Source organism: Cricetulus griseus, chromosome 2 (genome assembly GCF_003668045.3).
Source record: "Cricetulus griseus strain 17A/GY chromosome 2, alternate assembly CriGri-PICRH-1.0, whole genome shotgun sequence".
NCBI lineage: Eukaryota > Metazoa > Chordata > Mammalia > Rodentia > Cricetidae > Cricetulus > Cricetulus griseus.
The window spans coordinates 1,254,233-1,394,153 of NC_048595.1; the positions used below are offsets into that span (position 1 = coordinate 1,254,233).

At 53.6% G+C, this 139,921-nt stretch overlaps 4 protein-coding genes across 4 annotated transcripts; 2 read left to right on the plus strand and 2 right to left on the minus strand.

Annotated features, from left to right (window-relative positions):
• The first annotated feature begins 9,919 nt into the window (after positions 1-9,919).
• Plch2 (phospholipase C eta 2) lies at positions 9,920-80,241 on the plus strand. Its single transcript, XM_035439344.1, has 22 exons — positions 9,920-10,211; positions 54,415-54,561; positions 56,623-56,866; positions 57,063-57,192; positions 60,240-60,410; positions 62,703-62,796; positions 62,945-63,148; positions 63,410-63,530; positions 64,813-64,984; positions 65,304-65,411; positions 66,724-66,882; positions 70,467-70,565; positions 70,915-70,997; positions 72,138-72,235; positions 72,322-72,504; positions 72,722-72,829; positions 73,432-73,556; positions 73,636-73,720; positions 73,897-74,043; positions 74,274-74,353; positions 76,497-76,794; positions 78,418-80,241. The coding sequence occupies exons 1-22, from the start codon at positions 10,100-10,102 to the stop codon at positions 79,713-79,715; spliced, it is 4,266 nt and encodes a 1,421-aa protein (XP_035295235.1). The 5' UTR covers positions 9,920-10,099; the 3' UTR covers positions 79,716-80,241.
• A 2,165-nt stretch (positions 80,242-82,406) lies between these two features.
• On the minus strand, positions 82,407-100,226 carry Pank4 (pantothenate kinase 4 (inactive)). Its single transcript, XM_027398501.2, has 19 exons — positions 100,070-100,226; positions 94,649-94,731; positions 94,037-94,251; positions 93,555-93,738; positions 93,178-93,270; positions 92,691-92,844; positions 92,223-92,404; positions 91,538-91,619; positions 91,193-91,293; positions 88,830-88,985; positions 87,071-87,183; positions 86,775-86,862; positions 85,908-86,059; positions 85,072-85,127; positions 84,818-84,867; positions 84,193-84,297; positions 83,647-83,747; positions 83,459-83,527; positions 82,407-82,875 (listed from the first exon to the last, which is right to left on the minus strand). The coding sequence occupies exons 1-19, from the start codon at positions 100,191-100,193 to the stop codon at positions 82,662-82,664; spliced, it is 2,322 nt and encodes a 773-aa protein (XP_027254302.1). The 5' UTR covers positions 100,194-100,226; the 3' UTR covers positions 82,407-82,661.
• A 2,417-nt stretch (positions 100,227-102,643) lies between these two features.
• Positions 102,644-103,322, minus strand: LOC113833739 (transcription factor HES-5). The gene is made up of 3 exons (XM_027398458.2): positions 103,269-103,322; positions 103,017-103,182; positions 102,644-102,924 (listed from the first exon to the last, which is right to left on the minus strand). The coding sequence occupies exons 1-3, from the start codon at positions 103,320-103,322 to the stop codon at positions 102,644-102,646; spliced, it is 501 nt and encodes a 166-aa protein (XP_027254259.1).
• Positions 103,323-130,211: 26,889 nt separating this feature from the next.
• Positions 130,212-136,342, plus strand: Tnfrsf14 (TNF receptor superfamily member 14). Its single transcript, XM_035438866.1, has 8 exons — positions 130,212-130,280; positions 131,004-131,112; positions 131,522-131,647; positions 131,747-131,902; positions 132,673-132,763; positions 134,633-134,796; positions 135,506-135,537; positions 135,695-136,342. Exons 1-8 carry the CDS (start codon positions 130,212-130,214, stop codon positions 135,791-135,793), a joined length of 846 nt encoding a protein of 281 aa, XP_035294757.1. The 3' UTR covers positions 135,794-136,342.
• The last annotated feature ends 3,579 nt before the right edge of the window (positions 136,343-139,921 follow it).

Below are 139,921 nucleotides of genomic sequence, written 5' to 3' on the forward strand. Positions count from 1 at the left end.
CAGCTGGCCTTCTGGGAACCAGATGAGGGACAAGATAGTGCTTTCCCTGTGGGAATGGTGCACCAAGGCTGCCTTAGTCTGAGGGATTCTAGGAGGCCTGCCCCACCACCTGGGCTGGGAGTGGGGTGAATCCCGGGGCTCCTTACATTTTCCATTGTGCCCTCCATTGCTTTAACTGTAGAGGGTCAGAGGGACTGGGTAACAACCCGCTCAGGAGTACCTCAGGTCCAAGGACATGATGACTGTTAGGGTGGGGCCTGCCCTAGGCAGGAGGCCCCTCTACAGGCGCCACAAACCTGGAAAACAGGTTCCTCCACCCAGGGCAGGCAGGCTGGAGGCTCTGAGAGCACACCACAGCCAGCTGCTTTGGTTGCTGCAGATTGGAGCCCTGGAGGTACTGTGGGCACCAAGAAATGGTGGGGGTATTGGAGGGATTATGAGGCCCCAGAACCAAACCTGGGGGGCTCTGTTAGGTAGGCAGAGACCTCTGGGAGCCTCCCCCACTACCCTTGTGGGCTTGCTAGTCAGGGTAGGCCTGGGGGCAGGAAAGTTAAACCCTTTGTGGAGGCTGTGTACCCTGGGAAGAGACTCCGGTAGTTCTGGGGGCACAGGAAGGTGGCTGGGATGCCACCCTTAGCCAGGACCCAGGGTAGGAGGGGTTGTGCTCCTCTGCTGGTCCCAGGGACAAGAAACTTTGGATTCTCAGTGCTGATCCAGCGTGGGGTTCTGGGGCTTTGTGCAGCCTCAGAACTTGGAGCTGAAATGGCAACAACCCTGGGGCTGGGGAGGAAGGGGCTTGGTCCTGGTGGCAGTAGCTCAGGTTAGAGGTTGGCGTGGGATTGAATCCAGGTCTGGCTGGTCCCACTCCCGCACATGTCTTCATCTGCTGACAGAATGGATTGTCTAGCATTGGGCAGCAAGACTTTATTGGTGGAGTGAGGGTCCTTACACTGTGGCCATCACCCTGCACTGTGCTGTATAACAAGGGGCTTACAAAAAGCTTCCCAGGAAGCCGGGCGGCGGTGGCGGTGCATGCCTTCAATCCCAGCACTAGGGAGGCAGAGGCAGGCAGATCTCTGTGAGTTTGCAGCCAGCTTGGTCTACAGAGTTAGTTCCAGGACAGGTTCCAAAGCAACACAGAGAAACCCTGTCTTGAAAAACCAGAAATAAATAAGTAAATATAGTAATAAATAAAGGTTCCCAGGGAGTAGAGATCTGGAAAGACTTTCCAGAGCAGGAGGGGCCTCTGTCTATGAGGAAAATGTGGACATACAGGCACCTGTAGGCCAGGGATGATGGACAAGTTGTAACTGAGCAGGGATACAGGCTGGCTTTCTATCTCCTTTACACAGGATAGAGGGCAGGAGGGCTGGTCACCCTAAGACAGTATAGGATGCAGTACCTTAAGAGTAATCACTGGCCCCAAGGACATGAGGCAAGGCCAGTGAGGCTTGAGGGAGGCCTAGGCTGGGAGCAGAATGGGCCTGAAAGGTCAGGTTCTGTGGTACTCTTCGTGGACAGGCCTAGGGACAGTGTAGCTAGGTGTTGGGGGCTGGGGGCTACAGACTTGTGAAGCTACACTGCACTCACCCAGCACCCTCCAAGTACAGGGGTAGAATCTGGAGCAGGAGGCAGTGGGGAGAACGGGCTGGGAAGGCACCCGCAGTTCAGGTGTGCCTCCATGCCTTTATGTTTGTTTCCTAGACCTCAGCTCCATCATCTGCCAATCACGAGAGTGGAGGTCCCACCGCCTGTATTGTAGGGCAATCCAGGAGAGCAAGCACAGGTCCCCTCCTGGCTCAGGGTCTGCTGGGAGGTGGTGGTATCGTAGTAGGGGCCTCAACTACAGACAGTGGTCTGCCAGCCTTTATCAGCAATGAGGCAAGGCTGGGATCTAGGACATCTTTGTGTCCCCTCTCGGCTCCCACCCAGAGCTTGGCACATGCAGGATGCAGGGCAAGCTAGAAGCTGCCAGATGGTAGTATGAAAGCTGGCAGTTGGGTGAGGGGGAGAGAACCATAGTTTCGGATCCAAAGATCCCTGCATTTCCAGAGAGATGCTGTGGTGCCTTCTCGGCCTTAGATGTGAGAGTCAAGAATGGCCAAGACTGGCGAGCAGCTGCCACCTGAGGGTGGTGACGGCCTTGACGGAGCTCCTTCCAGACAGATGTGAGGTTGGTGTGCGTCCACAGAGTGTAGCTGAGGCCAGCCACAGGGATTCCACTGAGAGCAGAGTGGCTTGGACCCAGTATAGGCAGAAGCTGTCTCCTTGGGTCTGTTGGAGGTCTCGTTAATGTGGGCTCTGTGCATCTCAGATGGGTGCAGTGGCTCTGCAGCCTCTATGTCCACGGTGTTTTACAGTAAGGGGGCTTTGGGGTCACAGCCTCAAGACCCGGTCTCTGTCAATAGTTCTCGTTGCCTTGTTTCCTGAAACAGTTCTAGATGGTACCTGGCTTTGTCACCCCCTGCTCTTTTGTGCTGGAACCTGCAGAAGATCCTCAGCTCCACCGAGAATCTGGTATCCTGTGTTCCTATGGGCAAACAAGGGACCTAAGGAGCTGTCGCTCAGGGCAGGATTCTCAGTAAAACAAACATTGTTCCAGTTCTTTTTTATTTTATTATTAATTGATTAATTAAGGTTTTCTGAGACATGGTTTCTCTGTGTAACATTCCCCTAGCTGTCCTGGAACTCACTCTGTAGACCAGGCTCGCCTCGAACTCACAGAGACCCACCTGTCTCTGACTCCCGAGTGCTGGGATTAAAAGATCTGTGCCACCACCTCTGCCTGGCTACATTGCTCCAGTTACTCTGGCTTGTCCTTAGATTCTGTTAAAACATCAGCTTAGTTCCTTGCCGTGTATTTGCAGACATGTCCCTGTGTAACTCATATATGTCTCAAGGGGGCTCTCCCTGTCTTCTGGGGCTTTTTAGACACCGTCTTGACAAACAGGTGAAAGATAAATGCTTGTCCATTAGCATCCAAAGGCAGGCTTGGAGCACTGCTTCCCCTGGAACAACTTAGGGGTGGCAGGGCCTGAGATATGCCCAGTTGCCTATGCCACAGTCCTAGCTGAGTCCCTAGGGGCGTGAGATTTTCCACTTGTCAATGACTAAGAAGCCCATCTAGCAGTGGAGTACAAGGTGACATAGTATTATTTGGTGACAGGAAGACAGGAAGGGAGGGAGGAAGGGAAGGGAGGGAGGAGGGAGGGAGGGAGGGAGGGAGGGAGGGAGGGAACTAGATAGGGCTCCCGAGTGCAGCAGTTCCCCAAGATGACTTTTGGGTACACAGCTGCTGGCTCCAGGTTTTATGGAAGTGACAATCTTCCGGAGCACTCCTTCTCCTAAGGACTACTTGGACGAAGCCTAAGCCTAGGAAGTCCTGAGTCTCCTCAGAGCCCCCTCGTGCTCTCCACCTGAGCCCGTGTCGTCTCCCTATTAGCCTAGTTCCCGGGTGGGAGTAGACAGTCTCTGGTCACTGGGGAAGAAGAGCTCAGCAAGGGACACAGGATGAATCTTGCCTCCCTGTGCTGGCCTCTGTCTCTGTTGACACTCGTGGCTCTATACTGGGATTCCATTTAGCCTACTCCAATCAGCAAGCCTAGGAGCCAAAGCCCAGCAGGGAACTGAGCAAGTTCTGTATGCAGCCCCTTCAGCCCTTCCTTCCTCTGAGGATCCCTGATGGGGCTCACCAAGTTCATGTTTCTATGTCTCCCTCCTATGCTGAGGGTGGGACTGGGTCTGCAGAGGGCCAGGGGTTAGGTTTGCCACTGAGGTGTGGGCTTGTGTTTGCAGGAATGTACAGGCTCCCAAAGAGCTTTTTGCTCAGAAGGGGCTCTATCGAGGAGTATGTTGGAGCCTGTGAGGACCAGCTTGTACAAGTCAGCTGTTAAGTCTCCAGCAATTCTGAGAGCACAGCCATTATTAAAATCAAATTAAACTAATTACATATGTAAGACATATAAATTACATAAAACACAAAGGTAATAAACACTTAAAGCATATCACTTCCTAATTACACCCTGCTGTTATCTCTGCTCTTGTCTAGATAGGATTTGACGGTGTCTGTGTAGTAGGAATGCTGCAAACACATGCATCCCTCCCAAGCCCCCTGTTCAGTGACAGCACCATCCGTGACTGAAAATCAACCCTGGTGGAAATGTTGGCATCATGGAAATGACGTCACACCTCCAGGCTTCTCCTGAGAATTGTTGCTAAATCTTGGCCAGCACACTCTAGTACTGCCATTTGATACGAACCACATTAAAACCTAAATTGATGTGGGCCTGGTGGCACAGGTTTATAATCCCAGCAGTGTGGAAGCTGGGGCAGGGCAATCTCCATTTCAAGGTTAGCCTGGTCTAATGTCTAAGCCCTGTCTTAAAGGGATTAATAAATGGCTCTGAGGGTAAGAACACGTGATATATAAACCTCATGACATAGTTCTGTCCCTAGATCCCATGGAAAAATGAGAGAACCCACTCCTGAAAGTTGTTTTCTGATCTCTCTCTCTCTCTCTCTCTCTCTCTCTCTCTCTCTCTCTCTCTCATACACACACACACACACACACACACACACACACACAATGATAAAACTGAAGTGCCCAGGTATGATGGAACACTCCTTTAAGCCCAACACTCAGAAGGAGGCAAAGGCAGGCAGAGCTCCATATGTTGGAGGTCAACTGGTCTACATAAAAAGTTCCAGGTTAACCAGGGCTACATAGTGAAACCCTGTCTCAAAACAACTAAAAAGACCCACAAAATGATCATTTAAGAATATTAAATGGACTGGAGAGATGGCTCAGAGGTTGAGAGCACTGACTGCTCTTCCAGAGGTCCTGAGCTCAATTCCCAGCAACCACATGGTGGCTCACAACCATCCGTTAGGAGATCTGGTGCCCTCTTCTGGTGTGCAGATATACATGGAAGCAGGATGTTGTATACATAATAAATAAATAAAATCTTAAAAAAGAATATTTAATTATTGGGGCTGAAGAGACGGCTCAGTGCTTAAGAGATGCTGCTCTTCTAGAGGACCCAGGTTCAGTTCCCAGCACTCACATGGCAGCTCACACCTATCTGTAACTCCAGTTCCAGGGGATCTGACACCTTCAGACCAATGCACATAAAACAAATTAAATAGATAATTTAAAAAAAATTTATGACATTTCATTAAAAATAACAGTGGTAAACTAATTATATGTTAATATAAATAACATTTTATGACAAAGTGATTTTTCGAGGCAAAAATAGAAAACAAAAGCAAAAAAGAAAAATCACAAGAGTGTCACGCTTTGCAGCTTTGCCAATGTCCCCAGTGTCTGTCATGTGAAGACAGCTGGATCGTCCTATCCAGTCTGTACCCCATCTGTCACAATGTGTTGCTTTGGTTGATGGAGCTGAAGAAACCTGGCCTCACACATATCTGCTGCCTCTCTCATAACTGTGGACATTCTTCACGGATGCTGCACTCAGCAACACTCCACAGTTTCTTGAAGGTGGCTTCAGCATGGGTGTAACACACACGGGGCCGGGGCTTTCACTACAGTGATATCCCTTGGTGTGGTATGCTTCGAATGGACCATTTTCTATGCATGTCTTAGAATCTACGTTTGGTCCGCTGGGAGAATCTAGTTCACTGAATTATGTAGATCCCCCCCCCACTGTTGACACATTTCATGATATTATCCAACTCTTGATAGCGTCACCGCTGATCTGGTGGTGTTTGGGGCACTGAATGGCTCACAGCGGTAGATACAGGTTGTACAAAGCACTAATTTTCACTTGATGTTAAATTCTATTATTGGTGAGAAAGCCCATGGATTCCTTTTTTTTTTGTTTTCCTTTCTTTTTTTTTTTAAGTAGCAAGCTTACTTTGTTCTTTATTTTGAGATAGGGTCCTGTTATGTTGCCCAGGCTGGCCTTTTTAATTGCTAGGCTCAGGTCTGCTTCAAGCCCGTACTTCTCTTTTGAGAAAACATCTGTCAGATGCCCCTGCTGGCATGCCTTGGCTCACCTGCCAACTGCCTTTCAGATACAGTGATGTTCCAAGAAGCACTTTATCTCACAGCTCTGTCCTTTTCTAGGACACCCTACCTCCTTTTGTGCAGTAGGGGTCCTGAGTCTGTGGTTGGGATTCAGTACAGGCCCTCAATCCTGCTTCATTAAAAACCTTCTGAGGGAATAGCTACTTATTTATATTCTGAGTTCAAGATGGTGAAGCACGAAGTGCTAAGGCCCATGGTGTCACCACCATCTGTGCCAATCCCAATCATTAAGAGGCTTATCAAAGGCTATGGTGGGGACCCCTGGCTTTTGGGAGGCAGCACTCTGTAGCCTGGCACCAACAGCACACCCAACTCTGATCTGTGTTTGCTCAGAGCTGTGCCTTCAAGATCTGCTTTCTTCTTAAAATGCCACCCTGTTCTTGCTTCTGATACCGAATGCCCTGCGTATGCCTTTGCCAGGGCTTCAGTGAATATATTCCCTTAAGAGACTGGGACTTCTCTCCTGTAGAGGGCTTGTTCCCAGGGCGTGACCTAACCTCCTACTTCCCTTGACAAATGTACTCCCTCTGTCTCTGGAGCTCTACTGAGCAAGGCAGGCTTGCTCTTTTTGTGAAGCCAGCCCCTGGGCCTGCCCCTTCCCAAACAGTTGAGGGCAGGGGCAGGGCGCTGAGATCTTTGCTGGCCATCTCTGTATAACTGGTCTCTGGCTGGCTAGACCGGCTCTGTTATGATGGATGGCTGAGCTTGCCTGGGCCTGTGGCTTTACTGGGGCCAGTCCCAATTCTGGCAGCGGGACTCAGAGAAAAACCTCAGACTGGAAAAGGCAGGATCGGCGCACTGCAACTAGTGGCTCCCAAAAGGGCCTAGATACTGGTTCACCTGCCATGCCAGGAGGCCCTGACCTGCCCCTTGTCACCAGTGTTTTTAGACCATGCCTCTCCTCACCGTGAGACCAACTCCCAGCTTTAACAGCAGTCAGGTCAGAGTGGTACAGGAATAAGTGGGATCTGTGTGGGGTGCCAAGGGGTGTACCTGAGCAGACTCTGCAGCATATCAAGGGGTGTAGCTGAGCAGATTCTGGGGGGGTACAAAGGGGGGTACCTGAACAGACTCTGGGGGGAATACCAAGGTAGGTACCTGAGCAGACTCTGGGGGGAATACCAAGGGGGGGACCTGAGCAGACTCTGGGACCTTCGAGTTGCTCTACAGGGGGATACTGGCTGCCAGGACTGAGATTAGGAGGGAGGCTGGGGCAGGTGGGGGTAGTGGACACTCCTTTTACTGTCTAGGAACTGAAGATGGTTAGCCTTAGAGGGGCTAGGGGAGTAAGAATATGGTGGGCTGGGTACCGGGCAGGAGTAAATGAGGGGTCCTTCTTTCTCAGGGCCTTTTACCACACAGGGAGTAGGCCTCAGTTTCTCCTTTAGGAACCTGGGTAGATGCTTAGTGTTCTGGAAGGATGATCCCTGCATTCTGGCATCTTAGAGACTGGGGCTTCCCCTTCCCCCCCACAGGGGCTTCCTGAGCCAGAGTATACAAGGCAAGGGTGTGGTTGCTCCATTTCCTGGGCTCTGATACAGAAAGTGGGAGGCACAAGTGAGAGGATGTGGAGTGGGACAGGCTGGGGCTTGTGGTGGGCCTTCCTCATGTTTTCAGGCAGCCTAGTACTGTTCAAGACACTCATGGGTCACCACGGATAATAGAGAGAGAAGCAGTCAGCAATCTCAGCAGACGAGGAGCAGCCCTGAGCATGTCCCCTGGAGGCTCCCAGAGCCTAGTACTGGGAAAGACTGCAAAATGGGAGCTGCTTGGTCCTTGGAGGCTCCGGGGACAGAAGATGGTCACTTCATAGAGAAGGTCTACCAGTGTGGACATCGTGCCCTGGGTAATGGACAGCCTCTAAGGGCTTAGATTTGACTTACTAACTAATCAAGGGCAGACTCATGTAGACTGCCTTGCCTTGTGTGCAGCCTGGCCCTACATGAGGCCACCAATGAGCAGTGACCCATGGCAGGAGACAGTTCCCAAGGGCTTGAGGTTGGTATAGAGGCCAGGGTCTGAGGAGACACCAGAGGCTTGAGATAGAAAATGTTCCATCCTTAGCCTAGGGTGTAGGCTTGAGGTTAGTTAGCTCATGTGGCCAGTGTGAAGAGGAGCAGCCTGGCCAGGATAAACCCCACAGCAAGATCAGCCAAGGATCCTGCCACCCTGGCTTTCTACCTATCCTGTTGCCTCCAGAACTGAAGGGTCTGTATGGCTTGGAGGAAGGGGTGCCATGGAGGGTAGACATAGCGGGCAGGGCAGGGGTGAGTGAGAAGGATCCTGGCTTCAGGTATAGCGGAGCCCTTGCCAGTAGCCGACCTCATGGTCCTTCGGGACTACGCCTTGGCCTCAGGCAGTCGGCATGGTACTGTTGCCTAATTAGACTCCACGATGCCAGTCTAGTGGAGCCCCATGCCTGGCGTGTTGAGGCACAGCTCTGGTTCCCTCTGCTGCAGGAAGCTGACTCCCAGAGGGCGCCGGCTGAGACAGGAGCTAGAGCTGGAGCTGGAGCTAGCCTCATGGGCTGCTGGCTGAGGGGCTGCTGCAGTCCAGCTGCATTAGGAGGACCCGGGCTGGGAGACCCTGTATCTGTGGGTGAATCTGGAACTAGGCCCAGAGGTGAGGAGTGCCAGGGAGAAGAGGGGGGCTGAGGGTGAGCCCAGGGCTAGTGTGCTGTTTGTTGCCCACTGCCCACATTGCTCTGAGCCTGGGACCCCAGGAACCCTGGCAGGCCAATCTTTGCTGAACTTGAAGGAGAAGTGGGGGTGGGGTGGGGTGAACATGTGCAAGAGGGAAGATTCAGAGGCCGGGAACGAACCAGGAGCTCTGGCCTAAGGAAGGGCTGAGGTGGACGCAGGAGCCTTCCCTGCCAGGGCTTGAATGGCCTGCCTGTCTTCCCACCTGGACAGAGCAGAGCTCTTGGTGTCAGGAAGGTCTAGGCATCCTGATGTCCATTGTAAGTCGGGGCTGGAAGCTCCATCCAGGGCAGGTTCAGGCTTCAGGTGGCCAAGTCCTCCTCCTCTGCCCTGCCATCCTGGGAAGAGGTGTCCAGAAAGCCTCTGGAAGAAGTTGTCCCCAAAGTAGATGTTGGATGTGTTGCTGTGAGAGGTGGAGAGTTTCAAGCAGGGACTGAGCAGAGGCTGGGGATGGGCTCCAGGGCAGAACAAGGAAGTTTGTCAGAAACCTGGGTGCCTTGAAAATCAGGGGCTTGGAGCTCAGCCAAGCAGGGCTGCCCTGGGCAGATGGTTGCCTGGGAGACCACAGGGGCCTCCATTCAGTGAACCACAGAGTGGGTAATGAAAGGGCTCGAGACTCTGGACCTAGAGCGATGCTTCATTGAGGGGCTGGAACAGGGATGAAGGATGCCCACATAGGCCCTTTAAGTCCTCCTAGGCCCCAGTGTGCCTAAGGGTTGGTGAAGAGCTTGGTACAGCCACAGGGCTACACGTTCTGAGGTGTCACAGGTACTTGGTCTTGCAAAGTTTGTTCCTGTGAGCTGGCTGGTTTCTGTAACATGGCTCTTGTTTGCCTTTGACTCTGATGGAACTTTGGAGACGACCCTCACTCAGGCAAGCATTTTGTACACTCCCGAGGAAGCATACAATGGCAGCCTGGTCACAGCATTTCACCTTCGCCTGCTGCTCACCAAAGGTGTGAGGCTTTGTAGACACCCTGTGCCCTTCTTGCTCCCACTCCTCATCTTTGGCTCCCCTGCAACCTGGCTCTGCACTAGCCCCAGTAACCTATTTATTTACGAATTACTGGGGTTACAATCTAGAACCCTCCAACAGGGGGAGCTGTGGTGCATATTGCCTTCCCTCTGTGGAAGTGGCTGGACAGATACGCCCACCCCACCCCTCACAGTCTCTGCTCCTTTGTTTTCTCTAGGTGTGTGATGAACTACAGGCCTAGACTACATCTCAGCAAGGGACACTGGAGGCCCTGTGAGCAGAGGTACCTCAGATAAGTCTCCTGCTGAAGGGCTAGACCCCTCTGCTAATCCAGGCTGGCTGCACCCAAATCCCAGAGAGACCCCATCCCTCTAGGATGGCTCCCCCGCCACCGGATAGCACCGTTGGTCCTGCTTCATTGCATGAGGACCCAGGGCCCGATGTGGATAGCAGATGGCTTTTCCTGAATGCCAACGTTCTGCCTGTGGGTGAGTAAGGCCTCATTCATCCTGGGTACTTTTCCTGCTGAGTGACTTCTGTCCTCTAGGCCCAGGGACGATGTGAATCCTATGATGTCACCTGGGGAGGAGAGTTGGCCAGCTTCCCCAAAACAGGGGTTCTCCCTTATCTGGGAGGCCCAGAGCACAGTGCAAATGCAGCTAATATACACTGATCCCACACACAAGCAAATTCTATCTTAGTGGACACAGTGAACTGTGTGGCTTACCTGGAACAGAGATTGCGTTAACTCCTGGGTGCCAGCTGTCAGAACGGCATAGATGTCTGATGTGGGGAGGCTCCCAGGTCAGGTGTTGGGTTCTAAAGGAGTTTAGGGGATTCTCCACTCCTCAGTTTCTGGTTTGCTGGTTGCTCTGTCAAGGGGCTGGTCTGCCTCTGCCAGTGGGTATGCTCGTGCCTGTGTGTGCCGCACGTGTTCACACCACACACCCTTTTGCCCATGGAGCCAGCTCTAGCTTGTTAATCCCACATTCTCCGGATGTGCCTCGACAGGCCTCCCCACCTGAGGGTGAGGATCCGTCTGCTCAGCTGTGCAAAGTCCCTGCTGGGCCTTGGCCCTGATTCCTGCTCTGTCTGGAATGGACACCAGGAAAGGGGGTGGCTGGTTGGAGGAAGTGAATGGAGCCCTACCACAGGCAAGGGCCTTATAGGGCAGCCTGAGTTTCTAGGTACAGAAACAGGCATGCGTCCCAGGTGACAGTCCGGGGGAAGCAGGACCCTGCTTTTTGGCTCTCTGTCTTGTTGTCTCCACCCTGTGCTTAAGGTACCATTGTCACTGAGTGCCCCACCGCCCCTCCCCATGCCTGGTTTGCAGATCTTGTGCTAGGTGTAGACTAAGTCCGAAGGCAGGGGCTCCTAGTCTGGCCTGAAGGTCTTTCTGGAAGGCTTTCTGAAGCAGCCCCACGGAGCAGTGGGAAGTTGCCAAGGTGAGTGGTTTAGGGCATGAATGGTACTTACAATATTATCCATGTGTGGTTTGTTCTTAGTTGAACTGAAATGGGCTTCAGTTCTTTGGGCTGGCACCTGCTCTGGCAGATGCCAGCTCCGCTTTCTGTGCGTGTGTGCACGAGAGAGTGAGGGCGTTAACCAGGTGCGCCGGCTGAGTATACTTGAGGTCTGTTCTGGGGGCTGGTCCTAGCCCATTGTATTTTGCATCCTGGGTCAGGTAGCTTGCACAATTCCCAGCCAGAGTTGCTGTCACCACTCTTGGCTGCATCTTGGCCTCTTGGATTTTGCAACCGGCAAGGGATTAGGCCTCATTTTCTAAGATGCTGGGGCTGGGGCCTGGGCAGATGGACAGTGTAAGGCTCAAGCTCAGGGCTATGAACAGTGGGACAATGCTGAATGCCCTTCATGGTCAGCATTTTTCCCATTCAGTGTGTCCTATCCCACTTCTGGTGTATCCGTGGTAACGGGTTTCATTTAGAGCAATTCAGTCCATAGGCTGAGGGGTGGTGTGCATAAGAGCTACTGTCTTGTAGGCCAGGCCAGAAGCTGGCAGTGTTGAGGGGTGGCACCGGCTCCCCATATCCATAGCCCCAAGGCATGGGGTCCAGTCAGGCATTCTGAGGCTGTTCAGGCCCTGATGAAGCACACCTCAGGCTCTGTGAGCAGCAGCCTCCTGGTTCCTTCATTCCTTCTTCCTCCCAAGCCCCTAGGGTGGTGGTGAAAATCAGAACTTGGGGGTGACTGGTGGGAGAGACACCATGGTACTCCTAGAAGTGAGAAAGAGTTTCTAGATCACCTGCCGGGAAACTGTCTTGGCAGTGAGCTGGAGAGGTGCGGTCCTGTAGACTGAACCAGAGAGGTTGCTGCCTTTACTTTCAAGGCTTCAGGCGAAAGTCTCATTTCTCTCCCAATGCAGATGTGGTTGAGATGGGAGACCCCAAGGATCTGTTACCCACCTTCTTGTGGCATTTCTGCAGTGTTTCAGTAGATAGGTTCATTGAAGTGTGGGGGTGGTATTTGGAGTGACCCCCAGTACTGAGCCAGTGATGCTGAGGGAGCTCCTGCTTCCTTCCCTCTAGAGCCCGAGCACAGCTGTTTATGTGCTCAGGTGTTGAGCACATGAAAGGGACATGAGCCCTCAGAGACAGTCAGTTCACTGCTGACCCAGGTGCACATAGCTGGGTTTCTGTCATTTGAGGAGAGAAGGCCCAGCTGATCCAGGAAGGGGGAGTTGGCTTGCAGAGCGACTGAAGTTGGGATTCTCTCCAGGGGTAGACGGTGTATGTGTCCCAGGAATGCTTGCCAACTCCCTCCCGTCACCTGGAGTTGTCAGGGGAAGGAGACCCTGGCCATCAGGGATGCAGGCCAGCTACAGCATGTGTCCCTGTGTCCGTCTGTTTCCCTATGGTGGTTGATCCTGGGCTGGGCTGTGAGGCTGGGGTAGGGAAGGAGCACACAGGATGTGTGCCCTAGGAGGCTTTCCCCCTTCAAAGAGCGCTCAGACCCCAGCTCTCCCCAACCCGCACCCCGCCCCCCACTTCCCCAGTGCTGTGTCAGCCTCTTCTGTGTGTGTGTGTGTGTGTGTGTGTCCGTGTGTGTCCGTGTGTCCCCGTCTGTCCCCGTCCGTCCGTCCGTCCGTCCGTCTGTCCCCGGCTATGAAAGCAAGTCTGGCTCAGGGAAGCTGCTCTGGGAAGTACAATGTAAACTAAGAAGGAGCAATTGAAATTCACAGACACTATCCACGTCTCCTTTAAGAGTTTCTGTGTATGGATTTCTGACTATGGCCTGGTGGAGTTTTATGGCTGCTTATTTCTCCCACATCAATTCACTTGAACCTGTTCTGGGGCTCAGGACACTGGGCTTCATTTTTCTCCATCTTGGAGCTTTTTCCTGGAGCTTGATTGTGTGTGTGTGTGTGTGTGTGTGTGTGTGTGTGTGTGTGTGTATGCACGCGCATGTGCACATATATAGTGCATGTGTGTATGCAGGCCAGGGATTGGCTTTGGTGTCAGACTGAAGAATCAGTCACTTTCCATCTTGTTCTTTGAGGCGGGGTCTGTCACTTGCTATGATGGCTGGCCACTGAGCTTCGGGGATCTGCTTGTCTCCACCTCCCTCATGCTGGGATTATGGACTTGTGCTTGCTGCAGGCGCTGCCTTTTTATGTGGGTGCTGAACTTCTGACCTCAGGTCCTCACGCCTAGCAAGCACTGTGCCAAGTGAGTCATTTCCCTAGCCCCTAATTTTTTAAAACTATACTAGGCAATGCTCTACCACTGAGTTACACCCTTACAATTTTTCTTTTTTTTTTTTTTTATAATTTATTTTTTACGTGTGAAGATGTCAGATCCCCCAGAACTGGAGTTATAGACAATTGGGAACTGCCATGTGGGTGCTGGGAATTGAACCTGGGTCCTCTGGAAGAGCATCAAGGGCTCTTAAACAATGAGCCATCTCTCCAGCCCCACCTGTGTAAATTTTATTATTTTTGTTCTGGGACAGGGTCTCATTGAGTTGCCCAGGCTGTTCTTAATGCTACAATGTGTAGCCCGAGCAGGTCGTAGGCTCAAGATCCTTCTTCCTCAGCCTCCTGAGTCCCAGGACCCTGGATTTTAATGGCTGCCTTCTGCACCCATGGGTTATCACCTAGTGTCTAGCACATTTTGAAGTGAAGCTACCACCAGTGTTGCTGCAGGGGAGTCTCATTTCCAGGAGTCTGTGGGTGTGAGGCAGGGTTTGATGTCCTCCAGGCTCTTTGAAGCTCCCACCTTCAGCTTGCCGAGCAACCGAAAGAGGGGCCTGGCTGCATGAGTGCCAGTGAAGCTAGGTGGTGGCCTGGGCCTGGCCTGGAGCCTGTGCGGTGCCTTGTTGCCTTTCCAGCATTGGATCTGCTTGGTGCAGAATCAGTCTTTTCTTTTTATTAAAAAAAAATACATCTGTCTGTCTGCCCGTCTGTCCATCCATCTGTCCGTCTGTCTGTCTTCATGTGTGAGTGTGTAGCATGTGTGTGAAGGTCAGGGAACAGCTTTCAGGAGCCAGTTCTTCCTTCCACCATGTGGGTCCTAGGGACTGAACTCAACCTGTTAGGCTTAGAGTAGCATCCTAACTTCTGAACCACCTCACTGGCCCTGGAACCTTTTCTAGAAGGTGATAGGAAGCATGGGCTCACCTCGAGGACATCTGTGACCAGGAACGTGGCCTGATAGCAGCCTCTTAGGAGCTCCCTGAGGTTGGAGGTGTGTGTGTGAGTTGGGGTGGTAGGTGGGGAAACTCTCGGTAAGAGAGCTTCCTCTGGGAGCAGCTGCTGGCCACTGGAGCCCAGGAGCAGTATTTCCCCCTTTGTGATCTAAAGTGATTGACTGTGGACCCAGCTACCCTTCTAAGGGTGGGAGACTGGGATTCAGGGGGAGGCTGCTGAGAAAGGATTAGTGGCAGAGGAGACTGTAAGCCATGTAAGGAGCTGAGGCTCAGAGCCACAATTTCAGAAAGCTTGAGGCATGCTGGCAAGGCTCCAACCCAGGGTGGACTCAATGGGATATCCGGCCAGATGAGTTGAGAACTAGCTGGCCGCCTGAAACTTTCACTTTCAGAGTCTCTCCCTGTGGCTAGGTATAGGGTGTTGGGAGCCTCCTCTCTCTCAGGGAATGTGGCTGGGCTGAGCCTTGTCCCAGGGAGGAGGAAGGTATGCTAGATTGGCATGTGTGGGCCAGTACTGGGTTATTCTTGTCCCCCTGTGTCTGGCACTGGGCTGTGTGTGTGCAGGAGACCCCCTCTCATCACAGTCTGTCCTGATATCTACAAAGGACAATGGGCTGGATTTCAGAGGCAGGTGCAGGTCTGCAGAGAGAGGAAGGTGTAGGCAGAGTAGTCAAGTCCAGCTAGAGTGTCTGGATCTAAGTGGGAGGAGGGATTTCCTAGGCTGCTACAGAAGAACTGTGGGAAGTTCTGGGTGGAGGTGTCCCTCTTTGGGCAGAGGAGCAAGGGGGGCGCGAAGTCCTGCTTAGCCTACTTCAGTTTGGCTGGCTTTCTCTCTTCTGCTGAGATGGCTCTGTGTGCCTGGTATACAGTTGTTGCCCTGGTACAGGCCTATTAGTGCACAAACAGCTGATCCCAGAAGGCAGGGAGTGTGGTCAGTGAGTAGAGACTTTACCTCTGAGTCAGGAGTCTATGGGTTCCGCTTTGTTTCCAGTCTCCCACGAAGTGGTCAGGCAGTGGGTGGGGATCACCATGTCTGGGTCAGAGTCCTGGTGGGCTGCCACCTCCTCCTCTGTGAGCATTAAGTTCTGGAGACTCAGGCTCTCCCTTGCCCATGGTGTTACCCCACTTGCTTAGCTTCCATCCCAGCTCATTGCCACTGGGTGTGGTCATGACCACCTAGATGGCGCCACCTGAATGCTGAGCTCAACTTCAGCTCTGCCTGTCAGCAAATAGTGCCTACTCCATCAGAGTCCTGATGTCAGCCTGTCCCTGAGGTTCTTCTCTGTGATGCAGGCTCCTTCCATGTTTCCGGTCTCTTCAGCTCTTCCCTATCTGAACAACACTGAGCTCACAATCCCTAGCTGAGCAGGGGCTAGCTGATCATACTGCCTGCTTCCCCGCCCAACCCACAGACATACACACAAACATACACACGAACACACATGCAACATGTACGCACACAGTGAACTCACAACACACATACATGACAACGGCCATCTACCCATCTGTCTTGGAATTTACCTGCCAACATTTCCTCATCTGGGTGGCTAAGGATCTCATGGACTAGCCCCTCCCTGACTCTCTAGCCTCCATCTGTCCCCTGCTGTGCTCTACCACTCCCACACTAACTGTGCAACCATACCCTGCCTGTCTCAAGAACCCCTTCTGGGCCTCCCGATCCCCTAGCACCTACTTATTACAACTTGGTTGCATGTTTACTTCACACCAATCACTGGACAGAGGACCCCCCCCCCCAGGTGGGGTCACAGTGAATGTCAGCTGGGTACCTTGGGCATGTTCAGAGAATACTTGTGGCCACTTGTAGAAGAGAAGAGTGGTCCTGTGAATGAATGATTAGCCTAGCAGAGGGTGCTACGGTGATGGAGAGGCATGCAGTAGATCTGGGCTTGGTCTGCGATGAGACTAAAGGGACAGGGCGAGCGCTCTGGTCACCAACACTGTGCTCACTGGTGGCTCCTGGGAGCAGCTCCGTGCGTCCGGGGGACATGGGGTTATGGGAAGTCTTGGGACACGCCTCTTCAGAGGCCTTCTCTTGTGCCCCTCTCCTACCCCCAGATCCACCTAGGCAAGCAGGGGTGTATGCATATGACCCTGAGCTGAAAAAGGTAGACACAAGCAGGCCTAGGGTTCTGGGGGAAGGTGGGGAGGAAGGCAGGCTTTTCTACTTAGGGCCCAGGATCACCTCACCCAATGTCCAGGAAAGGGACCCCAGGAAGTCCCTGGCTTAGGCAACTGAAGAACTATCATCACCCTGAGCCTGGAGTTGCCCTAGTACCCTCCACATGTCTCCATTGGCATGGTGGTCCATATTGTACTGAACACTGTAGCGAACCATCAGCCACAGCATCCCAGTCCACATTTCATGCCCACACCAAACTGTCCTAGGGTCATGCTGTCTGGGAGAAGCCCATCTGTATCATCTGCCCACCACCCTCCCACCTTCCACTTGAGCTAGGGGGGCCTGGTGGCTCTAGCCTCATGAGTACCTTCTCTGTAGGCCCCAGGAGTCAGAGGAGTGCAGTGGGTTTGCCTTGGAGGAATACCTAGCATAGTATTCTGACTGCTTATTTAGCCTGGCGCAGTTCCTTGCTCAGGAACTGCTTACCAGGGATGCCCTAGCCAGGGGTCTAGGATGGCACAGAAGGGGCAAGACTCTGACACACAGAGGGCCTTGCCCAAGGTCTCAGCTGCCCTATCCTGGAAGACCTAGATTTAAGTATTGCAGTCTGTCGAAGGAAGGGGCTGTTTGGGATAGGGTTCCCAGGTTTCAGGCACCCTGAGCAAGTGGCTTCCTTTCTAGGTGCCTCAGTTTCCTTCTTACAGAAAATGTGTTGCCAGGAGCCAGTGAGATTCCTAAGGGCCAGCAGCATCCACAGAGATACTTCTGAGCCTCCCAGTGTGCCCTCACCCCTTCTTGTTGACACCCACTCCACACAACAAAGTGTTTGGAGGCCTTGCCCTGAGCCAGAGGCCAGGTCACCCCCCCCCCATCCTCATAGTGCTGGCCAGGCCAGGACTTCCTTTCCTGGATGCCAGACCTCAGGACTTACATGTGGGAAGCAGAAGTCAGCGGAGATGGGAATAGAGCGCCAATCCTGCACGTTATCTTGATTTCTGATTGAGAACGGGACGTCTTAAGACCAGATGCTGGTAGAAAACGAAACACACACTTTCTAAATTTAGCTAGTTGAGAATTGCACATTTACCCAATTAGACGTATTGATTTGGCGAGCGTGTGCTTGCTCTCTCCACGGTACCTTGGCTGTGCCTCTTGCTGCCTCTCTGTGAGCATCCCTGCAGGCCTGTGTGTCCATGGTGGTGACCACTGGCTGCAATCTAGGTCTCTAAACCAGGTTCCTGCCCTGAGCCATCCGTCACATCTAGAGCTGGGCCCTGCTGTCAGCAGGGAGTGTCTCAGGTTAAGATAGTGGGAACAAGCCTGGGAGGATTCTTTTCCAGCAAGATGGGACAATCGTGAATGAAGGTCCCCCAAAGCCAGGCAGGCCTGTTCAGTGTGTATGGGAACAACTGGCCTGTGGTTCCCCACCTACAAGGAAGTCACATTTTTTTTTTTTTTTAACAAGGAAAAGTGACTTAAAACAACAGCAAGGCCATGTCCTGGGTCCTTGTGAAGGACAAGGCAACCAGAGAGGCTTTGCAGGGTTTGGGAAACAGGCAGAAAGGATGGAGCATAAGAAGCAGGGGAAGTCTCTGTGCCACATATTGGAGGGAAAGGATGTATGATGTAGTCAGTGCCCCAACAGCCCAGTGGGTATTTTGGAGGGACCAGCAGGCGTGGTTGGGCATGAGAGTGAGGGGCTGTATTAGAGACCCCATGTGAGAAGGTTTCCTGGGACATGGGGTCTTGGGAGGCTCTTGTGTTTCGGATAGTGGTGGTCTACAGGGGCAGGCTGTCTACTCTGGATGCTAGAATTGTGTCAAGAGCACCTTGTCATCACAGTAGGTGCACCTGCCACACCCTGGGTGTGTGTGTGTGCGTGTGTGCATGCACACAGGCTCACACATGCGCAGCTGCAAATGCATGCATGCCAGGGATCCTGCTTCTAGCAACTGGTATCAGTCTAGGGGGGACTTTCCCCAACTCCAGACAAAGCCATCACTGTCTGGGAAAGGTGTGTAAGCGAGCATGGTCTGGAACATATTGCCCATTCCATGCCCCCAAAAAACAGAGGGAGTTGGTCTGTACCCAGTTCTTCAGGTCTCTAAGCTTGGACAGGGGGTGGGGGGCTTGCTTGGGACTGTAACACTTAGAAAAGTCCTTTGGAGTGCCTGGGGGATAGACCAAGCCCCAAAGGAACTCCAGTGTCAATACCCTGTTACAAAGTTGCAGAAGCCAAGAAACATTGGCACCACAGGTGCGCTCCTGGAATGCTCCATGATTTCCCTGCAGGAATCTCATCCTGGCCTATGTTTGGCTCCTGTCAGCACCTGGTGTGTTCTAGAAGGGTCTGCTTGGGCAGGAAGCCGGGGCTCAGGCACTCTTACAGCTCCGAGAACACTTGGTTTCTTCTCACTCACTCATGCTTTATTTTAAAGATTTTACTTTTAATTGTTTGTGTTCATGTGAATACAAGTACCCATGGGGACCAGAATAAGATGCTGGGTCCCCTGGTGATAGAGGCGCAGGCCGGCAGTCGTGAGTTGTCTGATGTGGGTGTTGGGCATCAAACTCAGGTCCTTTGCAAGGTCAGCACTTGGCCTTAACCACTGAGCCCTCTTCATGTACACTTTTGTACTCCTCTTCTGGACACTGGGGTCCCGGGAAAGTTCACGCTGTCAGGGTGGGAGTGTAAGATGGGGGTGTGTGGTTCAGGCCCTATGGAAGCGGGAGGGGAGAGAGGTTTCTGGAGACTGCATTCCAGATAAGGAAGCCAGGTGGAGTCTGGGGGGTTACACAGGGGAAGGACACTGGCCCCTGGGAAGGAGTTCTGATAACTGCCTCGACAGCATGGCTAAAGCTGCTACAGCTCCTGGAGCAAGACTCTGGTCATCCATTTCCTGGTGATGATGTATAATGTGGCAGGGGTTTGTGGCTGTGGTAGGAATGCCTGGTGCTACTTAACCCTGGGCAGAAACCGAGGACACCCAGCTCCAGCCAGATGAGGCATCCCAGAAAGGTGTTTAAAAGAGCATCAACAGCTGGCTTTGAGGGGTCAGCGAGCCCAGAGAGCAGAGTGTCTTGGGGGTTCAGCTGCCCCACAGGTGTGATGTGTCCTCTCTCATGAGTCAGCTTTGGTCCCAAGATCTGTGGCAGAGCTAAGGAATCAGTGGGTGGCTTGAGGAGAGTCAAGGATCTGCAGAGTACAGGGAGTTTATATCAGGGAAACTGAGGCTGGAGAGGAGGTCCTGAGGTACCTCATGCATCTGTAGGAGCTGGGACATGAACTCTCAAGTCATTAGACCAAGGCCAACGAATAGAGAAGATTTGCCCTGGGACAAAAAGAACAGGCGGTATCTGTCTCAAAGGAGACCCCTTCTGTAGAGCTCTCCAGTATCTCGCCTCATCCTGGCTTAGAAACCCACTCCCAGTATGCAGAGGGGGGCCCATCCCACACTCAGTTTTTCTTCTGCTAGGCAACATTCAGGGTTTGCGTCTCCTCACTGGGTGACATGCCTTTCTTCGGCTAAGATTTCCCATCCCATTCTGAACTGCCCAGGCCAGACCATAAAACATAGAGTCCAGGACCCCGCTTGGTATGGAAGCAGCGCAGTATGGAGTAAGTACTATGATTCCTCAGCCATCTGGGGTCTAGGATTGGCTTACTGGCAGGATGGGACCTTGTCTGGGCCATAGTTGGCAAAGTGGGCTGACCAGAAAGTTGTTTCTCAGCCCCGAGCCAAAGCATACCCAGGAGGGGGGCCAAGGACTCTGGGGACCAAGGACTCTATGGACACAGGTGTGAATGGGACGTTTTCTCTTGGCCTTTGCCCCCTCTGCCTCTCCATCCCTGCTAGCTACACACGGGAGGCAGAGAGGTTCACCTTAGGAAGAAAAGAGCTAGGGGCTACTGAGAAGCCTAATCTGGCAAGGAGGTGCCAAGATGGTCCCCAGGATCCAGGGCCTGCCTATGTCAACAACTATGGATACCTTCCAGGACTTGGAACAGCAGGAGGGGCTTTGTGGGAGGCCAGGGGCTGTTCAGGGAGAGACCAGCGTTCTATTCGCAGCTCCCACCCTGATCCTTTTTCCAGGCTCGAGCAGTGGTTTCCAAGACAGCAGCACCAAGCCCCCTCCCACTCTGACCCAGAAACACTTCTCCAGAAGGGAGCTAAGGGATGCTCCTATCCGGCTCTTGGGGGCCGAGCTATTATCCTTTACCATTGGTCTAGGGACTTTCAACGCTCTGCATGTGCTCACTGACATCTTGGTTGGGGAGAGGTGACCCAGACCCTCCTCTTCAAGCGCCTGAGGAGGAATGGGGGGCGGAGAGCAATGACCTCAGGCTCAGTGCTTTGCTTTGGCTGCACGGAGCAGCCTCGAGATGGGGGAAGCGCTCTCGGCCCCGCCCCCTCCTGGTCCAAGGCTCCGGCCACGCAGAGGCAAGGGGGGAGGCTGCGGGTGCATCTTTGCAGAAAGAGTACTTTGGTTGCAGCGGGTGCCGGCCGGGTGCTGGTCCCGCTGTCCGCCCGGCGCCCGGTCTCTGTGCGTTGCGCTTGCCCGAGGTTCCACGTTGCGCCCCGCTCTACGCTCAGCGCAGCCGGGGCCCCTGGCCCCCTCCCAGCGTGGGGCGGGCAGGGGGTGTGGTGCGGGCGGCACGAGTGACAGCGCACTCCTCGCACGGCGCCTCCACGGGGCTCAGTGTCACAGCGCCCGAATGCGCTGTGCGCACAGCCCGCCGCGGGCCGTCAGCCCTGGCAAAGCGATGTCCTCCGAGCCTTAGCCCGAGTCAGAGCCGGGCCACTGACCACCGAATCCGCGCCCTCGTTGCCACCTCGCTGCTGTCAACGCGGAGACAATGGACACGGGAGCCGCCCCGCAGAAGCACAGTAGGTTTCGCTCCTGTTGCTGCAGACACCGGGCTGGGGCGGGTAGACGCGCGCGCGGGGGCGCCGCTGCTCCTGGCCCGGGTCGGGGCTGCACCCAGGGAGGGGGGACTTGAGGTTCCAGAGCTGCTTGCGGGGCTCAGCTGCTTCTCTTCTCCATTTGGGCACGAGTGTGCAGGTGGGATCGCAGCAGGACAGGCAGAGAGGTCCAAGGCTGTCTCTCTAGGTGGCCTCAGGTACTGGATGAGGGATCGGAGCGCCACCCCCTGCAAACTTTCCTCCCCAGGTCTCAGGACGATCTTTGACTGGGGCTGTGATTCTGTGTGGAAACTGACCCCTGCCGGGATGGGGGTGGGGACGCCCCTACCTCCTACTCAGTGGTGCTGCAGGGCCACTGCCGTGTGAGTCTACCAGAAGTGCTGGGTGGATTGCAGCTGCCGCAGCGCAGTCGAACACATCACACATTTGCCTGGGCCAGAGTAGGCTGCACCTGCCCAGCCCCCAGCCTTGGACGCGGTGGGGGCCAGGTGGGAACCACATGACCCCGTAGAGTGGTGTGGAGGAAGAGTTCAAGTGTCCACTGTATGTGGTGATTCCTGGGGCTCTGGGCCTTCAAGTCCTTCTAGGGCATCCTGTAACAGATGGAGTACTTCTAGAACTATCAAAAAAAAAAAAAAAAAAAAAAAAAAAAAAAAAAAAAAAAAAAAAGGGAGATGCCAAAGAAACAGGAGGCCTCCTCTCCCCTTCCCTCTCCTGCCTTCCCCCCCACACGCTTTCTTCCCCTCCTCTCCCCTTCCCTCTCCTGCCTTCTCCCCCCACACGCTTTCTTCCCCCCCTCTCCCCTCCTTCCTTCTCTCTTCTTCCTCATCTTCCAGTCCCTCTCCATTCTGACTGGTGACAGTTGAAGCATACCAAGTGATCATGGACCCCACACCAAACCAGACCTTTCTCCTGTGATCTTCTGGTACCTCACCATGAGGAGGTACCAGTGTACCCCTTGCTCCCTAGTGACTTGGTTTTCAGAGACCGTGCTTCCTGTTCTCATGCCTGGGCTACAGTACTGAGAGCATCTATCCAGGGACGGCCACTGGTGTTCTGCCAGGACCCCTAAACAGGGAAAGGCCCAACTTAAGAGCCGCAGCTGCAGAGAGGACGTCTAGGCACCATGGACAGGAGCAGGTCAGAGGTCAAGCCTACCTTCTGACCTGTTAGTGGGTCAGGAGTGTACATCTTTCTCCTCCCAAGGGCCCTGGTCCTGGCTGACCCCATCACATCACCTCTGCAGCCACATTCTCTGCAAAGTCCCCACGAGAAGGGCCGGACTTGAGATAGAACAAGAGACTTGTGTGGCAGCTAGCATGTGCCATTGGCTTACCTGGGGCGTCTTACAGTCCCATGCCCTAGGGTCAGCCTCTTGGGGGCCTTGTCCGACGTAGAATGACAGTTGACCCCCCTCACACTCTTGGAACAGGAGAGATTGGAGTTGGACCCATAGCAGCTTGACAGTATGTGCTGTTTGGAGTTCCGGGGGTTGGCTGGGTAGCCTTGATGCCTTGGCCCCTTGCCCATCTAGGAAGCTGAGTAAGCTTGAGACTGGGCAGTCTTGCTCTCTATTGTCCAGTAGGACTGATATGCTGCCATTGGGTGACAGCCAGGTGTGGGGTCCAGAGAGTGTCTAGTGGTGACTGGATGATGCCTAGGCAAGGCCCGTGGGCCCCCTGCAGGTCTTGCTTCTTACAAGCGAGAGCCCCCCTCTACAGACCCTCCTGGGGATAGGAAGCCTGGTGCCCAAGGCTCTCAGTCCCACCACCAATAGTTCAGGTTACATAACCCCCCACCCCACACATGGCTTGCTGTAATCGGCAGCAGCCAGGTTTGACAATATGAGTTGTAATTGGATTTTAATTTTTAATGCCTCCAATAGATGAAGAGCTATGGGCCAATTTGTATAGACTCAGTTACTCTGCACCTAACAGGACTACTTCATTAGCTGCCAACTATCGCACCCACCCCGCCTCCTGCTCCTGGGAGGGGTGATGAGCCTGGCCCAGAGCAAGTGCCAGTGACCTGAAGGCAGCCTGCCACCTGCTGCAGTGGAGGGACTGCTGAGGGAATGAGTTACCTCCTGGACCTCAGAGTGGGCTGAAGATCAGTGTGTAGAAGGTCCCCTTCTGCTGCCCACTAGTCCTCCTGTAACCCTGCAGCTCCCAGCTTACATAGGGCTCTGTCTGCCCTTGGCTTCCAGGAAAGGGGTTGTCATCTAGGGCCTAGGCATCAGTATGCCCAACCCAAACTGCAGCTGCCTGATCTTGGCCAGGGCTCTTGACCCCAGAGCCAGTAGGCACAGGTGGCTCTGGATCCTCTGGATTCCCAAGTCACTCTGATGGCTATGGGTGGGGATGGGAATCGGAACTGCAGCAGGTCTCCCAGGTGCTGGGGGTGGGGGAGCCACTGGGGCGGGGAGGGGGCGCGGCATATGACCTCCACACAGTCTTGAATAGAACCGGGGTCCTCTCCCAGTGGTTCCTCCCACCTCCCCAGCTGGAGGGGTCCCAGGGTGGGGCGCTCGTCTACCACCGCCCTTTAGATTATTCTTAGGTCTGTTGTATAACAGGCAGCATCGCAGGCAGATGGAGGAAGGGCTCCTGGAGATGTCTCCAGTGGCAGCAGCTAGCCAGCCGGGAGTGAGCTTTTGTCCTCTCTGCCTGCCCAATACAAAGGGACAAAGGAGACTGCTTCTGCTGCCCAGTCCTGCCAAGAGCTGGCCATTCTGGAGAGGGGCTCAGAGTCGCGGGATTTCATGCCCCTTGGCCTCCCAGGACTCCCTGGGTTGACGGCAAACCTAACTTGGAGCTTTCTCAGACTCCTGCCTCTGTGGCCTCATATGTGCGCGCGCGCGCGCGCGCGCGCGCGTGTGTGTGTGTGTGTGTGTGTGTGTGTGTGTGTGTGTGTTTGTGCGCGTGTGCACGCGTGTGCCTGTGCATGCACACACATGCCTGTATTCTTCTCCCAGACCAATTCTGAACAGGGGTCTGAGGAGGGAGTAGACATGCCCACCCTGGATCCAGAGCTTCATGCGCCTTGCTCCTGTTCAGTTCCCACCCCATTCTGTTCTCTCAGCAGCTTTTCAAGCTTAATTCCAGGGTCTCCACCCCCACAGATGGGAGCAGGCGCCTCACACACCTGTTTTCTGAGTGCTTCTGCTGGGTATCAGATCCCAGTGGGCAGGGCATGTCAGGAGGAGTCATGTCTGATGACAAGCAAGAGGGCCTTAGGAGAGATTGACAGGCAAACAAGACTATGGAGTGAATTCTTCATGCCACCAGGGGCTGCTGGAGAGGGCCCCATAGATCCCAGTTCATCTGCACCCTATGGGCTCATGGCCTTTGTTACCTCATCTCTCCTCCTTGCTAGATCCTCTGAGATACATGTGTCTTGGAACACCTGTGCACATATAGGGATGCATACACACATTGATATGTGTATGTATGTGTATGTAACTTGTACAGTTATATATATAATGTATATATATATACATTATATATAATATATATATATAATATATAAAGTTATATATATATGTATATAATCTGCACAGTTACATAGATTTACTTCTAAGACAGAGGCACCAACTTTGCCTGGGGATGGAGTGAAGTGCCTGGCATGTTTATTTTTAAATCAAGACAGGGTATCACTTGGTAGCTCAGGCTAGCCTTGAACCCCAGACAATCTTCCTGCCTTGTAACAATAAGTCTTTCCACCAGGCCGCCCAAGTTCCGCCTGCCGCCGCCACATTAAGGCCCCAAGTAACACACAGAGACTTATATTAGGTACAAATGCTGCTTGGTCAATGACTAGGATTTTTCATCTGCTAGCTCAGTCTTAATTATAATAAATCTATATATTTTATAAGACTTATCTTATCGGATGCCAGAGGCAAGCTTCCTGTCTTCCCAGGCTCACATGGTGACTCTACGCTTTCTCCTACCTTTCCCAGAATCCTCCTTGACTCCTAGACCCACCTATCCTGTTTTCCTACTGGCCAACAGTACTTTATTTATCAACCAATAAGACAGTCATATACACAGAAGGACCTCCCCCGTCACTGCCTCAACCTCCCAAGTTCTGGGATTGCAGGCATTGTGCCTCCACCCATGCTGGCTCTAGCTAGCTGACATTCTTGAGACTTACGTTCTCTCCTGAAAGAACATGTAAAGGGCATGAGAGAAAGGAACTGTGCAGGGGCTTGTAGCTCTGGGTCGCTAATCTATCTGTGACCCATGATTATGACCAATCTGCTGACCTTAGAGAACCTAGACTGCAGGGAACACTGGTGAAGGACAAGCTTCTGGGATGTTCTTCTGCTTGGTTAGTGAGGTCCCAGGGAGGCCACCGACTTGAGCTCCATACCAGCACCTCTAGCCTACACTTTTCTTTTGTCATGGGCCAGTCTAGATCTGGCCTGGGGTCACTTGATGATCTGGCCCTTCAATGGGTCACCATCACATCTGGTAGTTGCTCTGTCTGTGTGAGTGATCCTGTGAGCTGACACAGAGGTGTCCAGAGGTGACTCTAAGGATGTGTGCAGTACATATAACCTTGGAGTCCGATGGGCAGTGGGGGGTGGGGGTGGGGTTGTTCTTTGCACTGATCACTCTAGCTAGCTGTGAGAGCTAGGCAGGTCACCTAACCATCTGTGAGTCCCTTTCTCCTCTGCAAAGTCACATCTGCAGCCACCACTCTGGTGGTGCTACAAGCACCATCTGGGCCATTTAAGGAAGCACGTGGCTCCGTGCTGGACTAGGGAAGCCTTCACGACAGTTAGCCTGTGCTCTTCATCCCTGGACTCCCAGTTGTCCATCCCAGCATGAAGGTTATCATCTAGGTTGCTGGAACACACTGCCACACACTGATGACTTCTATCAGTCCCAGAGGCAACAGGTCTGACATGCCAGGTGTGGGAAGGCCCTTCCTATCATCCTCTCATGGACGTGGTCTTCTCTGGCATCCTCACCTTATGTCTGTACCATTTCTGTCTTTGTCTCTCTCTTCTGTGTCCTCTGCTTCCTGCCCTACCCACTCTTGAACCTTCCCCTTTCTTCTGTGAAGCTCATTGCTTCTGATGGACGGGGCTGCCCAAACTCTGGCCCCTGTACACAGAAGATGGCAGTGGCCAAGGCTCCTGAGCATGCTGCCCTGTCCTACCCTGTCCCTGCTCCCTGATGCTCCCTGCATTCTTTCAGCCTTTGACAGGTGAGTAGGAGCCTGTCATTGGACCAGGGTGGCTGCTGATAGACTGGGCCCTTGGGTAGCCACAGATGCTCAGGGTCACCACCTTAAGGTCCTTACGTAGTCTTATTTGCAGAGATGCTTTCTAAATACAGTCATGCTTGTGGGTTCAGGGACACACATGCGTCTTGTCATCATTCAACCCATCTCAGTGGTCATGTCTGGCATCCCCCTGCCTCAGCATTGCTAAACCAGAACCAGGGGCACAAATCTCCTGCTACTGAGTCCCACAGGCTCAGCACAGGACTGGTTCAGGTATGTGACACACTGATGATACAAACATGGCTATCTAGTTGGGGAAGTCCAGGTTTTCTCCACCCTCATCTCTAATTGGGCTGCCATTGTCTTCAGAGGCTCCTAGGGTAACTGAAGAAAGGCTGGGTTCTCCCAAATGTTCTTTTCTTTAGGTCTCCAATCAATGTCTACTTTAACAGAGGCAGGTTGCCCCCCTGGGCTGCCAGGTATACACAGAGCATTTGTTGTTCCTGGGCAAGGTCACACAGGCTGGACAGTAGCTTTTCCAGGAAGATGGGATGGGGCCCAGCAGGGTAGAGATCATAAGCCTGGGACTGGACAGACAGGTTGGACCTTTGTAAGCTCCGCCTTGTCTTTTTTTCTAGTGTTGTGGACTGACAGTAGCAGCCTCTGATGGACAGAACTGCCCACACTGTGGTCCTTGAACATGGGAGAGGGCGGTGGCTGGAGAACTTGAGCCTCTTACCCCATCCTATCTCACCCTGATCCTTGATGTTCCTCCTCCACCCCCAACTCAAATCTTTCCTGTAGAACAGGGACCTTAGATGGCTGATCAGTAGCTGCAGATACCTGTGACACGTGAGCGTGTGAACAGGAGAGTGGCATCGAGCCAGGACTGGGTCTGGGTTCCCTTGAGCTCAGCCCTAATATCCTGCCACTTATTGGGAAGAGTGAGGCTGTCTCTTTGCACACAGTGTTTCAGCATCTCTGCTAGGCTTTTCTGAAATACCCTGGAAAGCTTGGCACCTGTCCAGCTGAGCTGTGTCCCCAAGGTTTGTCCAGGTAGAATGGTTGGGATAGAGACAGCTCTTGTGTTGGTTATTCCACTGTTGTGACTGACACTGGAGGAGTGAGTGGCCTGATGTTCTAGCTCTTTCTTACCGAGATTTTCAAGCAATCCTCCCCTATAGGGCAGCAGTCCTCTTGGTACCTCATTAAGGAATCTCGAAACACCCCGCTTCTCCAGGAGCTGTGATCGGCTCAGCTCCCCAAGCCTCTTGTGCACAGTCAGGATGCACTGGTCTTCTGAGAGGCAAAGCAGACATGAAAGGGGCTAGCTACCAAGCTGATCCGCCCTGTGTCTCACCTGCTCCGAAATCCCCAGACCAAATAGTACCGTCCCTCTCTCAGACCCTCAGGCCAAGTCTTCCAAGATCAAGTTCAAGATCTAGAGCAGGTGTGGGGATACATTCCCCCGACCCCCAGGCTGTTCCAAGTGGCTCTGACAGGCCCCTAGGGCTCCACAGTGTTTCTAAGGAGGCGCCAGCTGGAACTTGCTTCCTCTGGGAAGCCCGGCTCCAGCACTGCCCCAGGCTACAGCTACTTCTCACTTGCTAGAGGAAGCAGGGGACATGCAGGAAGCCTATCTCAGCTCCTTTTGGCCATCTCAGGAGAAGTATGTGTTCCAGTGGGTCTCTGGGCTGACCCTGTAGAGGGAGTGCAGGTGGGGTGGGCCAGGGGCCAGGTCTACTATACGTGACCTCTACTGTTCCTGGAGGGAGTCAGTTACCTAGGAATCAGTCTTCTCATCTGTAAGATGGGGATGACACTGGCCATGCAGAACCTGCTGTAGAAGGCAGGAACACTGCCAAATCTGCACTTCCTGGTTCCAGGGAAGGAGCTCCAAGAAGACAACCTCCACTTGAGCCTTCTCTCTGGGGCCCATTGCTTGGATACTTAGCACATACTACTAATCCCCCACCCCATGGCTCCTGGAGCATGATTTGGGATGAAGCTTAGATTGGTCTATATAGCAGACAGTGAACAGCCCTTGGGTGTCCTAGGATAGACTCTGGTCAGCTTTGTGTTGCCAAGGTGCCAAGACACTACCCAACTCCCTCCACCTCATCCCCTCCCCAGATGCTGGGGGTTTGTTCAGGGAGTCCCAGCTGCTATGTCTTCTCTAACCCCAATGGTGACATGCAGTACCCTCCTCAAGGGACAACACTTGCAGAGACAAGAGCAAGGCTGTAGCCAAGATAGATTTCAGGGCTGGAGAAGGTGACTTCCACAGATTCCTGCTTTCAGAGTAAGGCCCTCCTGCTAGCTCCTTGCTCTCTCTCTTCCAGCCCCAAGAAGTGTCACCAAGAGCCAATATCCACCCTGTTCCATCACTGTAGATCCCAGCCCTGCAAGGAGCGTGACCTGGATGTGCTGTGGGCTCTCCAGATGCAGAGAAGGAATAGACAGCCATCGGCTGTGGTTGCCAGTGGTTGACCATGCCAATGCCAGCCCTTCTGAGGGGTCGGGGGAGGGACCTCATTCCCCTGAGTCCCACTGGGGCTGGACTGCGATGCCATGAGCTCTTGGCCTCATCTTGGCTGATGATTCAGGCCCAAACTGCAGGGGAGGCACTGTCGTCTGCATGCTGGTGCGGAAGTGTCTGTTCGCCCAAAAAAAAAAAAAAAAAAAAAAATTCTGAGCCCGGGATCTTTGTCATCTTTAGAAATGCCATGCCTGTTAAGTGAGGGCTGTGTTCTGCCATGGGCTGATGGGGTGGGAGACGAGCAGAGCCTTCTGTCTGGGCACTCAGCCTGACGGTTCCCCTGCTCCCATGGCGATTCTTTCAGGCAGTGGCAAGTGAAGGGGGTGCCTTCCCTAGGCTTCCTGGTTGTCTTGTTAGGTGGGGGTGCCCTTGGGCATGGAGGTAGGGTTGGTGGGCAGCACTTGCCACACTGCCAGGCTGTTTGGAGTATTGCTGTGCCATCCTCCAAAGTCACGGGGACCCCCATATCCATCCAAGTTTACAGAAAGTACAGGCTGGAGAGGAGCTGGGTTACATTGCTGGACCCTTGGGGAGCAAGCCGGAGACTCCCCAGGAGCTGCGGAGGCCCAGGTCTCTCCGCCTGGGCCTTGCCCAGTGGGTGAGCAGCACTGCCGAAGTATTTCATCTCAGTTCAAAGGCAGCAGCTGTTTTCCTCCAAGTGAGCCTGTGAGCCTGTGGAAACGAGCTGCTGTGGTGGGGACATGGAGTCCTTCCTTGATCCTGCCCCTTCCTGCCTAGCCTACCCTATCTGCCCTCTGTTCCTAGAAGATCTTCAGGAGTGGTACTGTGAGCAGGAGGAGGCAGGGGCTATAGTCTGAGACTGGGGATAGAACTATAGCCAGAGAGGCTGGGGCTGGGGCTTGGGCTACTGCAGAAGGCTAGGCTGCATCAGGAGGCCAGGTAAGCTCTCCCTTGCGTCTCTGAGAGTATGTGTAAGAGCGCAACAGGCAGGCCTAGGGAGGTGTTTCACTAATTCATAGGGACAGAGGAACGTCGGTTCGAGCTTGCCAACCAAGGACTAGACATAAACTTCTTGGTGTTTCACCCATCCAGCGCCTACTAGTCCATATTGGTTCAGGGATCGAGGGTGCTTGGCAGCTCCCTTATCCAGCCTCCTGGGTTCCTCGGATGGTCTTTCTTGGTCTCCAGTCTCATTCATAGCAATGCAGTGTTCCTTGGCTGGCCAGGAGTTCCATGGAGCCCCGAGAGGGGCTTCCCTCAGGGGTTCCTGTCTAAGCTGTGCTACCCAAGGGCAGGACCGGGGAAATAGCCAGGAGGAGACCTTGCTGGTTTCCATTCCTCTCCTCTAGATCCCAGCTGAATGCTTCGTAGCTGGACACCCCATCCTGCATTGGACTACATCCACTCCCACCTGACCACAACCTCCTGCTGGTCCAGTTTCTGAAAGGCAGTAGAAACAATTTGTCAAGGCAAAGTACAATAGGACCACACCTAACCTCCTAGCGCTAGAGCTTCCTCTTCTCAGGGCATGACTTGGGGCTACCATGCTCCTTTGATGGTGCACATAGGAGACACAGGAGGAGCACAGGAGACAGAGATCAATTTACATGTGTGTTCACAGATGGTCCTGTCTCAGCCCCATCTTGATGATGAGGAACTTGAGTCTGGAGAGGGAAGGACTTGCTGGGGTCTCACGACCCTGGGGTGGGTTGGACAAAGGTTTATGTATAGAAGAGGCACTTACTATGTGCTTCCCTCTGTGCCTGGAAGAAGAGCTGTGGGGACCGAGGGGTACCCTCCCCACCCCCGCCACAGTGTCCAGAGCCAGTCCTGTGGAGGGATGGGGACCTCCTTCCTGTCCTGTCCACACCTCTGTCCAGGAGCTCTGCTCTCTCAGGAGAAGAGCCATACTCAACTTCTGCCCCTGCCATTCTTTTTCTGGGGTCCATAAAGGGCCTGGTAGCCCTTCATCACTGTGTTTCCCTGCAGCTGACTCCATCAGTGGAACTAGCTGGTACAGCTCAGGTAAGGCCAAGTGGTCCTGACCTCTGGTGCCCCAAGATTGTGTTGAACGGCAGGGCAGCGGCTGCTGTGAAGCCCTTGCTATGTTTCCCAGGTTTGAGGAGAGAGTCTGGGGGTACCTGAGCCCTCAGTAGGATGGCTGTCAGATGCCCACAGGCTAAGGCCCATGCTCCTGCTAATGCAGGTCTGACGAGACACCAGCCATGAAGCATATCTTGTGATCTACCAGTTTCTGAGCAAGTTTTCAGGTCAGGCCTGTGGCCCACTTCTCAAGTAGTGGGGCTGTTGTTGACAGCAAAATTTCATGGCAGCAGAGGCTTGGGCAGGTGAGGGGCAAGTGTTAGCCTGTTGGCTTAAGGGCCCTCGGGGCTCCCTTGGGGCAGGAGCAATTGTGGAGAGGCAGCCTTCCCCAAGGCGAAGACAGCCTGTGCCATCCAGGCCTGTGTGATACACCCAAGCAGTGCACTATCCTTTGGCCTTTTCCTTGCAGTCTTTATGGGCCAGCAATCCTTCTGACCAGTGCCTGCTGGTGAAGGCTATTGTCTGCCAGGCCCTCAGGTTTTGGAGACTTGGTAAGCAGGGATAGACTTGATTGCCAGTCTAAGTATCCTGTTATTTTTTTTTAAGATTTTATTTATTATATATACAACATTCTGCTTCCATGTATATCTGCACACCAGAAGAGGGCATTATAGATGGTTGTGAGCCACCATGTGGTTGCTGGGAACTGAACTCAGGACTTCTGGAAGAGCAGTCAGTGCTCTTAACCTCTGAGCCATCTCTCCAGCCCCCTAAGTATCCTGTTATTAGACTGCCATTGCCCACAGATGACACTGGGAGGAGCTGTCTTGGCTATAGGGCCCCTCTTTAGGCTCAGCCAAGAATATTCTTCCTCTCAACTACTATGAGTGGCCAGTTCTGCCCAGCTCTTGTTTCTCACCTTTCAGGGCTGTTAGCAGACCCAGCAAGAGACTCAAGCTCAAGTGCCTGGACCTCTCACCCATAAATTATTAGATTGGCATTAAGGATGTCCCAGTAGTCCCAATAGAGGGTCTTATGGCCTATATAAGGCCTTTGGGGACAACCATGCCATTCCCCATCTCTTAGGTATTTACTCAGAAAGTAGCTGAGTGGCCTTGTGTGGTATGGTGGTCTCATGTGGTATGGTGGCCTCATGTGGTGTGGTGGCTGTCCTCTGCAATGGGTTGTAGAAGACCAAGGCCATAGACATCCCTTTTTCAAGGGTAGAGACAGCACCCCCTGCGTTACCAGACAGGGGTGGTCTGATGCTAACCCTGAGCTTTCCAGATACACTCCTGCTGTACCTTGGAGCTCCCTTGCAAATGAGTCCCTGAGCCTGGGGAATGGCTCTAGTGAGTTTCTCCACCAGCTCCCAGGGCTCAGGAGAAATGGGCTTGTCACTTCATGGTATTGCCCTGGCCTAGCCTGCTCAGCATCCTGACTCTTGCTCAGTAATTCTAGGCAGGGGCTTATCTTTGAAGATTGCTGGCTTGTCCATGTGTCTAATCTGGATCTGTGCTTATTGGCAATGTTGGTGTGACACAGTGGCTTTAGGTTCCTGGAAGCTGTGTGTCCTTGTCATGAGTAGAGAGTGTGCTCCAAGAGCCTGCTGTTCAGACTAGAGCACACAGCAGCACTCATGTCAAGTGGGGAAAGAGAGGGCAAGAGAGGGAGCTCATGTGTCAGCTCCTTCCCACAGTCTCTGTGGGTCCAGGCCCCAGGGTGTTTTAACTGTGGAGACAGACTGTGCTCCCTCCTACTGTTCACATCCATGTGCCAGCACTGTGTGCAGTGTCCTGGGGTCACCCTGCTCAGGTCCTCACGGTGTAGGAGTTAAGGTCAGTAGGCCCTGGAACTAACTGCTGGCTTGTTGATGCCTCTGGTCCCAACCCAAAAAGTTGAGGTGCCAGGGATGTCCCCTTTGGCCTGAGAGCAACCTACAACTGGTGTCTCCTTTGGCATAGTGTGCTCCATGCTAAGTGTGCAGGGATTGAGTGCCCTTAGGTGAGGGGATTCTGGTCTGGAGTCTCTACCCTCCTCACTTCCTCCCGGCTCCCAGGAGTGAAGAATAGCCCCCACCCCCATGTCCCCATCCTCACCCTGTGTACCTGTTGAGCAGGACCCGTGGGTGGAGGCAAACATCCTCCCAGGCAGCACTCACGTATGCCTCTGTTTGTGTGTTTCGATGTATTTTTAAAGCGACTTGCAGCTGTGTTTGAGTCAGTCCCATTCTCCCCTCAGAGCTCTGCAAGCCGCACACTGGGGTGTTATTTTGGGCTCGGCATTATTGGGAATTATTATATTCTGTTTGGAAGAAGACAGTGCGACTCGGGGATCATCGGGCTGGGAAGTGGGGGCTCGGTGTGACTTAGGAAGTGGGGTTAAGAGTGAGTCCACCCATGTCCCTCTGGGTCATCAGCACGTCAGCACTTGGCCCCACCTCAGATGCCTCCTTCCAGGGTCTTCTCTAATTGGAGCAGAGTGGGAGCTGCTGGACTCCCTTCTTTGGAGGTATTTGGAGGCTGGCCTCCTCTCAAGGTCACTCCCAGCCACTCAGCAAGGCCCAAGCTACCTCATCTCTGCCAGGCTGTAAGCACACCACTCCTGGTGGCCAGCTTCTCCCTGACCCCTGTAGGACCTAAGGGCAGGCTTCTTCCTCAGGAAGGAACTCTGGACCGGGGCGGGGTACAGAGGCATCACACTGTGGCTGGTGTCTCCATACCCTGTTCTCTGCCTGTGTCTCCTCAAAAAAAAAAAAAAAAAAAAAAAAAACAAACCTAAATTACCCCTGCAGTCAGCTGAGCCTTAAAAAGCTGCAGGCGTGACTCAGACGTCACTGCTGCCTCTGCCCCAGGAACACATGAGGTCACAGAGGTAGCTCCTTCTGGCAACACAAGCCAGGCTGAATCCTGTGGCCCTGAGATGACACTTGACCCTTGCAGGTCAAAGGGTAATATGGACAAGGTGATGGACCATGGTGGATGACTAGACTCTATACATTCTTGTCATGACCAGTGACCTCAGGCAAAGCTCCACCTCTGGGCCTTCATTTCCCCATCCAAAACCAGAGAGCTAGGCTTCCCTCTGAATGGTGCTTGTGTAGGAATCTTGGTGTAGGACTAGCCCCCGTTGTGAGTAGGACAATCCTCCCATCCTTCCCAGGGGAAGAAAAGAGGCTGTGAGGGACCTTCACTTGGAAGAGACCTCTCCCCCTTGCCTCATGCCTTGACTCCAGAGCTGTGAGGGATGTCTGTACCTCTCCAATAACTCTTGGCCAGGGTTTCTGTCCACCCTGGGAACCCACTCTATTGCTTCCTTTCTTAGGGTACAGAGCTGCCCCTAAAACCTGCCTGATATGTCCAGTCCTCAGGCATTCGGGTGTGGCTGCAAGCCCTTGGGGGCCCTGCTCTGGTGTAGGATATTCTGGCATCAGAAGTACCCTGGGCTATCAGGGAGCCAAGCTGAACTGCCTGATGCCTTGTTCCCCCTCACTGCCACCAGAAGGGATAGGAATGAAGTCTGGCTCTTGCAGATGCCGCCCTCACAGAGTGCTTCCTGTTCTTCTGCTTGAGGTGGAGCCAGAGAGAGGGAGAGAGTGGCCCAACAGCTTCCCAGGCTGTGATAACAGGGGAGGCCCCTTCTGCCTCAGTCACCCTAGCAGTATCTTCTCTTGGGGCTCTTGTTGGATGTTTATAGGGATTCTTTTCTTCCCCCAACACTCCAGGAACCTGTGGCAGTCAGGAAACTGTCCCTGAGGGTGGCAGCTTTCTTAGAATGTCTAGCCATGAGGGAATGATAAGTTTACCTTGAGTGGCTGCCACCGCCAGACACCTGCAGCCTGGGGCAGGGTGGGGGGGAGGGTGTTCCCACTTTTGCCAGCGGCTGCTGGGTTGCTGGCCCCAGCCTTCTACTTGAACACTCCCAGTGACGCACAAGATTTCTTTTCTTCTTTTGCACTAAAGGAAAAAAAAATAAACATTTGCCTGTGTGTTGCACTGAGTGGCTGCTGGGCCCATGCCATCTGCAGGTGGCACATGGCTGGGAGTGCAGAGGGCAAGGAGAGGGGCTGGCACCAAGGACAGGCAGGTCAAAGTGCCCTAGTGGAGAGTCCCCATGGACTGTGGGTGAGAGTATATGCGAAGGTGCAGTGACAGCCATAGGGCAAAGAGAATATGTCTCTCATCCATGACCCACACAGCAAAGAGGAAATGGTGGTAAGGCTTGAGGGCTTAGGTCAGGGCACCAGGCTTCCCGGGAGTCAGGACAGAGCTCTTGCTGTCACTTGTTAAATACCTGGCCCTGGTGAGGCTGCGAGTCAATGCTTTTGTGGGGACCAGTGGCTTTACCCAGGCCTCAGGCTGCTGGGAATGAGGGAAATCAGATCCTGTTGGCTGTGGATGTTGAGCAATGGTGCTTGGGACTCGAGGAAGGAATAAGTCTAGGGATGCTGCCTGCGAGCACATTCCCCCCCCCCCAAGAGCAGTGTATTCACACTCTTCCTCAGCCATGGCTTCATACTCTGTCTCTGAGCTGTGCACTCACAGACCCATCCTCAGCTGTGTGTTCACACTCCATCCCTGAGCTGTGCACTCACAGACCCATCCTCAGCTGTGTGTTCACACTCCATCCCTGAGCTGTGCACTCACAGACCCATCCTCAGCTGTGTGTTCACACTCCATCCCTGAGCTGTGCATTCCACAGACCCATCCTCAGCTGTGTGTTCACACTCCCTCAGCTGTGTGTTCACACTCCATCCCTGAGCTGTGCATCCACAGACCCATCCTCAGCTGTGTGTTCACACTCCCTCAGCTGTGTGTTCACACTCCATCCCTGAGCTGTGCATCCACAGACCCATCCTCAGCTGTGTGTTCACACTCCCTCAGCTGTGTGTTCACACTCCATCTCTCAGCTGTGCATCCACAGACCCATCCTCTGCTGTGTGTTCACACTCCATCCCTGAGCTGTGCACTCACACTCCCTTCCCCAGTCATGCGTTCACATTTCCCCTAACCTGTTTGCTTAAACTCCCTCTGTGAGCCATGTGTTCACACTCCTACCCTCAGCTGTGTGGTTCACACCTCCCAGGTACATTCACACTGCGTTGGTGCTGACCATAGGTTTGTTGGCAAACTCCGCTCATCTAGCAAGACAGCTTCCTTCTAGCTGCTCTTGGAAGATCTGTAGGTATGTTTCCTGGCAAAAAGTGGCAAAGACCACTTGGGTCTGAAATGGGGAGACCATTCCACAGATAACATGAAAGAGTGAGCCGTGTGCAAGGTCACATTAGGGTGGCAACTGGATCTGCTTCCCGGAAAGACCCAAAGAGACCCTCGTACCACATGGGCACAGCCCCTTACAGATGCCGTCTCTTTAGCAATGTTTCCACGGCTAAGTTTCATTCCCTCCTTGTATTTCCAGGTCCTCTTCACCTTTTTTTTTTTTTTTAGACTTATTTATCATGTATATATCGTTCCTCCTCATGTATCCCTGAAGGCTAGAAGAGGGCACCAGATCTCATTATGGATGGTTGTGAGCCACCATGTGGGTGCTGGGAATTGAATTCTGGACCTCTGGAAGAGCAGCCAGTGCTCTTAACCTCTGAGCCATTGCTCCAGCCCCCCTCCACTTTTTAGTCTCTGTTTTTACATCACAAAGTCACTGTCTATAGATGGGGTGTGGGGATGGCACCATGTGTGGCAGGATATGTGGCTGTACCCTTGGAGAGGCAGCCCAGGGACATGATTTGATGGCACTGTGCGTCTTCAGTGCCATTGAACTGATGGCTCATAGGGACCCAGTTCCCCTTTGTAAGGGCAGCCACTCTGGGGTTGGGACTCAGGTGGGCAGTAGGGCTGAGGCAGGACTCATGGAAGCCAGCCAGTCCACAAAGCCCTTCCAGCCCACCAAGAGCCTCCTGGTACACATACATAGGGCTCTACTATCTGTGGCTTCATGGGATGTGGCAACCAGTTTCACGCTGACCACAGGCATGTTGTGGCTTGTGTATTTTGTTTTTGTTTTCGAATGTATGAATTACTACTCAGGATTTTAAAATTCTGCCACTGAACATCGGTGAACAGTTTCCAAAGGAAGGGTTGGAGCTTGAGCTGAAATTGGCGTGGGAGGCCCCAACCTTGGAGAATACTTTCAGGTGAACCCCAGCGACCTATCTATTCATCCCATGGCACAGTGAGGGGTAGGTGCTGATCACCAAGAATGGGTTCCATCTGCCTATCACCATGCACTTTCCCCTGGCCTGCTGGTGTTCTGAGTATGTACTTTGAGCTAAGTCCCACACCAAGTGTTCTTTTACTGGCAGTGTTCTGCGGACAGTGCCCTGCCCTCCCTTTCCTCACCTGTGGCTCGAGGTCTGGTCTGAGGTACACAACCCATACCCCAGTCTGTACTCAGTTCCCCTAGTGCCCACTGACCTCCAGGGACCACTCCCTGCCCTCCCAGTCAGGATCTCCCTGATGAGATGAACTTGTTGCTGCCTCCCTAGCACCAAGCAATGCCCAGACACAGCAGGCACTTAATAAATGCTGACAGCCGAGGAACAGGCAGCGGGAGAAGGACAAGAAGAGACACTGGGTTGGTCGTTTCTGGCCCTGAAATAAGGAATTGTGTGGCCCGAAGGACACCTTGGGCCTAAGAGCTAGGAAGCAAGATCACATTTGCATGCGGGGCGCACACATCTCGGGTTTTCAAGAATTTTAAATTGATTTATATATCCAGGGGGCATAGGGTGGCACATGGGCGTAAAGACCACATGCTGTTCCTATGGCCCTGTGGTGCAGGCTGGGGAGACTGAAGGATGCCAGTCCTGCGGGGTGTGGGGGGGGTAGGGTCAGCCGACCTGCCTTTGGGCAGTTGTGTAGCCAGCATCTGGGGCTACTGGAGTTGAGTTGAGGAGTGGCTGTAGCCTTGTGGCCTCACAGTCTTGGACCCCTTGCTCTGATCACAGAGCTGCTGGAATAGGAAGGAGATAAGAGTGGGTTCCACCTCCCCGTCTTCTCTTCCTCTAGCAGGCCCTTGGATAGGGGCCAGAGCGTGGAGGCCAGGGGCTCCTCAGAGCTTCTCAGGCAGGGACCTCAGGGTCCCTTCCATCTAGGGAGGGGTTAGAAAGGGTGGGCAACACATGTGGAACCCCACACAGTGTGTCTTGGGGCTATGCTAGTGGCCATGTGGCTATGTTGGCTCTGAATTCTGCCCACCGTCTCAATGCCAGGCTGGCTGCAGCTCTGCATGGCTCTGCCCACTGTCTCAATGCCAGGCTGGCCGCAGCTCTGCATGGCTCTGCCCACTGTCTCAATGCCAGGCTGGCTGCAACTCTGCATGGCTCTGCCCACTGTCTTAATGCCAGGCTGGCTGCAGCTCTGCATGGCTCTGCCCACTGTCTCAATGCCAGGCTGGCTGCAGCTCTGCATGACTGGCCGTAGCTCTGCACACAGGCACAGAATCTAGGTCAGGCTGGTGCGGGGAGGCAGGGTGAGCTGCCAGGCAGTGTCTGCTCACTTTGTCTCTATCCAGGCTACCGCTGCTCCAGGCAGGACTCTGACCCATTGACCTAGGCCAGACCCCTCCCTTTGGTGCCTGAGCAGGCTAAGAGGTCCTCCTGGGGAGTGAGAAGTCAAACAATGGATGTGTACTGTGGCTGCAGATGCCTTTGGTGAAGGCAAGATGCTGCTTGCCTATGTAGCCAGGCCTCTGAGCACCAGGGAGTCAGCAACTGTGGCTGTGACAATTTGGGTCACAGCCTTTCCAAAATCTCTCGACTCTCCAGCTGCCCAGGCCTCTGCTCCCCTGCCACTCTCCCCATTATCACCCAGACTATGCTGATGTCTGTGTTCTCTGTAACCCATGGGCCCTGCGATTGGGATTGGGAACCAGCCTGAGGACCTATCTCAGCAGCTCTTCTGTCCTGGCAACACAAGGCTTCTGTGCAGACAGTAGCAACCTGGCTAGAGCATCCCATCTCCTTGCACTGTCTCCCTCCTCCATGGATTCCTCCTCTGGATGTTTCTGCTTTGTCATATTTCTTTGTCTGCCTTGGAATTTAGTGATGTTTCTTTTGAACCTGACTCCACTAGGTTTGGTGGTAGGGCAGGTGGGCAAGCCTGACCTAGAATGGCAGTCTTCTTCTTGGGTAGTCTGAGGCAGCCGGGGTCCCTGGGGCAGTTGTGGTGATGCCTGGAGAAGTTGTGGTCACCGAGACGGCTGTGGTCAGTGAGGCAGCTGTAGTCACTCTGGGGCATTTGGTCATCAGAGCTGTTGTGGTCACTCTCAAGCAGCTGTGGTCACTTTTGGGTAGCTGTGGTCATTGGGTAACTGTGGGAAGGCTCATTCCTTATTGGCCAGTTCTCTTGAGGCCCCACGCCTGCCCCCCTTCCCCGAAGCATTCATCCTGAGAGTGATGACCTGGGCTCAACTTGGTATTGGTGTGACTACTGCATGAGGGCGTCTGATGGCCGTGACAGTGGGGGGGGGTGTCTTTGTACTAGAAACCCGGGTTTGGGGGAAGGGTATCCCTACATGTCCCACCCTGCATTCCACATTTTGTCACTTGCTACCGAGGTCAGGAAGCTGCTCAGCCTGTACTGGTATCCAGCGTGTGCCAGGGTTGGGGGAATCCAACCATGTCCTCTGAAGCAGCTTTTGTTCCTCACTGGAGGTGGTAACATTGACAGAACTCTCAAACAAGGCAAGAGACAACACTAAATTGGATTTGGTGTTGAATAATTAACAACAACAAAAAAAAACGTCTTAGGCATGGGCTGTTGGGCCTGTGTCCTTCCCAGCAGTAGGATTGTCAGCCGTGACTTGATACCCGAGGGGCCTACACTTCACCATTCAGCACTTGTGAGGTAATTATGATGTTCCATGTCGGTAGACCCCAGTGCTCACCCTCAAGGGCTCAGCAGAGTCAGAGTGACTGTGGGGACTCGTCTACCCAGAAGGTTTCTCTCTGGAAAAGAAGAGATTGGAATCAGTGACTTCTGGAGCCCTGCTGATTTGGGCATGCTCAAGGGAGCAGAACTGGGCCCACATTAGGGCCCCTATGCTGTGCCTGTCTCCTGTGCAGTGGCCATTGCAGATATACAGAGCTGGGCTCACAGCTGGCCCCTGGAAGCGTTTCCTTGGAGATTTATGTAGGACACAAGTTGGAAGTCCAGATCTGAGGTGCCCCACAAAGGCTTCGGAGGTGTGAATCACTCTGCTAAGTTTGGGGATGTGTGTTTTTCTCCTGGCCTTCTGTCTCTGGAGATTATTGGAAAGTGGCAGCTGTTGTCCATCCACAGGCAGAGCTAATGACCCCAGAACCATGGAGCCAAAGCTCCCAGGCCCCTTTCTTGTGGTGACAGTCATTAAAAGGCCCTTTTGCCTTTGGCCTGCCTCCCACCTAGAGGACTCCTCTTCTTCCACAAAAGAAAGTCTCAGTTCAGGGCCCCAGACTGCCCCCCCACTCTCTCCCCTGCTCTTCCAGGCTGCTGGTCCTCCCTGGATGCTGGATAGGAAAGTAGGCCTGAGAAGCCGTGCATTCCAGTGGATTGCTCAGAGGTAGCAGAGGTAGCCAGGTCTTTCCTGGCCTAGGCGCTGCTTGCCACGCACGTCCCTTCCTGGCTGAGTTTGGCTCTGGCCTCCAGGCTGCCCCTCACGTTGCCTTGGTCACCACGTCTCTACCTCTGACCCACTTTCATGGTGGCTTCTTCCTTATCATTGCACTATACAAGGCAGCTGAGTCGGCCAGCCCAACGTGTGCCTTGAGGCACCCACAGGTTTCCTGTGGTGCTGGAAGGTGGAGGCACTCCTGTGCAGGAGTGAGGGGTGCTACTTCATACCTTTAAGTGAGAAGCAGTGTCAGGGCAGTCAGGACCTGGCTTTCCCCAGACTGCTGCCATCCACCCTACCTCCCTGGCCTCTGTCAAAGCTGCCGGGCAAGAGTACTCACAGCTGAGAAACTAGAAGCAGACCCTTTGGTACCTAGGATGGCCCTGTAAGAGTATGTAATACAGTTATGCTGGGATGAGCTCTCAGCACATACCCATGAACAAGGACAGGCCTGAGGCATGTGTGAACATACATGTGGTGTTTTCATTGGACACCGAGGAGACTGAAGCACAGAGAAGGAACAGGTTTTGTTCCCCATAAAGGCCTGTCTCAGGGTATGTCATCCTCTCGGCCCTCTCGGACAAGGCTGCCCTAAAGTTAAGGGCAAGGAGAAGGAGAGAAGCAGACACTTAGATCTGGAAGGTGAGAACTGGTCCCCAGGGAGCAGGGTCCCCTTACAGTAGCAGCTCAGGTCCAGCAGGACCTTGTGGCCTGTGGGTGCTGGGAAGCCCTACGTTATCTGAGCATGTGGAGCTTACCCTGGAGGGACACTGCCACAGACAGCAGGAGCCCCTGGATGATGCTTACCGCACCTGTCCTCTCCAAAGAAGGCTAAAGTCCTTGAGTCCCCAAACTCTAAGGTCACAGGCTGTTTCTTTCCAGGGAGTCTCCCTGCTTGCAACCAGCCAGGCCAAAAGCTTTCAGAGTGGAATTCTGCTTAAATGCCCAGAAAAGAGATGAGAATCCGAGCAAATTAACGTGTGCCTGGTGGATGTTAATCACCGTTTTTAATCGCAGTCTCAGTGCTGGAAATCATCTCCCGGGTGCATCAGGGGAGGGGGGAAGCCGACTGTGTGATGGATAATTCATGGCAACTTGAACTTAGGTTTCACTGAGCTTCTCTAGGGAGGCTCAGGGGCCCTTTGTCCATCAGGGAGAAAGTAGCCCCACTCTGGGTTGCTCTCCAGGACCTTGTCACCTGTCTGGCTCATGGGTGTATATCTCTCTCTGTCTCTCTGTCTCTTTCCCTCCCCCTCTCTGATTTTTGCTGTCTCCTTACCCTTTTTCTTTTCTCTCCCCGCCTCGGTTTCTTTTCTTTTCTTTTCTTTTCTTTTCTTTTCTTTTCTTTTTTTTTTCTGAGGAGGCTGCTGACTAGATCCTGGAGGAGACACATAAAGCCCAGCTGTGGGCACCTTACTGGGAGTTTCCCCCCCCCCTTATGGTCTCCCGGCCTCTGGTGCCCTTGATAACTGTGTTCTTTCTTCTGGTCCTGGCATCCCACCTGTGCTCTAGTTTGGCCCCATCAGTCAATACATGCCCAGAGGAAGGGCACCTTTCTTGCCTTGGATCTGTCAGTGGGATAGACATAGACCCTGGAATTGTGCCTAGGCTGTATGCCAAGGAGAGACACAGTATCTACCCAGAGAACTGCTCCTATAGTCTAGGACAGAGCAACTCTGCTCAGAAATGCCAGAGCATATGAATAACAACAGCAAAGGAGGAAGGCTGTTCCTTTAAGGGTACCAGGCAGCAGCAGGGCTAAGGGCCTCTCCTGGCAGAACCCAGCTGGTGTGAAGGGGGAGGCTCTCCTCCCCCTTCACACCTGGTGCCCTGCATGGCAGGAGGCTGTCACACCTTGGAGGTGGCGGTTCAGAGAGCCCATAGGTGGCCCCTGTCCTCCCACTTGGACCCGTGCTTACCAATGGCCTGTCCTTCAGAACCCCCACGAACTGTCCCAGGCCCTCTCTGGGATGCTAGTTTAAAGCTCTACCAGATGTTCTGGGAGCAGAAGTCACCCTTGTCACCGCCCTTCCTGAGCTGGTGTGAGCAGTCTGGAGAACAGAGATGGCCCAGATGCTGTACACAGATCCAGCAGAATCCAGAGTGGTGAGCCCAGGCTGGACCAGACTATGCCACTTACGCTGCACCCTGTATACTCCAGGGCTTGCCCCAGGGCAAATGTACACAGGGGGCATTTCCTGCCACGTCAACAGTCATCACTGTCCCCCAGACCCCACAAACCTGTGCAGCCAAGTAGAAAGAGCTTAACAAGGGATACGTGGGGTCAGGCGAAGGAAATCTGGGTGAACACAGGGGTGGGACTTTTACAGACCCAGCCCCTGGACTCAGCCTCCCCAGCCTAGATTCCTCAATCCAGGGAAGCCGATGGAGGGGACACTTAAGCCCATTTTGGAAGGTCTAGTCACAAGGCCTAGGGAGGTGGTGGTTATCAAAAGGACTCCGTGGTCACCAGGAACTGCCAGCCAGGTTCATTTGGCTTCTGTTCAGGGTGTATAGTTACCCCTCTGGTAGGAGGGACCAGCTTGGTGGGTATGGTGAGTGGTCGTTGAAGCCACTATGGGAGTTTTAAGTGGCCAGCATTGCCTCCTCTCTGGCGTCTGACAATGCTGACTTGGTGCCCAATCTGAAACTCCCTCCTTGATTCAAACTGACGCCCCCAACAGCAGACATGGCAGGCCAGAAGCCGGATAGCCAAGAGTTAAGGGCAGGCGGGGCTCCCGTGGGAGGGGCGGTCCCAGTGGCTGGTGAGGCCTCATCCTGCCCCTCCCCTCTCTTCCTTTGCTTGCAAGCAGCAGTAGCAGCTTGCTATCTCGGGCTTTGAACCGGTATGGGCGCTGTGTGTGTGGCGCCTTGGATCAGGCTACAACTTTGGGGACACTGGGGACCAGCAAAGGGTCCTGGCCCCCTTGGGCCGTGCCGGTAACAGTGGGGCTGGTGCCTGCGGGCCATGGAAGAACCTGGGCCCCCCGGTGGGCTTAGCCAGGACCAAGGTAAGGACAGGTAGGAGGGTGTCTGGAAGAGGGTTGTGACTCCCAACTCAGCTCAGACTCCAGAGCAAGGGCTATGCTATGCTTGATCACTCTCTTAGGGTGTCTGGGAGAGAAGACTGGTGACCCCATTCCCCGTCAGCCGCTGAACCCCTTCTTCCCTCACATTTGCATCTTGCTAGTAGATGCTACCTGTGAAGGTACTGAGGTCCCATTCTGCAGGATGAGATGCACCCACCCTGCAGCCACTGCCCCCTCGGTTCCAGTCCAACCAAGGGGACATCGGAGGAGGGAAGGGGCTGTGGGTGGGGAAGAGGGGGCAATGTCCTGAAATCTGGTCAGCACCATGGACAGAATCGCCACCACCTCCCTCGCCAGCTGCCCTGAGGTTCCCCAGAGTTAAACTCCCTTGCTTAGATCTGTCCCACTTTCCTGTCTGGGGAACTGGCATTGCCCTAGGCAAACAGCACGGGCCAGCAGGGGTGCATGAATCTTCCAGGCTGCCCACAGGAGGAGAGCAAGGGGGTTGGGAGTGAGAAGAAGCCATTCTCTCTGTGTTTTTTGAGCAGGTATCTTCAGTGGTGGGGGTGGAAAAGAACTTTTCCTGGGCAGGGTCTCTGGATCAACACAAAGCTTGATCTGAGTGAAAGGGATGCAAGGCTGTGACTGCACCAGGGGTGATCTGAGTTAGGCAGCAGGAAGAACCTCCTGATCAAGGCTATGCCCTCTTGATTAGTTTGGCTGGTTGATCTGGGACTGGGCTTGTTCTGCTCCTGATGGACATGGACGCTGAAGAGGGGTAGGGAAGCTGGAACGGCTGTGTGACTTCACCCTGAGGATCCTCCGTGAATCTGTGTGGTCCGGAAGGGCTGCCTCATAGAGCAGTTTGTAAGCAGTCAAAAACTGTCAGCAGAGTGTTGTGCTGAACCTGGCCTGTGTGGTTGCTCCACAAACGCCTGGTGGTCCTTCCCTCCTGTCCCTGCTCTTCTCTCTGCCTAAGATGCTGTTTATGTGTTGCGGACAGCATGGCCAGTGTGATCAAGGTTAGGTGGGGTCTTGTGGGATACACCCCTTCTGGGCACAGCCCCTACTATAGTGTGGCAGTATGGTTGGTTGACCCGAGAGAACCTGGCTGGCCTGTGGAGTGCCCATGGAGTCTTTACCCTAGGCTTCCTGGACTTGGGACACCAGCTTGTTGAAGGCGCAGGGAATGGATGCTGCCACGTAGCCTTGAGGTCCCAGGGTCCAGGGAACTGAACTTACATGGGGTTTTTAGCTGCCTGAGAGAGGAGCCCCAGTCTTAGGAGGAGAGGGTTGGCAGCAGGAGGACTCCAAGCCCACCTCCATCTTCCGGCGACCCCAGGAGAGATGTACAACAGCAGAGTCCTCGCAGTTGCAACATGTAGCTGAGGAAGGAGCAGATGGGCTGCTGTCCTGGCTTTGGCCCTCCATCTGCACCACTAATGAGATGATGACGAAGGCTTCCTGGCTCCTGGCGCCTTCCCTGGAAAGTGAGGAAGCCCTTGCCCAGGAAAGTGCCCCCTCTCTCCAGGCAGGTGTGGGTACAGGGGTTTGTCCTGGGCCAAAGCCTGTGGCTCCAACTCAGAGAGAGTTGGCGGGGGTTGGGGGAGGGCTGGGTAGAAGAATGAGTAATCAGAGGAGCGAGCCTGCTTATTCCTGGGAGCTTGCTTTCAGTACAGAGTACGTGGGCTCGTGGCCGGCTGGACAGACTTCCTGTGTGGGGAAGAGAAGGGGCAGGGTGGGGGAAGTGAGCACCAGCCCCAGGATTGGGTGTTTTCTTTGATTTCTGGGAACTCACCTCCTGGATACAGGAGCCCTTTACTAGGTAGGTGTCATCCCTGAGCTGTGGTGGATAGCCACAGGTGAGTGAGGTAAGCTGCTGGGATAGCTCCTGGGGCTAGCCTTGGGATCAGGTGCAACGGTGGAGCCTTGACTTGGAAGCAGCTGGCTAGCCAGCCAGTCAGTCCTGGGAGACGGCCCTCAGCCTGCTAAGGCTCAGCAGCCCAGTGTCCCCAGAGAGCCTGGGGGTATCTGGACTCCAGGGTGGTCAGGCCATAGCCCAGTATCATCCATGGCTCCACTTCCTGAGGAAGCTCTTCAGGCCTCTATCTCCTGGTCCTGTGTCTGAAATGACCTAGGCTTTGGCAGCCCATTTCTCAGATGCAGCCCATGCTGTTTTGGGTTACCATGGGCAATGGAGCAGTACAGAAAACATCCCAGGAGGTCCAGAACCAGGGAGACCCTCACCCAGCCTCAACAAGTACAAGGTGGGAATGAAGCAGCTGCTGTTGAGCTGTCCATCAGGGGAGACATCCAGACAGGTGTCTGCAACCTCAGGAGATACAGACACTGTGGGAAGTCAAACCTGAGGAGCCAGCTCCTTGTGCAGAAAAGTGCTTTCCTCTGAGGCCCACTGGGTTCCATGGAGGGCCCGGTGCTCTCTAGCCTCAAGGTGGCCCTTGTTACCCAGCACTGGGCACTTATTCAGGGGCTCAGACCCCTTGTTTCCTGTCGTCTCTGGCCCCTGCTTGACCATACCCAGAGGCCACCCACCCTGTCAGCTGCTGCCGGCCCATCCCTTTTCCGGGGTGAGCAGCAGGGCAGGGCTGGCTCTTTTCTCATTAATAATTGCACTCTGGAGTGATATCCCCACCCGGATCTGATGACTTCCCAGAAGGGGCTGCACACTAGTGGCTACAGCCTGATTCCTGTGACAGCTCCTCCAAGGGTGTCCTGGCAGTGGCTTGGGGTCAGAACCTGTCCCAGACGGTGGGTGATTGATCACTTGCCTTCAGGAACCCAGCACAAGTACGCACGGCTGCTGACCAGGCCCTGCTGGAGGAAGAGAGGGCAGCTGTGACCTCAGGGAAGAGAGTGACTGGTGGCAGAGACAGGAACCCCCAGGGACACGGGAATGAAGGCCACCTGGGGGAGCAGAAAGCTGTGAAATGGGCTATTAATAGAGTCCTCTTCCTAGCAGGGCTGTCGGATGTGATTGAAGCCACTGCTGTGAGCTGAGCTGCTGCGTGCCAGCCTCCAGCTAGTGATAGCCAGGGACAGTGAGGGTAGGGAGGGTACCAGTTCCACTCTGGAGGGACTCTGACTGTGGCCTTGGAGCTCCGCTCGAGATAGAGCAAGGCCAGAAGCTGGGACCTTTGTAGGCTGAAGGTACCAGGCTGCCAGGCTGCCAGGGCCATCGCAGGCATTCTTGGAGGCAGGCTTGGAGAGACCTGGCTTAGACCTGAGCACATGGGGACTTCTCTAAGTGGAGGTATTGGGCAGTGGACACTGTTGACCTTCTAGAATGCCCGGTCTATTTGCTGCTGCTGTGTGAAGGCTGCGAGTTGAGTTCCTGAACTCTGTTGAGTGCCTTCACATACAGCCTAATGGCTTTGAAGTCGGGCCTGTCATCACTGCTGTTGGGTTAGGGTCAGCAGTAAGGTCCGCTGAGTAGGCTGGGCTGGGTAGGGGGCTAGATCTTGAAGCTGCTGCCACTATGAGGATGACCCAGGCTGCTGCTCAGTCTCTGCTGTCCAGTGCCAGGTCCCTGAGCTGCAGAAACTTCTGAGAGAGGGTGGCAGCTCAGGTCAGTTCTTGAATAGGCAAACTAGCATGCCCCCCTCTCACAGAACTTGCCTCCTCCTGCTGGAAGCTGGAGCTGCATATCACGGGGCAGGGTTAGGGGCAGGCACTGCTGGAGGAAAAGGGCACATCCACCCAGCAGAGCAGGCCTGCTGTTCATTCCTTAGGACAGCCTCAGGCCTGGTCAGATGGCCCGGGGGCTGGGTAGTGGCGGTTGTTTCTGCTACTGTTGAGGGATTCCTGAGGCCCTGCCTTGGCTCAGGTGCCCCCTGAAGTGAGCACAGCCCCTCAGGTCTGGCCAGGGAGGGCAGGAACAAGCCGGCTCACACTCCTTGATACAGTAAAAATAGTTGGGGAGGAGGCGCCCAGACGTGCGGGAGGGTGGGGGTTGCATTGCTGTTCTCAGACGTTTAAATAAGCTTGGCCATATGTGTGTGGGCCTGTCCCTCCCTCCTGAGTGGCACAGGGCCAGGGGCCGGGCTCATCATGGTGGGCACTGTGGGGCTGGGGCAGGACGGCTTCCTCTTTCCTCCATTCCACCCCAGGCACCATCTAAATGTTGTCTGGGGTGGCCTGCATGTTGGGAGGCCCCTGAGGAGGCTCAAGGCTGCAGGGAAAGGGCTGGGGGAGCTTCATTCCCTCGGGTCCCATGCTGCCTTTGGAGCCCCACTCTAGGTAACACGTGCAAGTCCTGCCCTCAGGTGGGATGAGGGCCATCCGTGTGCATGTATGCACTCTTGGCAAGGCCTGTGTGTATGATTTGTGGTTTATTGGGAGAGTAAATTGATTTTACAGCTTTCCCTGGGGAGAGGCAAGTCTGTTGAACGGCTGCTGCTCTCTTGTTCACCGCAGCCATCAAGCTGTGTTGCCCACTGTGTTAGGACAAGATCGATCTCCCTCACAGAAGTAAAACAGCACCAGTGGGCCTGGCTCTGGGCAGCATGGACTCTTTCTCCTTTCAGCATCTACGACTATCTGTGGGCTCTGTGCAGGAGGAGCCAGGGCTGTGGGGACATGCCTCTCTTCAGCAGGGGGACTGAGGCACAGAGGTGATGAGGACAGGGGACCACTTGTGTCCCTGCAGCTGGCTGCATTCTGGAGTGACGAACCCTCTTGTTACGATAAATCTTTGCGCCAAAAGCTGCCGAGCCCCACCGCCACATGTGAGCTTTACCCAAGCCGCCCGCCCGAGTTAGGCCCAAATGAATACACAGAAACTTGTATTAGGTTCAATGCTGCTTGGCCAATGACTAGGACTTCTCATCTGCTAGCTCAGTTTTAATTATCATAAATCTACATATGTTATAAGACTTATCTTATCGGACGCCTTATTGGCGTCCCTCCTTGCCGGTGGCTCACATCCTGCTGCTGGAGGAGGCGAACAGGAAAAAGGGGGCGCTTCCTGTTTCTCCTTCGCTTAAATATGAGTCTCCTTGCTATGTCACTTCCTGCCTGGATCAGCACTTCTCTACTACATTTCCCAGAATCCTCTTTGACTCCTAGTCCCATCTATTTGCTGTCTCATTGGCCAAACAGTATTTTATTTAACAATCAATAAGATAAACATACACAGAAGTACTTCCCCCATCACCCGCTAGTGCTGATATGGCCTGGGTGACACAGTTGCCCACAGCTCCCAGAGGAGAGACTATGTGACTTTGGCTCTTCTTGGTCCTCCTCATCCATCCCATCTCTTGCTTGCTGGGTGCTGGGTGATGCAGAGACAGAGCAGAGAGAGACCCTTGGGGAAAGGCAGCATTTTTATGTGAAGGAGTTGTATAGGTTAGCATGGGATGGGTGAAGTTGGGACAGAGGAGTTGAGAAGCTACTGTCCTGCCTGCCTGTCCTGGAGATGGGTGGTTGGGACAAGTGTGCTCTTCTGGTGGGTAAGCAAATGCGTCAGTTCCTCTCACACATGAGGCTCTGTGGGGCTGGTCCATGGCAGCAAGTTGCATTGCAACACCTGCCTGAGCCACCTGAGTGAGGACCATGGTGGACACCTTACATTCCTGGAAGTTGGCTCCTGAGGGTCCCTAGAAATTCTGGGGGAGCAGGGGGAGCTCTAGGGCCTCTGGCTATGAAGGACAGCAGGGCTGACTGAGCACAGCTCAACTATGAAAAACACTCTGGGGTCTCAGAGACCCCCTGTCACCTTAATATGGGGAGCACATTACCTCTGGCCTCCGAAGGCCGTCTGCGCCAACCTCCAAGCAGCAGGTGGGAGTTTTACCTATCCCTGGACCTGGGTGCTAAGCATGTCTAGGGGTTGCTGGGGAGCTCCTGGTGAAACACATTGGAAGGGGCATTTATTTAGCTCTTCTGGGAATAGCTGCCCTTCTTTCTGTGGCAGGGGTAGGGGTGTGTGTGTCTGAGCTCCCTGCCTGGCTTGGATGGCCAGGTGGTCAGGTTTAGGCTAGCTGTCGGTGGGCTTGAGCCCTGTGTGGCCAGTAACCTGGGTGCCTCTTGCTGCCTGACCCTGGCCCAGTGCGCTCTGGACAAGCTGCCCCTGGTAGGTACAGCCTTCCTCAGCTAGGGCACTGTTTTGCTCAGTGACTACAGTGCCAGGACTACCTGTCTTTTGCAGTATCAGCAGTGGATAGGGTCACCTTGGTCCTCAGGACAGTGGAAGAGGCCTTACTAGCAGAAACCTGTGTGAGGGTGGATTAGCTGGGCCTCTGCCTGCCTCACCAGTGGAGGATTATGGCCTGAGGCCTGTAGGGGGGTCAGAAAGTCTGGGGTGCAGTGATCTGGGTCCTCCCCCAGGCTGCTGGTACCGCTGGATCTGTGTCCCTCCCAGAACCCTTGCCTAGGCACCTAACTCCCTTCTCTGGCTGATGGTGGGAGACTAGTGAGTGGCTAAAAGCAGAGAGGGCAGAGGTATCTAGTTCTGGGGAGATTTGGGGAGCACGAATGGTCCTAACCTGGCTAGGCCCAGGCAAGGGAAGAGCAGGTGTGTCCAAAGGCAGGGTACCTAGAGAGAACAGGAAATCTAGAGATTCTGGCATACTCTGACTGGGTTGTGAGCACTGAATGGGAAGGTAGTGGCCTTGCCACTGGGGCGACGGGCATGGCTGATGGAATGTGAGCAGCCGGCAGAGAGGGAGGGTAGCGTAGACGCCATCCAGGGTGGAGAGTCATGTGGCCCTGGAGCACTCAGAGCATGCCCCCGATCTTGCTCAACCTTAGCATCCCATGGCTTTCCTGATACTTTGGGTCCCGCACCCCCGGCTTTCATCCCACTACTCACTGGGGATTCTGGGCTTTGCCTACACAGGTGACCATGCTGCAAAGGCCTCCTGTGGCCTGTCTCATGGGGGGTAGGGTGAGGCTGCTAGGGCTATGCTTCTTCCTGCCCTAAGCAGTAAATGGTTCCCTAATCTAATTTGTGGCAGAGAGGGCAGGCCGCCTGCCGACCTCCATCCAGCAAATGAGGCAAGGCCTCTGGCCAAGGCTCCTAATTGGGTCCTGGGTTTGGCTGTGAGTTGATTACACTGGATCTGGCCCAGTGGCTCCTGCTTCCCTGTGGCTAAGCTTCCTGTTGCCCAGGGCACATCAGCAGACAGGCCAGGGTCAAGAGGGTGGGCTGTGCAAGAGCATTCAGGGTGCTTTTTAAAGAGGGGTGATACGGCTGTGGGGATGTGGAGTCCCCTGGCAGGGACTCCCAGGATGTGCTATCCCTTGCCAGAGATAGGAGCCTGGTTAGGGAGGATGGATACCCACGATCCTGAGGCAACGAAGCCAATGTGGAACCCCACCTCCCATTCTTACCACCTCCCCACTTCCGGTTGCCCAAGGTATGCAATGCAGAGTTGAACACAGCGCGGACAGCTTCTTAGGTGCTTGGCTGCCCCTTATGGTTGCTTACTGCTGGTGTGGAGTGGTGGCTTCCACTCAGCCTTATATGGTAGGTGTCCTGGTAGGTGGACAGGTCCCCTCTGAGTCCCGGGCCCCCTTCCCTGCCAGGAGACTGTTATGAGGGACCTGGCTGCCCAGATATGCCCAGCCTTGGGTGTAGAATACAGTGATAATATACCCTGGGTAATGGGATAACACTATCGATAGCTCTGGTTCTGGTGGGCACCAGGAGAGGCCGGCTGGGGGTAGGGAGGGCTGGGCTGTGGAGTGGAACTTGCACAGGGAGTTGCACAAGGCTCAGGGAACCTACATTCTTCTTCTCATGCTGGAGGTCAAAGTGGAAAGGTGTTCCCTCTGTCCTGGGTCAAGTTCCTCTAGGTCACTGGATTCAGCTCTGGCCTCCAGCTAAAGACGGCTGGGTTCTTGGCCCTGGGCTTTAGGACAGCATACTGCTGCTTTTGTCCTACCTGTGGACCAGCTCACTGCCACACTGTGGGGATCCACCTGGAGGCTGCTGTATGCATAAGGGTTTCAAGCAGGAGGAGGTGAGAGGGAGAGACTCACAGATACCAATGCTGGCCGGGCTGGTGGCGCACGCCTTTAATCCCAGCATAGAGAAGGCAGAGGCAGGTGGATCTCTGTGAGTTTGAGGCCAGCCTGGCCTACAGAGTGAGTTCCAGGACAGCCAGTGTTACACAGTGAAACCTTGTCTCGAAAAAGAAAAGAAAAGAAAAGAAAAGAAAAGAAAAGAAAAGAAAAGAAAAGAAAAAAGAAAAGAAAAGAAAAACAAAAACAAAAAAGGTATCAGCCCTGGATACCCAGCCTGGGCAGGATTTAGAAAGATGGCTCTATGTAGGAGCAAACCTACGACTAGACAGCCCCTCCCAGGGGGTGAGGATCTCACAGAGGCAATCACTCCAGGTCTTGTAGCCACAGTTTTGTGTCCTAGGAGGGTCCCTTGTCTGACCTGGTATCCTACCTCAGACTTAAGTATGAATCTGGTTACTCAGACATGGGGCAGCCTACTCTGAACTGGCAGCTGGGCATGCCCCTGGCTGGCCTAAATCCTTTGGCCAGCTGGGCTGGATCCAACAGGATTATTGTGGGGATTGGCCAAGGATAACAGGGTGAGGCTTGGCTGCTCCCCCATCCCTGGGATTCATCTTCAAACAGACCTGCGAATTCCAGAGGATGGGTGGGCTGGCCTGGGGATCATCCAGGGCTGCAGGTAGCAGTTGGGTCAATGCCAGTGGGACCTGGGAACAGCCCTGGGGGGACTTCAGTGGGCTGCAAGGAGGAAGAGGAAGAGGTAGAGGAGAGAAAGGGAGCCCTGAGGATCACCTGTGCCAGCCACCGCCTCTGCTTGGCCTGTTGCCGAGGGCCCTTTCTGGCTTTGGGGAGCAAGCCTCCAGCTATCATTTGGATATGCCTGATCTCCAGTCGTCTGCTGCCAGCCGAACCACAGGAGCTGTGGCCTGCCTGGCAGAGGTGCTTCTTTGGGTTGGAGGGAGTGTGGTAGTGTCACCACAATGGCAGCTCAGCCTTCTAGGTAAGAAAGGGCAAAGAGCAGGTCCCTTCTGAGGACTGGTCAAACCCTATGGGGCCATGGGGTGCATAGCTTAGGGAAGTCAGGGATGTCCCTGGGTTTGCAAAAAAAACATGGGTTCTCTCCTTCCTCACACCAACCTCCCATTCCCTTGTATCTCCCTCTGGGATCTCCAGGCCCAGAAACATTGCCTCCTTGCCCCCAGCCAGAGATACCCTCCATCTCCTTAGCAGAACTTAGAGGCTAAACTCCAAGTGGGAAGGGAGCCAGGCAGAGCTGGAGCTGGAGCCCTGCTTGTATGTGCTTGGAACTCACAGGTGGCTTCAGAGCTCTTTTGGGGGAGGGGGCTGCTGGAATTTTATGGGCAGTGATACCTTCAGCCTAGTTAATTGAGGCATGCAGGTATAGACACCAGGGCCTCTAGATGGTGTCAGAAGCCCTTGGACCATGAGTCATTGAACAGAAGGAAGAAGGCTGCTGGGTGGTCAGTGGGAGGGTCCAGTGCATCTCAGGAAGCCATAGAGTCCCTGGTCAGGAATGCTTGATTCACTACTCCTTGGTCCAGGAGCAGAGGGTGCACATTCAGTTACCTTCTTCTAGAACAGCATGAGGGGGCATCAGGGCCTTGTGTCTGTCCCTAAACCTTACCTTAAATGCACCCAGCAGCCAAACATGTGTCCCCAAACTGGCTTTGTTCCCTAAGAGAGTCCTATCTGCTTTGAGTACCCAACCCCATGTCTACGATTCCCTTCTGCTTATGGTCAATAATAGCTTCCTCCAAAAAGCTCCTCCCCGCAAGCTGGCACTATCCATGGTTTTCTACATTACCCACCTGGGGATACCTCATTGTAAGCACTTGTGACATGTAGTGCCCTCTGGCTCCTGGGCTTTCTGTGTACAGATAGTTATGCAGCCTGAGGAAGAGGCTTGGCCCTGGCCTGGACTCTTTGGAAGTTGTAGACCTTTCCCAGGGACAGGAGGCCTGGTTGACAAGGGAGGAAGGTGGCTCGAGAAAAAGAGTAGGTTGTGGTCTTAAACCCAGCACCTCAGCCTCCTAGTTCTGTGCCTTCCTATAGGGCTTCTCTCTGACCTTACTACCCATGACAAAGGTAATGTTCCTGGTGATGCTGCAAGAAGGGGCAGTAGACCCTCAGAAATGACCCAGGGCTGGGGCTAGGAGCCAGACTTGGTGCATGATGCATGGTGCCTAGGCCTGCCTTGTGCCCAGTATGGGAGCTCCACACGTTGGATTTGGGAACTGGTTTGGTCTCTGGTCCCAGTCTCTGATTGCTTGGCAGTCTAAATGAAGGCCACTTGGGATCTCAGTGGTTTCTGGCACTTGCCACATGTTGGGGAATAGGCTGCTGCTGAATGTCCTCCCTGGTGCCTCAAGCCACCTCAAGTGGCCCAGGACCATCAGAGAAGGGGTGGTACCACTCTGTCTCATGTTTGGATAGGGCCACACAGACACACAGGGCCCTTTGGAGAGAGGCGAACTTACCGTAGCTCTCATAACTTCTGTCTGTCTTTCTGTCTGTCTCTGCTGTGTGTCCACCTGTGTCTAGTGGAGCGATGCATGAGCGCCATGCAGGAGGGGACCCAGATGGTGAAGCTCCGTGGCAGCTCCAAGGGCCTGGTCCGCTTCTACTACCTGGATGAGCACCGTTCCTGCCTCCGCTGGCGGCCCTCACGCAAGAATGAGAAGGCCAAGAGTGAGTGAACAACCCAGGGACGTGGGTGGGTAGGCCTCAGCCTGGCGAGCACAGGACAGGGAGGCCTCCCAAGTAGACTCTGCTCAGATGGTGTGCTGGTCATCTCTAGGCTTAGGTGGTCGGGGACTTCTGTATGGGCTCTGGAATAGGGAATAGGAACAGGTCAGATGGTCCTTGCCCAGCTGTCCCCATGACAAAGCTCTGGGACGCCATGGAGACTGGATGACTTTGTGCATCACCCTGTATCAAATGCTGAGGTCAGTGAGGAGCAAGGGGCTATCAGACCAGCCAAGAGGATGAGACCGTCCTGAAACTACAGAAGCCTACATAGTCAGGCAACACCAAAGGCAGGCTGGGAGCCCAAGGCTGACTTAGGCAGAATGGGTCAGAGCACCTGGCGGGGTTTGTGGGGGTCACTTGAGTTGCGTAGCTCTTGTGGAGCACGGAGTCAGAGTTGGAGTGCACAGAGGATGAGTTGGGAGGCCTTGGGTCAGAGAAAGATACCAGACTCTCACAGACTGTGAGAAGTGAGTTTCTCTGGCTTTACCAACAGCCGCACACAGGTATGCCAAGGAAGATTTCAGCTCAGCATTTACCAAGGATTCCACTGTGGAGTCCCAGGAGACATTCACTCTGCCAGGGCTCTGGAGGACCCATGGGAAAAAGAGCCCCATGGTGATGTCACCCTGAACTGGTGGGCTTCTGCTGGCTCCAGAAGCCAGTGTAGATTGGTCCTGCCCCAAGCCTAAAGGCAGTGAGCTGCCTCAAGCCTGCACAGGCAGAGGGAGTCTGGTGCCTGGCCAGGAATGCTGAGTCCAGAAGCTTCCCTGGAATTGTAGCATGCAGGGGAAACCCTGACAAGGAGCAAAAGGTCCATTTCCTAGTGGCTGAGCATTGATGGGCCAGGGAGGACCCCACCCTCACCCCACCCCCAGTCAGGGAAGTAACTGGAAGAATAGACTGAGGAACAGGAACTTGTTCAGGGCCTTCAATCTTCCTCACCCCTGGAGGCCCAGTGGGTGTTTGGGACTCAATACAGAGGAATAGGGTGGTGTGCTGGTTCCTGGACCAGGTTGGAGTCCATCTCCTTGACTGCCACACTCATGCCAGGGAACTGGAGAAAAGACAGGCAGAATGGAGGATAGTTGGTGTTCAGAAGAGGACACTGGCCACCCGTGGGCTGTGTATCTGTCAGGAGGTCCTACCCAAGACACAGGGAGAGATTCTAAAAGCATCGCCTGAGCTCCAGGGATTGACCCAAGTAGAGGTTCCGTGAAACTGGGATGCTGAGACCAGCAAAAAGAGACCTTGGTGGGGCGTGCTGATACACATGCAACCTGGCAACCTGCGAGCTGCAGCTGACTGCTACACCTGGCTTCTCACCTGCAGTGCTGGGCTTGTTACTGTGAAGCAGCTGCAGGGTCTGGTCATGCGTAGTTCAAGTGCTTTTTAGAATGGAGAGATGCACCGGCTAGAGCTTGATGGGTGGAGTGAGTTGTTCCTGGTGTCCAACTGTGCACCTCCAGAAAAACTCAGTCCTGGCATAGCCAGGTGCCTGGACTGCCAGTTGGGGACAAATAGTCCCTCTCTTATTTTCTCCGGTGTGTGTGCATGCATGTGTGCATATGTTCCTGCATGTGTGTGTATGTGTATATGTGTGTGTGTGTGTGTGTGTGTGTGTGTATGTGCAGGTGTGTATGTGTATATGTATGTGTGCACATGTGTGCGTGTGCGTGTGCGTGTGCGTGCGTGTGTGTGTGTGTGTGTGTGTGTGTGTGTGTGTGTGTGTGTGCAGGTATGTATGTGTCTTCTCACTAAAGGGGAAATGAGAGGACTATGGCCAGCAGAACAGGTGAGGAAGGTCAGCCAAGCATACTGCACTTTTACTTCTGAAGGGCAGAGAGGCCCCTCTGAGGATGGGCTTAGTAAGGAGATATTGAATTAGGGTGTCAGTTATTGAGAGCAAAGATACAATCTGCTTAGCTCATGGTGCTTTGGGCCTAAAGGAGAGGGGGGACACTTGGGTCACTGGTGACCTTGTATCTTCCCACTTGCCTGCAGTCTCCATCGACTCCATCCAGGAGGTGAGTGAGGGACGGCAGTCTGAAATCTTCCAGCGCTACCCTGACAGCAGCTTCGACCCCAACTGCTGCTTCAGCATCTACTATGGCAGTCACCGTGAGTCGCTGGACTTGGTATCACCCAGCGGTGAAGAGGCACGTACCTGGGTCACTGGCCTTCGCTACCTCATGGCTGGCATCAGTGATGAGGACAGCCTAGCCCGTCGCCAGCGCACCAGGGACCAATATCCTTGGGCTCCAGGGGTGGGGACAGACTCCTGGAGCAGACTCCATTGTCCACCTGGGTTAGGGTTTCCCAAGGAAGGGAAGATGAGAAGGGGTGCCTGGGCTGGGGACTCTTGCTCTTTGCTGCCTAAGCTGGAGGGCGGAACAAGTAAGGCCAGGCCCATGGACTGTGATGGCCCCTAACTCAGCCCCAAAGTGGCTGAAGCAGACATTTGATGAGGCTGACAAGAATGGGGATGGCAGCCTGAGCATCGGTGAGGTTCTGCAGCTGCTACACAAACTCAACGTGAACCTGCCCCGGCAGAGGGTGAAACAGATGTTCAGGGTGAGTGCTGAGTGTGACAGGTTGAGTCCGTTGTGGGAACATCTTCTGGGGCTACTGCATGCTGCAGATGGGAGACTGGGAGTGGCCAGCCTGGCAGGAGCTGTGGGAGGTCCCTACAGAGCCATGGATGCCTCACAGGGTGTCACCTCTGGCATCTGTGCCTGGTGCTGTTCTGCTGATTGTGCAGCAGGGCACTGAGCACTGTGCATAGGCTTTTCCTAGGTAGGCCACGCACTTAGAGTAGGCACTCAAATGAAGTCACACCTGTTTACTGGTCTCTTATGATCCCCAGACTTAAAGATGTACATGGTCCAGTAAAGAACTGGACTGTCAAGCAACAACTCTCAGTAGCCAGCCCACTTTGCCTTGACCCCCCAGCCATCCTGATATTAGGAGTTATGAAAATGCATCCTTCAGCCAAGCCTTTATTGTCTGTAATTAGTTCTGTCTTTTGGGAACCTCCATGGAAGAGAAAGTCTTACGCTAGCAGGTCCTGGTTTGGGGCAGAAATGGGCTGAGCCAGCAAACCCAGATCTTTGGCCTTGTTTCCTTGCTGCATCCTAGAAAGGGGTTCCTGTGAGCATCCCTAACACACACACATGTTGCATGTGCACACACACACACACACACACACACACACACACACACACACACACACACACACTCTTAGCCTGACAGCTCTGCTGTGTCTGGCCCTCGAAGGTTCCTGCATGTGCATTCATGCTAGACAGGTAGTCACGCTCAGCTGAAGCAATGACAGCTACTAGTGGGGGTCTCTGTGTGAATGACAGGCAGTGAGCAGGACACGTGTGCTCAGACTGCCCACTGAGGACTATGAGAGTGTTCGCTGCCCCCCTAAAGGCCCCTGTTAAGAGAGTCAGCTGATTAGTGGGGCCTGGCAGACAGCTTGCATCTGATGTGAACACTTACCATTCCCCACTGCCTGCACTGGGCCATCCCTAACGCTTCCAGGACAGCTCTGGGCTCAACATGCTTTTCTCAGGGTGAGTACACACTAGGAACAGGACTCAGGGCTCAGAGCAGCCTGAGAGGGAAGAGGAGGGAAAGCACCCTTGTGTGGGATTGGAGGGTGTAAGCTCCAGGCCTTGGTTGGAGCTACTCCATGTGTTAGCCCTCAGAGTTTATGCTTTCCAGCCCATTGTTGGGAGATCAGGCCTCTGGGTACTGATTAGTTCCTGAGGTCCCTCTGGGTGATCTCAGGCTTACCTCCTTCACATTGCAATAGGAAGCCCTGGGCAGAGACTAAAGGCCATGAACTGAGGGGCTAACAGCTGGGGTGTGTAGGTGGGATGGAGTTCTAGGGTTGAGTCTGGAAAGGAAGGTTGTGGGGTTGTTGCCCTGGAGACATGAGCCTTGCATCTTAGCTCTCACAGAGTTATCTGTGGTGATCAGCCAGCTATAGAGATTCCAACCCTGAAAGCCTGCTTTCCCTGCCTGTGTGGGGTCCCATTAGGCCAAGCACCTCATGGTAGGCACTTGGAGCCCCAGGATAGAAATGGTGCTGTCTACCAGGCTTATCTGACTCTGATAATCAGTATTATGGTGGTCTAGAGCTGTTTAGTCAGAGCAGAGACCTGTGAAGCAGACACAGTGGCTTTGGCATAATTTTATTAAAGCTGAGATAAGACTGGAATGTGGGTGAGCACACTGGTCCTCAGGTTCAATGGCCCAAGAGTACCCTTGGGCTAACCAGGGCTTGACTCAGCAGAGGGCTTGGCAAGAGGTGCTTTTGGTAGCTTCGTTCCCCGGGCTGCCAGGGTTCCACTTGGGTTGAACAGTCAGAAACCCATTCTGGGTTTCTCCTGTCTCTCCTAGGGACTCCCTGGATGGCCAGGGAGAAAGAAGCCAGTGGGCTAATGGGAGTGCCCAAATGAACAGAGCCTCTATGAGGCTCTACAACTTAGGTGTGACCGATTTGGTGACACTCATTTGCCATGCCACAGACGACATATCTCGAACTTCTATAGAGGCCTGAGGAGTCAGCCAATGTCTGTGGACAGCTGCTGACTGGCATCTGTATGCCCAGGCCTGGGATGACAGCACACAGGATAGAACCTGATTTTAGGGCCCATGGTCAGTAGAGGATGAGAACTGAGCCTTGTATAAACTGTGGTCTGGGTCCTTGGAAGATCCTTGGTGGTTCTGAGCCATTTGGGCCACCCCAGTCCTGTATCCAGGTACTGAGCACTGTCACTCAACAGTGAGCAGTGGTCCCCTTGGGATAAACTCTCTACAGTAAGTGCCAATGCAGGCACTTCTGAGCAAGTGTGGGCTCACCTACCCCACCCAGTAGGTCCTTTCAGAACTAAAGCCCGGTTTTTAGAACTCAAGCAGCCTCCTCTGCAGAGCCATTCCTGGGCCACTCCTGAGACCCTTGGGGCCACTGTTAAAGCCCACTTCAGTCCCTGGTGTCCTTATTTTCTCAATCTCCCCCTGGCCTGGGCTTAGGGTATGCACTGCCTCAAACTTTAGCGTCCTAGGCAATGGCACCCTCGGTAGATGCTCCTTATGCCTGTAAAGACTGGGAAGAGGTCATGCTTCCTTGGACACCCTGTGGGATGGTTCCTGGGTGTATCTTGTGAGCCCCCTTTTTTTCTGCAAAAGAAAGACAGTGACCAAGAGCACTTCTCTCTACTATTGACACCTGAGCCAGGACACTGCTGGGCCCTACAGGGCCCTGAGTGTTTCTTGTCAGAGGGCGGCTGGCCAACAGTAGCTGCAGGTGTAGGCACAGAGCCCAGGGTAGAAGGAGCTCCAGTGAAAGGCTTCAGCTCAAAAGGCAAGGTGTTGGTGTCTACAGCGTGGGTGATGATGGGCTTTGGTTCCATGTTGGCCTTGCAAGGCATGGTGTAAGGGAGGGGTGGCTCCCATCTGTGCTTTTAAGAGCCACCGTGTTTTTCTGGTGGGAGGAGAGAAAGGGAGCCATTGGAGGGTGCTGTGGGTAGTGGCTGAGGATGGGAAGCTGGGCTTGAGACTGGGAGTAGTGTGGTACAAATTGGGTGGTGACCTGAGTTTGGGTGTTACAGGAGGCAGACACAGATGACCATCAGGGGACACTAGGTTTTGAGGAGTTCTGCGCCTTCTACAAGATGATGTCCACTCGCCGAGACCTCTATCTGCTCATGCTGACCTACAGCAACCATAAGGACCATTTGGATGCCTCCGACTTGCAGCGCTTTCTGGAAGTGGAGCAGAAGGTGAGACCTGCCTGACGCTGTGTGCCTGGTGGGTGTGACCCATGGGTGTGGCCAATGGGTGCGGCCTCCACTTCAGCTTTATTTTTTACTGTCGTGTGTTCAGAGCTTCATAGCAGAGTAGGACTGGATCCTTGATGCTTCCAGGTCTGTGAGGAAGCTTAGGGGCCTCTGGTCAGTTCCATTCTGGCATTGGGTTCCCGCCCAAAGTCTCCAGAAGGTCACACCTGCCCTTGACAAAAACTTCGTACTGAGTATTCCTTGGCCTGGCCTTTGAGAACCACCCTTCTCCAACCTAGTCTAGCCAGATGTCCTGCTTGACTCCAGATGTGACCTCCTGCAAACACTTAAATACCATGGGACTATTTACCTTGATCCCAGAAAGTCAAGTCCACCAACAGGGAAGCAACAGCAATGCCAAGTGCCCCTAGGCTCCACCCTTCTGCCTAGACCATTCACCCAGAGCCCACCCCCTCCCACCTTAGAATAGGTCCGGGCATGGATAAGGTACTGCCCACTCCGGTGGCAAGGAGATGGGAGGCCAAGCCCTATGAGAGAGCACTCCCATGGAAAGTAGAATAGCATTGGCTCCCCTTGGGGCACCTGGAGAACAGCCTCTTGGACCTACCTGCCAGGGTATTCCTGGATCTTTTCCCAGGAGGGGGGCATGCCTTGGGGACCCAGTTACTGGCTGGGACTTGCTCAAGGCCCTCAGTTTTGCCCACTTGCATGCTCAGAGTCCCCTTACAGTGATTGGCCATGTACCACACAGCAGGGAGAGGACTAAGTAGTTGAATAGCAGCTGTGGGCTTGAGATTTGAGGTTTGGTTCCTGGCTCTGCCCAACAGGGTTATTGCTAGGCCTGTTTCACTCCACAAGGCTGCCCAAAACCTAAGTGTCTTGGTTTCTTCTCTGTAGCTGTGATAAAACATGCTGGCAAAGGTAACTTAAGGGACAATGGGTTTATTTGACTCACAGTTCCAAGTTGTAGTCCACTGTGGCAGTGGACTGTGCATCCACAGTCAAGAGCAGAGAGCAGTGAATGCATGTATGTTAGCCCTCAGCTGGCACTCTCCATCTTACATAATCCAGGGTTCCTTTCGCTGGGAATGGCTTCATACACAATTAAGATGGGTCTCCCCACATCAGTGAACATAACCAAGACAGTCCCCACAGCCATGCCCACAGGCCAACCTGATCTAGACAGTCCCCACAGCTGTGCCCACAGGCCAACCTGATCTAGACAGTCCCCACAGCCATGCCCACAGGCCAACCTGATCTAGACAGTCCCCACAGCCGTGCCCACAGGCCAACCCAATCTAGACAGTCCCCACAGCCGTGCCCACAGGCCAACCTGATCTAGACAGTCCCCACAGCCGTGCCCACAGGCCAACCCAATCTAGACAGTCCCCACAGCCATGCCCACAGGCCAACCTGATCTAGACAGTCCCCACAGCCGTGCCCACAGGCCAACCCAATCTAGACAGTCCCCACAGCTGTGCCCACAGGCCAACCCAATCTAGACAGTCCCCACAGCTGTGCCCACAGGCCAACCCAATCTAGACAGTCCCCACAGTTGTGCCCACACCTGATCTAGATAGTTCCCACAGCTGTGCCCACAGGCCAACCTGATCTAGATAGTCCCCACAGCTGTGCCCACACCTGATCTAGACAGTCCCCACAGCTGTGCCCACAGGCCAACCTGATCTAGACAGTCTCCACAGCTGTGCCCACAGGCCAACCTGATCTAGACAGTCCCCACAGCTGTGCCCACACCTGATCTAGACAGTCCCCACAGCTGTGCCCACAGGCCAACCTGATCTAGACAGTCTCCACAGCTGTGCCCACACCTGATCTAGACAGTCCTCACAGCTGTACCCACAGGCCAACCTGAGCTAGACACGTGGTTTCACGGAGACTTCTTTTCTTGGTGACTCTACATTTTGTGAAATTGACAGTTAACATTCACAATTATGCTACACTACCCTTAGGACGGCCCCAGCCTTCAGGCTTTTCCACCCTAATGTCACGGCTGGATCCCACCCTATGGCAGCCATATTTTCCTCTCAGTCAGAGAAAGTAACCCAAAATCCATGTGGCTCATAGTCAGCTGGCTGCTGAGTTTCAGGTAACATGGCACAGAAGGTGGTCAGTGCCTCCAGCCCTCAAGCCACCCTTGCCATGGTCCAGTCTCCGTGTGGTGATCAGACACAAGGGCAAGGAATGGTGGTGGTGGTGGGAGGAAGGGGACACTGCCTGAAGGTGCCCCCGGCTCATGCCTCTGCTCTGGCCTAGATGAATGGTGTGACACTTGAGAGCTGCCAGAATATCATCGAGCAATTTGAGCCTTGCCTGGAAAACAAGAGCAAGGGGGTGCTGGGCATTGACGGTGAGTGGGTGCTTCCCTCAGTTCAGCTGTTGTAGGGAATGATGGGAAACTAACGGGGCAGCCGCATGCCCAGAAGAGGGACTCTGCCTGTGGGGCAGGTAGCTGTGAGCTGAGCCCCGTGACAGAGCGGCACCATGCTACACTGCAGGCTTTACCAACTACACGCGGAGCCCTGCTGGAGACATCTTCAACCCTGAACACCACGACGTGCACCAAGACATGACGCAGCCTCTGAGCCACTACTTCATCACCTCATCCCACAACACCTACCTCGTGGGCGACCAGCTCATGTCCCAGTCTCGGGTAGATATGTATGCCTGGGTCCTGCAGGCCGGCTGCCGCTGTGTAGAGGGTAAGCACTCTTGGACTCTGGGCCTTCCAGCACAGAGGACCAGTCTTGGCTGCAGATGGCACCTCCTTCAGGAAATGGGCTGGGCTTGAGAAGCCACGGGGGGCCTCTGGCGGGGTCCCCTTTTTTCATCACTGAGAGGACAGACACCCCCCTGCCCCGCGGCCCCCCCCCCCCGCCACCATGGTTGGAGTCCAGGGACTCAGCTTCCCCAGGCTCACATAGCCAAGCTCCTTGGGCTAACCAGGGTCTGTTTACCCACAGTGGACTGCTGGGACGGGCCCGATGGGGAGCCTATCGTGCATCACGGCTACACTCTGACCTCCAAGATACTTTTCAAAGATGTCATTGAAACCATCAACAAATACGCCTTCATCAAGAATGAGTGAGTGGCCAGATCTCCTGGGGGCTGGCTCCTGTGGCAGGCAGGGTCTCTCTCCTCCCCTTGTGTTTCCTGGTGGGCAGTGACTATAACATACAACTGGCAGGTTTTGTTTAGAGATTGTTCTTTGAGGAGAGTGATGAGGGAGGGAATTGAGCCATGGCAGGGATGGGGGAAAGGTTGCAGTATGTGTAAGAATGGACAGCAGGGTGATCGTGTGCCTGTAGCCTATCCACATACACTTAGTGGCATTCCCTGGCCTCAGCCACCCATGGAAGTATTGGCCCGAGCACTAATTACCCCCAGGAAGTCACTCTGTGTCCAGACTCAATTTGTTGTCACTCAGCTGTGGCCGTAGATACTGTTGAGAAAAATCCAATTTGGTTTCTGGAAATAGAAGACATTACCTTGGCTAAATAAGACTCTGAAGCAGGGAAGGGGCTGGTGAAACGGGGAGCCAGGTGGATTTGGGAAACAGAAGCAGTTTCGGGGATGTAAGGCTCTCGGGATTGCAGCTCAGGGGCAGCTGGGATGCGCAGATGTCCTATAACTGACAGGGGGATATCTCTGTGAGCCAGCACCATCTTTCCAGGTACCTGTCTTTTGTCAGGGAAATGGGGGAAAAAATACTTTCGTCTGGCTCTCTGTTTGCTTTTTCCAGATCACATGACTGCCTATTTCTCTTTCTGGGCACTGACATTTTCTAAACAGAGCATGATTGCCTTTTGGTAAAAATCAAAGTCAGAAGTATATATGTATGGTTAAAAATAAGCAGAGTGAGTAGACAAAGCAGAAGCATTCAAAAAGCCTCCCCGCCCAACTCTTCATTCTGCACTGAGCAGGTAGCAACTGTTCTGCTTGCATGCCAGGGTTAGGTCTCCTTCATGGGGCCACCGCCAGGACTCCAGAACCATCCACTGTCTAGCTCAGCAAGATTATTATGCCTTTTACAATTCATTCGTTATTCTACATAATTTAATACATGCCATATTCAAACCAGGATTGTTTCCAGACACCATCTTTTTACTTTCCTGGAGTTTATGCTTGCCTTTGTTGTTGTTTTCCTTTTTCTTATGCTTTCTTTACTTGTGCCTAAAATTTCTCAGTTTCTTTCTTACCCATATACTTACTTTTCAGAGTTATTGGTGTGACACCTCTTAGAGCATTTGGCAGGTCTTTTACCTAATTAATTACCTACACCTTCACCCAAAGGGATAGGTGGCCTGCACACCTACTGCCATGAGGCCTCTGGCTTCTCCCCACCCATCTTGTCTTGGCACCACAGGTACCCAGTGATCCTGTCCATTGAGAACCACTGTAGTGTCACTCAGCAGAAGAAGATGGCCCAATATCTGACTGATATCCTTGGGGACAAGTTGGACCTGTCCTCAGTGAGCAGCGAGGACGCCACCATGCTTCCTTCTCCACAGATGCTCAAGGGCAAGATCCTGGTGAAGGTGACTTTTCGGGGACCGTCATTATGATGGCTCTGGCCTGGGGCCAAGATGGAGAATGACAGTATCTATAGACAGATTCTGTGGGGGGGACACACACTCTTGGGGTGACTGCATCGTCTCGAGCTGCTTCCCTTGAATGCTGCTGCTCCTACAACAGTGACTGGTCTGGTTGTACAACTACAACCCACTTATGGCCTGAGATTCCAAGCAGCAGCTCGAAAAAGGCCCCCTCCCCATTGCAGGGGCTCCTAGTGGGTACCAGCCACTAGATTCCTAGACTCCCTCCACAGCTTCTCCCATTGTCTGCCTCCTCCCCCAGGGGAAGAAGCTCCCTGCCACTATCAGCGAGGATGCAGAAGAAGGCGAGGTGTCCGATGAGGACAGTGCCGATGAGATTGATGACGACTGCAAGCTCCTCAATGGGGATGTGAGTGGGAGCCAGAGGCTTTTATGGAAGTCCCGAGGGTGGGAAGCCTGGGGTCGCCAAGAGCAGCCTCTTGCTTGCCCTGGTTGCCAGGATGAGTTAGGAAGAGCAACAGCTGGGAGGGATGGACATAAGGTAGATAGATGCTGATGTGGCGTGCAAAGCTGCCTGGCTTCTGAGGTTGTGCCATGCTGGGGTCTATGCTGTTCTTCTGCCTGCTTGGCCTCCTGCACAAGAGACATGAATCCCATGACCCACCAGCAGGCCAGCCGCACAGGCACTGCAGTCCTAGTTTGGCTTCCATTGCTAGCTGACTCTTGGGTTTTGTCTACCATGCTGACCTAGTCCTGTTGGCCCTCCAGTGAGTGGTGGCAGCACTGAGCAGGAGTAGGGGGTGCACTTTGGGCCCCGCATGCTTTAACTCAGAGCCCCTCAGTTTCCTGGCCAGTCCAAGCTGGACTCTGGGTAGTCATACCCAGCCATCCCATGCCCAGCACCAGTACCAACTCCAAGGCCAACTCCAGCCTTGGACTTCCAACTCCTGTATGGCAAGTCCCTCTAGTGGTCACTTCTGCATGGCTGGGGCCGGTGGAGGGAGCCTGAGCAGTCTGTAAGAGCCTCTACTGGTGGGAATCGGGGCTGGGGAAGCTGAGTGAAGCAGGTTCTATAATTGACATCTCTCTTCTGGGCACTGCTCATCTACTGCTCTCAGCGGCTGTGAAGCAGGGAAGACTTTATTTTCCCCCAAGGAGTCATCAGATGGGAAAATAATTGTGCAGGAGGCCTCCAGGCCAGAGCTGGCTAATTGTTTTAGAAAGCCCTGAGACAGCAGATTCTTCCTATTTTGGGTGTGCCTGCACATGTCTCTGGCTGGCCCAGGATGACTGTGACATCCTTAATGGCCACCCCACCCTGAGCAGCCAGGGAGTCCTGATGTCCCAGATTGAGGTCTTCCCTCAAGCACTCCAAGTATATCAGTGCCTTGCTGGGCTTATCTTGTCAGAGAGAGCACCCAGCCAGGGTTAGAGGTTTCTCCAAAGTCTGCCCTGTCCCTGCTCCCTGCTCGGCATGTATGGTGACCAGTGTGTGGGCCTCAGATCCTATGTTATCTTCAGAATGTCCCATCCTCCTCCCCTAAGGCAGAACCCCGTTACTCTAGGGACCGCATATGTCTGTGTTTTAGTGCTGTCCTTAGCTGCCCGGGGCAAATCACAGCCTCTGCGCTGAGAATCACAGGGTATGTACTGTGGCTGCCCCCTCTGTTGCTCACTGGGATGGGGTCAGACACCAGTGGACTAACCTCTGGCCATGGTAGGCCTCCACCAATCGGAAGCGTGTGGAAAACATTGCTAAGAAGAAGCTGGATTCTCTAATCAAGGAGTCAAAGATCCGTGACTGTGAAGACCCCAACGACTTCACTGTCTCCACGCTGTCCCCATCTGGAAAGCTTGCACATAAAGCGGAGGCCAAGAAGGTGAGACCTACGTGGCTGACACGTGCTTCCCCAACAGCTAGTCTGTGGGCTGGGTGAGGGCCCCAGAATATGTGGTGGAGGATGTATACACACATATGGGCACTAGTGTGCAGAGGTACATCTGTAAAGCTTTCCATACACACACCCGTGAGTACATTGCTCCCGCACACATGCCAGTGCACACATATCTGTATGCACACCCGTATACACACACACCTCTGCATGCATACATGCACATGCTTGTGTGCTATACTACACAACACTCATACATGTGCACATACCTACACTCGTATCTACATACACACACTCCTCTACACATATCTGTACAACACTTACACATGTTCACACACCTGCATGCATTCCTGTGCACACTTATGTACACCAGCACAGTATTTGTGTGTGGGCAAGCGGTCCCTTGGGGACCTACGGCTTCTCTTGGAGGGGCTTTGAACATGGCCTATCTTGGTGAGGCTTTCATGGATGGAAGGGTAGACATCAGGATCTCAGGGACCAGCCAGTCCTGGGAGCTGCCCACTACCTGAAGAAACTCACAGATAATGTGGGGAAATACAGAAAGAGAGAATGGCCTTCGGAGACTGTCCCCCAGTAGGTGTGACAGGGTGGGCAGACTGCACAGTCAGTGCACCTCTGGTGGGGAGCAGCAAGCCAGGCTTGAAGGACATGGACATTACTAAGTGGCCTGAGTGAACAATCCATGCAGCAGCTGGCTGTGGTGGCCATGACAGCTTAGGCAGCTGGCCCCACAGCTGAGCAGGGCATCTCCATGGCTGGAGCAGCTCCCATTGCCTAGGAGCCTTCCTTCCCCTGCCCTTCCCTTCCTGGTGCACTGGCTCACATTTTGCTGTTTCCAAGGCTCTTGAGAGGGCTGGAAGGGGGCTTCTCCTGGATGAACAGGGTCCTCTCCTGCTGTATTTTTAGAGGTGCATTTGTTTCCGCCCACAACACAGGAGGGCTCAGCATGGCTGATACGATAGCTCTGTGCAGGTGGCTCACACAGGTCCTGTGCACACAGCCTTCTTTTTATTTTTAGCTCCCAGACATTTGGGCAGGAGAGTATAGCCTGCCTGGTGCTTTGCCCAGCCTCTGCTAGCAGAGGCCAAGCGGAGGTGGGGTCCTGAAACTGGTCCAACCCCGTGAGGGTTAACAGGATCTCTGCTTTTCTTGGCCAACAAGAGGGACACCTGGGGACCGTAGCACAGCTTGGCCCCTGCTATCTCATGTGTGAATAACTGTGCTCAGAGAAAGCATCTTGAAGGAGGAGAGGAAGGGAAGGCAGAGGAGGGGGGGAGGAGTTCTTTTATTGAGATACCCAGGTTGGAGGAGAAGCTTGGACCCTCCAGCCTGACAGTATCACTAGGCTGTCTATGACACAGCCTGCAAGAGACAAACAGAAAGGGCACGAATAATGAAGTTTGCTGAGCTAGGGGCTGAAGAACTGTAGCACAGGGCACTGACCAGTCAGGGAGCTTCTTAGCATGTAGTCCAGAAGGAGGGGTGCGTATCTGTGCTCCTACCGTGAGTCACTCTGGCCTTTATTTTTTTAACTCTCTGGGCTAGGTCTCATTCTGTCTGCATATGAACCTTGAGGACATGAGGCCCAGCTCAGGGGTTCTTGTGAGACAGCAGGAGGATTTGGAAGTAGCCCGTGGATACAGGCAAAGAGGGACAGAAGCACACCCCCCCCCCCATTGCTAGCAGTTAAACATAGCTCCAGAGGGTGCAGAGCAGGGCCATTGGGGCCCTGTCCTTCAGGTTGGCCCCAGAAAATGACCTTTTCTGCTGAGGATGGAGGCTTAACTGATGACCTTGTCTGTGGAGAGGACACCCCCATTGCCACCTATATGACTTTGCCTCGAACTTACCCCACGACAAGCTGCTCACAGCCCCTGGGGGTGTCCAGGTCAAGTCACATGTGCATCACACTTCTGGGCTGATGGTGGCTTCTAGCCTTGTATGTGCCCTGTGGCTGGTAAGCACACACCGCATGGTTGGTGTGCCCTTCTCCTATCTGTGTGAGTATTTCAGTCATGCAAGCCATGGTGATGGCAACAATTTGAACAGTAACTTAAAGAACTTAGAAGCATGTCAGCCTCATGAGGTTCCCAACACACAAGTGTGCAGCTTCTAGGGCCTCTCCCACCACATGTTCCCAAATTAAGAGGAAACTGTAGTATCACTGGGGGCTGATAGGCTTATAAAAGGCCGTGCAGGGCACAGGTAAACCGGTACCTCAGATACTGGGAATCTGCCTCTGGCTCTGGATCTTGGAAGTCTATGGACTGGAAGGGCTTGGCTAACATGGCCACAGGGCCACTCTGGGTGTCAGGAAAGGTCAGCCACATCAGGTCCTGACCCTCCGAGATGGTAGAGGAGGAATTCAATGTGAAGGTGGCTGGCAGGAGTTCAGACCACTATCTTATCAGAAAGCTACGGTGGGTGTTTGGCGATGTCAAGGCAGAGTAGCTTAGGCAGAAGAGATCATGGGAAGACACAAGCTGTCTTCTGAGACAGTGGCAGATAACTAAGAGTGTATGGTGTATACAGGTGTCCACAGTGTGTACAGGGGACCAAGGTGTGTGCAGGGATCCTAGCGTGTGCAAGGGTCCATAGTATGTGCAGGGATCCATGCTGTGTTTAGTGTCCATGGTGCATGGAGGTGTCTATGAAGTATATGACAAAGTGTCCATATGCATGTATAGTGTGCATACCGTAACATCCATGCCGTGTGCCGATATGACCGGTGCATGCATGGGATACACAGCCCGATGTGTGGACAGTTCTCACACATATAGTACAAGAGCACATGCTGCATGCCTCTCTTAGTGACAGCCTCTGGGGGGTCCCCCGCTGCAGGTACATGGCTCTAGTGTGTCTGATGAGAGACCATCCTCTACTTAGGCCAGGGAACAAAATCAGATGGGGCATCCCTGACTAGAATTCTGAGTTTCCAGGTGTCCATGCAGAGTTGTGGGGAGTGAATGGCCATAGCCATAGTGGTCTCAGAAAAGCAAGTGTGCAGCACACTTGCTCCATGGCTCTGATGTGAACAAGCTCCCAGGGTGGGATCCTGGGCCCCAAGGCCAGGGCCTGGGAGGACCACTGAAGTGTACCTACCCTGTGCCCAGTGGGGAGGTAGTCCTGCCGTGTACTCCCAGCCTCGCTTAGCTGGGTCTGGGATTATTCACCTAATTTGTACAGAAATAGGCTGGGGCGTCAAGGATTCAGGGATTTTCAAAAAACAACAACAAAAGGATTATATAAGCAGACTCCACTGAAGAATATTCCAGCTGCACTTATTATTCAGTCTCCATCCGTGATAAAGGAGTTTGGAACTGGTTACTTGAGTTTAAAACCACACATGGGGCGCTGGCGGAGGCATGTGAGTGAACGCTGCTTCTGACCCGAGTCCAGCTCTTCAGGCGTCTTCCTGGGAGCTGTGCTTGCCTGGCTCCCAGATCTGGTCAATTCTACTTCCTCCAGAAGGGCCTCCTGGGGCCACCAGGGAGCTGTTCTGCCCTCCCTGACTGGTCAGAGATTGGGTTCAACTCCTGTCTGCCTCTCAGGGTCAAAGCAAGGTGGAGGAGGATGTGGAGTCTGGGGAGGACGCCAGTGCAAGCAGGCGGAACAGCCGTCTCATCATGAGCAGCTTCTCCAAGCGCAAGGTGAACAGAGGTCCTGGGCTGCATTGGGGGCGGCAGGGGGGTGGTATCCCATCAGGTGCTACTTTCATCCTTGTATCATTTGCTAGCTATGGTTGGGTTCAGGGTCCCAAGATCAGGAGCTCTGGCTATTGCCCTCCCTTGGCCCACACTGGCCACTGTCTGAGATTCAGATAGCCCATGGCTGTCTAAGAGTCCCCCAGGGCCAGGGCACTGCAGATACCTCTGTGGGCCCCACTGGGTAGGAACTCAGGAACCTTGGGCAGATAGCCTCCACCCTGCACGTCCTGTCCTTTTTCATGCCCTGGCTTGACCCACCACTTCTCAAGTCACAATTTACCTCCTCACACAGAAAAAAGGCAGCAAGATAAAGAAGGTAGCCAGTGTGGAAGAGGGGGACGAGAACCTGGACTCCCCAGGAAGCCAGAGCCGAGGGTCAGTGCCCTGCCGCGCACGCGCGCGCGCGCGCGCGCGCGCGCGTGTGTGTGTGTGTGTGTGTGTGTGTTTCTTGCCCAGTCTCAGGGAGCTTTCCCTGAGTGCTGGGTAGAAATGGGGGGCGGGGGGCTGGTATGGGATTTCATGCCCCACTTGCATTCCAAACACTTAAGCATGTAATGAGAAAACGAAGATGTTGTCCAGGCAGCTGCGGAAAGGGATTGTACATACAACACAGGGTCAGCCTAGCAGTGCTCAGGTGCAAGGACAGCGGTGGGACTGGTCCTAAGGTTCCCTCAGAGTCTCCTGGGCAGAGACACGGCCTGACCCACCAGACCTCAGTTCCCACCTCCTCTTCCCAAGCCCCCCAGGGGCAATGTCTGTCTATCTTCTGAGTGTGCCCGCCTACTGGTGTTCACTTGCTGTCCACAGCACCTTAAGAGCGTTCACTGGGATCTCATACCTACTGGTCCGTCTGGGACCTCTTCCCCACAGGGGGCTCCCTCCCCTTCTCTTCCCCAGGCCTTGTTCGTGTCTGTCTTTCTGTATCACAGCCAGCCTCTCCCCACCCTTCTGTGTCTGCAGCCCCAGCTCTGCCATGGCACACGGCTAAGACACCATCACTGGCCTAGCTCTTTTTCATGTCTAAGTCGTTCCAGTTTCCCTCCTGCCCAGAACCCTCCAGAAGCCCATACTCATCAGAGCACCCCTTGACTGGGCAGGCATCCCCAGCCCTGATCTCACACATACTCAGGGCCCCCAGGGTCTTTGTCCCAAAGATCTCCCGAAGGCTTCTTAGCAGAACATATCCAGCACATTCCCATAGCCTCATCACTGACAGGGGTTACTCCTGTCCCCACCTACTGGGAAAATGCCTTGACTATTAGGGCACTGGGTACATGGAACAGAGAAGACCGAGCTACCAGGTCACTGGGAGGTTAGAGTGGGGTACTTTCCTGAGGGTGCAATGAACCTTAACTATTTTTTACAAGTCCCAGATTTCCCAGGACATGTGGTTTGGGGAACAGATGGACCTGTACAGGCCCTGGAGTCTGAATGGAAGGAACAGGAAGGCTGGCTGGGACTGCATGGGAGGGACATAGCCACAAGGTCCTGAGTAGCCCTGCCACACCCTCATAGGACTGCCCGGCAAAAGAAGACCATGAAGCTGTCACGAGCCCTCTCGGACCTAGTGAAATATACCAAGTCTGTGGGCACCCATGACGTGGAGACAGAGGGTGAGGGCCATGTGGAGGGTGGGACCAGGCAGGTGGCAGTGGGGTACTGGCTGCCTGTGCTCATGCCTGGCTGGTCTGCGCCCCAGTGGCATCTAGCTGGCAGGTGTCGTCCTTCAGTGAAACCAAGGCCCATCAGATCCTGCAGCAGAAGCCTGCCCAGTACCTGCGTTTCAACCAGCACCAGCTCTCCCGCATATACCCCTCCTCCTACCGCGTCGACTCCAGCAACTACAATCCGCAACCCTTCTGGAACGCTGGCTGCCAGATGGGTGCGTGCAGGCATGTGACACAGGGTGGGATGGTGAGGAGGGCATCTCTGAAGGCCTTTGGCAGCCAGAGTGGGGCCTTTCAGACCCTAGGGTGGCATGAGAAACACCCTGTCCGTCCCTGCGATGCTGGCACATATGCTGGGCTTCCAAGCCCGGAAGTCATGCAGAAGAGCGTGCGAACACTTCTGACCTGCAGGGGTTTCTGTCTTCCCTTCAGTTGCCCTGAACTACCAGTCAGAGGGGCGGATGCTGCAGCTGAACAGGGCCAAGTTCAGTGCCAACGGTGGCTGCGGCTACGTCCTCAAACCCCAGTGCATGTGCCAGGGTAAGGGGCTCAGGCTGGGGTGGGCTCTTGTGGTGGGGTACTGCGGTGGTGGGTACACAGAACAGAGGGGAGGGTCAGGCTGAGACTGAACTACCGGGACACTGGGAAGGTAGAGTGGGATGGCTACCTTCTCGGGGTGCTGCGACTCCTAATTATGCCAAGGGCCTGAGGGTGGGGATTTAGGGAGCCCCTCTGCTGGCTCTGAGCTCTAGACTGCAGGAGATTCAGCGGCAGGACTTTGGGGCCCTGGTGTGGTCTAGGTGATGCAGGCTGAAGTGCTGGACCTCAATCCATGATGGACTTGCCCAGGAGCCATCCATAGTATTCTCCCAGTGTGCTGTACGGGCTTCCATATGTACACTGTATTCTCACACCTCTCTTGGTTGCATTGAGCTGTGTTTCACTGCACGGTGCTCCCTTGACATTAGCAGCCTGAGCAAGCGCCCACCTACCCTATGACCAGGGACACCTGCCCCCACTGTGATGCAGCTGTCCCATTGCAGGCCAAAGCTTTCAGACTATTCCCTGGGGTTGCTTACACTAGAGCCCCAATAGGTAGGGGTGTGCCGTGAGTGTGTGTACTCACACCAGTGTCCTCTCAGGTGTCTTCAACCCCAACTCTGAGGATCCCCTGCCTGGGCAGCTCAAGAAGCAGCTGGCCCTGAGGATCATCAGTGGCCAGCAGCTGCCCAAGCCACGGGACTCTGTGCTGGGTGACCGTGGGGAGGTAGGAGCAAAACCCACATAAGCAAGTTGGGTGTTGGGAGGGCCCAGGGCCCTGGTGCCACCCCTCGCATTGTCCCCAGATCATCGACCCCTTCGTGGAGGTGGAGGTCATCGGGCTCCCTGTGGACTGCAGCAAGGAGCAGACACGAGTGGTGGACGACAATGGTGAGGGCTCTGGTCAAAGTAGGTGAGGGTACCAGGCCCGTGTGTACCCAAGGCCACCACAGGCCCTACATGGGATATGACAGTGTGACCCAGTGTCCTGTCCACTCTGGGGCCCCTTAGATGCCAGTCAGTGGTTCCAGCTTCTGACATGCTGACTCTGTCCCCACTGTCTCCAGGGTTCAACCCCATGTGGGAGGAGACGCTGGTGTTCACTCTGCACATGCCCGAGATCGCACTTGTGCGCTTCCTGGTCTGGGACCACGACCCCATTGGACGTGACTTCATTGGCCAGAGGACGCTGGCTTTCAGCAGCATGATGCCAGGTAGGGAAGAGGCCCAGGCTGGGGGAGAGGGAGCCTCAGCACTTGCTAGCATCCCCACTGGTGCTCCCTGGGAGGTCCTAACTAGCTGAGAGCACAGAGACGGGACTCAGCCTCCTCCTCTTATGAGTAGGAGGCTCTCTGGTCCTACTCAAGCCCTAAAGACCTTTGAGGAGAGTTGGCAGGGTAAGGAGAGGTGGGAACTCTGATGACTGGTGACCCTATTGCTCCAGGCTATCGTCACGTGTACCTAGAAGGGATGGAAGAAGCCTCTATCTTTGTACATGTGGCTGTCAGTGACATTAGTGGTAAGGTGAGTATTGCCTCCCTCCCAGGCCTCCTGTAGCCACAGGAAGGATAGTACTGGCCCCTGGCTCCCACCCAATCTCCTTCTGGGGCTGGGGCCTGATATTCACCTCTCTGGACCTCTTCTTCAATCTTTGATGCAGGCTATAGGGAGATGCTGGCCCTGGAGTCTACCAGTGCTGCCTCTGTGTCCCAAGGGGGTTTTGGGCATACAAGTGTACCAACCATCCCTGTCCTGGAATGGAATTCCCTGGTGTCTACCTCCCCACCCTCCATCTATTGCCAATGCTAGTCTCAGTCTTCCTCAGTGGCCTCCTATGCCCTGTACATCTGGGAGCACTGGTTGCTTGGCTTCTCAGCAGGGGACAGAGCACCATGGTCTCTCCTGTGGCTTTCCTTGTCCCAGGCATCCGTCCCATCCCTCTGCTTCCTGTTTCCTGAAAGGGATCTATCTGCATTTTCCCACTGCCTGACCCCTGGGCCCCCATCCCATGCGCCCTGCCCCAGGCCAAAACAGGAAGTGCTCTCAATCTGTGGAGTCCAGGTGTCTGGATTCTAAGTGATGTCGGATGCACCCCCTTAGGATACAACTTGGTGCAACCAACACTTCAGGGCCTCTAACCACACAGTGAATGGGTCCTGCCTGGCCCGGCACTGACTCTTGTAGCGCCGTAGGCCGAGAGGCACTGCTGGTGTCCTGTTCTGTGCCACCACCCATCCGTCTTTCCTGTACCTACCTGTCTCTGAGGGCCAACGGCTGGGTAGGCCCCGCTCTGGCCACTATGGCCACCTCACCTGCCTTCACTCTGTCTCTTTGGTCTTGCAGTGGGCTTCTCTATGTCCCAAGTCTACTTTTAGAAGCTCAGCCTTGTTAGGAGTCTCACAGGTACCCGGCGCCGCGGGACGGTGTAGCCCGCCGCCCCACCTGCATGCCAGGCCGCGCCCATTAGCATCTGTGATTCTTGGTAGCATTTTGGAGACTTGTCAGCTCATGTGACATGGATCATGACATGGTTCTGGGGTTCCCTGGGCCATCCTCAGCCAGAGAGTGGCATTTATGAGGCAGATCCAGGATTTAGCCAAGGTCAAGGGCCTGTCCTGTCCCCATCCTACCCACCCTTTGCCCTTCCTCCCCACACCTCACCGTGACTCTCCACACAGCCTTGCAGCTCCTTTCCCGTCCTTCCCGTCCCCCTGTCTGTCTGCACTGTCAGTTCTCAGCCTGTCTAGCTCTCTCCTCAATCTATGCCAGGGTCTGAGTTGGGTTGAGGGGTTACTCAGCAGGCTCTCCAGCTCGAATCCTGGATCTCCTTCTAAATGGCTTTCCAACCATGTTGACCCAATTGCACTGGATTTGGGATCTTGAATCAGGAATCTGATTCAAGCGCTAGCCATTTTACTGCCTTCGCAGAGGGTCCCCGGCCACCAGGCCCTGGGCTGCTCCAGTGCACGAGCACGGCCCATCTTGGGGGAATGGTGGGTGGTGTTGGGATGTGTATGGCATGTGAGGACCCCTACGACCTCTGCCCTCTTAAGAGGTAGCTGCATACCCTCTCCAGCAGTGACCTATGCAGAGGGGAGTGCAGGGTGGGAGTGGGCTGTGGCCTGGCACTGATCAAATGCTGAGCCAGCTGAGGGCTTCAGGAGCTCATGGGGCCAGAGTGCAAGCCAGCCTGGAGGAGCCTGCCTGGGGAATCTCAAGAAGGCTTCCTAGAAAAGCGGCCCTCTAGGAGGCAGGAGAAGTACCTGAGGAGTAGGGAGGCAGAGACAAGGGAGAGCAGGCCTTCCAGGCTGCTGCCACACAGGGCAGGGTGAGTGTGACCCACAACTTTTCTTTGTCCCCAAAGCTTGGGGGGCCACAGTCCTCAATTCCTCAAGGCTGGGACAAGTGGGTGGCTAGGGTGTAAGGATTGAGGTCTGCCCTTAAGATAACATGGGGACGGTTCATTTATAGTTTGAAGGGTGACATCCTGTTGTCTTTGGCAGAGTTGCCAGGAAACCCTGTTCCCTGAATGTGACATTTCCACATGGACTTGTGGCAGTCCGTGGCACCTACAGGCTCAGAGCCTCCTAGAGAAACAGTTCTCCACCACAGCCATACCTGGGAGGGGCAGGCCAGGCACTAGCTATGTGTGTTCCTTTTCCTGCAGGTCAAGCAGACTCTGGGTCTAAAAGGTCTGTTCCTCCGCGGCCCAAAGCCAGGCTCACTGGACAGTCATGCTGCTGGGCGGCCCCTGCCCCGGCCCTCCGTTAGCCAGAGGCTCCTGCGGCGCACAGCCAGTGCCCCAACCAAGAGCCAAAAGCCAAGTCGTAAGGGCTTCCCAGAGCTGGCCCTGGGCACACAGGACGCGGGTTCTGAGGGGGCGGCTGACGATGTGGCGCCCCCTAGCCCCAACCCAGCTCTGGAGGCCCCTACTCAAGAGAAGTCAGGCAGCAGCAGCCCCCGAGGTAAGGCACCGGCAGGAGAAGCAAACGAAGAGAGAGCCCCGGCACAGGTGCGGTCCCCGCATGTCCCCGAAGGCCCTGGACCTGCAGGGATGGCCGCCACATGCATGAAGTGTGTGGTGGGCTCCTGCGCCGCTGTGGACATTGAGGGCCTGCGAAGGGAGCAGCCGCCCAGCCCGGGGACGGCGGGCACCCGCGTGGCCATCAGCCATCAGCCCCGGGCCCGGGTAGATTCACTGGGGGGCCCTTGCTGCAGCCTGAGCCCTCGAGCCCCCCCAGGGAGAAGCAGAGAGGCCCCCAAGGGTCCTAGGGCCGGGCGGCAGGGCCCAGGCAGCGGCTCTGTGTCCTCGGACTCCAGCAGCCCTGGCAGCCCCGGCAGCCCCAAGGCGGCCCCCTGCCAGCCAGAGGGTACTCACAGGCAGCAGCAGGGGGCACTGCAGGGAGAGATGAACGCCTTGTTCGTTCAAAAGCTGGAGGAGATCAGGAGTCATTCCCCCATGTTCTCCACCGGTAAGGCTTGCCACTCCTCCGCATCCCGTGCTCGCACACCTGGCATGCCTGGGCAGTCCGTGCCTGTGCTCTCGTGGCTTCCGCTTCGTTTACTCCATCAGCTTAACCTGTGGCCTGTCTGCCTCAGACCCCTCCCCTCTGCCCAAATGGCCCTGCACTCTGGAGGGATGGCATTTCTAAGGGCTGCTTGCTGAGGAACCCAGGGATGTCCAGCCAGCCCTCAGTAAGGGCTTCCCTGGGGCCTTGCTGCCCCACCCCCAGGGCCAGATTCGAGGATTACTCTGCCCTGCAGCCCCTTCAGGAAAGTCTGCTGCTGCCAGTTGGTGGTGGTACCAGCGGGCGTTCCTTGGGGTCTCCCCCGAGACCAGGGTAGCAGGTGCTGAGGACTTGGAGATCAGGGCCTCAGAGCACAGGGTGCTGAGGGGAGAAGCTCCCAGGGACCTGCACGGCCCACATGGCGCTTAGCCTCTGTCTGACCACCAGCCATCTTGGCTGGCCGTTCCTGGCCTACACCTCCTCAGCAGGAGTGTGAGGGAACTGGATCCAGCTGGTTACCTGAGCCCTAGCCTGGGTGGGAGGGAGTCTGCCTGCTTTCATTGCATTCCTGCTGCCCCTGCCCAGCCTCATCATCCATCTGTCCCTCCGCACCCACCCAAAACTGACCATGTTCTCCTTTCTGTCCCTGCTCCCTGTGCTGCTTCCATAGTTAGGGACTGAGACCTGCGAGTGCCAGGTAACAGGCCTAACCCCTGTGTGTCCCCATGCTGCCCTGGTCCAAGGAGGATCAGGCCTGGCCTGCCCATTGCCCTGTGTGTGGTCCAGGCACCACTCCTCCCACGTTAGCAGGGTGGGGGTGCTCTGAGTGTCACATGGAGACATCTAGCTGCTGGGATACCCTGGGAGGGGCTGGCACCTACCCTTGGCTCAGAAATCAGCTCACATTGATGGGATTCATATTCATATTCTCTCTCTCTCTCTCTCTCTCTCTCTCTCTCTCTCTCTCTCTCTCCCTCCCTCTCGCTCTCTCCCCATCCCTTCTCTGTTCCACTGTCTTGGATCTCTCCATCTCTCTATATACCTCTCTGCCTCTTGTCTCCATCCCTCTTTCCCCCACAGATACTCGCCTCTTCCCCCTGCAGCGGCCCATCTCTCCCCTGTGCAGCCTGGAACCCATTGCTGAGGAACCAGCCCTGGGCCCTGCCCCCCCACTACAGGCAGCTGTCCCCGAAGGCCCGTCTCAGGAAGGGCCCCAGTGCCCTGTAGAACCAGGAGCCAAAGTGACCAGCCCCCAGTGGACAACTCTGGGAGCTTTTGGAAACCTCCAGCTCATGACTGGGGATAATAGGGACAATGAAGGGTCAACCCCCAAACCACACAATGGTGGGATCCCCAGTGGGCCACGTGAGGGGACCTCTGGCAGACAAACAGATAGCAAGAGCCGCTCCTGGGCCCTGGGCCACCCACCAGTGGTTAGAAGGGCTAAGAGTGAGGGCCAGGTGCCTTGGGAGCCCTCTCCCATGCCTGCAGTGTACTCAGATGCTACGGGCACTGACAGGCTGTGGCAGCGGCTGGAGCCTGGCAGTCACCGGGACAGTGTGTCCTCCTCCTCCAGCATGTCATCCAGCGACACTGTCATAGACCTCTCACTGCCCAGCCTGGGCCTCTGCCGCAGCCGAGAGAACATTCCGGGGGTCTCTCTTGGACGCCTGACCCCACGGCCCTGCTTGGCCTCAGCTGCTCGCCCTGACCTGCCTCCTGTGACCAAGAGCAAATCAAACCCCAACCTACGGGTTGCTGGTGGGCTGCCTCCTGCGCCCGATGAGCTGCAGCCCCGGCCTCTTGCCCCACGGCTGACCAGCCTCCACCCTCGGTCGCCCTGGCATCACCTCCCCTTGGTAGGCCTGCAGGACTGCCCCGTGTCTGCCAAGTCCAAGAGTCTGGGAGACCTGACAGCTGATGACTTTGCCCCCAGCTTTCAGGGCAGTGCCAGCAGCCTGAACTGTAGCCTGGGTGTGGTGCGTCAGGTGCTGGAGCCAGGATTTCGGCGAGATGCTCTCACAGAACAGCTACGCTGGCTCACGGGCTTCCAGCAGGCTGGGGACATCACATCGCCCACCAGCCTGGGCCCAGTTGGGGATGGGCCTGTAGGGGTCCCCAACTTCCTAAGACGATCCTCCTCTCGTAGCCAGAGTCGTGTGCGTGCTATTGCCAGCCGGGCCCGCCAAGCTCAGGAGCGCCAGCAGCGCCTAAGGGGCCTGGACCCACGAAGTCCCCCAGAGGAGGAGCGGGGCAGCCCTGAGGGTGCCTGTTCTGTGGGTCATGAGGGCTGTGTGGATGTGCCAATGCCTACCAAAGGAGCCCCTGAGCAGGTGTGTGGTGCTGCTGCTGATGGCCGGCTGCTGCTCAGGCTCTGATCCTGCCTGATTCAAACTCGGTAACTTCCCTGTGACTGCCTGCAGGGGAGGCTGGCCTCAACCCACCCTTTGCTCAGGAAATGAAGCCACTGGGTCCCCAAAGCTGTTGTGCCCCACTCTCTGTCTGTGGGGTACCCAGTTGCCTCCCTCTCAACCTTAGCTGTCTCCTGTCTCTGAACCTGGAAAGCAAGGAACAGCACTGTTCACTTGTCCTACTGGGCAGTTTCCACGTTTTAAGATATATACATAGAGAGATATTTAAATTTTTAGAGCCAAAACTTATACATTAAAATGATTCCAAGCCCTTCCCCACTGCTCTACCTGGTGTCTGGCCCTGTGGTGTGTGCCGAGTGTTTTTTTGCCACCAGCTTTGTGCTAGTAATCCGGAATGCCCGACACACCCACAACTGCTAGGATGTTTGTCCCTGTCACCCACCCCGTTGTGGATCTGGCTTGTTCTGAACAAACTACCCAACAACTGTAAACTTGGGAACACAACTCCAATAAATGCATCAGGCCTGTTCTGTGTGGGCTCACCTTGTTCCCTTCCTTCTGGGCCACTTCTTTCTGCTGCAGCTATTTTCATAGGGCAGAGAGGACAGTCTTCCAGGGTAGGCCTAGGTTATCCCCTCCTCCAGGGAGCATGGTCAAGCCCTCAGCCAAAGGCCCCCACTGTGGGTGCTGTGCCCTGGAGCTTTAGAAGTGGTTTCAGGCCCATCCATCTCCTTGAAAGCTGTGGTGCTATGGTGAGGTCTTAGCTTCTCCTGGGCCCTGCAAACCCATTGTTGACTGAGGGAAGCTCCACCCAGTCCTCCTGGGAAAGACATACCCATGGAGAGGACTACTCTGCTCTCACTGTTTCTCCTACCCTGGGCAGGGCTTGTTCAAACTTATTTGAGCTTGGCAAGGCCAGGGCGGGGTACCTTCTTGAGTCCAATAAGACCTCTTGCTTTCTTAACCTGCTGTGCTTTGGACATGTGGGCACTGTGGTCTGAGCAGAAATATGTGTAGGGTGGATTGCCTACCTGGGGGCTCAGCCTGAAGAACTGCTATGCCAGCTTGGTGACCAGCATCTCACAGTGGGGTAGCATGCATGTGGACGGCCAAACTGCAGGCATCGACAGGGTCATGGAGGGAATGGAGGTTGCAGGTTGGGGCTGTTTGCAAGATGTGACAATATTTGGCCACAGGCTGCTCCCCTCCCCATAGTAAGTAGTTGAGGTGGGTTCACAGGTAGGCCCCCGGGGAAAGGATACGTACATGTCAGGCAGGACCAACTTATGCTCAGAGCCCTAATCACCCTCTGCTCATCACCTCTTCCCTTCTGAGGGCCCAGCTAAGGCAGATGGGAGACCCAAGGGCCATTGTAAACCGGTCTCAGGGTGGACCTGAAGGTCAACCTAAAGTAGGGTTTGGCTCAGACCATCTTTCCAGTTTGGACAGTTCCAAGACCCAGCTGGGTCTGCCTGTCTGTCTGGAGTTCAAGAAAAAACAGGACGCCTACCCAAGCAGGGAGGGTTTACACGTCTGTGCTGGGGACCAAGGAGCATACCCCGATCTGTGAATGGGAACCTCTGACATCAGATCCCCAGCTTGGGGTCTACAGCTACCTGAGCTGATGACTTGAGGTCCTGGGGAAGCAGTCTCTGAACTCAAGATTGCAGAACCCCAGGATGTTGTTTGTTGGTTGGTGTGGTGCCTGCTGCCCCTTAGTGGCTATCTGTGGGAGAACTGGACTCAATTCTGCATTCTCATCTACATACAGGCTTTGCATAATGACTGGTACATAAGGGTGTCACTGTCACTACACAAATCATAGGTGGCACAGCCCACCTCAACATCCAGGGCAGGTCACAAAGACATCAGGTGGGGCCTAAAATGGCCACTGAAACCCTCTGAGGGCAGGGAAAGGGGTGGAGTAAGTCTAGATGACCCTGGATCTAGGTACATTGCTTTGTCCAGGTTGTCACTTTCATTGGCCCAGAGCAGAGTATGCTGGGCGACGCATCTGGCTGTGCCTCTCAGCTGGCCTGTTTCTTTCCACTTGGGGGGACCCAGTGGAGGTGGTGTTGGCCTCTTCAGTCTTTCCAACAGCTCAGATACCAAGAACAAGCCCCTATGGTAAGAACTGGCATGAGGCTCCTCCCTTGTACCTGTGCAGTCCTGTGAACACATACCTACATCCTCAATGCATGGCTGTTCATGGCCACACATCCATCCCTGGGGGTCAAGTCAATTAAGGAAGGAGCCCAAGAGCCTTGGGTACACCTGAGGTATCTCAGTGCTCCCAGGGGGCGAGCCCTGGGGACTGGAAGGAATCAAAGGCACAGCAACAAAACCCATATAGGTTGCTGGGCTCTGTCCAGCTCCTCCAAGAACCCTCGAGGGTCCTTCATGACAAAGCCTCCTCTCCACTAGCTCTTGAAACAGGAGAGCCGCTTAGCAGTTTGTGCTGCTCCTAGGAGCTGGGTCAGCAGACAAGACACACTGAGTCAAGAAACAGGAATGGGAGAGACACTGGGACCCAAAGAGGTGAGGGGACAGGACTCGGTAGCCCCAGAGGTGACAGAGGTAGTCACTGGGGCTACCATAGACCACTTGGGGCTGTGGCCATTTTCTCGGCAACACATAGAATGTGGATCTGGCCTCTGGGAGACCTGCTGTACTAGGAACTGTTTCCCACCAGGTGAATACATGTGTATTTATATATTTATATATATGTATGTATGTATATATATATATATATATATAAAAGATTATTTAACAGTTAAATACATTCCAACACAAGTGTCCCACAGGACAAATGCTAGGTTGGGTGGCCCTGGTACATATGCTGTCAATCACAGAAGCATAGCATCAATACTCCCGTGTGACATAGGTTCTTCGCAGTAAATCATATTCCCGACGAGGGACAGGCAGGTAGGTCTGTCTGGCAGAGTGGATGTCTTACTCGGTGGGAACCTCATATTTGAAGATGACGCTGAAGAGCTGGCCACCTAGCCGCTCTGCCAGCCAGGCGTTCTTCACCACTGCCAGCTTGAGGCTCTCGCAGCACAGCAATGCATGATAGTTGGTGTGGATGGCACGGCCCATTCCCTCGATGACCACCAGGTCTGCACCACGCTCCCGCACCAGCACGGCCAGCCCCTTGTCTAGGCGGCTTCAGGGAAGAAGGTGGCAGCGAGGTTGGGCCAGGGCCTGGCCACAACCTGCCCTGAGCACACCTTGGTGGACACCAACCCTGTTCCCTTGGACATGGGGACCTCTCCCCAGCCACGCCCAGCCTTCCAGCAGTGGCCAGGGGCTTCCTTAATGCCCACATTTCAGACATGTCTAGTGCAGTGCAGCTCTTTGCAGGAGGCACTCCAGGACAGGCCAGCAAGGTGTTCTGTGGGTTTTGGCACTTCCCACCAAGCCCAATGACTTGAGTTTGATCCACAGAACCCACATGGTGAAAGGAAAAAGGCTGCTCCTGCAAGTTGCCCTTTGCCCTCTACACGTGCTATGGCCCTCACATATAGAGACACAATAAATAAATGACAAATAAATGTAAAAAAAAAAAAAAATTGGAGGACATACTGCCTGTGGGAATGGTGGGTCCCAAGGCCTGGAGCCTGGGTCAGTTGCCTATCTGGGGCTCTACAGGCCCCAGGAAGAAGTGGTTACACAGGTCACATTTAGGGTAGGTAGCAACATGGCTGGTTTTGGTGCCTGGCAGAGTAGGAGGGAGGAGGCTGGGTTACCTGAGATCTAGGCACGGGGAGCTGGAACCAGTCTGCACCAGCAGCAGCCTGTCTTCTCTGAGTGCAGAGCTATAGAAAACAAGGCAGTCAGCTCCAATAAAGACCCCTCCCCAACCCTTCTTTGCATATCTCCCAGGACCTCTTAGGCCCACCTCCTGCCTGGCTTAACACAGGCAACCAGAACCTACCAGATGATGGGGTCCATGGCTGCAATGTGTTCTGCCACAATGAGGGACTCACTGTAGGTCACATCGTTCAGGGCAGGGCCTGAGTTGCATGCCAAGATGACCTATGGGGAGGGGCAGCAGCTCTTTAGAACCGGGGCTGTTACTTATATGGCCAAAACTCACCAAGCTGACCCTGGCAGGGTCCAGCCAACTGGGCAGCAGGGCCCCACATAATCTCAGGGCTCTGTGGCTTCTGAAAGAGGCAGGGCTGTGCTCAGAGCATGTTTATTGCCTCTCATCCCATCCTTGGCCTGCCTCCTGGACCAGGGTACCCTCCCATGTACTCCCAAGTCTCTAATAAATGCCGTTCCAGGAACAGGAGAGAAGGAGCCCAGGCATTAAGTTACAGCAACACCCACAGGCCCAGGTGCTCCCTGGTCTCACCCAAACTCACCTGACACAAATGTAGGAGCTCTGACCACCGCCAGAAGCCCACAGCAATGCCAACCCCACCAACAGCAGAGAAGCCCAGGGGAAGGGTCCCACCCACCCAACCTTTTCACTCACCTCCGTCCCTCTAAAGAGTAGCTCCCTGACAAAGGGGAAGACTCCCAAAATGATGTCTATTCCACTGTTATCTGCGAAAATTAAGGCACATTTATGAGGGGGCCCCTGTAAGACAAAACCAGGACGTTCAGTTGGGAACAGGTGCACTCGAGCGCTTCACACACCACTGTACTCCACATTCCCACAGCCCCCACAGGGGGTGGGTCCAGGAAGAGGGTCTCAGAGCATGGCGACCGATGGGGACAAGGCAGTTTGTCCCAAGGCCAGGTTACCCAGGCAGTGGTCATTGCAGGAGGTCATGCAGGAAGTAGGGACATCTATTTTCCCTGGGGTGCTGGGGATGGAACCCAGAACCTCATACACACCGAGCAATTGTTCTTTTACTGAGTCACACCTAAGCCTACAATGGGTACTTCTGACATTAGATTCTCAGCTGGGGGCTTGTGAGCTCTAAGTGGTGGCTACAGGCTATACCTGTGTCCCAGGCCACTGTGGGGAGGGATGGGTGGGGGCTGCTACACCCACCTCACAGTAAGCCCAATGCCTTTGGTAGCCACCCTTCTTGGCCAGGTCCAGGCTCTGTGTTCCAACCCCCAAGGGCAGAAGCAGAGGCACCTTTACGCACCTTTAACCTCTGGAGCCACTTGGTGTAGGAATCCACGAGCCAGGGCCGTTCTGTGAGGAGACGGGGAACTCCAGTCAGGGAAGCTTGCTTCAACAAGGGATGTGCTCTCTCACTCCAAGCCCACAGCCCACATGGTTATGCAGCGCCAGGCAGAGTTACTCCTGCCCCGCTGCCAGGGTTCTTCTGCAGAACCAACCACCCACCCACCACCCACCCACCCACCCACGGCACCGACACACTCATGGTGTCCATACCTTGCAATTTTCTCTTTGCTTCTTCAAACCCAAACTGGGGGTCTGATTCAAGGACACTGTGTAGAGAAGAGAAAATTAACATGAAGCAAATAACACAAAGCAAGCATTCCAGCACCAATCAACACGGTGAAGTGTCTCCCAGCAGTGCTGTGCTGAGCTGGACTGGCAGTATCTCCACCCAATGGGCAGCCCGGCTCCAGGCAGAGCACACTGCAGACATGAATACATCCTGGCAGTGGAGTGTAAGAGCTCAGACCTGCTCGGACCAGTGCAGCTTAGCTCCTTCTATGACTGGCAGCCTCTGTTATCCTGCCAGCACACCCTGGGGCCTGCATCTCAGATGGGCAGCTGTGAAGAAGGTGAGGCAGGAGAGTGAACGGCCCTTCTCAGTGTGGACCCATACCAGCAAGTAGCATGGTCACCCAAGGAGGCTCAGGCCTGGGATGAATTACCATGGAGACGGCAACTCAATGCCCCTTAGAAACACACTTGTCCCAGTGTTCAGCTGGTGCCAGCACCTCTGTAAGGCCCCTTGGTGACATCAGACACTAAGTCTCATCAATCCCTGCTGTACTTAGTAACTATGAATTTGGACTTTTATCCTGAAAATGTCAGCCCTAAAGCTCAAATCTACCTCACTATGATATGTGCCTGCCCCCAGGAGCACAAAGACCCATGACTTTGTTCATCATTGTTAAAAGTAGCGCTGGTCCAGAACAAGATGGATCTGGGTTTAGATAGCCTGGTATGGCATACTTTAGTCACAAAATAAACCATCTCTAAGCCACCTCAGAGGAAGAAGGAAGGGACTAGTTGAGCAGGCCTCAGACACCTACTCAGATACGGCCTTGGCTCCCCAGTCGAAGACATTCCCAGCTAACAGCCCCTTCACCAGAGCCAGCTGCCGCTCTTCCCAGCCTAACGAGTCCAGTGAGCGTGTCACACTCTGAAAGCACTTTAGGGCGAGGCCATTTTCCTTCTGCTTTACCTATGGGAAAGACACACAAGCATTGTTTTATTGGTGCTTGCTCTGGAGGGAGAATGGCCCTTACCACACTTTTGTTTTTTGAGTGGGGTTGGGAGTTGAGACAGTGGTTCTCTGTGAAACAGCCCTAGCTGTCCTGGAACTCGCTCTGAACACCAGGCTGGCCTCAAACTCATAGAGATGAACCTGACTCTGCCTCCCAAGTGCTGGGATTAAAGGCATGTGCCACCACCACCTGGCCTCATTATAGCTTCTAAGGAGGTCTCCACAGGTCAGTAGATGAAGGAGGCTCACTGAGGATACAAACCCTGACATACCAGGGAGGTGAAAGGGTCACTCAGGGCTGGCCCACTGAGTGTACCATGTTACTTACTGATATGGGGCAGTCCTCAGGTCTGCATGGTGTTGGGTGGGGCAGAAACTTCAACACACAGGTTAAATGGAGTCAGGAGGCAGAGGATATGCACCCCTAGAGGCCACTATGCATGGGTGTGTGAGGAAGAAATGAGATGCCTGACAGCAGGGAAAGAAGGGGTCACAGCTCCTAGCCAGAGGATATGGGGAGTGCTGACACATGGGGCTACAGTGGCTGCACCCCCAGCTTCTGAGTAGAGCTATCCATTGAGAACTAGCCAGTGTGGGCTCAGACCTCCTGAGCTTCAGCATAACAAAATGCTACTAAGTTCTCTGCCCCCTACTTGTAGTCTGAGGAGCTCACCTTGGAGTAGGGATCTGGAAAGTTGAACTCATTTAAACAGTGCTCTCTTGTGTCCAACAGGCTGCGCACAGTCAGTGTCCCATAAGCACTGGGGACAAAACCAGGACGGAGTGTGGCTGAAGAAGACAGGTCTCACAGAGCCCAGGAAAGCCCAGTGAGACCCCTGCACACAGCCAGAAGAGACCATACCACATGGGCCTCATCCTGCCACCAGGCCAGTCAGGGTCCCCATGCCAAGAAGGGAACCCCTTCCTTGGTGGCCATAGGCAGGGGCTGGCCTGGGCCATAGGACTCACAAGGGCTGGTGCCGCAGTGTCTGAAGCTTACTCCAATACTTCTGCCGGAACTTCTCTGCCCTCTCAGCTGCATCTATGGATTCTGGCTGGCTGGCCACAGCTCGCTTCACCACCTGCCAACAGCAGAGGCGTCAAATAAGTCAAATTCCCCAGAGGCAGGCACAGCCCGAGGGTAGGCATAGGCTGGTGGGGCTCTGCCCAGCTGTGCTGGACACACCTGCACAGCTAAAGCCAGTGTCTATGGCAATAATAGTGATGGCCCTGTGTGTCTGGAATTTCAGCTTTTAAAGACACCACCCTTCCCAAGCATCCTGCTGCTACTTTGTGAGACAGGATCAGACTGCAGGGCCTCACTGGCAGCTACAAAGAATAAAGCTCCAATTTATGTCCAAAGCAGGGGCTGTTGGGGTTCAGGGCTGTGCCCATCACTCAGCGCACACCCAGATGCTTGAAAGAGGATTGGGTATTCCTATGTGGCTACAACCACCCAGTCTTCCTGAGCTCAAAGTTTAGTTGCTGTAGCCCTACCCCCACACCTCCCCGGGGCTAGCAATACAGAGTGCTAGCACTGGAAAAGGCAGAAAATGCACAAGGAGGCACATGGTTTGAACATGAAGTGTCCCCAAAGCAGACCATGTGTTAAAGGCTTGGTCCCTGATGCAAGCAGGATTCAGAGATGGACCTTGGGAAGGCGACTGGATCACAATAGCTTTTCACCAATGGAGTGATCCGATGATGGACTCAAAATACTAATACCAATATGAAGGAGACTATGGGAGGGAGGTGGGGACTGGCTGAGGAAGTGGTTGGTCACCAGGCGCTCTTAAGAGGGAGAGAGGTGGGGGAGAGAGAGGGGGGGGGGGACAGAGAGAGAGAGTGTGTGTGTGTGTGTGTGTGTGTGTGTGTACTGAGATAGGATCTCACTATATAGCCCGCTTGGCCTTGAACTCACTATGCAGACCAAACTGGCCTCAAACTTGCTGAGATCTGCCTGTCTCTGTGTCCGGAGTGCTGGGAGCACAGGCACGTGCCACCCTACCAACTATGAAGAATGCATCTTGCTTTGGTCCTTTCCAATCTTTCCCTCTCTGCCTCCTGGTTGCCAGAGAGTGAGAAGCTTTGCTCTACTGTGCCCTGCCCTTGCAATGCTGTCTCACCACAGGCTCATAAGGGGCCAGAAGAGCATGGGCCAAAACCTCTGAAAGTGTGAGCCAGAAGTTCTTCCTCATTTCTATCAGATTCTGATAGAGACAAAAAGAAACGAACAGGGCAGAGGTCCCACAGCAGCACAGAATCCTATTCATGTCAAAATCAGATCAGGTGCCTGGTGTGGTGTGGTGGCATAGGCTGCTACAATGCCAGCACTCAGACAGCTGAGGCAGAAGGATCATGAGTCTGAGCTAAGTCTGGCTACACAGTGAGTTTCAATCCAGCCTGGGCTACAGAGTAAGACCCTCCCTCCAAAGAATGCCCTAAATAGAGGTCTGTGTGATGGCTTGCCTTTTGAAAAGCTGTAAACAGTAAAAGCACATGGTGTTTTATAGAAACTGCTTCACTAAGCCATGCCCTCACCCCGATACATTTTGCTGAGACAGAAATATTCTTTGCTTTCTAAGACTACATGGCTTTCCAGAAAATGTCCCTGTTCTCTTCCACCTTCTTTCCCCATTGATCCTCATAGGGATGGAGCTGGCCAAGCCTGGAGCAGCCCAGGTGCTCTGGAGGCCACATGGGCCACTTGCTATGTCTTGATCCTCACCCCATCTAGGGCCTCCTCAAAGCAAGTGAGCCAGTATTGGCGGGCCAGAGCATCGTCGGTGAGGTCCACTGTGTCAGGTACGTAGGAAGATGGGTCCAGAAGGAGGGGCAGGTTGACGAGGGGCCTCTCTAGCCGGTCCATCTCCAGTAGGTCAAACTATGAGGATGAGAAGAAGTTCACTCACTGTCGGAAAGACCGCAGTCCTCATGTAAGCTCTGGCTTTAGCGCCTACCTGCCGCCATCTCTGAGCCTACTCTTGCAGCTACCAGCCAGACTTGCTGGGCTCAGCTCATTGCTTGGCAGTGGAGTGGGCCTATTCTTATAGCTTCAGAGCAACTCCCAGCCTCTCCCTGAACCAACACCTCTTGGCAGTTACCCTCAATTCCATAGCAGCTTGTGGTTCCTGAGCTGGCTCCCTCGGCTGCTCCGACACCAGCTCATGCTGTTTCCTCCCAACGCTTAGCTTGTGATGCATCTCCAGTTCTCCAAGAGCCTTGCTCCTGCTGCTCAGTGCTGAGGACCTAAGTGCCCAAGAGCCCTCCGACTCTCAGTCTGACTGCATGCGTTCTGGCACACCTGCCTTGGCCTCTGTCCTGTGGGCACACTCTCACATGTCTTGGCCTCTGTCCTGTGCACCTGATTTGCTACCTGCAAAGTACTTCAGGGCTGTTCCTCATACACTGGCCCAAGACACAATCAGTAAGACCAGCTACTTTGGCAGCCACGAGTGCCAAGCCACACTGGTGCCAAGCCCATGAGTGTTTCTGGAACACTCGCCCCACTGGCACTTTCTATTTTAAGGTGAGAGGAGCTGAATCAGCAAGTATATAGCAGTGAGGTGAACATGCCTAGCTCTAGGACCAGAGAAACTGTCTAGAGACAGATTCAGACTAAGCGTGACCTCTGCTCCAAGGCCACCTCTTTCTGACCTCACGTAGTCATTAGCCACATCACACCCACGAACTCAAGCCCTTTCAGCCAGGTGATTTCAACTGCAATGAATGAACATGAACTCTAGGTTAAGACTCAGCTTGGACCGAGCCATAGAGACAAATGCTTACAAAACCTGGGAACAAATGCAAGTGCAAGGCTAGCAGGAAAGGTCTGTGAAATTCCCAAACTGACCAGAAAGGGGCAGGGATTAACTAATTAACCACTGGCTCACCACCAAGCAACCTAGTCTTGGTGTTCTCTGCACACAAGGACACACTGCACTCCAGGCTCTCGTTACTAGTTAATATGCTGCCAAGTTTCCCACTCCACAGGTTTTGGCATTGCCAAGGCCTCTGCTGGCTTTCCTGGCAGAAATTTCAAACTTAGTTCTGTCTCTCTTGGCAGTGTGAGCCTCAAATGACTGCTCAGCACCTGCATGTCAGACACATTACTCAGCAGAGCTATGCAGGCCTCAAGGTGTGGAACAGAGCTGGGTAAATGCCACTCATCCTGCCATGCTCTACTGAGGGAAGCATGAGCCACCCTTCAGTATAGACAGAAGGACGGCTTTGATTGCTGTCCTCTCCTTTCACTTTGGAGTCCCTGTGGCAGGCCTCAACACAGCCACTTGATGAATTAAAAACCAAGGCTGGAAGATATCCATGAGCAGCAGTTCCCTGTCTGGTCTGGCCCGACGACAAGTGTGCAGGGGACATGTAGAGTGCTCTCATTGCAGAGGCCTGGGCTCACTACCAAGGGATGCTGTGTACACCACAAAGAGCTGTTTTCCACTCTAGTGCTGGCAACCTTGCTTTGAGGGTGGTGGCTTACTTTATGCGCCTAGCAGTTACCTTTGTTCCAACTGCTCTTTCCCAGATGTGTATGGTATCTGAGCTACATAAGGTCTGTGGCCAATTGCTGATGGTCATACAGCTGGAAAAAGGGTAACTACACCATGGTGGGCATCCAACCTGAGAACGCCTGGCAGGAGCCCTCATGCCTAGGACTCTAACTAGGCATGTACTAATGAATCTCCTAACCCACCAGCTCCACAGTGCTCAGCCTGCCTCTGGCCAAGGAAACATAATGTCTATCCTCACAGTGGATTTCAACTCATGTGCAGACTTGAGAAATGGTTCTAAAACATTCCAGGGAGAACAGACTTCCCAAGAAACACAAAGCTGCTGGCAGTGAGCGCAGATCAAGGGCAGGCCTATCCACCAAGGGCAGGCCTGGTCTTCACTTTTGCTGCAAACGCTCACAGCTGCCAGCTTGGTGCTGTGCACAGGCCACCAGGCCTCTTGGGCTCCCAAGAGCTCTGGAAACCTCGGTGGCTCCTGCCTACAAGTCTAACATAAAAGCAGCTTCTGTGGTGAGAGGTCACAGTGGAGACAGCTGGGCAGGCTGCTCCAGAAGGGCCTGCTACTCACTGTGCCGCTCCTTGCCCGTTGAGTCGGGCACAGCTCGGGAGATGTGCTCATCAGCCCGGAGCTGGCTGCGTAGTTCTCGCCCCAGCTGTACTGGTTAGGACCTGAAAGAACGAGAAGCTGGTCACCGGGTCAGCCTCGGCCCTGATTCAAAGGGGGGAGCAGAGGAGGAAAAGGATAAAATCACTGCTCTATTTACACACTAAGGGATCACCCCTTTCTGGGGCTTCCTCAACCACTACCCCTTCACCCCCCCACCCCCGATCTCCCACCCAAATGCCCCAATCAGGGGCACAGGTCACTCCCTGCCCAGCCTGCCACTGCTCAGTGCAGTGTGACTCTACTCACTGTCTTGCTCAGCTCCTTTTAAAAATGCCCCGATGGCTCCCAGGTAGCCTTCATGTCTCAGGAAGAGTGCCTGAACTTCGCCCTGCCCCAGCCCAAGCCCACAGGTCACTGGTCAGTGTCCACTAAGATCCACTCTGGACGCACCACACCAGCACATCAACTTCTGCAAGGCTGCCTGAAACATTGCTAACAGATGGTACCTGCATGCCACAAGGTAGCCTGCTGGCTGAGGAACCTGAGGGGAAGCCCAACTATATACGGCTGCCTCCCTCGGGCTTGCTATTGCCTGATTCCAAGCACCAATCTGTAGCACTCCGCTGGCCCAGACACCTCAGACCCATGAGTGGTTCCCTCACTAAAGGACAGCCCCTGATTGCCCTTCGCTGTGACAGGCTTAACACTCAATACACGGAGTGCCAAGCTGGCTGGCAGGAAAGTGCCGTTGATCAGAAGGTCTGGGTGGGTGGGAGGGCCATTTGCCTGTGGAGAGTTATCTTCCCAAGGAGCCTGCTGGCAAGGAACTGTGACTGTGCCCCATCCCAGAGCCTCACACGTGCCCCTTGGGTGTGAAATGAGTTCTGGCCAGAATGACGCCATTTTGGGAGACTTTATGGAGTATACTGGAGCAGTTGGGATGAGCTGAGCCCACACCAGTGCCCCAGGACAGGAAGTTGTCTACAGTCACCTTGGAGAAGAAGTTAATGCTGTAGGTGATGGTGCGCATGGTCACAGGGTGGCCCCGGATGAAGAAGCCCCCAAAGTAGACTCTGTCCAAGCCATGAAGCTTGGCGTAGAGACAGGCGAGCTGTCCAATGTCATTGCTGATCATGTGCAGCAGGCTCTTGGCCATGTCTTCTTTGGAGAACTCTGAGAGGGAAATGAAAACAAAATCTAGGGTGTGATGTGAGCACCCCAGGTGACAGACAGCTAGAGGGTGAGGGGCACAGAGCTCTCAGATGGGAGGCGGGATGAATGACGCATTGTTTTCAAGAGAGAGAGAAAAAATAAACTAAATGATTTTCCTAGCTGGCATTTCCGTGGAAACAGAGGCTGGAAGGATTATGGGAGGGTGAATCCTAGAGGCAGAGTGATGTCCTGGGCACTGAAGCCGGCCATGCCTTAGTTACCATGAAGGGCAGAGCCTAGCAAGTACCTCTGTCGGCAGTGGCTGACTTTCCAAAGCTGCTTGCGATGAGATTGCCACTTAGCCCCAGGGTCTGGTGGGCCCCGCCATAGATGTCCTGTACCAGCATGTCGACGTTGGCATGCCGGCCTCTGGAGGCCAGCTGCAGAAGCTCATCAAACTTCTGTGGAGGCAGGGCAGAGCAGGGTAGTGAGGGGCCTAGCAGCTGGGGAGCCCTCACCACCCTAGACACCAAAGAGGAGCCAGCCAGGTCAGATGTGAACGGTCTTCTCTCAGCACACGGGGCAAGGGCAGGGGCTGGCAAGCTGGACACTAGACCACTGAGCTGGCAGAATTCCAGTAGCTCAGAGTTCTTGTCCTTTAGAGTGTAAACAGCTCAATCACAAGGATCTAAGACCTGGCACGAGAGCCAGGATAAAGGCTTGGGAATAGCTTCTGCAGACATGTATCAGGGACCTTCTAAGGGCCACAGAGCAGAGGTCCTAAAGGGGATAACCTTTGTTTTGGTGAGCAGAGCCCCAAGCCCCCAGAAGGTGCCTCCTCCAATGGAGCTTCCACCAATCCACTCGAACCGATCCTCTGTCTCCACCTGGGGAAGAGTAGGACAGGCATATTAGGCATTGGGCTACAGGCCACACAGGCTAACAAGGCACTGGAGTCAGGGCTGCCATGCTCCTCCCTAAGAACTTCTGCCATACTCTTCCAAGTGAACACTGAGTGGCACCGATTTAAGTGGTAGGTGCCCAACTCTCATGCCAACAATGGTTCTACGAAGGGTCAGGCCTGTCCCTGTGTTCAGCGAAGGTTGTGACACACAGCACGTACATAGCTAGGGGTACTGAGTCATTCAGCTATCATTCTGTGGACTCTTACCTTCACGATGGAGACTCCAGAGCCAATGTTAACTAGGAGGTAAGGGAAGATGTTGGGGTGATTTGTCTGAAATCGAAACTCTGGGTCTGAATCTTTCTGGTACATGAAGGCCTCATGAGGGATGTTCTTCAGCACAAAGTTGCACCCCTTAATCAAGCAGGTCATTACATCCTCTTTGTCCACCCTGCAAATGAAGAAACAACACAGCTACAGGAATCAGCTATGGCACACTTGCCAGGAGACAGCACAGAGCAGTCTGATTATATCCACGAGGGCCCCAGCATGGCCAAGCTTCAGCTTCCATTCATGACAGGTTTGCAGCTAGTAATGCCAACACACACACAGAGACACACACAGACACAGACACACAGACACACAGACACACAGACACACAGACACACACACACACACACACACACACACACACACACACACACACACAGAGCACCACAATTTGCAGAGAAGTAAGGTTCTCCACTCACTTCAGACGCAGCTTCTCCTCAATGAGGTCTTTGAACTTGTAGGCTCCACCCCCTGTGGCCTGGATGACCTTGGTCTCTGTGTTGACTAGGTGGTCTCTGATGAAGTCCAGACAGGCTTCCATGTAAGTATTCTCAAACTTGATGAAATGCAGGCGAGCTGTGATCTCCTCCTGAACCGAGATCTCATAGGGTGGCTCGTGGTCCTGTTCCACATCCTGGAAAGAGTTAAGAAGTCTTTAAGACTTGAGAATTACATCCTGCCCCAGCATATTAGGTATTCACTCAACCTCGATACACAAACTACCTGATGCTAGCTTGGGCCAAGGCAGAGAAAGCAGATGGAGGGAAGAGGTCTAGATACCCAAGACCTTCAGAGAAGGACACTACACAAGGAGCAGAGGGAGGGGAGGCATTCCCACAAAGGGTAGGAGAGACACTGCATGAGGGGTCAGGGAAGAGCAATCAACTCCAGGACTGTGGTGTTAACATGTGTAAACAGCAAGGGACAACAAACAAAAGTGAGAGCATGAAGTCCAAGGCTGCTTTCAGAGGGAAGCAGCCACCCTGTCCAGCCCCACTGGTGCCCCTGCCTACACACCTCCTCAGGCTTACCTTTCCTGGGTGGTCAAAAGACCTCACTTTGGCCACTTTGTGCTGTACGGTAGAATAGTATGCCAACTTGGTCAGTGATCCACCTACAAGGGGAAGACACAAACGAGGCAAAATTCAGAAGAGGACAAAGGAGATCTTGAGATCCACCTCCATAAGCGCTCAGAAGGCACTCTGATGCATCAGCAAACAGCTTCTTCCTTGAGCACCTGAGTCTGTGTGGACAAGGTGCTTAGTGCTATGTGAACTTAAGATCCCCGTGGGCACAGAAGAGAGAAAAAGAATATAAACCACCATGCTGTAGCAGCTCTTCTTTACCAGTTCTGCCCCACCCCCAGATTCTTAACTAATCTGAGTTCACGGTTTCCCTCCCCACACTCACAAAGCAGAAATGAAGCCAACCAGCTGCCTACAAGTACACTGAACTGTTGCCAGTTTTAAAGGAAATTTAGCTTTCAAGGGCTGTAGAGAGGCTCAGTTGATAAAACATTAGCTCTGCAACTGTGAGTGCTGAGTTCAGATGCTCAGAACACAACGGGGATGGTAGTATGTGCTTGTGATCCCATGATGGTGTGTGCCTGTGATCCCATGATGATGATGTGTGCCTGTGATCCCATGATGGTGTATGCCTGTGATCCCATGATGATGATGTGTGCCTGTGATCCCATGATGATGGTGTGTACCTGTGATCCCATGATGATGGTGTGTGCCTGTGATCCCATGATGATGGTGTGTACCTGTGATCCCATGATGATGGTGTGTGCCTGTGATCCCATGATGGTGGTGTGTGCCTGTGATCCCATGATGGTGGTGTGTGCCTGTGATCCCATGATGGTGTGTGCCTGTGACCCCATGATGATGGTGTGTGCCTGTGATCCCATGATGATGGAGTGTGCCTGTGATCCCATGATGATGATGTGTGCCTGTGATCCCATGATGATGTGTGCCTGTGATCCCATGATGATGGTGTGTGCCTGTGATCCCATGATGATGGTGTGTGCCTGTGATCCCATGATGATGGTGTGTGCCTGTGATCCCATGATGATGGTGTGTGCCTGTGATCCCATGATGGTGGTGTGTGCCTGTGATCCCATGATGATGATGTGTGCCTATGATCCCATGATGGTGTATGCCTGTGATCCCATGATGGTGTGTGCCTGTGATCCCATGATGATGGTGTGTGCCTGTGATCCCATGATGATGGTGTGTGCCTGTGATCCCATGATGATGATGTGTGCCTGTGATCCCATGATGATGGTGTGTGCCTGTGATCCCATGATGGTGTATGCTTGTGATCCCAGTGATGACAAAACGGGAGGAAAAAAGACAGATTTCTAGGGTTCACTGGCCAACTAGTCTAACCTAGTTGGTAAAGCTCCAGACCAATGACAGACAAAAAGCAGAAGGCCTGAGTGTCCGATGACCACCCCTCTCCATACACTCAGTTACAAGGTCTGGTGGTGCAGACCTGTAATCCCAGCTAGTTGGAGGCAGAAGCAGCAGGGATCACAAGTTTCAGGCCACCCTGGGCTGCAAACTAATTCCAAGGCCAGCCCAGGCTGCTTAGTGAGACCCTGTCTCACAATAAAAAATAAAGTGTGGGCTGAGGAACAGGACTGAATGAAAATGTGATATAATTATGTGGATTTTTTCCCAGCCATGAGAAGAATGGAGTCATGTCACTTGCAGGAAAATGGAAACAAGTGGAGATGCTCATGTTAAGTGAATTAAGCCAGCCTCAGAAAGACAAACATGTATTCCTTTTGTGAGTCACAGATTTTACATAGGTATGTACAACTATGTGTGTGTGTGTGCATATGACATAAAAGTAAATGTAATGACATCTAGGGAGACAAAGGCTAAGGAAAGGAGGGGGGCTTAAGGGGCCATGAGGGGAAACAACCCAACATTTGAGGTAAAAGGGCAGGAATGTGGCTCAGTGGTAGCACCTTTGCCTGCACATTCAGGGTCCAGGTTCAAGTTCCAACACTAAAAGCAATGCAGTTTCAAGCCCCGATCTTGAGAGACCCCAATAAACTGACCCATCCACATTTGGCCTATCATCTTAATAAATCAGGGTGGGCAACACACAGCATCTTTGAGATACACAGGGTCAACAGGTAAGATTTATCTTCACGCAGGGACGGAGGGTCATAGAGCAGCCTCCATTGTTTAGGACTGAGCTGATGGGGCAGCCCAAGCCTCAGAAGTAGTCAAAGGGAGCCAAAGGCCTCCAGAGGACCCAGCTCTTGTTTGTTGCTTTGAAAGATTTTATTTTTACATATTTTAAAAAAATTTTTGTGTTTTTTTAAATTTTTATTTTATGTGTATGGATGTCTTAACTACCTAAATGCCTGCCCGCCACGTCCATGCAGTGTCTGTGGAGGCCAGAAGAGGGCATCAGATCCCCTTGTAAATGGAGTTACAGATGGTTGCTAGTAACCATATAGGTGCTGGTAATTAAAGCTGGTCCTCTAAAAGAACAGTCAGTGTTCTTTACTGTTTATCCTTTTCTTCAGTTCTACTGTTTTTCTGAGACAGGGTTTCTCTGTGCAGCTCTGGCGGTCCTGAAACTCACTTTGTAGACCAGGCTGACCTCTGCCTCTGCCTCCTGAGTGCTGGGATTAAAGGAGTGTGCTACCACCTCCCAGCCAGTTGTATTGTTTTTTGAGGGAGGGTCTCAATACATAGCTTTGGCTGCCCTGGAACTATGTAACCTGAGCTGGTCTTAAATCTAGAGAGATCCATATGCCTCTACCTCTGGGTGCTGGGGCTCAAGGTATGGATCAATCACCACACCTGGAATCAGGCAGGCTCTTGGCATCCTCACAGGGCCCTGTCACCCTGTGCTCCAGGAAAAACATAAGGCCTCTGTCCACTTGAGCCATACACTCCAGGGAAAATCGCCCAGAGTTCCAGAAAAGGCAATGTCAAGGACAAGTCCCTGCAGGCAGAAAAGGCACTTTCCAGTTTGTAGTCGCAATTGCAGATTCACAGGCCTTCAAATGACAACATGGGGAAAACAGGAATCTCAGCACTCTGTGCGGCTGTACCACTCAGAGGCCTAATAGAAACAAGGGAAGGTCTCTCAGTAGCAAAGTGAAATGGCTAAGTTATTTCCAAGTATTTTTTTTTTTATGAGACAATACTTAATGGACTACAAGGGAGCAGATACTCAAATTTACAGACATTTAGGACCAGGGTGCTTGGAGGCCAGAGCTCTCCCCTCAGTGAAACTAAAACAATGCAGCCTGTCCCATGCAACCAAGAATGACCATAATGCAGCCTTGCTTGTTGGGTTTAGTGAGTGTATAAGCTTAATCTCATCCCTGGTCATAGTCCTAAACCTCCTGATCCCTCTTTCCTGTCCTCAATCCAGCCTGTCCTCAGGCTTGTCTGATTCTAAATGCTTGTCTAATTTACCTGCGGATACACTGTTTCTGAAAAGACAAGGCTGTGCAAACAGACAGAGATGTACCTTAAGCAACTTATCAGAAAGTATAGGGAGGCCAGCGAGATGAATCAGATGAAGGTGCTTGCTGCTGTCAAGGATGATGACCTGAGTTTGATCCCCAGGACCCAAAAGTAGAAGCAGAGAACTGAATCCCACCAAGTTGTCCTCTGAATTTCACACGTGCATCATAGAACCAAGGAAGGGCAGGACAGCCCAGCATTTACTATCCTGGAGTCTCTTCCTGCCTGCGTGCCCCTCAGGGCCCCTCCCTACTGCCTGTGTTTTTAGGAGTGAATCAACCTAGTTGACATGAATGAACCCATCCAAGAAAGGAAAAGAGCTCATCAAGAACATAGAACAGCTGAGGCTTCCTCGATCCAGGGACACATTGAGGAGAGAAGGAACAAGAGAAGTCTATTTTTAAACAACACTGCCAACAAGCATGTTGTTCTGTAGGTGCCTGAGCAGTGATCTCTTTATCAGCTGCAGAAAAAAAAAAAAAAAGTCTGTCCTCAGGAACAGTAAGCATGTCCTTCTAAGCTCAGATCCAGGACCCAGGCTAGTGGAAGCTTCCAGAGAGAGAGGAGACAAAAACACCCCTGCAGTGTCCTCTGTCAAGGTAGCCTGTCTCAGCACCTTCAGTGTGGAGGCCACCCTCCCTACAGCTCATGCTTTGTGGCTGATAATTCAATGGGTCTCTGGGAGCCAAATACATTATCCAAGGTGAACCCTATTTTCTCAACTGCCAGATGACGTCTGCAATCAACTTCAATAGCTTCTCAGACATATTTATTTAATTTTGACTTCTTCCTAACAAACAAGTGTAAGACTATAGGACAAAGCATAAAATCTAGCTCTTGGAGAGAAGATTTCAGAAGCCTGGAGACAGCTGCCTTGCGGTCTTTGGCTTTGTCTGGTTGTGGACAGTCATCCCCTCTGCTGGGCCTGTAAGTTCACCAGTTTCAGTCCAATATCCAGTCAGTCACCAAGTTATCTCAGGTGTTACTCGAATCTTTTCTAGTGCCTACTCCCCTATCACCAACCCTCCTGAGCCCTTGATAAAGTGGGAGCTCAAACCAGGCCATCTTTGCTTTCTCACCCACTCCCCGTCCCAGAAAGGGCACCTCAGAGAGACAACCCAAACGCAAGAGGGTAGAGAACATATTCAACACTCCAGAAATAGAGATTTCAAGTCTTTTAGCGGCCCAGGCTTTTCAAGGAGGCTAGGAGCCAGCGGTGTGGGCTTCACCGACCACGCTGGCATCAAGAGGCACGGGCAAAACTATCCCTAACAGGACGCACAGCAGAGTGGCCCGGGGGATGGCCGGCTCCCCTCCCAGCTCTGCTATCTACGAATTGAATGACCCCGAGCAAGTTAGCCTCTTTCTGTGCCTTGGTCTCCACAGGAGGTATGAGGCAGCCCAACGCGGGAGGGGGTCTAAGGCCGGCCTATAGCGGGTGGGCAGTGAGGTCAACCACCAGGCTCGCAGGAGGAGGGGGACGTAGGAGGTAGTGCAGGCATCCAAAGCCACGGAACACGCTGGGAGCTTAACCAGTGCACCGGTACTGGGGCCCTGCTACGTCTCGACCGCTGTCTGGGAAGCGAGAGCTCCGCGGACTGGGCCTCCGTGCAGCCAAACCACAGGGGATCTGAGCGGACTAGCATCTCCGAAGCCACCCGCCCTGTCCGTCCCGCCGCGGAGCCCTCACAATCGGCCGGCGCCACGCGGACTACGAGGCCCGACATGCCCCGCTCCAACCGCGCAGTGCCTACCGGGAGCTGAAGTCCCACAGCCAGCTCGATCCCACACCTTGGCGCTGCACACACTACAAGTCCCAAGAGGTTGTGCGGCGACCCGTGAGGCTGTGCGCATGGCCCGCGCCCCCGCCCTTCGTCCTTCCCGCCGCCCCCGCTGGCCGCCTGCGCCCACTACTCTAGCCGCCCGTTCGAGTACCCGGTCCGTGGCTACCTATATCAATGGCGAAGCGCTTGGCGTTCTCCAGGTTGCGGAAGATCTCGTCGGGGGGCAGCGTGATGCTCTTGTCCAGGCTGTCCCCGCCGCTCCCGCCGCCACTTGCTCCACGTTCCGCCATTTTGAAAGTGCCTGGCCAGCCTCATCAGCCATGGAGATATATGCGCATATAATTGACTGGTAAACGACCTCGCGCATAAATTATGCTAATGAAGGCCCCGCCCCTCCGCCTGTGCTGGAGACCGTGCCTCTCTACCGCCCCAGACAAGTGTCCTAGAGGTCAGGACTGCGAAAGGGAGTGCGATTATTCTCCAAACTACGAATACGAAGCTTCGGGAATATTATTCTTTCGCTAAGTTGTCTGGATGCTAACTTGTGCTGAGCCAGACCACCTGGGTCTGGCGCCCTCCTGCGGTGAGGTCGGCCCTACAAGCTGCGGTGATTTCTGATAGGGTGACCCACCATCCTGATTTCCCACAGACCTTCAATGCTGAAACTCCCATGTAAATCGGAGTAGTTTTAAGGACCCTACACTCAGGAGTGCCCAGCCATGGGGACAGTGATATGGGGAGAGGGGAGACGTCACGAGTCTGCAGCTGGGAAAGATGGGCCTTTAATGGCAATCTGCAGAAAGTATAGGGAAAAGGAGGAAAGGGTGCCTGAAAGAGGGGGCAGGGCTCCAAAGTGGAGGTGATCTGGAGTTCCTGTTGACTTACGTCCCTTGAGAGCACCGTGTCCTCCAAGAGGCCCAACACATAACTTAGTGTCTTGCTCTCAGGTTCTGTCTGCAGGCTGTCACTCGCAGGAGAGGCACAGCTCAGCTGGCATGTATCTGGACTGATCCAGAGAGGAGGCAGCCTTGTACTGCACGTGTCTACCAACAGGGTGGGCATGCTCTGGATGGCAGAGCCTGCTCCAGGGTGGCAGGGCTCCTTCTGAGAGTACCATGATCCAGCAACTCAGTCCCTGTCAGTGAGGTATGCTTGCCCTGAGTTTAGGACACTCCACACAGGAGTGGTGTCCCCTGCTATTTGTAGATGGGCTGCTGCCCCTGTGGTAAGCACAAAAGGTTCTCCATCATCGCTCACTACAGCTAGGGGCTCAGCAGGGACTTCAGGTGGCCACTGGCAGAGGAGACAGAAAAGGATGGGATGAAGGTTTGATGACAATTGCTGAGTGGGAAAGATGAAGGCAGGGCAGGGCCCACACCTGTGGCCTGTCATTCAGAAGACATGTAGACACATCCAGCTCCTCCCCACTCCTTGCTCCATGGATTTTGACTTTGGGGCACCTGGAAGCTGTGGTTCTAGGGTCCTGTGAATTTGGCTGACCTTCTGTAAACGCTCCATCTGGGGCAATGGACCATCCCTGTCGGTTTCATGGCCTGAATGGAATGAGATAGCCCTGACTGTAGTCAGTCGCCTTGGGGAAGGAGGGTGGGCATTTGCGAATTAGATGCAGTAAGGAGAGCAGGACCTGGGACAGGTCCTTTCTCAGGTTTGACACAGCTGAGCCTCTTCTTGTTGCAGCAAAAGATGCACTGCAGTTCCCAGTTCTGTCTCAGTGGGCAGAGCAAAGGACCTACAGTGATCAGGATGCCTTTCGCCCACCCCTTTCCCCCAGGAGCCACCCAGGTCCTGTGCACAGCGAGAGCACCAACAGCTCTGCAGGTGTCTCTTCACCTCCTGCCTGTTGCCTTCTGTTTTTCTCTGTTAGAGAACCTCCAGCAATCACTCCTCCTGACCCCCATTTGTGAACATGGTAGTCCCACTGTCCCACCCCCAGTCATGGGCAGGCTACCCCTATTGCTGCCAAGGACAGACAAGAGGCACAGACATGGAGGGCTTGACATTTTATTAGAAGCCTTCAGAGAAGTCTGTGGTCTCCCACATGACCAAGAGTTCAAATTCTAAGTACAAAAACCACCGTGCTCACATGCACCCACCCACACAGAGGAATCCTTTAAGGATCATCGTGGAGACCCCCACCCTCCCAGACAGCCCACTATGAGCGTGCATCAGACAGCCAAGGCCACGTGGACCTTTAGGTGAGGTCCCATGGGCCCTATGCCCACGCAGGCTAAGTGCCTTCCTATGAGGAAACGCCTGCGATTCCGCCTTCACAAAAGGCAAGTGTGCCCAGGGCACAGCCCGCCTGCAGGGTGTTTGCCCGGCAGAAACGGGCCCTGAAGAAAGTCCTCTACAGGCTGGGGCACCGGCAAACCAACCCCCCCCCGCCCCGACTCTACAAATATCATAGAACCCCCGGTGACCGGGAACTTCCCAGAAGTCACTTGCTGAAATGCAAACACAAAACAACCCCATGGGGTCGGACACACGGCAGAGGGTGGACCCTGATTATCCCCAAATGACGACTCTGCACAAACATTCTCTAAGAATGACCCTCCTGCTGGCCAGCCAGCCCTGGGGGAGGGAGCCTTCGGAAGAAGGTTGGGGCCAACCTGGGGCTGAACAGCGGCTGGGGAAGGTCTTCCCTACACGGAGAAGAACACGAGAGGAACCGGCTTGTCTGTCCTCTGGTCCGCTCCGAGCATCCCGTCGGGCCGCGGGGTCACCACGGCCGCCAGAGGCCGCAGGCGGGTTGGCGGGAGGTGGCGACGGCGGCAGAGACCTTGGCCGGGGAGCGTACGGGATGGGGCGCAGCGCCGGGCGCCGGGGGCTCCTTGGTAGGTGCGGTGGGAGCTGGTGGCCGCTGGAAGTGGTAAAGCAGCTTCATCTGCGTGTCGCTGGCGGCGTGCAGGGTCAGGAACTGCACGGCCTCTTGCAGGCACCACGAGTAGCCCTCGCTGTAGTCCTGGTGCAGGCTCTTGGGGCCGGCAGCCGCGGCGAAAGCTGCGGGAAGACGGGGCGGCATGAGTGGGGCGCGCGCGCGGTGCAAGCGACACCGGCGGGGAGCAGGAGGCGGGCATGGGCGCGTGGCTCACCTTTGCTGTGCTTCAGGTAGCTGACAGCCATCTCCAGGATGTCGGCCTTCTCCAGCTTGGAGTTGGGCTGGTGCCGCGCGAACTCCTGCTCCAGCAGCAGCTTCAGCTGTTCTATGCTGCTGTTGATGCGGTCCCGACGCATCTTCTCCACCACCGGCTTCCGCAGCTGCGGGAGGAGAGGCGTCAGGTGGGCGGCGGCGGCCAGAGGCCCCGGGGGAACCGGACGCCGCGCGCCGGGCGAGTGGCACTTACTCTGTTTTTCTCCTTGGGACTGAGCATCTCCACTGCCACGGTACTTGGGGCCATGCCTGGCGCTCAGGAGGCGACTGGCGAGCGGAGCGGAGCGGAACGGGCAAAGCCAGGCGTCCCGGGCTGGCGCGGCCCCGACCCCCGCGCGCCAGCCCTATATAGGCGCGGGCGGCGACCCGGCGCCTGGGGCCCGGGCGCCGCGGCCGTTCCCACACTCGGCGGCCAATGGCGGCGCCGGCCGCACAAAGGCGCCGGCCCATTAGCGCACGCTAAATTGCCTGTGAATTGGCGCGGGCACAATGGTCGCTCCCCGAGGAGCAGGTGGGCCGCGCGGCACAATGTCCGGGCTGTGGGAACGCGCTCGCCCTCATTAGCATCCCGGGGCCTGATGCTGAGAGCCCCGCGCCTCAATATGCTGCCTTTTCCCAGGCCGCGGGGAGGTGGGGAGGGCAGGAAGGAGCGCCCCCCTTCTCTCCCTTCTTCCCTCCCACTCCCCAGCGGCTCCCCACCGCTGGCTGGCAGAGGCCACAGGCTCAGAAAAAGGAGTCTCACAATTAACAGACAGCGGCTTCCAGAGGGTGGGCACCCTCCCCATTTGGGACCTGTTGCCCACAGGCAGAGTGTGTTGAAGTGGGCCACACTCTCCCAAACACTGTCACACTGTCTGCAGGTAGAGGATGAGGCTCCCCGAATTTGCTTTGGCTAATGCCTAGTGTGAAGCCCCATCCGTACCCAAGAAGCCTGCAAGAACCCCTGCACTCACAGGGTGTCTGGACTGTTCTTGGGCCAGCAGGTGACCTTGGGACCTTCTCTCTCTCTACCTTGTGTGGACCTGAGTACCACGATGCATCTCTGAAATAGGAAGACCATGTCTCCTCCATGCCGTCTGTGATCGCTACTCCTGTGTGACTCTTTATCTGCCCTTAACTCCTCTCACAGCGCTCCCCCCACGTGTGTGTGTGTGTGTGTGTGTGTGTGTGTGTGTGTGTGTGTGTGTGTGTGTGTGTGTGTGTTCCTGTTTTGCACAGCATTTTTCGTGTGTGGGTGCAAAGTGGCAGAGCTGAGAATAAGACCATACACAAATGCTGCACCAGCGTAGTTGGGCCCCTTTGGATGAACTTATTATAATAGTGATGTCTGACCAGGTGACCTGACTAGTCCCACCCTAGATCCCTAGAGAAGTACCGACCCACCTGGAACCGGAACTACTTCTCTGATACTCTGCAGGGGCTGAGGGAGGAGATGAGGCCCGAGCTTCCTCCTAGGGGCAACCTAAGACCTAGCCAGGTCCAAGTAGCAGGCTGGTGCCAGAACACCACAAGTAGCCAGAGCTGAGACCAGGCTCTCTGGATGGATATCAGCCATGTTTGATGGAGTCCAGGAATTGAAGGGCCTTCACTAGGACCCACTCAGTGGCCCACTATCTGCCAGGCCTAGCACAAGGAGTTTTTGGTTACTATGGATGGAACCATCTGGGACAGTGGGGAAGTCTTGGTTTTGAGACAACATAGGATGGCCTGTCCATGCAATCAGTAGGTACATATATTCACCTCCCCTAGACCTTGCCACACCCCTCACCCTGAACTGGAGACTCCTTTCTGAGGTACTTGTTTGATATAAAGGGTTTGAGGCTTAGGGTTCCATGCCTAGGCTTCTGCAGTCCAGAGGACTGGCAGTGTCTGGTACTGTGTGGCGGGCAAGCAGCCCCCACAGACTACAAAGGAGGGGGAGTTCTGGCGGTGCTCAGTGGAGTGTTGTTTGCAATCCAAAAGAGGTTCGTGCCATATGGCAGTCAAATTTAGCCATGTTATGGATCTGGACTCCCTGGGGGTGGGGGTAGAGAGCGCAGGATGACCTGGTCACCTGTATGCCTGTCTTGTATGTCCCGCCAACTCAGGGCTCAGAAGCAACCAGGTGATCAGCAGAGGGCTGAGGGAATGCAAATAGAGCAGGGAGAGCCTGGAACCCACCAACTGGAAACAGGGTCTGAGCCCATGTGTGCCCTGATCATTTGCCCCAAGACTGTACTGGGGGTCACCCGGGCCCAGACTTTGCTCCCCCAGGTTTCGGTGGGGACAGTTGGCTTAGGCTTGTGTTCTATGCTCCCAGTACCCTCCACTGAACCAGCCCCTCACCCAAATGAGACACGTGCCAGGAGATGTGATGTGGTACAACCTCCATCCCACCCCAGCTGCCCGCCCACCCGTGATGGGTCAGGAGAGTGGCCTACTGGGGGTGAGGGTGGTGGGTGGGCCATGGGGAGGGCCACCCCCTCCCTGATCCTCCTCACTACCCCCCTGAACCCTAGCAGCTTTGATCCAATTTTCAGTTGTGGGAAATATGAAATGAATGGTGTTAAATCCCAGCCGGATGAAAGGCTGGTTGCCTCCCCGAGTGCGGGCCAGATGGCAGCCCGGGCGGCCTCTGAGGCACACGCCTGGCCTTTGTGGGCCGTTTAACACTGTGAATGGGGCCAAAGTGTGGGAAACTCGCTGGGCTCCTGGCTCACACCATCGACTTGAGTAACTGCAAAGGGGGAGGGGTGAAGGCTGCCTCTGGCTGGCTGGCGGGCTTTGCCTCAGAGAAGCGCTGTGAGATGGGGTGGCAGGCATGGGGGTGGGGTGGGGTGGGGGGTGTAGGGATCCTACTGCCACCACAGCAGCCTGGGGTAGGATGGAGTGGGTCCTTCTCCAAGTTGCCCTTCCTATACCTTCCAGAGCTCCCCACACGAGAGTTCAGTATGTGGGGGAGGGGGCGGTAGATGAAATGGAGCACACAGTCTGGAGTTGGCAAGGCCCTTCCATTGAGTAATCACACTATTTTGTTCATGGGTGGGAGGGGGTAAGGAGGGGGCCCCTGCAAACCGAGTTTCCATGGTTATACTGAAAGTCACAAACCCAGTCCCTTCTTCATAAATCGACTGAGGAGCTTCTTGGATGTGGAAGGGCCTTGGGGGGGGGGCTGCAGGGCAATACTCTGCTCCCAGTCTCAACAGTTTGGAGGGAGGACAAAAATTTAATGGAATTATTTTGCAGTCCAGAAATTCCGTCTCTGTACCTATGCTCAAAAAGTTAAAAGCAGACTCAAACATTTTCATACTGGTTCTCACAGCCGCAACATACACGGGAGCCAAGAAGCCAAGGCCACCCAAGTGTTCACAGACCGAGGAACAGATAAAGAACAGGCAGACGTCCATAGAGTGGGAGGTCACTCATCTGTACCCAGCACAGGCAAACCTTGAGGATGTGGCCCTAAGGAGACAAGCCAGCCCCCAAAAGGACAGATTCTGCCAGACTCCAATTACAGGAGGGACCAGAACTGTCAAATTCATGGCCAGGAAATAGAACAGTTACTGTCAAGAGCTGGGGTAGGAGGAAGATGGGTGGGCAGCGTTTAGTGGGGACAGTTCTGGCTGGGGAAGAAACTTAAGTGGTGCTGACAGCTGCACAACATGGTGAGTATATTTAACACGTGTGAACAGCACTTAGAAGTGGGGGAATCTTCCTGTTATGCATATTTGGCCACAACTGGGAAGCTGTCTAGAGGAGAGGACATGATCGTGGTTGTCTGGAGGCAATACTGTTGGGGGATGTTGGGTGCTAGGAGGGCCAGCATCCCCATCCTGCTGTCCCTGGTTCCCAAAACATTGACAGTGGGTGAGATGAGGGGGATAGGAGTCGGTCTGGAATGAGGATGGCCTGGGAAAGGGAAGGGACAGCCTGTTGTTCCCTTTGAACTCAGAAGCCCTCAAGGAGCCAGAGTAGAGACTGTGCCTCGAGTGGCAGAAAGCCATTTGCCTGGGAACTGGGGGCAAGGACTGGTGAAACAGAATCCCCACCCACCCCACGGGATTGTCCTATGCTGAGCCCTGTTCTCATTCCATAGAGCAGCAGTCCTCTGTCTGCTGCTGCCAGGAGATGCCTAGTTTTCCCTAGATAGCCCACCAGGAAGGACAGCGGCCATGGAGGGAGTCTGCCCTGGAAGACAGGAGCACTAAGCACTAAGGCTGCTGAGTCTGCCTTAGGGGCTGGGAGGGGTGGGCTCTCTTGGATGCTCCGGGCAGGCTCTGCAGTGGGGGTGTAGGTGACTAAAACGCAGGGCACAGGACACTGGACATAGACTCCCAGGCCAGCATCGAGAACAGAGTTGCTGTCTTCAGTTCACTGGCAGAGAGGTCAAGAGACTTGCCAAGGCCTGTGAACCGTGCATCAGCTAACCCTGTTTGTCACAACTGTCAGACACTCACTATGCAGTGTGTCTTCAATTCCCAGTTTAGATTTGACTTCAAGGCACTCGCCCATCAGTCACCCTCTTTTACCTGGGGACTACCAGCACAGGGAGCATAGAGGTCCAGGCCTGGACTTTTGTTTGTTTGCTCGTTTAACTGAGTAGTCAGGGGACTACTATTCTGTAGTAGTAGTACATCATTTATGATTTATTAAAGCTTGCCTGAGGATTCAGAAAGCAAAGCCAGCCACAAGCTATAGATGCCAGGCAGTGGTGACACACACCTATCATCCCAGCAGCTATACTAGCTAGCCAGGCAGTGGTGACACACAGCTTTAATCCCAGGACTCAGGAGACAGGAAGATGGATCTCTCTGAGTTCAAGGCCACCCCGCCTACACAAGAGTAAAGAGTAACAGAGCTCATGCCTTTGATCTCAGCACTTGGGAATCACACACCTTTAATCCCAGCACTAGGGAGGTGGAGATAGGAGGATATGTCTGGGCGGAGAGAGGAATATGAAGAGGAAGAGACCAGAACAGAGCTTTTTGCCTTTGCTTCTCTGATCTTCAGCTTGAAGCTTGAACCCTAATATCTAACTCTGGGTCTTTTATTATTCATGCTACACTGCAGCTCAGCTGACCTCAAATAGGAGATCCTCCTGCCTCACCCTCCAGAGTGTTGAGATCACAGACATATGCCACCACATCTAGCTAAGGCTGGGATTCAAACCCTCAACAATTGCTGGCTTTCTTCCCTGAGCCACAGAGGGAGGTGGGTATAGCTACGGGAGAGAAGTATATGCAGAGCAGAGGGTCAGGTGCTAATGTCTCTAGAAAGGGCTGGGCACATTTGCAGGTAGATAGATACTGTAGTCCCTTAGTCTGACCTTTGGGTATGTACCCCGAGTGTGAGGAAAGTAACATACCCATCAGTTGGAATCCATGCTCTAGATGGCGGGTAACCAGATGACTGATTCAGGGACAAAGGGTAGCTGTGCTGCAAAGGCTGCCAGTAAGGTACGCAATCAACGCCTTTTGTCAATACTTTGGCTTATGGGTCCGTCCCTGGCCAGTGCTCCAAATCCTCCCCCTCCCCAGGAACTAGACTAAGGAACTGGAATCCATACTGGCACGGTTCTTTCCCCCCTCCCTGCTGCAGCTTTTCCCATAGTCCAGAAAGACAGTGCACAGGAGCTGAGCAGAGAGCAAGCTTGGCCCTGCATGTGGATAGAAGAATTCTGAGAGTGGGTAGGACACCCTAACATGTGGGCGGTGACTTGGGGGCTATAGACTCAGTATAGCATGGAGTTGCAGTGAAGACAGGTAACTACTGGCCAGGAGGCCGACTGGACGTGGGAGGAGACATGCAGAGAACCCTCAAACTCCAGCGTGGTTTGGGTTAGCTTTTCTTATTGACATTTTCATCTTACATTTAGCGTGTGTGTGTGTGTGTGTGTGTGTGTGTGTGTGTGTGTGTGTGTGTGTGTGTGTGCGCGCGCGCAAGCACACACACGCGCAGAGTCAGAGGACAACTTGCAGAAATCAGTTTTCTCCTTCCAGTATGTGGCTTCTAGGGATCAAACTCAGGTCATCAGGCTTGGCAGCAAGGGCCCCTTACTTAGTGAGCCACCTCACTGGCCCCCTTGTCAATATTTTCTTAAGTGGACATTTACCACTATGTAATGTATAAAGTGCTTCCAGGTAGCATACACACGTGCACACCCCATCAGAGGCAGGAAAGGGTGTGCCTGTGCTTCAGGTGAGGAAGCTGAAGGTGACTTGGGGGGGGATCTACCATCCTAGGCAAAGCTGGGCCACTCTCTGTACCTCTGACATGGAGTGGCCTTCTCATAGTGGGATGGGAACAACTTCATTTCAAGTGGGAACCAGGCAGACAGACACTTTGCACTCTGCCAAGGTGAAGTCAGCAGCTCCTGAGTCTTTTGGGTTCAGAGCCCCCAGGGAAGGGCTAGGTGCCCGCTGCAGTGGCTCTACAGGCTAAGGTTTGTTGGCATTGGTCTATTGCATGGAGGAAATCAAACCTTCATGGGAGTGGGGGCTGAGCTGCTTCTGGGACCCCCACTGGGCCAGCCTCCCTGCTTCTGTCTGGCAGCCTGTCCACTAGATGTTCTCCGGGTGTGGTTCTCAGATAGCGACTGGAATCCACTTCTCAGGCCTCTACTTTTCCCCCTTCCACACCTGCCTTGAACTTCCAGAGCCTTGAGAGCCACAGGTGCGACCCTGAGATGGTAGCCCCACTCTGTTCCACTGAGAGTGTGTGGCATACTGCCTCTCCCAGGTTAGACAACACAACCTGATCCCAGAGTTCATAGTTCACTGGGTCTGCACCACCCCTGCCTTGCAGACTGACACACGTGATGTGCTACCAAGCAACCTGACTTGACCAGCTTCCTCCACAACAGGATTCCTTTGGGGAATTCCAAAGAGCAGGCTGCATGGGGTGACAGAGGGGCTGGGCCAGGTGAAGGCAGGGCTCTGCCATTGACTTTTTCACACAGGTGAACACATCTCCGTCTTACTTGAATTTTTTCTCCTTCCTTCCTTCCTTTCTTTTCTTTTTTCTTTCTTTCTTTCTTTTTTTTTTGGGCGGGGGTTTGAAGACAGGGTTTCTCTGTATTGCTTTGGAGGCTGTCCTGGAACTCTATCTGTAGACCAGGCTGGCCTCAAACTCACAGAGATCCTCCTGCCTCTGCCTCCCAAGTGCTGGGATTAAAGATATGCGCCACCAATGCCTGGCATCTCGGTCTTTCTTGAGACTTGGTTTACTTGTCTGTAAGATGTGCACACAGTCCCAGGCTTACCTGGGTCTTGAGGAATTGAGCCTAGGTTGTAGGGAGATATCCCTCTTACAAGGAAGGCCTTGCTGAGGTGTACCTTGACTGGGCTCCAGCCAGAAGGCTGCCTGCCCCCACCTGTACCCAGACAGGTGCCCCAGTGTCACATCAGCCTGGCCTGAGAGAGTAGGAGCTAAGACACTGTGAGAACACCCAGACTCCAGAGCTGCAGAAGCACAGACCCGAGGTCACCCCTCTGCACAGCAGGTCTGGTGCTGGGTCTAACGCTGTAGGTCACACACCTGGTACTCTGCTGTGCGGCTCAGGCAGCCTCAGGCTGCTCTCCTAAAAGCTGCTCACACACAGCTTCTCTACTCCATACCTCCCTCCACAACAACCTCTTCTTTTGCTTACCCAGTGGCCATAAGGGCTCTGGTGATAGTGGCTGCCTAGAGGAACTCCATCCAAACCCTCTTTTCTCATCTGGTGAAGGTGGGACTGGGAAATATACCACAACAGCCCCATGGAAAGCACTTTCTGGAGACACAGTGAGGACAAAAATCTAAGCTCTAGCCCTCTGTTCCCTCTGGGTCTGGGAATGACAGGTCTTGTAAGGTGTGTCTGACATCCCCACAGCCCCACTGACTGAGCGCTCCATCTGCCTAAGAGGCACTTGGGTGGCTGTGAGGTGGCTCCTGGAATCTGGTGTGCTGCAGCCCTACGCAGGGGGTCCACACCCCAGAGCTTCGAGAGCAGGTTCTATCAGCATCAACCTTAGTTGGCTAAAGGGGTGGTGAGGGCTCAGGACAACAGAAGTGGGTAGTGGGAAAACTGGGGGTGGGGATGCTCTCAAGGCAGCCAAGGGATTAGGTCTACCCAGCCCACATGGCCACGCTCTGTCCACTGGCCCCCAGTGGGCCAGTGTAGCGCTGGGGTCGCAGTCCCAAGCTGGTTAAAAATGCTGTGGTGTCAGAGAGCAGCTCCTTCCCAACCCCTGAAAAGCAGACGAGTCCTTTATTGCTCTATTATAGCATTGAGCCAGATGGTCTTTTGGGAGCTACCCTCCTCATGCCCCCCACTGCCGCCCTCATTCATTCAGAGGCAGGCCCCGGCACTAATGCCTCAGGGCTGGGCACGCTTCCCGCGCTGCCGCCACCGCCACCACAGTGTGGGAACCATAGCCTAGAGTGAGGAGCACAGTGACATGGACAAGGAGGGAGACTGTCCCAGACTGGGCCAGAGGCTGGATATTCCCACCCTTGGCTCTCAATCTTGAGAGGGGACACAGAACCCTTCCCAGGCATCATCCTCACATCTCCCAACTCCCAGCTGTGTAGCCCACTGCACCACATTTAAACCTATCTCCGCCTCTGTTTTCTTACCTGCAAAGTGGGTGCAAAGGTAGGGTCCATCAATTGGCTTAGGGACACATTGCCAAATATGACTATTCCATGATGTGAGACATTAGATAAGACTAAAATGTCAGGGTAGCTAATGAAGTCCTTTTTGTTTGTTTGTTTTGTTTTTGTTTTTGTTTTGAGATAGTGTTTCTCTGTGTAACAGTCCTAGCTGTCCTGGAACTTGCTCTGTAGACCAGGCTTGCCTTGAACTCACAGAGATCCACCGCCTCTGCCACCTGCTGGGATTAAATGCACCATGGCCACCTGGTGCTAATGAAATCCTGCTGGTGTGCTGGGTCATCTCTTACCTATGCCTACCTTGATACAGTACCAGAGGATATTCAGGGAAATGCCACTCACCCAGCCTAGAATAGTTATCCCACGGCCCTTTTCAGGAAACAGCTGCCCTCACTACCACCCCAAGGGCTTCTTCCTTTTTCTCTTTCACATCTGAGGCTGACAAGTTTCTGTTGGAGGACTGGCTGTTTTACATGAAGTGGGATTGCCTTCAGATGCCTAGCATCATCATACCCATTAGACAGGTAGACAAATTAAGACCCAGAGAAATTCAAGGCCAAGCTGTCAAATGGTGGCTCAGCTTAGAGTGGAAGGGCCCTGGATTGTCCTGGGCAAGCTCTGGCAGAGAGGACAGAGATGGGTTCCTGAACCCATGGTGTGGTGTGCTGCTCACTTAATCCTTGAGTCAGCCACACGTACTTCTCCCAGGGTCTGGGGTTGCTGATAGTCAATGTCTCCTGAGTTACAAGTGCCCTGTTGCTCCTCTCCAGCTGGAGTACTGTTGGCTTGGCTTATGTTTAAAAGGCTCCCCAGACTTTCAGGGTCACAGCGACCCACTACACAAACATGGAGACACCATGCTTCCAGAGGGAAACAGAACCTAGCGGTGAGTAGCAGCTGTAAAGAAGCAAGGAAGCCTCTGGGAGACAGTAGCTGATTGCACCTCAACATGGTGAAGAAGACCAAGAGCCCTGTTAGGGCCTGGGGACCCCAGGCAAGGCCTGAGATGGCTGCTGTCATAGATCAATTCCCCAGGAAGTTCTAGAGTGGGGACTCTGGACCCTGTGATTGGAGGTCCCTTCTCTTCCCACATTGGCTAGCAGAATATTGACACCCCCACTCTGTTGGTAATGTTTGAGACAGGCAGGATCCTACCATGTCTCTAGAAGACTCTGCCCTTCAGGGAGATTACAGACAGGGGCTTGGGCCCATAGCCCAGCGACCCAGTGAGTACTTCATCCTGACCCCCTAGGCCACCTCTCTTCCTTTTCCTTCCTTCCTCCTCCTCATCCTCCTCCTTCTTCTGTTTTTGTTTTTGTTTTTTTGTTTTTTGTTTTTTTTTGAGATAGAGTTTCTCTGTGTAACCCTAGCTGTCCTGGAACTTGTTCTGTAGATCAGGCTGGCCTCGATCCACCTGCCCCTGCAGCCCAAGTGCTGCTATTAAAGTCATGCACCCCCACTGCCTGGTTCCTAGTTGTTCTCTCGATGCCCAGCTCCAACTCCAACCTACGATGTCTACCTCATCAATTCCCTTTTTGGGGCCTGGCATGCAGTGGGGTTCCCACCTCATGTTACCATCCCATTAGAATTGGCCAGCCAGGACCAGCTGTCACGGGTGGGGACAATAAGCAACAGGGAGGACAGACACCCATGGCTCCAGCCATACCTGCCACTCCCTACATCACTGGGTGAGTGGGTATCTCCTGGGACCCGGATCACAGATGGAGAGACTGGAAGGAGGGTTAGCCAGCTCCTATGGCTCCCAGCTGAGGAGGAGATGGGTTAAACTGTCCATCAGCCCCTGTGTGCCAGGTCCAGTGGTTTGTTCTGGAGCCTGACCTCAGTGTGTGGAGTGGATGGAGAAAGGGACCGGGCAAAGGAGCAGCCTCTGGTTGCTCCTCCCACTTTCGGCCTCCTATCCCTTACCCAGGTCTTGAGACTCCAGTGCCCTAGTAGGTCTTGGAATTTCCTGCTCTTTCCATAGGTGCCCCAGACAGTCATTAGCAGGTCCACCCTAAAACCATCCCCCACCCCCCAGGAGCTCAAGCTGCCCCTACCAGCCCCACTTCTTGCTTTTCCGCATGAGATGGAGAGAAGAGATCCATACATTTCTGTAGCGCGTGGAGCCCCATATGTCTTCTTGAGGCCACGTGGTGGGGCCTAAGGGTGCCCGGGCAGTGCCTAGTGCTGGTTCTGCCTTCTTTCCCGGCAGCCCCCCCCCCAGACACAGAGGAGGGGAATAGTTTGGGCGGGAGGCCCGCTCCGGGTGCGTTCCCACACCCCACCCCCTGCCTCAGACATTCATTCTCCACAAAAGGCGCGTGCGCGGGAACAAACTCATTCGCCACGGGGCCGCCTGTGCTTTGTGAGCCAAGCTCCCGGCTCCAGAGGCCATCTGGGGAGCAGCCCTCAGGGCGGCCAAGGTGGCCCCCCCCTAGGCTGCCTTTGAGGCCCTGGGCAGCGGCAGCAGCTCCCTGGCAACCTCATTGGATGTCAGCACATCTGGCCTTGAGTGCCCTGGAGTTCTCACAGCCTCTTGTGTGTGAGGAGGGCACTCTAGGGGACGCTTGCCTCTTGTTCTACCTATGGGTATAACGGGGCCGTGACCACAAGGTTCAAAGCCATGAGCCACTGCTACACAGAAGCTGAGCTGTATGGGCCTCAGTTTCCTTATCTGTGGAATGGTGGTCCCAGCCCAGGTGTGCCTTGGAGAGCACGATGGACAGACGAGACTTCAGAGTGGTCCTGGAGTCAGAGCTGCTGGGGGGTGGGGAGTCTAAATTCCTGAGCCCCAGGCACTGTCAGCCTCTTCATTTGGTTTCCTGGGGGGGGTGACACAGTGCTTTGGGCTGCGTGGGATATGGCTGGTGGATTCGGGAAAAGCCAGAGGGACAGGCAGATAGCTAGGTGTAGTTCTCCCACACCCCCCAACTCTCATTCTACTCAGTTTTGTATGCCATAGTTGTTAAATAAGTGTACATCTCTGGCAAGCCTCGGGCTCTGGGCCTGCCTCCGGCACACAGGGTGGAGAGGAGAGAGAGAGCCCTGAGATGGGTGCCAGCTCTTCCGCTGCCCCTGGCTGCCCTGCCTGTGTAGTGGGCATTTCTAAGTCTGGACAGCTGGGCTGGTAGGGCGGGAGCAGGGTGCTCAAGGGTCTTTCCACTCCAGGACACTTCCTGGCCAAAGGGCTTCTGGGGCTAGGGTCTGGTGGACAGACCCTCTGTGGGGGTGTCCCTGCCCCCAACCATACTGGGGAGGGGGGTCCTTGAGAGGGTGTCCTACAGGCTCAGAGATAATCCCGGCTTTTGAGAGGCTGTGAGAGGCTGGCCCGGGGACTTTCCCACAGCCCCACATAAAGGGCTGGGCGCCAGCTGCTCTCCCACAAAAGACGCCTGGCCATTCAGAGCCTCCAGGCAGGCGGGGCCAGCAGAGCAGCTACCACAGCCTACCTGGCCACCCTCAAGCCAGAATGAGTGCGCTAGGAGGTTCCTCCCTGTTGACCAGTGAGAGGCCAAGATGTCCCCAGAGTTGGGGACCTAGGTGCAGTTTTATAAAGCCACACAGGGCAGCTACCCCTCCCTTTTGCCCAAGGCTGGCACCATTCCTGGCTCCATCACTCATCCTCAATGCTCGGGGAAAGGACTCCCAGGAAGACCATGCACACTCTTGCCATTATGCCTGGCACGGTGCCTCTGCTATTCCCTCTGCTGTCATTGGGCTGCCCCATCTCCTGTCTGTAGGGAGCCGTCCCTGCATTCTCCATTACATTCGGTGCCTGCCGGATGCCACACGTCCTGCCTAGAGTCACTCTGGCTGGCACACTTCCTTGCTCCCTGGTGTGACCACACTAGTCTCACTCCCAGCATTCCCTTCCACCCCACCCTGCCAACATCCCTGCTTGCCACTCAATGTGAGCACATAAGAAGGACAAGGCCTTCTGCAAACACCTCAGTCACCATCTCTGTTGGGAGGAGCAGCAATGCCCCATCTCTGGGCAAGTGGAAGAGACTCTCAAGTTTAGCTGTTTAGAAATGCCAGGCTGGGTATAGTGGTGCACCTGTAATCCCAGAAGTTGGGAGGCAGGAATATCAGGAGTCTTACGTGTTATCACTGGCACGACTAACCTGGAAGAAGGTGAGTGGAACTTCCTGGAGAGGGTGACTACTGGAGTGTTGAGTATTGGGTTGAAGGAAGTTGGGGCCTCTGGGAATGATGGTTTTGACATTTCTAGGGATACTTCTGAAGTCATTAAAAATTGATTAATTTGTGTGTGTGTGTGTGTGTGTGTGTGTGTGTGTGTGTGTGTGTGTGTGTGTGTGTCCCTTCAGACAAGTTGGTTGGCTAGATGGAGGGATGGGGAACACTTGTCCTGTGCTTTTCCTGTAGGAAGCTGGGGGCAGGGCAGAAGCCGCCAGTGACACTGGTCTCTGAGATCCCGGCTGCAATGTGCAAGGCAGTAGCATCTTTCTCAGAGGGTTAGAAGGTAAGCTCCAAGGACAAGGAAGCTACCAGCTAGGGTCTCAGAATTTTACCGCAGCCGCTCCCCGCCCCTCACCCCTGAGGGATAATGGTCCAGCCCCTCTGTGGGAGGGTTCATGGTCTGTCCAATCCTGGCTCTCCATTGGCTGCTGGGCGTGAGAAAGTGCTAGAGACCACGCCAATACCTCCACCCGCAGTGGCATAAAGGCTCAGTGACCCCTGGTCTGGCTGCTGTTTACAGAGTCCCCAGCTCTAGAGCGAAGGTTCCAGTGCTATCAGTGTGGGTCCAGCAGAGACCTGGAGGCGGCCTGGAGTCTCCTGTTGGAGGTTTGTGAGGTGAGGCGGGCAGTCGCCCTCCTGCTAGAGCTGGGGACAAGGAGGCAGCATCTTGGTGACACTTGACCAGTGGGGATTGTGGCTGGTGTATCACCCTGCTTGGTTCATGCACCTCTTGCCTCTCCCCTTTACTCTGCAGCAAAGAAACATGGCAGAGCGAATCGGGAAAGGAAAGGTCAGGAACCCCTCCCCCCAGCCTTCTTTCTGCCCCAAGTGCTGACCTAGGTGGAGAGAGATCTCCACTGTCACACAAGTGCAACATGCTGGAGCAGCCCCTGCCCATAGGGGGTAGGATGGAGGAGACCTGTGGCCATGGGGCAAGGCCCTTGGAATCAGAGGTGATGGCTAACGTTGCTGTCGTGGCTCTTCCTGCAGTTGGGGTTCTGTCCCTCCTACTTTTCTGATTGGGTCCAGAGCAGGAACTCAACAGTGGACAGGTGAGGGCTTGGTTAGCTGCCCTGACAGTGGCCCTGAGCCACCTCCTGCCTTCATATTGAAGAAACGGTACTGTACCGGGGCACAGGATTTGTGGGTTGCAAAGGCTGAACGTTGTCTGGCTTGTCTAGGGCAGGGGCTCTGGGCCAGCATCATACGGGGGATAGATGTGTGAGTAACATCTTCATGACCTTCCTAAGCCAGACCAGAGCTGGATCCTGTTCCTTCCAGACTGTGATGGGCTCCATGTTTTATACTAGAACAAGGCTGAGTGGACAAATGCTGGACCTCAGGGCTTGTGCACTGGGTGCTGTAGCAGTATGGGACTGCAGCTGTGTATCCCTTGGGTGATGACAGGTGTGTGTGTGTGGGTGCACACAGTGCCTATTTCAGAGTGGAGACAGCACAGACTTCGAATAAAGACGTTGGTCAGCAGCCTTCAGAGTCTGAGTACATCATCCATCCTGAGGCTGTCTGTCACCCTGAGGTCCTGGGTACCCACTTGGGCTGGAGACTTTGGTACTGTCCAGGCTGGCTCTGTGCTGAAGGCTTCCTGGGTTTGACCCTTGTCCTGATGGCTTTGTTCCTGGTTCCGTGGTTAACAACAGTACTTGGGTCCAAATGACTGCAGCTAGCTTTCATCCAGGCTAGCTCCTCTCCCTAGTGTGAGCTGAGGGGGTCTGATTCACCCAGCACCCCCAGGGGCAATGGTGGGTATTAACTGCTGTCATCCTCTTCACAGCCCCAGGGGCAGAGCGTATCACTCTCATTTTAGAAAGGAGCATCCATCCATGGGACCATGTGAGGGGCGTTAGGAAGTCAAGTAGAGGTGGAAAGAGGGCTTTCTGTCTCTGCCTGTCTCCTCCTCTGTATACCTTGATAAGTGTAATTTCTCTTAAGTCCCTGACCCTGCCCAGCATTCATGATCCATAGAAACCAGTATCTGAGCAGGGAGTCCTTGTGTTTCCTCTGCAGCCTCCCCCATGGTGGTGGTGGTGGCGAGGTGGCATTCTTTAAACACAGCCACTACAGTCCCCAAACCTCCTTCTGCCAAGGGATGTCTGGTACTGAGGCTAAGTGGCACAGGAAGCAGCCAGGCCTGTGTTTTGCTGCCCTCTAGTGGCTCCTGCCGACACCCAAAGGAAGGAAAGTGGGTAGGGTTTCCCACACTTCAGGTTCTCAAGTGGATATCCTCGAGTTCCCAGCTGCCACCAGAGGTCACACTTCAGCACTAGGCTGACAAGGGAAGAGACCTGAATGGTTCTTTCCCAGGTTCTGGGAAAGATGACTGGGGTGAGTGGAGACTCAGACAGGAAGTCACTTGTCAGGGGAATTTCCTGACCCCGTGGATACCCCCACGGTGTCAAGCATGACCTGGTAAAAGCTTCATGGGGTGTGCAGGAGATAGAAGTCTTTTTCCCAGAGTTGGGTGTGGTGGTGCACACTTTTTTAATCCCAGCTTGTCTCTTCCCATAGTGAGAGATAGATCCTCTGTGGGCAGTGACCTTGAGCAGCTTCTGGCTATCTTGTTAAAGGCCTTCAGCCTTTTGTGTCCATGTGGTCTGAGATGCCACCCATTCCTGTGACTCTGCCTATTAGCATGTCTGTCTTCAGGGAGAGGACAATTTGGGGCCCTCCTGTGCCCCATTACCCAGCATACAGTAGGTGCTTCATAAATGGGCTATAAACAGAGTAGGACTCTTGGTGGCTGAGGAACCCAGGACTCAGGTGAGGCCCAGCTGGGTCAGGGGCCTCCCATTTCCTCACAAGGGGCAGTGCCTGGGACAAGGGACCTATCCTGACCTAGCTGGGGCTTCTGTCTGCAGGTGGGGCTTTCCTAGCTATGCAGATAGAGGAAGCAGTCTCTGTTTATCTGGACAACAGGTTGGATGTCTGGTTCATGGTCCCCAGAGCCTGCATCACTGATCACTGAGGATGGTCAAGAGGGAGCAGCCTTCATTAAGAAGCCCACATCTTCTTGGAGTCCAGGCCTTTCATCTGAAGTCCACCCTGCATGGGGTCCTTGTGCTCAGGTGGCCCTGCCTGGAGCTGCTGTCCCTTGTCCCACAAATGCTGGCCACACTCACAGGATTTGTTCTGTCAGGGCACAGGTGGGTTGGGCGAAGAGCTGACAGGCCAATGTGACAGCTGTCACATTCCATAGCCTCAAGATGTCTCTTGATCCATTACCTCAGTCCACAGGAGATCTTGACACATTTGAAGACCAGGGCCCACTCTGTGGAGAGAGGAAAGCTGAGAGAACTTGGAGGCTGTCTTGAAGCTGGGCTGAACACTCAGCATCAGTCTGCCTGCCTGTGGGACCTTGGCCATCACTGACTTGATTGACCGTGCGGCAAGACTCTCCTTTACGGGGACACTGGTTGCCATGCCTTCCATCCTTGCATTACCCTAGCTAACCCATGACTCTTCTACCAGCATGTTGACCTTAGAGTTTGCTGCTTCCAGGCCAGGAAGATCTGGACAATATGTCCCCATGAGGATGGACTTCGGGGTCCAGAATTAGCTGCCCCGTAAATACTGACTGAATGTTTGGGAGGATGATTGAGTGGATGACCAAGGTCCCCACAAAGTGAACTCATGCATGAGAAAAGGATTGGGTGAATGACTGAGTGAATTAGCGTTGTGTGGGGAGCATTTAACAAGTAAGGGAGGGGGCACTTTCCTTCAGACCCGGGGAAGTCCCTGACAAAGTCATGGCTAGGGTCTTGCTACACATCAATACTTTGCATATTCAATATTTTCTCTGTAAAATTATGTTCCGTGATCCTGTCTGTGTAAAAAAAAAACGTCATATCGAGAACCACTTGTTTGCCACTGTAATGAGTCGGTGGAAAATAAGTTAGTGTTTTGTCTTTAAGAAGAATCCTGAACTTAGCAGGCGGCAGGAAGTGCAGCTGTTGGAGGGTTTGATTTTACTCTCCCCTGGCTTCCTTTTGTGTCTGAGGAAAATAGCCTGTGAACTAAGCTGAGCCAGAGCCAAGGTCCAGGTCATGGGCTAAGCTCAATAATTTTGTAGGCAAAGTGCAAATTCTTGCGCTCCCTTGGGTTCTCTTTTTCTCTTTTCTTTCTCCCCCCTTTTCATCTTTTCTGGAAAATTGTGAGACAGTGAGGACACCTGTCAGAAACCCTCGTGAAGGTAGTCTTGCTAGTGTTGACTAGGTCACACCAGGGTCCCTCCTGGTGTCTCTCTCTCTCTCTCTCTCTCTCTCTCTCTCTCTCTCTCTCTCTCTCTCTCTCTCTCTCTCCTGGCCTCTAAGGGCACTACATTCACATGAACACAGAAACACACACATACACATGATTGAAAATTAAATAATTAATCTTTCAGAAATACAGGGGTGTTGTTTTGGTATTTTTGAGACAGAGTCTTACTATATAGCTCAGCCTGGCCTGGAATTCTTTGTCCTCCTGCCTCAGACTCCTAAGGGATGGGATTCATAGAAGTGCATTTTAAAGAAATACAGTGAGCCAGGTATGGTAGCATAGGCTTTTTAATCCAATCATTTGAGAGGCAGAGGCAGGTGGATCTCTGTGAGTCTGAGACCAGCCTGGTCTATAGAGTGAGTTCCGGGACAGCCAGGGCTACATAAAATGTACAGGACATAAAATCTACTATTTCAACCATTCATAAGTTTTTGTACTAGTGCAAAGTACACTTCCCATTCTTTCCAAAAAGACTTATTTTTTTAATTTTTAAAAGTTTTATTTTGTGTATAAATGTTTGCCTGTATGTATGCTTGCATGCACACCACATGATTGCAGTGTCTGAAGAAACCAGAAGTGGGTATTGGTTCCCTCTGGAACTGGACTTACAGATGGTGGGGAGCCCCCATATGGGTGCTGGAAACAGACTAGGTCCTGAGCCATCTCTCTTATTCCTGGTTCTTATTATTTTAAATGTTTTGTATTTGTTTGTATCTCTGTGTGCCAGTAGAAGCTGGAAGAGGGCCTCAGACCCTCTGGAGCTGGAGTTACAGGTAGTTAAGTTGCCCAACTGTGGTGATATATTGTTTATGACTTAATAAAGCTTGCCTGAAGATCAAAGAAGCAAGACAGCCAAGTCACCAGAGACTCTTACTTCTACCAGGGCTGGGGTGATCCTGATCTCCACGTGGCTGGAGACTATTTGCCCAAGACTGAATGCCGAATACTACACGGAACCCTGAGTTCTTATATACCTCTCTAGTGCTGGGATTAAAGGCGTGAGGTCTGTTTCTCTTTTAGACTGATTCACTCTCATGCAGCCCTGGGTGGCCTTGAACTCACAGAGATCTGTCTGCCTCTGTCTCCTGAGTCCTGGGATTAAAAGTGTGTGCCACTACCACCTGGCCTATATGGCTATGGCTAACTTTGCATTCTGATCTCCAGGCAAGCTTTATTAGATCTTAATATATCACCACCCCCAACAGAAGGACTGGGAAACAAAGTCGGATCCTCTTCAAGAGCACTGTGTGCTCTTAACTTCTGAGCCTTCTTTCCAGTCCCCACACTCCTCATTTTTGTATAGCCATCAGCACTGTCCACACTGGGAACACTTTTTCAGTATCCTTGTGGACTTCTCCCAGCCACCTTATCTCTGCTTTGCCTTCTTCCCATCATCTTCCCACTGTCTTCTCTTGCATGGATCTTACAGTATCTATTGTTCTGTGTCTGGCTTCTCTCTCTCAGCATGGTACCCTCAAGGTTCATCCATCTTATAACGTGTGTCAGTGCTTTATTTATTTATTTATTTATTTATTTATTTATTTATTTATTTTTGTGGGCAAGCATTTCACAGTAGGATTTTGCTATCTACTTGCCAGAGCGCAGATACTTCTGCTTTTCAGCTGGTGGGAATCATGGCGATACCAATGTCCATGGCCCTGGAGGTGGCCTCTGGTCCAGGGCTGAAGGGTGGAGAGAGGGAAGAAACCTGACTGAGCAAGTGGGCTATGCAACCTGCCCTAATGCCCGACTGGGTCCTTGCTGGGGAAAGCATGGCCTCTTGGGTCTGCCTTGGTGGTTTGGGCTTCACAGGGCTATGCGTGTTCATCCATCACTTGCAAATACTTTTCTGGTAAAGGAGCAAAATCTGGCCGTCAAGCCAGGCAGAAGTGAAAGTAGAAACAAAAAGGGGCTGCAATGGTCTCCATCAACCCCCTGGGGGCCATGTCTGGCATTTTTTCAGGACACAGATGAGAAGATACACATTAACTGTTGCAGATGTCGAACTTGGAGATTCACGTCCTTGTGTGTGGGGTGTGGGTGTTTCTGGGAATCAAACTCAGGTCCTTACACTTGTGTAGCAAGCACTTCACATTTACCGAGTTAAATATCTCCCTAACTCCTGGGGACAGGGGCTTCTGAATTCATACTCTGAGCCCAGTGTCCAGACTGTCTGAAGTTGGCACCTTAGGTGATTAAGGTTAAGTCGGGTCACTAGGGTGACATTGAAGACATGCTGGAGGCTCCAGGGATGTCAGTGAACATAGAGAAGGTGCTGTCTGTGGCTAGGAAGAATGCATTGGAGGGGCCAGCCTTGCCACATCTTTGAGCCAAGTTCACACCTTGTAGGATAGTGGAGGTGTGAATATTTCTTCTTTTTGCCATTGACATAGATGATTAAGGCAAAGTTTCTCATAGACCAGACTGATCTCAAACTTGCTATGTAGGCAAAGATGACCTTGAACAATTTCTTTTTCTTTCAAGACGGGGGTTTCACCGTTTAGTCTGGCTTTCCTAGAACTTCGTAAGCAGACCGGCCTGGCCTCAACTCAGACATTTGCTTGTTTCTGCTTCCAAAGTTACCTTGAGCTTCTGATCCTTCTGCCTCTATCTACAAGGGCTGGCAGAGCCACAAAACCCAGATTGAATACTTGCTTTTAAGTCCCATCTGTGCTGTCTTGTCATGGCCACCAGACCAGCTCAGATGACCCCACCCCAGTCACACACTTTTTGGATCTTTCTGTCCGTCCTGATCGCTCTGCTTGTCCCAGAGCTTTGCTTAAGTGTAATCACATGATGTGGTCCTTTGTGTCTGCCTCCTCCACACAGCTTGGGCTCGGAGAACATGTGATGTGTGTCCACAGTTTATCTCACCCTATTTGCAAAGTAGGACCTCAGCTTCTTGTCCCTCTGTTGGGAGGAAGATACTGAAACCACTTCCATTCTCACGTGGTCTGAATTGAGTCGTTATCAACTTTTCTCTAAAACTTATTTATTTGTGTGTGTGTGTGTGTGTGTGTGTGTGTGTGTGTGTGTGTCTGTGTGTGCACACATGTGCAAGCACACAGATGGGCACATGTGTGAACATGCCTGTGTGTGTATGTATGGAGGACAGAGGCTGACACTGAATGTTTCCTCCATCACTTTTTACCCTATTTTTTCAAGACAAGGTTTCTCACTGAACCTGGAGGTTGCTGTTCTAGCTAGAATGGCTGGCCATTGAGCTCCCAGGATCGGGCTAATTTCTGACCCTTCAGTACTGGAGTTCCCGACATACACCACCATGCCCAGTTTTTACGGGAGTACTAGTGGTCTGAACTCAGATCCAGCTAGCACTTTGCCCACTGAGCCTTCCTTCTAGCACTGCTTCTGATGTCTGTGAATGTTTGTGTACATATCTGTGTGTACCTGGGAATTTAAATGCTGGGTCATGCAGACAGTGTGTGCTGACTCTGTAAGAGTTGTCCAATGTGGTTGCACCATCTAATATCTGGTGAGAGATCTCTTTGCTCCACATCCTTATCATGCTTGGTTGGGTCAGAGCCTTCTAACTGTGGAAAGGCCCCTCCTGTGGTTTTTAACTTGAATTTTCCTAATGGCTAATGATGTATAGAGTGTCTTTCGTATTCTTCAGTGAAGTCAGGTGTTTCCCCGGCTCCTGCCCCTTGGTTTTTCAAGGCAGGGTTTCTCTGTGCAGCCCTGAATGTCCTGGAACTTTTGTGACCAGGCTGGCCTTGAACTCACAGAGATCTGCCTTCTTTTGCCTCCCAAGTGCTGGGATTAAAGGCATGTGCCACCACAACCTGGCTAGATTTTTTTTAATGTTAAGAAAAATTAGGTTGAAGCTGGGCAGTGGTGGTGCATGCCTTTAATCCCAGCACTTAGGAGGCAAAAGCAGGCAGATCTCTGTGAGTTTGAGACCAGCCTGGTCTATAAGAGCTAGTTCCAGGACAGCCTCCAAAGCCACAGAGAAACTCTGTCTCGAAAAACCAAAAAAAAAATATGAATTCAAAACATGTTTTGGTTATGCGATTTATGTACTGCGAGGCTTTTTCCCAGTGTGTGGCTTGCCTCTCATTTCCTCAGCAACACACTCTGAGGTGCGGACATCCTCTGTCTTCACAAAGCTCACCTTCACTTGTTTCCCCCACTGTTTGTGTGATTTCTATCCACTCAAAGACACCGCTGCCCGCTCAAGGTCTTTTCTCTTGGTTTTGCAGGTTGGGCGTTTATGGTCAGGCCTATGGTCCACCCCAGATACTGGATTTCACTGCCGTGCTACAGATGTTGGAACATACTATCCACGTCTTTGCTTTGAATTACTATTTTATTACTGTTAATTTTACATGAAGTCTCACTATGGAGCTCAGGCTGGCCGGGAACCTTCTTCTATATGCCCTTCCCCCCAGTGTTGGATTATAAACCCAGGTTTCTATTCTTTTTTTCAAGATTAGTTTTATTGATTACTTATGTATACGTGTGTAGGTATGTGCACATGAGTGCAGGTGCCCATGGAAGCCAGATGAGAGCATCAGATCCCCTGGATCTGAAGTTATGTGTTCAGTGTGGGTGCTGGGAACTGAACTCTGGTCCACTGCAAGAACAGCAGGTGCTCTTAACTCCTGAGCCATCTTTCCAGTCTTGGAAGGCTACCTTCTCAGATAGCCAGCTCTCTGAATAAAGTACAACTTCCTGTCTGCACATTGCCCTTTTGGTGACAGGCAGTATGAGGTCTAATATCCCGGGTCCAGTCACATTTTCCTGCTCTATAGATGACTAGTAATTTCCAGCCAAATGCTAGTCATCATTTTACCTACTGGATGATCTGGATTTTGCAGGGTGGGGAGGTCCCTCCTCTGAGGGATGCTGTGCCTTGTGCTAGAGTGCAGCCAGCAGTTTGGTGCTCACTTTGCTCTCCCTGTAGCTGTGCTCGGTGTTTCAGTGGCATCCCGTGGTTCTTTTGGGGCTCTTCACTAAGCCCTGGCCTTCCCAGGGCTCACTGGCTGCCCAAACTACTCCCAAATTAGTTGCACACCAGGTCTTGGGAGCTCTCCCACTCAGAGACCTCCCACAGTTTTCCAGCCGCTTGCTGTTCAGGGCTCAGGGGAGCACCCAGCACACATAGCTGACCACCTGTGTGTTCCTGTCCCCTCCTTTTTGAGCACAATTTAAGCATCTCTGAGCCCTGCCTTGTCAACCCAGCAAGGCATCATGTCCCGGCCTCTGTTCGGAGACCACAGGCCTTGTTAAGTGTTAAGTCCTTGTTAAGGACCCATGAGTCCTACGACTCTTCTCTTGAGCTTCTTGCTTTTTCATATTGCTCAATTTTTAAAAAAGAGCCGATTCATGCATTTTCAGTCTCAAAGTAACCACTTCTTTCCCCACTGCCTTCTTTATTTTCTTTTTGGAGATGATAGGATCTCTCTCTCTCTCTCTCTCTCTCTCTCTCTCTCTCTCTCTCTGTGTGTGTGTGTGTGTGTGTGTGTGTGTGTGTTTGGGGTAGGGGGGCTGTCTATGCAGTCCAGGCCAGCCTTGAACTGCCAATCCCAGAGTGCTGGGACGGGTATGTGCCAACACTCCAGACTCTACCAGTTCTGTTTTGATGAGCGTGTGCACTGATGTGCTCTCTACCAGACTCAAATGTGGCAAACATGGCTCTGACAGGTTTTGCCCTTTAGCCTTCTCTCTCCCTTTCTAAAAACAGTTAGATTATATTCCTAAGATAGCCCCATGGCTACTGGCTCATTCCCAAGACTAAACGCCAAAGTCCAGGATTCAAAATTCATTATACAGCTATACTGGCTAGCCTGTCCAATCAGGACTTACCAAGTCACCCACCCCAGCACAGACTCTGCCTTTTTCAATGTAAAAATCCACTCCTATAAAAAGCACCTGCTGCTGAAGCTTGCTGTCTGCCTTTGCCCAATCCAGAGGCAGCCCCCACCCCCGCTTACCCACCCCTCCAGGGTAATAAATGTCCTTTGTGCTGAGAACTTGGTGTCTGGGTGTGTCCTGTACCCCTCCGAGGGGCCACTCCTTTTCTCACACGAACTGTTTTCGGTATACCCACCATTCTCAGGGCAGCCATGTGCATTGCTGCACACATTCCGCATGCTTGGCTCTTTCTGATTCAAACTGGGAGTTGATTTAAACATACTTTCTGCTTACTTACAATTTTCCCAGACAGGTTTCCCTGGTGGGCAGTTCTAACAGAGTAGGGATGTCCATTGAGTTCATAATACACTGTCCTCTTAGCCTTCATGGCCATGGTTCCTGATTCTAGGTGGTCCCAGAGGATGGTAACCAAAGATAAGCAGGTGTTGGGGAAATAAGAGGCCCCTGTAAACACCAGACTGAAATGTGGCAAGGTGTATGAGGCAGAAGCCTGGAGCTTGGAGCTGAACCAAAGAGCAAGACCTGGGGTCACATGCTTCTGCCTCAGCGTCTGAATCCTGGAAAGCCCCAGGCTGCTGATCTCTGTCAGCAGCTTTCTGACTGTCAGCACAGCCTAGATCTCTGTTCTCCTCAGCTGCTAGCCTCGATGTCCAGTCCACTTCCTCCATGACAGCTGGAGTGGGATTCCCCTCCCCCATCTCATCCGGCCCAGCACTGGTCTGTCTTTGGTGGTTAGCTTCCTCCTCACGTCTTACTTCTCAGCAGTTCCCTGAAGGATGGTAACCTTAGGGTCTGTTCCTCAGAGCCACTCTTGCCAGTGCAGGGTGTGTCTGTGTTCACGGCTGGCACTAACGGTCCCTGCAGTGTCTCACCAACAGGGGACCCGGTGGCTCAACGGGAGTCCTTAACAGAGAATTCCCTTCCCTCTATGTCATCTCCATCCTCCAGGAGTTCATTTGTCACACACAGCCCAGAGCAGTCTTGCACACTGAAGCGTGGAAGCCTGGCATTTAGAGTGGGTTCCCTCACTAGGGAAGCTTGGCACTGGACTTGAAGGTGAATGAGTCAGGGCCTCACCTCATCTCCCAGAAATGAGATCAGACATTTCCTCCATTTCATTTCCCACCTTCTCAGCAAGAGAAAGAAGAAATACCACGGGGGAAATTCCAGATGCTGGAGACTGTCCTGATGGGGGTCAATACAACAGGGGGACAGCAGGGATGGGCGGGGGGCCCTGTGGAGGTCAGGCTGATAGATACTAGGGGAAGTCCTCTAGAGGATGGCTAGGTGACAGGGATAGGATTTGGGGAGAACTTGTGGCTTGGGTCTTCTGCCCTTTGGAGGTCAGAGTCTTGGCATGGGCATTGGCATCTGTGATCAGATCCGTGTTGTCTGAGCTTCCCATCTTCAGCGGAGAGAAGGGTTGCGCTCAGGGTACCCTGCACAACCTCTCAGCTTCCCCTGGATCCGGTGGGCACCCAGCAGGAGACTGGCCTCAGGGCCTCTGGGTTTAGAGTCTGGTCAGGACAGCCAAAGGGATCTTGGGGTGGGGGGTTCTTAGAGTATATGGGGGCAGGAGGTAAAAGCCCAGGGATGTTGGCACCTCTCCACCTGTTCAGTAGCTGAAGTAAGGGGGTGAAACCAGCAGGTGACAGCCACTAACTAGTGCTTTGAAAGTGGATAAGACCTGGATCCAGCCTCTGCTGTCTGGCTAGTCACTGGGGGCCTGAACAGAGCTTATCTGGTGATGGGCATGAGATGGCCTGGGTTGAATGAGTGGCTGATCACCCCTAGTTTTCATTTCATTATACATGGTTGGAGAGTAATAAGGAGCAGGAGTGGATCTGTTTAGGACAAGATCCATGCATAGACAACATGTCCCATAGGCTGGCATCTGGTGGTGGAGGGGTGAGCAACCGGGCATTCCCCATTCAGCTAGGTACTACATGGTGTCAGTAAGTCTTGTCTCTTGCTGTGTCCCAGTTTCCCAACTGGATGATGATCTCGGATTGTGTATCTCTTGGGAATGGTGGCTTGGGAATCTCATCAGAAGCCTCTGGCCTCCCCACCCTGGGGCATGTTTCTGAGAGCCAGGAGACATACCAGCAGCCCAGAGCCTTCTTTCTATATGTTCTGAGGCAACCATGAGCTATAGGGCTTTGACCATTTTCTCAGGGCTCACTTGTGGGATGGGGTACATCTTCTCCTTACTGGAAGCTCCCACAGTGCTATGTTGGGCTGCCAGAAGAGGAGTTGGAAGAGTTTACCCTCCCACAGGCCCTTGTACTACAAGGTTGGAAGATGAAGGTGAGAATCTCACGAAGGCACCCACAATGCGACCCCCATCTGGTCCCCACTTCAGAGCCTTAGGGACTGGGAGTGCCACCTCCAAGTGACCCAGCTGGATGTCAGAAACAACCTGACCCCAGGCCCAGGAAGCTTTGGCCTGACAGGGCACCTCTCTTCATGCCCATTTAGAAACACTGCTCCTGCCCTAACAACTAGCTTTTTCTCTCTGAGTCTACAGTTGTGACCTTTGGACATTAGTGGCTGTAGCCAGTGTGATCCTTATCAGTGGACAGCCTTGCAATGCTGGCTGAGCTCAGTACCTGTGGCTTGTACTGCCAGGAACTTGGTAGTGGTGTGTTCCTGTCTGCGTGTGCTGCTTTTACTTTCTGTGGCTAGCCACCCTGCACTGACTACTACAAACAGGGGCACACGGATGGCTGTGTGGGACAGCCTCTGCAACATACAGCAGATTCTTTGGTATCCCTTTGGGGTGGGATTCTGGAGGGCTGTGGACTAGTGTTCTGGCTAGCTTTATGTCCACTTGACACAAGTTAGACACATCCCAAAGGAGGGAACCTCAACTGAGAAAATGCCTCTATAAGATCTGGTTAAAGAGCATTTTCTTAATTAGTGATTGACAGGAGGCAGGGGCAGCCATTGTGTGTGGTGCCATCCCTGGACTCTATAAGAAAGCAGGCTGAGCAACATGCCATGGGCAACAAACCAGTAAGCAACACCCACTGTGTCCTCTGCATCAGTTCCCACCTCTAGGATCTTACCCTGCTTGACTTCCTCCCATGATGGACTATAATGTGGCAATGTAAACCAAATAAACCCTTTCCTTCCCAAGCTGTTTTTGGTCATGGTGTTTCATCACTTGGCAATAGTAATCCAAATTAGGGCAGTTAGTCAGGACCCAAAAAGAGCTGTGGGTGGGCCAGGACCAACTGTCTTCTAGGCTGGCCCACAGTGTTCCCTGTGAGTTCTAGGTGTGGGCAAGACTTGGATATGAAGAAAACCAGACCAAGGCTGGTGTGCCAGCCAAGCCTATGAGGGTAGTGACCAATTTGGCTTAGATGGAGCAACCATCTGTGACAGCAGAGGGAGAGAGCATTTAGCACAGGTTGAAGGATCTTGAGGAACTTGACTTCCTGTGTTATGTTGTAGTCGCTCAGTTCTCTTTGGAGCCTAGGACTATAGAAACCCCACCTCCAGGCTTACTGAGGTCCATGGTCAAAGGCCTGGCTCAGGGCACAGCGTTAGTGCTTTGTAGTAAGAAACCCCGCCCACATCCGCAGGCAGGAAAGTAAGACCGTTCCGTTCTTCTGCCTGTCCCCTCGCAGAGACAGGCAGGGGAGGCCCAAGGTTGCCCCAGGGCAATAAGGAGTCCTGCTTCACCCTTCGAGGATAAAGGTTGGCTCCCATTGCTAGGGCCATAAGTGTATAGGCTGAGGAATCAGGCCGTGGTGTTGGGGAATGTGGTGAGGAGCTCCTGGGAGGTCCTGTCTGCTATGTTGGGAGGTGGTTCACAGATAAAGCTCCCAGTTTCCTGAGGCTGAGGTTCCTATGTCAGTCTGTCTGCCTGTCAGAAAACCCAAGAGGAACAGCAAGGTATTTGAGGTGCCCCGGGAGACATACGTAACTTCCACAGGGTGTTTGCTCAGTCTGGGTGTGTGCAAATGGGAACTCTTGTTCCTTTGCTCTCCTCCCCCCACCTAATCTATAGATCTCAAAACCCAGACTGCATTTCTCTTTCGTTTTCATCTTTTGCCGATGGGCTGAGAAGGGTGTGTGTGGGGGGGGCAGGCCCATGGAGCTCCTGGCCTGCAGTGTCTTGATCAGGAACATGGAACCTCTGCCAGGATGGGGGTCTTCACCCTGGAGCCAGGCCCCTACAGACAACACCTTCAGGCTGGTGAGTCCCTGAGCCTTCTCCTGTCCCCAAGCTCTGTCCTCTCGAGCCCAGCTCCAGCCACAGCATAGATCACCTCAGACCGGCCACCTAGGCTCTGTCTGGGCCTTTTGCTCAGGGGGCTCTTTGTTGCTGGATATCTAGACATGGACATGTATGAGGACAACTTCATGTTGGGAGGCCACAGGCAGGCTGGCCCCAGGGGCCTCTACTCACAGGCACCTGCTGAGGCTCTCATTTAAGAGCAGGTGGTGGTGCCCTGGGCATGGTGGCCCTTGGCAGGCCCTGGCCTGGAAGAGCCTCTGGGCAGGCCCTATGCAACTCTGTCCTGAGGACAAGCATGTTCATTCCTACAGTGCAAGTAGACATCAGGGCAGGCTATCAGGAGCCAGTGTGTCTCACCTGTTTGCTCAAGTGGGCACTGACCCCCAGCCAGAAACAGCTGCTCTCCCCTAGGACCCTGAAGAGCTGCTCCCACCTCTGCTGACAGCCTCTGAGTCCACCCTAAGCTGACCCTGCTGCCTCCCCAGGTCAGGCCCAGAAAGAAGGCAGAAGAGAGGTTAAGCAGGTGTGAGCTCTGAGCCTGTCTCACAGAGACTGTGAGCTGAGAGGCTGCTGCTTCCCCAGTGCACAAAGCAGAGCATGAACTGAGGCCCTGGGCCACCTGGGGGAGGAGCCATGGGATGGAGGGAAGATGGTCCCCTCCAACACTCTCCCCTCTCCCAGGTGTTGTGTGTCTTCCTTTTGAACTTCCTGCAGTGTATCTCTGTCCAGCCCTTGTGCAGAGAGGAGGAGTATTCTGTGGGGGGCGAGTGCTGCCCCATGTGCAACCCAGGTAGGAGCAGCTCCAGGAGTCATCACTGTGCCAGGGAAGCTCCTGTCCTGAGTCTCTTGGCTTCTGGGTCCTCAGCAGATGCAGGCTGTACAGTGTTCAGTCCGGGAATAGCCCCTGGCAGCCTGTATTCCTCAGCCTCGGGCACCTTTGCTGTGCGGGGTAGGCCCAGCCGAATCAGAGGCTGAAACAAAAACAGGGCTATGATCAGAGCCAGTCCTGGGTGAATCAGGAGGTCCCATATTGTGAACTTCTGGATTGTCCATAGAGGGCACACAGGAGGCAGATGGGCTGACAGGTCCCGTGGGGCCTTTGTTTTGGTTGGTGCCATAGCTGCTGGAGTTCTGGGTGAGGGTGCAGGGTAGGCTTCTGCAGTTCCCCACCACTGAGGAACTGTGGGTCCTGGCTGCAGGTTACCATGTGAAGCAAGCCTGCAGTGAGCGGACAGGCACAGTGTGTGCCCCCTGTCCCCCACAGACATACACTGCCCATGCAAATGGCCTGAGCAAATGTCTGTCCTGCGGAGTCTGTGACCCAGGTAGGCGCTCCTGAGGAGGTGGGCTGTGCAGAAGGCACTCCCTGGTGCGCTGGGACGGCTGGAGGGTGGCTGCTTTCATTGCTCTGTCTCTGATGGCAGACATGGGCCTAGTGACCTGGCGGGAGTGCTCCAGCCGGGAGGACACTGTGTGCCGCTGCATCCCAGGCTATTTCTGTGAGACTCAGGATGGGGACCACTGTTCCACCTGCTTGCCGCATACCACCTGCCCTCTGGGACAGAGAGTACTAAAGAGAGGTGAGCTGGATGACTGTAGGTTCCTCCTCTGAGTCCATTCTTGTCCCGGTGTCCCTGCTGTTTGGTGTTCAGAAGCCCTCCAATTCAGGGATCTCAGAAGGAGTAGAAACCTTGGCCACCCCCCAGGCCACTCACCTGAGACAAGTCCTGGTGGCAAGAGAGGGGAGAGGGGTATAGGCTGACAGGTGAAGGGAGGTTGAGACGGCAGAAGATTGGGGAGGCAGAAGGCCACCGAGGGCAGAGGAGAGCAGGGGAAGGCAGAACAGGGACAGGCAGGAGAAGGCAGAGAAAAAGGCTTTTTGGTGAGTCAGGAAGAGGGCAAAGGGCAGAAGAGGGAAGGGGAGCTGGATCAGCACAGTGGCTCCCACTTCTGGTCTAACCTCAGCTATCCAGTCTCGTCTCAGATGCCTTGCAGGGAGCCTGACTTGTAGGGTAACCTAGGCCAACCTCACTACTCACCAGATGTGAGTGTGAGGCCAGTCTTTCCTCCCTTCTGGAATCTGTCCAGGACACACAAAAGGGTTATGCAGTGAAGGACAAGGAACCCGGATTCTTACATGAGGCCCTTTCCTTGTCCAGGACGTCCCACAACTACCCAGCCCCTCTCACGCATCCTCAGGGAATCATCTCCCACCACCGCTCCCTCTACCAGCCACAGAGGCTGGTTGGAAGGCTCCAGAACAGACAGATTCCCAGGCCCCTCCCCAGGGAAGCCTGGCTCCCTGCAAGCTTGAGGCCAGTGTTTTCTGTGGTCTCTCTCTGACCCTCAGGTAATCATAGCCAGGACACTGTATGTGCTGACTGCCTGACAGGAACCTTCTCACCTGGAGGAAATCAGGAGGAATGTCTGCCCTGGACCAAGTAGGTGAACTGTACCCTGGGGAAGGAACTTTCTGTTCCCCTGGGAGATGAGTGTCCTATGCCAGCAGAGTTGCACCTGCCACAGACCACCCCAGCCGGGAGTGGGGGTCCCTGGGATGAGGGTTCTCGAAGACTAGCTGGGTAAGGATTCGGTGGTGACAAACAGAAACAAACACAGAGGCAGTTTGAATCTGAGTGTATTTTGTGGCTTTCAAGCAAGGCTTTTTATCCAGGATAAAGCATAGCTTTTCAGAGTTTGGGTTCACTGAAGTAAACCCAGATAGAGCAAATGACATCAAAGCTACTAGGCACAGTACATGCAACTTATCCAAGGCTAACAATAAATCATTCAAGGGTGACCACAGAAAACCGCCTATTTTCTAAGATCAGGCTAATAAATTTTGTGGTCAGTTATTGTTAACGTTTGTCGCCTAGCTCTTGTGAATCTTTGAAATATTGAGCTATTTTGACTTTTTCTTATCAAAATACACTCTTTACCAAATGTTTAAACTTACCCTCAATTACAAATGTACAGCCATATGAAATTTTATTGTTGGGGAAGTTTTCGTCAATACTGTTTGTACTTATGTGAATGATTTGAAAAGCGCTGGTTTTCCTGGAGATGAGGTCAGTGATCACGTCTCAGGGGACAGTTTCTCATCTATATACTTTGTTTAAAATGTCAGCATAGACTTTCAGAAACGTTTCGTTAATATGAGAAAAGAATAGAAGAGCAGAGATTGCCATGAGAACTACGGCTCAGAATTTTTCTCCGGCCCAGAGTTATTGCCTCAGTCTGAGGAATTTGTCACACAGAATCCACTGGATTTGGTGTGGCATGCACCCTCAGTAGGCTGCACAGCAACATGGGTGAGCCTGAGCTCCCAGAGATCACTGGGCCTTAGGCAGGAGGCCACAGGATGTGACCAGTTCCCACCCTATCAGTGTGGGAGTCATGGATGTGGCCATGATTTCTTAGTTAGGGTTTCTATTGCTGGGAAAGACACCATGACCACAGCAACTCTGATTAAGGAAAACATTTAACTGGGGCCCACTTACAGTTCAGAGGTTCAGCCCATTATTGTCATGGTGGGAAGCAAGGTGGCATGCAGGCAGAGATGGTGCTGGAGAGGTAGCTGAGAGTTCTGCATCTGGACCAGCAGGCAGCAGGAAGAGAGAGTGACACTGGGCCTGGCTTGAACATCTGAAACCTCAAAGCCCACCCCAGTGACAATTCCTCCAACAAAGCCAGCCTACTCCAAGGAGGCCACACCTCCCAATAGAGCCACTATGAACCTTTGGGGGCCATTTCCATTCAGATCACCACAAAGATGACCTCAGGTGAGGTCTCTTCTCCACCTGAGCCAGGACCCCTTTAAATGTGGGTCCCACACCCTATAGGTAACCTGAGAACTCAGGGTCTCTGAGGGCTGCTATGCTTCCTTGGGTGGTCATGTGCGGCTTCCCTAGGGAAAGGCACAATGGCCTATCCGTCCATATGCTTGTCACTGCTTTGGCTTCAGTCCCCAGCTTTGCCCTATCAACCCTCCTCACCCTCCCTCCTCCCTCTCCTCCCTCCCTCCCTCCTCCTCCTCCCTCCCTCCCTCCCTCCCTCCCTGCCCCCTCCTTCCTCCTGTTCCTTGCTCTTTGCTGTCATTTCTGTCTTGTTCCTTTGTTCCTCTTTCCTTTTGTCTTGTTTCTCCCTTTTCTCTGTCTCTCCATGAATGGCTTGAAGACTGTGACAAACCTTAGTCCTATCTATCTCAGAGCTGTTGGCCACCTGAGTGGCTCTGAGCTGTATGGACCCTGGCCCCCCACAGTGCCCACAGCCTAGGTCTCCCACCAAATCTCTCGGCTGTTCTCTCCTAGGTGCAGTTCATGGATTCAGAAAGAAGCAGAACGTGGGACCAGCAGCACAGATGTCACCTGCTCCTTCTCCTGGAAATTCTATGTCGTTTTGTTCATCTCTTTGGCTCTTTTGGCGGCTTTACTAGCAGTCTGCATCTACTTTGGAAGAAAAATACTGCATACCAGTGAGCAACATCCCATCCTATCAGGCCGCAGGACCCCAGAGGCATCCTAAGGGTCCTTGCAGGGGTTGGGTCTCTCTTTGCACAATGGATAGTGGTGAAGGCTTTCCTCAGAACCCAGCTGTCAGGTGGCTTCTCTGGGGCCCTCCTTCCGTCCCTCCCCCTCCTTCTCCCCCCTTCCTCTTTTTTTCCCCTCTCTTTGTTCAGTCTCCTTCCTCTGTCTCAGCTGTTCTGTGCTGAGCTGGGCACCAGAGCCCTTGTTTACAGATCAACTTGGGCCTGGGAAGCTGTGGGCCTTCCTGGAGTTCAGGGAAGCCAAAAAGAACACCAAGGACCAAACAGGTCACACTCTTGTCAGTGAGGAGGCATACCCCTGTGTGCTCACCCCTGGTGTTCCCCGGGCTCTGAGGTGGGTCGGGCAGCCCATCCCCAATCCCTGCTCATGGGAGTAGCAAACCCTAACTCTGTGAAGTAAGTGAGCGGTTGGCTTTGACCTCCAGGAAGGTGGGCAGACCTGTTCTTTGACCTGGTGGGCCTCCTATGGGTCTTGACACATGTCCAAAGCCCACTTCTACTCTTAGAGAATGTCAGACTCTGGGGGTAGACCACACAGCTGGAAGCCCAGAATGTGGGTTCTCCATTGCTGTGTACCCATCTCCCTTGGCCAGTCTTGCTTCAGCTTCTCTCATGACCTGATGTCTTTGTGTTACAGGACAGGTGGCCCAGGAACTGGAGCCTTTGCAGGTATCATTGCTAGAGGTGTTTGGGTTGGAAGAGGAGGTCCCTCAGGATGAAGGACCAAACTCCTTGGTCTATGCTGAGATTTACATGCTCCCAAGAACCATGCAGCACCCTGCTTGGTGCCTGAGAGGTGGGACCTCACCCTGGGTTTCTCTGGCAGGGGCAGAAACAAGACAACACTGTCAAGTTGCCAGTCACCGAGGTTGGGCTCGCTGTGGCCGAGGAAGAGACAGCTTTCAACTGTATGGATTCTGTGTGATAAGACACCTGAGAGGCCATAGTGGGAAACTTCCATATGCCTGTGGAGCGTGGCTGCTGCCCTGGGCTGCTCCAGTACCATGCAACAGTGGAGATGAGGTTTTAGCTCAGAGTCGAGGAGTTGCTTTACCATTCTTACTGTTAAATGGGGTCCAGGGGTCTCTACATTTTCCCATCTGTTCCCATGTGCCCCTTCACCCAAATCCTTGGAGGTGGTAAGCCAAAACCTCCGGTGTCAATAGCAGCTACCACTGGCCCTACTGCCCAGCTCTTCCAGTCAGTCCAGAACAGCTCAGTCTAAACCCTAGGCTTCTGCCAGTTCTGGATATGTTAAGCCCAGGCCTGATCGTCTGTTGGGCTGGTGAGCCCTGCGTCCTGGAGCTGGGGTGTACCTAGTGAGATGTGAACAAGGCATTAGGGGATTCGTTTATTTTGGGGGTCCAAGCTATATTCCCAGCAATATTTTCATTTTTATTTTGAGGAGGAGTCCTATGAAGCTGTCAGGACTCATCCTGTATCTCAGGCTAGCCTTAGATTTGATCCCCTACCTCAGCCTCACAAGTAACTATGATTACCTCTGTGGGCCTCCAGGCTGGGACAAGATGATTTTTCTGTTCTTTTCTTCTGTGTGTGTGTGTGTGTGTGTGTGTGTGTGTGTGTGTGTCTGTGTGTGTGTGTGTGTGTGTGTGTGTGTGTGTGTGTGTGCATCTTGAGCCAGCTTGGGGCTCACCAATTCAGCCAGACTAGTCTACCACCTTGTCTCTGTCTCCTCAGTGCTGGGAGAAGACGCCACTACGCCAAACCTTTTAAGTGAGTTCTGGGGATGAACTTAGGTTCAAGAATTCATGTCCTTATGTTTGTGGGACAAATGCTTAATGACAGAGCCATTCTCCCGTCCTCAGAATAATTTTCTAAATTATGTTTGTATTTGTTCTTTTTCACCCTACTTGTTAGAAGAAATAAATATTTTTGTTACATACCCTGTCTCTATATAGACATCTTGTGTTTCATCAAATATTTGTCTGTCCTGTGACTGTGATGGTGGCTGCCCCAGGATGACCCCATCCCCGTGTCATGCTGGGCACCCACTGGCAGGAGGTGCAGTCACCACACCCTCACTGATGTGATCTTGCTCAGTGGCTTTGATTCTGTCACTGCCACACTTTCCAGCCCCGTTGTGCAATAGGAGTCTTTGTACCTTTCAAGTCACTCCATGGCAGTGACTGCCTGTCGAGCCAAGTGCCGTGCTCCGGTCTCGTAACTCGTCTCCTTGCCGCAGTCCTGGCATCAGTTCTAAGTAACTGTTTGCATTTACAAAGCACATTGTCACTGTGGCGAAGTGTGCTCATTCTGAGGCCCACAGTGGTCAGCCTTGATTTGTCAGCTTGATTGAGTTCAGAGGTGACTTTGAGGCCAGTAAGATACATTCAGGGTGCACTTGTGGAGCATCTCCAGAGAGGGTTTGCTGAGGGAAGATTCCCATCCTCAGTACAGGTACAACCATCCCGTGGGGTACGCCCAGATGGAAGAAAATGAGTGCCAGTCTTCCCTCCCTGCTCCCTGGTCGCTGTGAGGCAGGTTGCTCTGTCACACCACAGAAGCAACAGAGCCAGCGATCATGGACACTGCCAAAAATGGTGAGCTGAAACACACCCTTCCTCCTTGAAGTATTTCCCATAGGGATGGGCCATCCCATTGATGCTACTTGTGGTATCTCTGCCTTAGTTGTGAAGAGAACACCATGAACAAGGCAACTAATGAAAGACAACATTTGATTGAGGGCTTGCTCACAGTTTCAGAGGGTTAGTCTGTTATCGTCATGACAGGAAGCACACAGGCATGACACTGGAGGAGTAGCTGAGAACTTCATATTCTCATCCATAAGCAGGAGAGAGAGAGACAGAGACAGAGACAGACAGACACACAGAGAGACAGACACACAGAGAGACACAGAGAGAGACAGAGACAGACAGACAGACACACATGCACAGAGACAGACACACACAGAGAGAGACACACATAGAGAGAGACAGACACACATAGAGAGACAGACACACAGAGACAGAGACAGACAGAGACAGAGACGGACAGACAGACACACACACACAGAGACAGACACACAGAGAGAGAGACACACATAGAGAGAGACAGACACACATAGAGAGACAGACACACAGAGACAGAGACAGACAGAGACGGAGACAGAGACAGAGAGATAGACACACACAGAGACACACAGAGAGACACAGAGAGACAGACAGAGATAGACACACAGAGAGAGACAGAGAAAGACAGAGACAGAGAGACAGACACACACAGAGAGACACACACACAGGGAGAGATCTGGAGGTGAGCTTTTAAAGCCTATCTCCAGAGACACACTTCCTTCAACAAGTGCCTGCCATTTGCTGTGGTACTGATGGATTCTAATGAGACTGTAGAAGGAGCCTGGATTAATTTCTCAGAAAGAGGGCATCAGAACCTGGTGATCATCAAGAGAGCCAGTAACACAGAGGGATCTGTCCACCAAAGAATCATACCAACTCTAAGTACACGCACAGATACAGCTTGGCCCAGTACAGCCTTCCTGAGTCTTAACTCCACAGTAGCTGCTGACCTACCTGGGGCAACATGGGGCCTTCTGTGGGGACTCTGTGCTGTCAGCATTCAGGATGTGCTCCATAAGTTCGAGATAAATCAGATGCACCAGGCTTGACTGATGTCTAATTTTCTAAACTCTTCATTCTGATCTAAATTTCGGGATCAGGGTTCTGCCACCCAAGCCCACATTCTGCCTGAAAGTCTCCAGCAACGCGCCATTGTATTGATCTAGATCTGTTGGCCCCTGGCTTTGCTCTGACTGCATCTAGAGCCTGGTGTCCAGGTGGCCAGGGTCCAAGTTGCCCTAGGACAGCACCTAATAATGGAGCTTTGAATTAACAAAAGAGACATTCGAATTACTGGGAGGTAGGGAGGTGGTTGTTAAGGTTTGGGCACAGCGGGGCCTGAGCATCACTCTTTTTGGTTTGTCAGAATGTGTAGGCTTAAAACTTCAGAACAGGACATGAGCAGGACCCTAAGAGCCAATGCCTCCTCCTGCTCTTGCAGAGTTCTCTTCTCTCTGCCCTCTGCCCTCCCACAGCAGGACAGGGCATGTGTGCTCGACCAATCAGAGGCAGAGTTCAAACCCACCGGAGTCAATGGAGGCCTGGGAAGCTGTGTGGCACTGTGTTCCTAGTGTTCCTTGAACGGGTTGTCTGAAGCTGTGGAGAGCTCTGGAGATGCCCAGTCTGGACCCCCAGAACCAGCACCTTCAAGCCACATTTACTCAGGCTCTGTGAGAGGTGCAGCGGGACCCCAAAGGCGCTAGTTCTTTGTATCCAGCCACCCACACAGGATGCCTGTTCCACAAATGGTTTTATTCTGATGGTTTAACGTCTGGAGCCTCATTTACCCTTCCTTCCAAGAGGAGCCAGCTCCTGGATTAAGGAAACAGGGGCCAATTAGTTTGCAATTTATGCTCAGACTAACTAAGCTGAAGCCCATCTGCAGGAGTTATTTTTCTCATTACTTGGACCAAATGCATGACAAGAAACAACCTAAGGGGGAAGGGTTTTATTTTTTGTCTTCTAGAGTGAGAGCAGCATTAATTATGGTGGGAAAACTATGGTGCATCTGCAGTCGGGAAGCACAGTGAAGAATGCCGAAGCGAAGCTTGTCTTCTTGTTATTCAGTCCAGGACCCTTTCCGGTGGAATGGTGCTGCACCCCCCCACCCCCACCCCCAAGGGAATAACCACTCCTAAGGTTACTCCCTCCTCAATCGACTCAATCTAGAAACTCCTTCCAAAGGTGCCTAGAAGTTTGTTTCCATGGTGATTCTAAATCCCAACATGATGATGACCAACATTTTAACCATTGCATTGCCGGACTTAAGAGTCACAGCCTGTTCACCAACAAACCAGGTTTTGACACCTGTCTTTGAGAAGACAACTTAAAAAGCAGAAGGTCTAAGCAGCCTGCATCGTGGTAGTGTCTGCACTGTGAGACAGGCCACAGGACAAGACGATGCTGTCTCTTCAGGTGGATGGCTAGAGGGCAGGGCAACCTGAGGCCACAGTGCTGGGTTT

Bases quoted from the DNA above. Each gene is read 5' to 3' on its own strand.
- Plch2 (XM_035439344.1), top strand. From the start codon at position 10,100: ATGGCTCCCCCGCCACCGGATAGCACCGTTGGTCCTGCTTCATTGCAT. The intron at 64,985-65,303 runs GTGACTTTTCGG...CTCCTCCCCCAG, and splicing joins AGGGCAAGATCCTGGTGAAG to GGGAAGAAGCTCCCTGCCAC. The intron at 73,721-73,896 runs GTGAGGGCTCTG...CACTGTCTCCAG, and splicing joins ACGAGTGGTGGACGACAATG to GGTTCAACCCCATGTGGGAG.
- Pank4 (XM_027398501.2), bottom strand. From the start codon at position 100,193: ATGGCGGAACGTGGAGCAAGTGGCGGCGGGAGCGGCGGGGACAGCCTG. The intron at 86,060-86,774 runs GTGAGCTCCTCA...TCTTTCCCATAG, and splicing joins TTCCAGATCCCTACTCCAAG to GTAAAGCAGAAGGAAAATGG. The intron at 82,876-83,458 runs GTAACCCAGCCT...TCTTCCCTGAAG, and splicing joins TCCCCGTGCCTAGATCTCAG to CCGCCTAGACAAGGGGCTGG.
- LOC113833739 (XM_027398458.2), bottom strand. From the start codon at position 103,322: ATGGCCCCAAGTACCGTGGCAGTGGAGATGCTCAGTCCCAAGGAGAAA. The intron at 103,183-103,268 runs GTAAGTGCCACT...CTCCTCCCGCAG, and splicing joins GTCCCAAGGAGAAAAACAGA to CTGCGGAAGCCGGTGGTGGA. The intron at 102,925-103,016 runs GTGAGCCACGCG...GTCTTCCCGCAG, and splicing joins CTACCTGAAGCACAGCAAAG to CTTTCGCCGCGGCTGCCGGC.
- Tnfrsf14 (XM_035438866.1), top strand. From the start codon at position 130,212: ATGGAACCTCTGCCAGGATGGGGGTCTTCACCCTGGAGCCAGGCCCCT. The intron at 132,764-134,632 runs GTAGGTGAACTG...GTTCTCTCCTAG, and splicing joins GAATGTCTGCCCTGGACCAA to GTGCAGTTCATGGATTCAGA. The intron at 134,797-135,505 runs GTGAGCAACATC...TTTGTGTTACAG, and splicing joins AAGAAAAATACTGCATACCA to GACAGGTGGCCCAGGAACTG.